This window comes from Corvus moneduloides, chromosome 24 (assembly GCF_009650955.1).
Source record: "Corvus moneduloides isolate bCorMon1 chromosome 24, bCorMon1.pri, whole genome shotgun sequence".
Taxonomy (NCBI): Eukaryota; Metazoa; Chordata; class Aves; order Passeriformes; family Corvidae; genus Corvus; species Corvus moneduloides.
In genome coordinates this window covers 2,751,301-2,881,721 of record NC_045499.1, presented here as the reverse complement: position 1 = coordinate 2,881,721, position 130,421 = coordinate 2,751,301, and the positions used below count along the sequence as shown (strand labels likewise).

At 50.2% G+C, this 130,421-nt stretch overlaps 8 protein-coding genes and 2 long non-coding RNA genes across 19 annotated transcripts; 5 read left to right on the top strand and 5 right to left on the bottom strand.

Moving 5' to 3' along the window:
* Positions 1 to 1,992: 1,992 nt before the first annotated feature.
* On the bottom strand, positions 1,993 to 6,844 carry CDKN1A (cyclin dependent kinase inhibitor 1A). The gene is made up of 3 exons (XM_032132957.1): positions 6,764 to 6,844; positions 3,980 to 4,393; positions 1,993 to 3,253 (listed from the first exon to the last, which is right to left on the bottom strand). Exons 2-3 carry the CDS (start codon positions 4,383 to 4,385, stop codon positions 3,204 to 3,206), a joined length of 456 nt encoding a protein of 151 aa, XP_031988848.1. The 5' UTR covers positions 4,386 to 4,393; positions 6,764 to 6,844; the 3' UTR covers positions 1,993 to 3,203.
* Positions 6,845 to 18,517: 11,673 nt separating this feature from the next.
* On the bottom strand, positions 18,518 to 24,650 carry SRSF3 (serine and arginine rich splicing factor 3). Its single transcript, XM_032132956.1, has 6 exons — positions 24,542 to 24,650; positions 23,579 to 23,786; positions 22,536 to 22,670; positions 20,314 to 20,352; positions 19,618 to 19,704; positions 18,518 to 19,349 (listed from the first exon to the last, which is right to left on the bottom strand). The coding sequence occupies exons 2-6, from the start codon at positions 23,782 to 23,784 to the stop codon at positions 19,322 to 19,324; spliced, it is 495 nt and encodes a 164-aa protein (XP_031988847.1). The 5' UTR covers positions 23,785 to 23,786; positions 24,542 to 24,650; the 3' UTR covers positions 18,518 to 19,321.
* Positions 24,651 to 26,052: 1,402 nt separating this feature from the next.
* LOC116455300 lies at positions 26,053 to 30,755 on the bottom strand. Its single transcript, XR_004244363.1, has 2 exons — positions 27,991 to 30,755; positions 26,053 to 27,803 (listed from the first exon to the last, which is right to left on the bottom strand). It is a non-coding gene; the product is annotated as an uncharacterized LOC116455300 (long non-coding RNA).
* Positions 28,690 to 32,791, top strand: LOC116455299. Its single transcript, XR_004244362.1, has 3 exons — positions 28,690 to 28,778; positions 30,935 to 31,370; positions 32,709 to 32,791. It is a non-coding gene; the product is annotated as an uncharacterized LOC116455299 (long non-coding RNA).
* A 3,483-nt stretch (positions 32,792 to 36,274) lies between these two features.
* STK38 (serine/threonine kinase 38) lies at positions 36,275 to 51,893 on the top strand. The gene is made up of 14 exons (XM_032133138.1): positions 36,275 to 36,456; positions 38,280 to 38,412; positions 40,939 to 40,990; positions 41,135 to 41,257; positions 41,823 to 41,906; positions 42,645 to 42,768; positions 43,178 to 43,332; positions 44,938 to 45,040; positions 45,596 to 45,657; positions 46,202 to 46,319; positions 46,669 to 46,792; positions 47,493 to 47,588; positions 47,836 to 47,930; positions 48,750 to 51,893. Exons 2-14 carry the CDS (start codon positions 38,282 to 38,284, stop codon positions 48,878 to 48,880), a joined length of 1,398 nt encoding a protein of 465 aa, XP_031989029.1. The 5' UTR covers positions 36,275 to 36,456; positions 38,280 to 38,281; the 3' UTR covers positions 48,881 to 51,893.
* An 800-nt stretch (positions 51,894 to 52,693) lies between these two features.
* KCTD20 (potassium channel tetramerization domain containing 20) lies at positions 52,694 to 82,670 on the bottom strand. 5 transcript variants are annotated; one of them, XM_032133093.1, is made up of 9 exons: positions 82,591 to 82,670; positions 78,107 to 78,178; positions 61,665 to 61,858; positions 60,732 to 61,011; positions 59,619 to 59,721; positions 58,985 to 59,105; positions 57,854 to 58,051; positions 57,288 to 57,398; positions 52,694 to 55,891 (listed from the first exon to the last, which is right to left on the bottom strand). In XM_032133093.1, exons 3-9 carry the CDS (start codon positions 61,807 to 61,809, stop codon positions 55,599 to 55,601), a joined length of 1,251 nt encoding a protein of 416 aa, XP_031988984.1. In that variant the 5' UTR covers positions 61,810 to 61,858; positions 78,107 to 78,178; positions 82,591 to 82,670; the 3' UTR covers positions 52,694 to 55,598. The 5 variants fall into 5 exon arrangements, with proteins under 5 accessions (XP_031988984.1, XP_031988985.1, XP_031988988.1 ...); XM_032133094.1 differs by lacking the exon at positions 82,591 to 82,670 and adding an exon at positions 80,100 to 80,192; XM_032133097.1 differs by lacking the exons at positions 78,107 to 78,178; positions 82,591 to 82,670 and adding an exon at positions 71,302 to 71,389 and having other exon boundaries at positions 60,732 to 60,874; positions 60,977 to 61,011.
* A 1,116-nt stretch (positions 82,671 to 83,786) lies between these two features.
* ETV7 (ETS variant transcription factor 7) lies at positions 83,787 to 90,304 on the top strand. Of its 5 annotated transcripts, none has more exons than XR_004244402.1 (8): positions 84,102 to 84,203; positions 86,052 to 86,169; positions 86,435 to 86,599; positions 86,879 to 86,986; positions 87,870 to 88,058; positions 88,336 to 88,478; positions 88,832 to 89,056; positions 89,380 to 90,304. XR_004244402.1 is itself a non-coding variant. In XM_032133434.1 (8 exons), exons 1-8 carry the CDS (start codon positions 84,198 to 84,200, stop codon positions 89,489 to 89,491), a joined length of 942 nt encoding a protein of 313 aa, XP_031989325.1. In that variant the 5' UTR covers positions 84,102 to 84,197; the 3' UTR covers positions 89,492 to 90,304. The 5 variants fall into 5 exon arrangements, 3 of the variants coding, with proteins under 3 accessions (XP_031989323.1, XP_031989322.1, XP_031989325.1); XM_032133434.1 differs by having other exon boundaries at positions 88,832 to 88,932; XR_004244401.1 differs by lacking the exon at positions 86,052 to 86,169 and having other exon boundaries at positions 83,787 to 84,203.
* A 5,148-nt stretch (positions 90,305 to 95,452) lies between these two features.
* On the top strand, positions 95,453 to 98,828 carry BCL2L14 (BCL2 like 14). Its single transcript, XM_032133524.1, has 5 exons — positions 95,453 to 96,278; positions 96,922 to 97,056; positions 97,520 to 97,581; positions 97,861 to 98,118; positions 98,360 to 98,828. Exons 1-5 carry the CDS (start codon positions 95,453 to 95,455, stop codon positions 98,402 to 98,404), a joined length of 1,326 nt encoding a protein of 441 aa, XP_031989415.1. The 3' UTR covers positions 98,405 to 98,828.
* Positions 98,829 to 102,529: 3,701 nt separating this feature from the next.
* PNPLA1 (patatin like phospholipase domain containing 1) lies at positions 102,530 to 114,722 on the top strand. Of its 2 annotated transcripts, none has more exons than XM_032133346.1 (9): positions 102,530 to 103,177; positions 105,854 to 106,086; positions 107,128 to 107,193; positions 108,549 to 108,761; positions 109,182 to 109,242; positions 109,324 to 109,464; positions 109,725 to 109,818; positions 110,065 to 110,175; positions 113,586 to 114,722. In XM_032133346.1, exons 1-9 carry the CDS (start codon positions 102,976 to 102,978, stop codon positions 113,692 to 113,694), a joined length of 1,230 nt encoding a protein of 409 aa, XP_031989237.1. In that variant the 5' UTR covers positions 102,530 to 102,975; the 3' UTR covers positions 113,695 to 114,722. The 2 variants fall into 2 exon arrangements, with proteins under 2 accessions (XP_031989237.1, XP_031989238.1); XM_032133347.1 differs by having other exon boundaries at positions 102,531 to 103,177; positions 110,682 to 114,722.
* Positions 114,723 to 127,048: 12,326 nt separating this feature from the next.
* LOC116455556 (patatin-like phospholipase domain-containing protein 1) lies at positions 127,049 to 129,900 on the bottom strand. The gene is made up of 5 exons (XM_032133523.1): positions 129,685 to 129,900; positions 128,944 to 129,009; positions 128,238 to 128,447; positions 128,097 to 128,157; positions 127,049 to 127,655 (listed from the first exon to the last, which is right to left on the bottom strand). Exons 1-5 carry the CDS (start codon positions 129,898 to 129,900, stop codon positions 127,471 to 127,473), a joined length of 738 nt encoding a protein of 245 aa, XP_031989414.1. The 3' UTR covers positions 127,049 to 127,470.
* Between the last annotated feature and the right edge of the window lie 521 nt (positions 129,901 to 130,421).

The following is a 130,421-nucleotide window of genomic DNA, read 5'->3' as shown; positions in this document are numbered from 1 at the left end:
CCGCCCATGGGCTGCAACCACTGTGCTTCCTGAGGGGATGGAGGGATCAGATGGATCACGGGCATTTTTCCTACTCTTTAACTGCAAAACGTGAAGAGAACTCAGGCAGGAGGAAACACTGTTCTCTCTAGGGCATAACTCCAACAAACATCCCCTGGCTCACAGCGGATCTGAGCCCAGGCTCCCAGGGCAGGAGCCATGAGGTGGAAGCTGATATCCCAACTATCTCTGCCCATCTAAACTGGTTAAATCCCTCACTGGGAACCAGCCAGGCCCTGCTCATTTTAACCCAAGGCAGCAGCAGCCAGCTCAGGTCCATCCGCTCCATCAGGGTATTTATGGGCCAACTAAAAGCTCAGCCGGTTCTTCTCCCTGCTCTGGGCCAAGCTGGTGCTGCTTACCCCAAACTGAAGCACCCTGGAGGGCTCAGCCCATCCCCTTGCCCTGCAACCCCTGCATTGTTTGTGGCTGCATGGAGAAGGTTGGATTTTGGCTTTGCTTTCTCCAAGGATTTGAGGAGAAATTTTTCCCTTTTGAAGGGAAAACCCTAAATATCCCTGGGAGAGCTTGATTTGTGCCCTCTGCCCAGCAAGACTCTGGCATTGTAATCCTAGTGGCAGAGCCGTGCTGGCAGCGAGCGCCAGGATCAGCGCTGGTCACCGGAGGGCACAGCCCAGGAGGGAGGGCACGATCCAGGAGGGAGAGAATGATCCAATGCCAATGAGGTGCTGGAAGGTGTCAGTGAAAGGAGATTGAATGGGAAGAAGGGAAGGGAACCACCTGATCCTCCCCCTGTGGGGGTTTGACCCTCAGCATCCCTGCTCTGTGCTGAGGCCAGGCTGGGGTGGGAGCAGCAAAACACAACCTGGGCTGAAAGTGGGAGGTTTCCATCCACTCCCCAGCTGCGGGGAGCCCATCACTGCTTTGTGCCCCAAAGCTGGGGGGACACAGTCCTGGAGTGTCCCAGGGACTCAGAGCTCCAGCCCTGGTGCCTGGCTCCCTCTGGCACAGCAGAGCTGGACCCTGGTTCTCCCCAGAACCCACAAACACGGACAAGGGGGTTTCACTGATTTATTTCTCATTTCTATTTCTCATTTCCTTCATTGCCACTGGCAAATGGGAGATGACAGCAGAGGGGAGCTCCTGGCAGCAGCCAGGGGGGTTTGGAAGGACTGACATAAGGTTAGAAAGGGGCTAAGGCTGTAGGGTTTGACTCAGCAGCAGCTCAAAGGCTGAGTGATTGCATGTCAAGGGACATGGGCCTGCACAGATGTCACCCCACACTGCAGGGACAGGCAGATGCTTTCGGGATGCCCAGCTGAACAATGACACAAGGTTGTTCATTGCCATCGACTTTCTTTTCACCTGGATCCTTTGCAAGTTAAGTCATTTCTCACATTAACCAGAACCCGAGTCTGCACCCAAGCCTTGCTCAGTCCTCCAAGGAAGCAGCCGGTGGTAGAGACATCCCTGACTCCCAGGGAACCTCAGTGCCCCCAGGAAATACCACTGCACGTTTCCAGCAGCGGTGCCACCCCATGCTCTTGTGTCCCCATCCCACAGCGTGGGTCACCCTTGTGGGGCTGGGCACCCAGCACCCCATTAAAGGGGTAAGGGAGGCGACCAGCTTGCCCGTGGCTAATGGCCACATGCACCACGGGACAGGGTGCTGAGGGTTAGGGGGAACAGGGTCACAGTGGGGAAGGGGGAATAATGGGGGCAACAGAGGAGCCACCTTCATACAGGGGTCCTGCAGGGACATCTCACACAGGTGGCAGTGGCTTCTGCTGGGGACACGGTGGCAGCACCAGACCACGGCCCCCAAGGAATGGGGTCAAGCACAGGGGTTGTGGCAAGGTTTTATCCCTCTCAGCCTTCACAAAGGCAGATCCCAGCTCAGGGCTGCACTCCTAGAGGGATCCCCAGCCCCTGGAACACCCTTCTCCCCTCCCCCAGCCAGACCTGCTCCCAGTTATCCACATTAACCCAGAATTCCTTCACATAAGTGTTTATTCAGAGTTAACACTCTCAGACAAACAGGTATTTCCCCTTTCCCCACATACACTTAATAGCATTATTTTAAATATAAATAAACATTTAGTGCTGGGAGCTTGGCAGCTTCACCGACAGCAAAGTGCATCGTGCTGCAAGGTGGGAAATCAACCCTGTCCCTTTTCTTCCTGGGACCATCTTGCACCAGTTTCCCGAGTCCAAATCCAGCAGAGCAGGAGATGAACCCCGTCAAAGTGCTGAGACCTGACAGTGTCAAGTCTCTCAGGAGCAGGGACTCATCCTTCAGTGCTGGAACTCAGCAGCCTCTGCTCCAGGCCATCCCTTGGTCCCAGAGCAGAGCCAGGTGAGGGTCCTCTCCCCGCCAGCCCCAAAGGAGAAAAAGTCCAGGAAAACAAGCTACAATTCCTTATTTCAGCATCAGCCCTGCTGGTGAGCAGGACTTCTTCCTAGAGGAGCCCAACAGAGCCAGAGCAGGGGCTCCCCAGCCCGGTGTCAGTGTTGAGGCAGGCAGGAACGTGGGCACAAGCAGCACCACTCAACAAGCCAACAACAACAAGGTAAGAAAGTGGGATTTGGGGCCAGCAGAGTGCAGGGGATCCCAAAGCCTCCCAGGGGCAGTGTTGGTCCCCCAGTGGCTGTTCCTGGTGAGTCACCCCAAGGACTGTCCAGGGAACAGCCGTGGGAAGGAGCAGCCTCCACATCACTCTGCTCCCACACACGGACAAGTGCTTGGGTCCATCCTGCTGGGACAGAGGGCCACCCCCGTGTGACAGCAGCCGGGGCATCCCAGGGCTCTACAAAGCACACCAGGGACTTTTCTTAAAGATATCTGGTGCCACCAGGTGGCTGGGACACAAGTGTCCCCCACAGCCAGTCCCTAGGCAAGGGACGGATCCACGGCTGGACAGCAGGGTGGCACAAGGACGGTGTTTGGTCCCACAGGCACAGGGCAGAGGACACTTCTCTGCAGGCAGGGCAGTGCTTTGGTCCCACCAGGCCCATCTCAGTCCTCCTCCAGCCCCGCCGTGGGGCTCCTCCTCCACATTGCACACAGTGAAGGTCCCTCAGGACCCCAGAGCTACTCATAAATAGGAAACTACAGACTCTACATTGCTTCGTACAGATCAGCTCACACAGCATGGGGCAGGGGAGCCACGGGCACCCCTGGTGTCGGCAGCTGCTGCAGCGAGTCACGGCCGGGGCCGGGCAGGGACGATCCTCCGCTTGGCACTGTAGAAGTCTGAAGGGAAGAAGGAAAGGGTTGGAAAGTGTCTCCAGCCTGCTGGGAGCAGCAGGGCAGGAAGAGGGAGGTGTCCCCAGGGAGGCACCCCAAAATCAGCCCAAGGGGGTTGCACCCTAAAGCCCCCACCCAAAGCTGCGGAGAGCAGAGCTGTAAGTCTGCATCAGCTCTCCTCTTTGTCTTGCCTGCATTTCCACTCCAGGCCCTGGCCTTGGAGGATAGGAAGAAACATCTCACTGTGAGGGAGGTGAGACACTGGCACAGGCTGTCCAGGGAGGTTCTGGATGCTCCAACTCTGGAATTGTTCAAAGCCAGGTTGGATAAAGGCTTTGAGCAACCTGGGATAGTGGGAGGTGCCCCTGCCCACGGGACCTTAAAGATGATCTTTAAGGTCCATTCCAACCCCTTAATATTCTGTGATTCTATGATTGGGTCAGGTCTTCGGAACTGAAGGTGATGAATTTGGGGGCATCTTCAGCTACAAAACCCACAAGCCCAATGCCAGTCCCCTGCACAGCCCCCAGCAGCCAAAAGGCACCCAGCTGGTCACCTTTTTCCCTTTGGAAGATGGGCTCTGCTTCCCTAGGAGAGATCCATGGAGGGTGGTTCCCTCCCCATGCCCAAGAGCCAGGCAGGGCTCTGGCACCCAAGTCCCCTCTGTCTGTCCCTGCCATGACATCAATGCCACCAAGCCCCCAGGGAGTGACAGCAACCCCCAGCACTCACCTTTGATCGTGGTCTGCCCACGCTTCAGGCTCTGTGGGGAACCAGCCTTGTAAACCTGCGAGCTCTGCTGAGACTCCTCGGGGCAAATCCTGCCAACACGGTCCTTGGGGGGGACCCTGTGGGCCAAGGAGCTCCTGCTGTCACTGCTGATGACAGCCCTGACCAGGCTGTGAACCTCCTGGGGCGGCTGCTCAGCCACGAGGATCCTCTCCCACTTGAACGGCCCTTCCAAGGGAGTCTCTGTCTCAAAGTTGAAGTTCCAGCGCTGCTGAGCTTCTTCCAGCTGTTGTCTTATCTTGTCCTCAAAGTCATGCTGGAGCTGGTCGTGGTCCACGGGGCCAAAGAGGTTCCTGCAGGCCTTGCTGCTGCATGGGGTCTGCCCAGCCCTGCTCTGGGACAGCGGCATCGTGCTGGCTGGGGGGAAACCAGAGCAAGTTACGGGGGCTGGGATGACAGGAGCAAACACAGGAGAGTGCTGGCTACCAAGGCAAAGCACATGGTAGCCAAGGTGGGACAAGCCGGGCTGGGCTCTGCAGTGAGGCAGCCCAGAGGGGACTGACAGACACGTCTGGACTCTGACTTTTGAGATTTTAGCAGAGGCTTGAGCACGGCTGAGGTCAGACACAGCCCAGTGCAACGCAGGAGGATGGGGAAGGTGCAGATGTCACCATTCCCTATTCCTCCTCCAGCAGGCAAAGCCCTGCCAGGTCAGAGCATCCAGCACCCCGACACTGCCACGGGCTCCATCCACAGCCCCGCTCCTTCCCACTCCCATGCAGGCAAAGGCAAGTTGGCACACGGGGAGGTGAAGCAACAGGATGTTTTTCTGGCCAGTTTCTTCATCTCAAGAACCCTGACCCGGTGGTAAGAAAACCTTCAAGCAACTGCAAGAACGTGCCACAAGCTTGACCACTTTGCTAACCACCCTCCTTATCTGCAAGGAGCTGTTGGGTAACCAGAAACAAGACCTTGTTTGTTTTTTTTCAAATCGGTGCCAAAAGCCTTGACCTTCCCAGTAAGTGCCAAAGCCTCTCCATCGGAGCAGTCCTTCCCCGGACTGTGTGGGGATAAGGGACCCCTCACTACACCCACACTTATGAGGAACTTCGACGTAGAATCAGAATTGTTAAGGCTGGAAAATGCCTCCAAGATCATCAAGTCCAGCTGATAAGAGTCAGCACTGCTCTGGGATTTGAGTTTTCAGAGATAAGGCTTGCCCCTGCTGGGACAGCCACACTCATTAAATCTGCTTAAAAAAGAAAGATTCATAGCTCCCATTGCCCACCTAATCTGGGACGCCCAAAGCCAGGCCACAAAAGATCCTCCCCATCCCCCAACTTCCCCAAGGAGCAGATTCTCAGCCTCCTGCAGGGAAGATTTCTCCCTAAATTCAGCACCTGCAGCCCCTCTGGGTTGCCTGTGCCGCATTGTCTTCCCCACATTCCACCCCTAGAAGTGTGCAAGAAATGACTGGATGTGGCACTCAGAGCTCTGGTCTAGCTGACAAGGTGAGGATCGGGCCCTGGTTGGACTTGAGGATCTTGGAGGTCTTTTCCAACCTTAATGATTCAATAACCCTATTCCCAGGCATGGCACCAGCACGGTGAGAGTCTCCAGCCCAGGGGCTGGAGGGGCCACATTCTGTCCCTGGGGCCACCCCTGTGGGCACCCTGTGCTCAGACTCAGCATCCCCGAGTAAAAATAGAAATCCAGCTTCCTATCTCCGGGCAGTCTGAACACACAGACAGGGTGACCTCACTGCCAGGCAAGTCCCAGCATGTCCAGGCAAGCCCGGGCAGGTAGTGGGAGAGGGACACGTTCCGTCAGCCCAACCAGACAACCCCCAGCCCTCCCCGCCTGCGTCACGTCCCGACGTCCCCATCCTCAGGTCACCGACGCGACTCAGGTGCCACCCTGGAGCCTCGAGATAACACCCTCGCCCTGACTCATGGCTGCGGATTGCCAAAGCCACCAATGAGGGAGGGACCAGGGCCGGGTCATCGTCCCCTCCCATGGGGCTGGTGCCGCTTCCAGCGACCTCTGCCCAGCAAGAGCTTCGAGGCTCCCGGCAGCCGCCCGGGAGCCCCAAGATTTGGGCAAGGAAGTGGCAGGTGCACGGCCGCGTTAAAACCTCTCCCAGCCGAGCTGGGTGATGAGAGCACCCCTGGGAGACACCCAGCAGGGCTCCACAGACACCTGCGACACCCAGGACCAGTCACACCAGTCTGGGGAAGGCTGGGCAAGCAGGAGGGGCTGGGGGCACCCGCATCCGGGAGCGGCTGAAGCCGCTGATCCCGCGCAGAGAACGCCCGGCTCATGACACCGATGGGGCCGGGGGGGCTGGCACGGGGCGGCCGGTCCCCGCCCGGCCCCGCAGGATGCTCAGCGGCGGGACTGCGTCCGCACAGCACCCGGCACGGCACCCCGCACAGCACCCGGCACGGCACCCCGCACCCCGCACCGCCAGCCCCGCGGCCACCGGGGGGCGAGCGCGGCCCAGCCCGGGGGCTCCGCATCCCCCCAGGGGGCTCCGGGTGCTCCCGGGGCTCCGCACCGCCAGCCCCGGCACCGCCAGCCCCGGCACCGCCAGCCCCGGCACCGGGCGCGATCCCGCTCCCTCCCCGCGCTGGGGACGCGGCCCCAGGCAAAGCCGGCCCCGCTACGGCGCTTCCCCCGCTCCAGGCACCGCGGACCCCGGGGAAACCGGCGCTCGCCCTCCGTCCCTGGCCAGTGAAGGACCGGAGCCCCTGGGCAAGGCCGCCGCCCGACCCCGCCCGCACTCACCGCCGTCTCCCAGCGTCTGGCGGTGCCCGCCGCGTCGCCGCCTTTATACCGGAGGGAGGGGCGGAGCCGGGCGCCGGTCCCGGCGTCGCCCGGGATTTCCCTCCCGCCCCTCCCCGGCCGACCTCACTGCATTCGCCCCAGTCTTGCGTGTGCCCCCCCCCCCAACCCTTTTCTCTCTCATCCCGGTTCCCGGTCCCGGGAATATGCGCGGTGCCAGAGGAGAGCCGGGCATGCCGGGACCATGGGCACAGGGACCCCCTTCCTAGGGAAGGGCGGGGACCTGGATCAGGGGATACCGGGACCCCCTGCCTTGGAGAGTGCAGGGACTCCCCTATAGCAGGAGATGGAGGGACCCCCATCAGGGGATATGGGGAACCCCTTCCTGGGTGGGTGCAGGGACCCAGCATCAGGGACCAGAGGGAAACCTCAGCCAGGAGATACAGGGCCCTCCTTCCATCAGGAAATGCAGGGACCTCACCCTGAGGAGATGCAGAGACCCCCTTCCTAGAGGGGAGCTGGGGACAGGGAGACGCCCCCATTAGGGATACAGGGATCCCCCAATGGATACAGGGGTGCCACATTCCAGCCAGGAGATGCAGGAGTTTAGCCACCTCGAAGGGCGTCCTGTCCTAGCCAGGCTGTCCCACCCACCAGGCCACTGTAGGAAGGAGATTTGTGGATTAAGGAAGGGGTGGCTCAGCCCCTCGGGGTGCCAAGCTCGGAGCCATACCAGGATGATGTTCCCCTGGCCCCCTGGCACTGCTCAGCCCATCCTGGGCTGTCGCTGGCCTCTCGAACTGGCTTGTCTTCCCCGGGCCTGGCTCTGCTCCACCAGCTGAACCCCAGCATCCGCTGTGGGTGGAAAAAAGTGTTTGGAGTAGGATCTGCTGCTCTGAGTCCTGCAGATGTCCAGGCAGGGATAAGGAGGAGGAACAAGTCTGTGCATGTCCTGCAGGAACCTGCGGCAAGGATTTGAGGGAATCTGTGGTTTAGCTGGAAAAGCCAGCCAAGTCCACAGGCAGGAAAGCCAGGGCAGCTTCTGCTGGGGTTACTCTGTGGGGCTGGAGGGCTCCTGCCCTGAGCCTGGTCGGTTGGTCCATCCCTGCCCTGCGGCAGGAGAAGGGAAGGGATGCTCTCAGAGCCAGCCCAGCTCGGGCACAGTGCCCGTGTCCTGCAGCCCTTCCCAGCCCAGACCTCACAGCACACGGACACAAGCACAACCTGCTCCCGTGGGCACAAGGAGGCGACAGCACAATTCCAAGTGACAAAAGCCACGTTAAAGCGATCCTTTGGGAATGCCAGGTCCCCTCAAAAGCCCCTGGAGGCAACAGGTGCTGGGGTGCTGAGGAGGATCCTTGGTGTGCAGATCACTCCTGCTTTTTCCAGCTGGACCAGCAGCTTCCCACTGGCCAGAGCAGCTAGAAATATGTTTGGGCATGTTTGGCTGAATGCTGCCACATGCTGCAGGAGGGTTTTGCAATCACTCATCCCCACTCTGTGGAGCTGGGCTGTGCCGAGGTGCTGGGATTTGGATCAGTGGTGGCTGCTCAGCCCCTTGGCTGCCTCCAAACAGGCACAGTGGGATGGACAGGAAAGGCAAAAGGAGGACAGGGAATGGGAAATCACCTTAAATTCATGCTACACACTGCTGAAAATCCATCCTGGAAAGCTGCAGTCTGGACCTAAACGCTCCAAAATTCATCTTGCCTTTCCATTTGTAATAGGCAAGGAGAGGAGGGGGCAAGTTGGGACAGGGAAGCTGTCACTGGATTTTCCACCTGGGAATGATTTCTGCTCGTGGCTGCAAGGAGCAGCCTTCAGAGCCTCACTGCAGAGGTGGCCGCGGCGCTGGCTGGTTGCGGATCATTTCCTTGCCAAGCTCCAGCTCTGCTCCAGCTGCAGGTGTGGGTTTGCTCCCTCTGGATGTGAGGGATGCAATCGGCACCGTCCCAGCCGCAGCACTCTGAGCATACCTCGGGTCAGTGCAGCTCCAGCTGCCACCTGGGACTCTGGGATGAAGCAGCACTTACCAGAGGATGTTCCCTGCTTAAAACAGATCCCTTTTTTCCATAAAAGCTCTCCAGTGCACAGAAAGAAATGGGAACATCAAACCAGCAGCTTTCTGAAGTGGCAGAGGAAGGAGTTTGTGCAACCCAGAGTGGCTCCACAGCCACTGATTGCACGAGTGAGGGATTCAAAAAGGGAGATAACCGACGAGCCTGGCTGCTGGGAACATCCCAGTTACACCAGGGATTCATCCCAGGGCTAAACCAGTGAGAAAATCAATCAGACATAGATTTTCCCTTAGGAAAGTAACTCTGTAATTCTCTCAGTGATTTTTGGTGGGGTGAGGGTTCATTCCCCACACCCTGGGATGGCGGGGGGTGAGGAGAGGGGTGCAGGTTTCTGGCTCTTGCAAACTCCACTCTCGCTTCCCTTCCTCCGGGAGAGGGGAGCTCCGGCCACGCCAGCATCGGAGGAGACCTCAGCCAAGTGGGTTATTGGAAATGGGAAGTGGGGAGAGGGATGGCGTCAGGGTCTGGGTCAGGAAGTGCATGGGCACGTCTGCAGTGGCATTACCAGAGAAAAAAGGGGGGTGGGGAAAGAGTGAATAAGAAGGCCGTACAGGAATTTCAAAAAAATAGAAAATCCCAAAGGTGATTCATGGTGTTTGATCCCACAACACGGAGGAGGAGCAGAAGGAGGAGGGCAGATTCAGGACTGGGGACCAGGATCAGCGCCGAGGGCTGATGGGCTATTTCCTTCTCACCATTTATAGCCACAGTGTGGGATCTGTCACCTCTCCCGTCCCAGGCTCGCCCTCCCCAGGGGTCCCAAACCCCCACCCGGGAGGGGTGTGGTCGTGGGAGAATCCACCTCTATAATTTCCTTGAATAACCCATCCTAATGCCTGGAAGCAGAAGGAATACATTAAACGACTGCATATTTCACAGCCTTCAAAGGAACCTCCTTCCCAGCACCGGGGGCACCCGAACAACTGAGCAGCTCAGCCCTCGGGAGCGTTTCATTCCCAGCGGGTCGCCCCAGGTGGATCCCGCCGAAGCCGAAGGGAGTGAAAGCCTCTGCAGACACGGAAGCAAACACATTAGTCACAGCAGGCAGAGCCGGGGTGTGACTCAGCCCGGCCTCGGCACAGCCAGGGATCCGGCCGGGAACGTGCCCGGGCACAATCGCTTCTGACTCGAGTCTCATCCCTGTCCCGTGTCCTCCTCTGACTCGGGGAGCAGCACCCCCGAAAGCCACGGGGACATGGGTGGGAGTTCCAGCATGGAGCAGGGAACGGCTTGGGTCGGGTGGAGGAATCAGGGTTGGAATGCTCCAGCCTTGGATAGGATGGAGAACGGGGAAATGCGGCTTCATGGAACCGTGTTTACAGGAATAACACAGTGAGGTCCAACCCGTGCTCATAAGCACTGTTTTAAACGCACACAAATTCCTGCGTGTAGGGATTTTATATGGTTTTGAGATTTAGTAGTCAAAGGTCTGCATGAAGAGAGTTTTTTGAGGTGGGGAAATAATAATCCTGTTAGATCAACCAGCACAGAGAGAAAACCAGCAAAGATTTGGGCAGATGAGCATCCCTCAGGTCTTTCGGGATGGAGATGGCAGAGATCAGGGCACGCTTATTTTTCAAGGTGAGATAAACATAAACTCTGCAAAAAGCCAAATTTCCACCCAGGGAAACACCCTGAGAATGGGGGGAACTAACACAGGACCTCTGCCCCAGCACAGAGAGTGGGGATGAGCACACGGGGTTGGGGTTCGGTCCTGCAGAACACAACATCCTACAGCCCAAATGTCCAACCAGGGCTGTGTCCCATTCCATGGGGCACAGGGGTGACTTTTTCCCCTCCTCAAACAGCTGTACTTGCCAGAACATCCCAGGCAGTGGAAATTGCTTGACTCAGGACAGCAGACTGCAGGGACAAAGTCCTGAGTATTCCAGCACTAAAAATCCTCTTCAGCAAGATTCAAATCACCAAGCATTTTTTCTGTGTGTTTTTTTTTATTATCTCTACTAACAAGCTTTTTTCTTTTAAGTGGGAAACGTGAAGGCTCTTAATGAAACCCTCACGCTCCAGCAGAAGTCTAAATGAACCCAGTGTTCGGCTGGAGGGCGTTTATATCCCAGAGAAGCCTGTTTTCCCATCAGCTCTTTGAAGTGCCCAATTAAGTGATTTTATACTAATAGGATTTTCCCAGGAAAGAAAGACAAGAATGACAAAACGCTGAATGCTTGATTAACTCTGCCCCTAAAAGAACTCGGATCGTGTTAATTGACTGTTCCCCTGCCATATCCAGCCCTTGTTTGCCCCATTAATGAAGACATTTTGATGAGACACCAGACCCAGCAGAGTGGAAATAGAGTCCCACCAAGCACAAATGGGGGATGAGACAGTCCTAACACAAGGCCTCTGCTTACTGGAAATATTCCTGGATGCGGGAGCCGGGCTATGAATCGGTCGCTTCATTCGGCCCCTCACTCATTTTCATCCAAGATTGTTTTTAGCCCCATTCATAGTCATTAACGTAATTGCTTCACTGACTTTCCATGAGCAGCTTGGAAGCTTTGTGGGGTTTTTTTGCTGGCAGCAAAGGCCTCATTGTTCGGAGCGCGGCCGGGCGGCCGCAGTACCTGGCTCCAAACCCTGCACCCGGCTGCCCCTTTATTCCCTTGCTGCTCCACCTCATTGCCCACGGCCCCGGAGCGCGGCAGGATGGGGCAGATGCCAGGAGGGGACAGGGACACCCCGCTGGGAACCAGGGCAAGCAGCTCCAGCCTCTTGCAGGGCTTCCTGCAAGGAATAAGGTCCATCCAAAACGTCCACTGGGGGTTATTTTGCAGCCAGCAGTTCCCCGCAGGCATCTCGGCAAGGGGGGGAGGACAGGGATTGCTCCAGGAACTCCAGGACCTTACCCAGCAGGATTCCCCCCGTGGGTGGGAATAAGCAAGTGGAGTGTGGGGCAGGATTGCTCTTGTCCATGTGGCTCACAGCCCTCAGTGCAGCCCAGCCCATGGAAGCTGTCAATGGACGTAACTTCTTCCCAGTGCACGGCACGTGTGGCACGGTGCTGCTGCTGAGGGATTTGTTGCTCTCCAAGCCATGGGATGGTTTGAAATCCATTGGGAGCTTGATCTGGCCCTTTATAGCTGTGTGTGAGGAGGAGGTGAGGATGGGGAGCTCTGACTGAGCACTTGCTCATGATGTCACCTCTGAAACAACTCCAATTCCTTGGGGCACCCTCTGCCCAGAGCGCCCAGACACCAGGATGGGGTGTTTCCACTCCCAGATATTGGGAATTTGGGGTTGTCCCACACAAACCTGGGCTCCAGGATGCGTATGCTGGCCCGCTTGCCCATCCCACCACCTGCTGGCTCAGCGTGTGTCACTATCTCCTGGGATCTCCAGTCACACCTTTCGGGAATGCCCCAGTCGAGCACAGCATCATGATTCACTTTGCCCTTGTGCTGGGGGGCGAGGAGTGGGGCTGGGCGTGGGCAGAGGGAGGGAAGGGACAGAGCCAGGGGCAGGTAGACCCTGAACATGCCATGAAATGGGATCCGCAGGAGGGCAGGACCAGGACCCAGACCACAGACAGAGCCTTGCACGGTGACTCGTGCACAGCCCGGAGCAGAGCAGAGGTAATGGGAGGGGACAGCTGAGATGGCAATAAAGCCAGGGGTGATGATATGGCAGCCGCCACCTTGACACCAGGGTAAGGGTCAATTGCACTTTTCCTCCTACATGTCAGTCAGGCACAGCAGGATTTTCGGGAGTGAGGATGGAAGAGCAGCTTTCACCCCACTAGCCCCTGCTGGCCTTGACCCCGAGCTGGGCCATGGGGGTGGACGTGCTCCACACACTAGAGGGGCTCTGTCCAGTTCCACAGAGGTCAAAGTTGGGGAGTTCCAGGTGCCAAAATAAAACCTTTCCGTTTCAGCCACCCTCACTGGTTTCTTGGCCCGGCCTGTGAAAATCCACCTTGCAACAGGGAAAGAAAATTTTCTGGAACTGGAGCTGTGGTGGGCAGTGCCACAGAGGCTGGAAACGGGGTTAAAATGTTCTGTACTTCACCCACCAGCAGCAATGCTGCACCAAAGCCCTTCCCACCTCCACACAAACCTCGGCTTTGCAGAACACTGAGAGATTTATAGATTATCAATTGTAAATCCACAAAGGGAGCAGGAGGGAGACAAAAGGAGAGGGATGTCTTAAAACTGGGAAGTGCCCATGCCCCTGTGCTGGGCACTGCTAAGGCCACACCTTGAGTACTGTGTTCAGTTTTGGGTTTCTCATGGCAAGAAAGACATTGAGGGGCTGGAGTGTGTCCTGAGAAGGGAATGGAGCTGGGGAATGATCTGGAGCACCAGGAGCAGCTGAGAGACCTGGGGGGGCTCAGCCTGGAGAAAAGGAGGCTCAGGGGGACTTTCTGGCTCTCCACAACTCCCTGACGGGAGAGGGGAGCCAGGAGGGGGCTGGGCTCTGCTACCAGGGAACAGGGACAGGAGGAGAGGGAACGGCCTCAAGCTGCACCAGAGGAAGTTTACATTGGACATTAGCAAAAATTCCTTCACCAGAAGGGTTGTCAAGCACCTGCACAGGCTGTCCAGAGCAGTGGCAGAGTCACCATCCCTGGAAGTACTTCAAAAAAAGTGTGGATGTGGCACCCAGGGACACGGGTTAGTGCTAGACCTGGCAGTGCTTGGGGGAACAGTTGGACTCAATGACCTTAGAGGGCTTTTCCAACCTAAATGATTTCCTGATTCTATGAAACAAGAAACCCTGAAAATATCTATAGATCAAAAAATACCCCACGGGTCCCTGTCAAACATCCCCTGCACAGGGGAACTCCTGACTCCAAATCTGGCGGAGTTTCATCCACGAGTTTCCGAGCGGCACGTGTCAGCCAGGCAGCTGCAAGGACAACTTGGCAGGAGTGGCAGCAAACCACACCTGGAGCTTATCTCTCCAGCTGGGGCAACCTCCTCCCACAAAGTTTATAGTACAACTGCATGAAAAGCTGATCAATCCAGCACCAGGAAAAGCAGCACCCAGTGCAGGAGGTGTAGTAACACTGGTGTTAGGCAGAAATCCTTCCCTGCAACGGGGCTGAGGCCCTGGCACAGGTTTGCCCAGAGAAGCTGTGGCTGCCCCAGCCCTGGAAGTGTCCCAGGCCAGGTTGGACAGGGTTTGGAGCACCCTGGGATAGTAGAAGGCATCCCTGCCCATGGCAGGGGGTGGAACAAAGTGAGTTCTAAGGTCCCTCCCAACCCAAAACATCCTGGGATTCTACAAAACACTGACAGCAAACACTTTGTATCAAACACTGACAGCGAGCCCTCCATCAGCAGGGAGGGCTGGGACAGCACCAGGGCTTCCTGCTGAATATTTTGAATATTCATGTCCTAATATTCATGTTCTAAGCAGCCTCTGCCCGCGAGGAGATAACGCCTCTCTCACAGCTGGCAGGGGTGATCTTCCCAAGTGACAGCCTGGGTGACACAGTGCCCCGCCCTGATACCACTGCTGCACCCCGATAGCACGGTCCCAACAGAGCACTGGGGCTGCCCAGGGGCTGTCACACACGTCAGGCTGTTTTGGGGGTGGCATCAGGCAGTGGCACATCACAACCAGTCTGTGTTGTCCAGCAAAGTGCCCAAGAACAGCAGCATGACTGTAGCAGGATGAATCTCCTCACACTCAGGGAGGCCGTGGAGTGACACAGCTGGAATCGGTGACAGAACCCAGATGGGAAGGACATACACTTCCCCTTCCTGGCTGGGATCACTCCCATAGAAAAACTGACAGCTAAAATGACTTAGAGGACCAAGCAGAAACACCACCCAAATCAATGTGAAGATTTGTTCAACTCCCAAGTTATGTCAGCCACTAAATTATTAAATAATAGCCAAATGAATCACTTGGGAACGAACATAGCGTTCCCCTTGCATCGTCTATTTTATATTTGTCTGGATCCTGTGTTTATTTTAGTCCCCAGCCGTGTTTGTTTGAAGAGCACTAATAGAGGGAACTCGTGGCTGTGCCCCAGAGAAACTGCAGAAACGAAAGAGCAACCCCAGACAGTGACGGTGTTTCGAGGAAGCCAGAACACTTCTCGTGTGAGAGCCTGGGATGCGGCTTCAGCTCCGGCAACCACTTGACTGACCAACTGCAAAGCACAGCCAAGCAAAAATTGGCTTTATTCTGCCTCTTTCTGGCAGGTTGAGCTGTGAAGCTGGAGCCAGCTGCATTCCAGCAGCAGGGCAGTGGGGACCCGCCTCTTTACGGCAGGGCCTGGCCCTGTGCCATCGCCCCATGCGGGAGCTAAGGTTGAACCGGAGCAACTGGAATTGCACTCCTGCCCGTCAGCTTTTCTGTTTGCAAAAGGGGTTGATGCTCCAGTTTTCTCACTTTTTTTTTCTCTTCCAGCCAAGAGACTCTGCACTACAACAGCACCAGAGCAGGGCGATCCGTGGTGGAGACTGCAGCTCAGTTTTTGGGACAGTATGTCTGGGGCAGGATTTGAACGTGGGTACAGGGACAGGGATTAAAATGCAGCAGAAATAAGTTTGTCCAATGTTCAGCCACTTCGAGGATCTGTATGTCAGGAGACATTGAGGCAGCTCATGGAGATCATGGCATATGAAAGTAAAACTGGAAACTGAAAAGAGGTGATAACAGCAGTAAAAAGCTGCAGAAGCACTCGGGCACTGCTGGGGGAATGGTTGGACTTGAACTTAAGAGGGCTCTTCCAACCTTAGTGATTCCATGATTCTGTTGAGCACAAAACCCTGTAAACATCTACAGGTCAAAAAATACTTCCAGCACTGGGTTCTGCTGACAGACCCCCACCAAAGCAGGAGAGGTTTAGAGACGATCCATGGGCACTGTGTGGTGTCCCTCTGGTTTCTCTGACTTCAAACAAAAGGAAATGCAAAGGCAGAGGATGAAATGCAAGGCCCTTCCATTAGTAACACACCGCAGTTCCCGCTGTGGCTGGAGGACGGAAGAGCAAAGCTCCAGAACCAGACTGGCTTTGGAGGATGAGGGGGGGTAACACAGCACACCTGTTTGTCCAAGAGGATAGAAGTTCTTCTTTCACAGAGCGACGCTTGGGTCTGGACTTTGGCAGGTTTTTTCTGCTCTTAGAGGGAAGGCAAATCAATTTAATAGAGGAGAAACCAGAAATTGCCAGGCTGCCCCACTGAACAGGGATTTGGCATAGGGAAGCAGCAATCCTTCCCAAGGCTCAGCTCTGAAATCAACACTGGGTATGATCCATACTGGCTCCCTTCAGCTTTCTGAACAGGGTCAGCTCTGAAAGGATAATGTACCCTAAAACCTGGTGAATTTGAGTGGAACAGACAAAAACATTTATTTTTCAAGGGATTTTTTTTCCTTGCTTTTCTAACATTAACTGTCAGCAATGCTTTTCTCCCATTTTTGTCATAACTAGCACATGTATGTGGTTACATGACCTGTTAGGACACGTCATCCTGCACATGGAGCACTTTAACCAGAAGCACTGTCAAGTGTTTGGGAGGATCACAACTCCTCACCCAAGCACGACCCTGTCTGAAGGCCAGTGGAACAAATCCCAACAAAAGCAAGGGCATCATAAACCTCTCCACTTTCTAAGTGCAAGGCACATTCTTAACATGATCTTTGGTCATAAACAAGGAGCAGCATGTACATAAAAAGAAAAAAAACAAGATCCTTTTCTTTGCAAACCCATTTGCACACAATGCTCTCCCCAGGGAGAGCGTAGAAAATAACTGGGATGTGCTCAGGCACTGCTGAGGACCTCTGAGAATTAACCCCAGGATGCTTCTGCCTGAAACAAGGGCAGCTAAACCTCTCCCCAGATTAGAAATACAGCATCAATCATTACTGTCAGCACCATGAAACCAGGCCCTGAAACCATTTGGAAGGTATCAGGCAGCAGCAATTGCTCCATCACCCCAGGGGTCTCCGGAGCAGGGCTGTGGCTGAGGTTCTGCCAAGGAGCCTTGGATAGTGTCCCTCTGTCCTCCCCTGGCCAGGACAAACTGCTTGGTGACTCTTCCTGGTGTCCGAAGCTTTGGAGAGAGGCGAGGGATGTCCCTGGCCTTAGAACACCAACACTTCCTTGTACATTTAATTTGAGAGTAAACTTTTTAAATGCAACATTCCCAGGCTCGTCACTCCCTCAGACAGGAATGGGACACATGAAATTCACAAATGTGTTGCTACATCAAAAGTAACTCTTGTTACTTATACCCTGGGGGAAGGGCTGTCCAGTCAGTGCTCATACATATTTATACATTTCCCATCTTATTCTAGAAGCTGTTTGTTGTGTTCCCGTTCAAACCTCCACTTGATTACATAAAACCAGCACACTTCTGATCTAAGGGGGCAACTTCTTCATTCAGCTGAGGAGTAAAATAGTCAGAAACCTGAAACTGAAATGCTTCCAGTTCCGCAAGACTGTTGCGTATGAAAACCACAACCTGCTCCCCCACTGTCTCTGGCACTTCAGATTTCTCTCCCTGCAGTAGCTGAACTACTGAAGGCTCCTTGTTCCCCCAGGTAACCACAGGAGGAACGTCTGTGCCGGCAGAGGCACCGCAAGCTGTGAGCCTTCCGCACATCAGACACTGCCACAGGCACGTAGGGAAAGGCAACGGGACCGAGCACGGCCCCGGGCAGCCCCTGGGCCCCGCTGCCCGGCCCGGAGCTGGGCTGGGGCGGCGGGGGAGCCAACAGGAGCCGGCCCCGGCACAGAGGAGCCGCCCTGACCTCTGCCGGGCACCGGCGGCACTGCACGGCCGAGCCGGCCCCACCCGCTCCTCCCTCACCCTCCGCAGGTGAAACGGGGCCCGGCAAAATCCGGGAACGGGCCTGCGCCTTCCCAGCTCACCGCTGAATCCCGCTCCAGGGCAGTTCAGGCTGCGAGTGCCTCCCGCAGCACCTGCGGCCATCCCACGTTTCTGCGACACGAGGTGGCCGACACAGCAACACACAGTGCTGAACTGATCAACAGAACCGCAGAGTCACTGAGGGTGGAAGAGACCTTCAAGTCCCAGTCCAACCATAAATAACACTAAGTGATTTAAAAAAAAATAAATAAATCCAGACACTGAGCTCAGCAAGCCAAGGGGGCAGCACTGGTACATCCTTCCCTTAGAGCTTCACCATCACCTTGTCCCTGGCTTGGGACACCACCAAGTGAAGGAAATTCCATTACCAGTGTTCATCATGAGGGATTTAATCTAAACCACATAACTGAATCAATGGAGCACATTTTCTCTGGGACACAGGACCAAGGTAGCCCTTGGGCAGTGGGGGAAGCTCCAGCTGCTCTCCAGCCATGTTGCATTTAGAGGAAGTGAATCTTCAGGGTAAGTTTTGGTTTCCAGACCAGCAACTTCCAAACTGAGATAGGATGAATACCTTAACTGCTGTTCCCAACCCATAGCTGCTGTTCCCAACCCATGTGAACCTTTGCATCTCCAGCTGGTTTTCCAAGCAATCACTCCAGGGCTCACTGTCAGGCAAGAAGCCAGGTGGCATCAGCTACTGACTACCCCAGCTGAACCTGTAGAACAGGGATTAGATTGCCATGGCAGAGGGACACCCTGCACCTCACCACAGACAGGTGAGCAGACACTGCCAGGTGCAGCTGAGTTGGACAGTTCACAGGTGTGTTACAGCCAGGTGGGGTGACTGTCACAGTCAGGGACAAGTTATATACTGAACAACAAGTTGTAACCAAAACTTTAATCCCAAGGATCTCACAAAAGACATTTTACAAGTGACATGAAAATTCTTGTACAGTAAAGAAATGTTTAATTTCTAATGTTTACAATGTACCATTAGACACAACACATCCACTCCAGGTGTCAGTTCTGCTGTGGATTTGGTCTATTCAGAGGTTCTGGAATAGATGGTCAATCAACCATCAGCTAATTAAGGACTCTACTCACACCAAGTACAAAATTAACTGACCCTACAGCTACAATGTTTTATTTCATGGAATATAAAGCAGCTCAGTCAGAACTGGAGCTGGATGAAGCTGCAGCCCAACCCTTTCCCTCCCGGTGCCACTGGCTCACTATTCTCTTTCCCAGACATAGGCTATGGAACACCCATGTCCTGCTCTGCTCCCAGTCTGATTCCACAAGAACACACCATCCCAGCACACTTCCTCGAGCTGAGCCCCAGCAACCCCCAGCCGTGCTCTCCCAGCAACACAACACAGACCATTTGCCCTTCCACACACACACACACACACACACACACACACACACAGCGTCTAATGGTACATTGGAAAACCATTAACATTACAAATCATAGGATCTGCTCAGAACCATATACAGATTCACATCTTTACATTTGCCACCTGTTACAAGATACAAGAAACAAAGCAAGTTCAACAGCTAAAACATTTTAAAAATGCACCAAGCTTTATGAAGTGTCAAAACAAAACAATGTTCTGTACATACTCCTGGCCTCGGATCTCATGACTTCCTGTACACAGCTCCTTCCCACAGTCCTATTTCCTCTCATTTGACCTGGAGCGACTGAAGAACAGACAGGTAAAGTTAGGATCCAGGTGTCAGGAGCAGCAGATTTTCCTTTAAGCCCCCCAGCCACAATCAGCAGGTGATACTTAAGCATTTTTAAAATACTGTTCATTTAATAAAACTGAGTGTTTTATTGTTCAGGGTGAAGAATCTCCTACAACACTAGAAGTGATTCTTCACCACTGCCTTCTTCAGTATTTACCAAGGCACAGAAAGCCATTTTTACATTTACTCAGAACACACCAACACTGAAGACTCTTCTTACCTGCGAGACCTGGAAAAGGAGCGAGAAGGCTTGTGGTTCCTCTCCCGTGAGAGTGATCTTTCTCTTCTTCTATCTCTGGAGAGGGACCTGGTACAGATCACAACACCACAATATCAGAGCAAAGCTCAATTAGGCCAGCGAGGCTCCCTGAGGAGCTTCCCTTCAGGAGCGAAGGTTTTTAACTATTCAACGAGGGGGAAACCTGTTACCAGTGCTGCTATTAACCCTTTCTCAAGGGAAGAATAATCAGCCTGAGCAACAGCTTACAACGTGCTGTCAACAGGCATGCAGTACTTTGCAGAAGTTTTTTCTTTCAGAATCCCACCTAATCACATCCTGATTTATGGCTGGACTCAATCTTAAAGGTATTTTCCCACCTCAGGGCTCTACGACCCTATGCTCACAGTGTCTGTGAGAGAGTAGCACATTAACACTTAAACTCTGGGGAAAACTGACAAAGACCCCAAACAGCTGCAGAATGGAAATTACTTCTGTTCTTAATATCCTTCCACTGCTATCCCTGGAATCTCTAACAGCTCAGTAATTCCAGTCAAGCAGTATGACAGAAGCAAATCTGTTTCCCTTTTACCAAACTACAGTCTGACTGTGCACAGCCTATGCGTGGAGCTGTTTTGGGCTGCTCCTTTTCAGCCCTCCAGGCTGGAGCAGTCCATGGGGCAGGAAAGGGATTCATACCTGCTGCGGCTCCGGGAAAAGCTTCTCCTTCGCGGTGATCTAGAACCAGAAAACCAAATGTGAGGCACTTTATCCATTCTTTGAGCTTTAATGGGGTGAGGCATTTCCCAACTTGTCAAACTCACTGTTGGGCCCAGGGAACGTGCCAAGAATAACTGGCATCCATCATCCAGTAAAAGGCATGGAAAGATTAGGCAGTAAAACCAAGCTCAGTGTGAACAGCACGTTTCCAACCACGAATTCACTTAACTAAGAATGCGTCAGAGCAGAGTTGTCCAATGCAACACTTTCCATTTCAACTAAATACACTGCCCAGAACACCACACCAAAGTCCCACAGGTGGTTCCAAAAAAAAAAAAAAAAAATAGCACAGAGCAAATGTTTTGGAACCCATGCAAGCCAAAAAGGTCCATAACAAGACATAAGAGATATCAAGTGGAAAAAAAGTGAAAATGCGCTCAGTGTCAATATTGATAATGCCATTAAGTGCTACATTAGAACTGCATATTTGTGATTGTCATTTTAATGCCATAGAGTGTGTTTAGACTATTTTCTTATAAAAAAAAAAATTTAAAAATATAACCTTAGCTCGGCCCAGTTCATCCCAAAAAAGTAATTGTTTTAAGTTTTGAAAACTGTTAGTAAAACCATTTAAAGGTGATAGGATTTTTCTGGCAAGGAAAAGCTACATTTGTTAGAGCTTTATTAAAAATTTAGTTTGGCATCTCACATGCAAATATCCTGGTTTTTACATTATTCACAGTGTAAGAGCTTCCATATCACCCTTAAAAGTTTTCTCAAGCAACATATGTACGTTACCACTCAATTATGCACAGCCAGCCTTTGATTGAGAAAAGTAATTACTTATAAGCCGCTTACTCCTTATTTTAACCAGCAGTAAACTGTATAAGCAGGAAAAACTTACAAGTCTTTGGTTTCAACAAGCTAGAAATGGTGAGGTGAGGCTGCCGGACTGACTGCCAAGAAGAATTTGCTGAAAAGGTTTTGCCAGATGTTGCGTTGTATTTAGTTGGTTGGCGAAGGGGGTGTTGTGGATTTTTCCTGCTTTTTTGTTAGCCGAAGGCTGCTGCTGTAGTTGTTGTGAAGACATTTGGTAAATAAACAGCTGAGCTGATTGGCCGGGAATGTGTGGGCGGTCGAGGTGGCTGCTGCCGATTTGGTTAAGGTTGGAGAGAAGGCTGAGAGAAAACAGCATGCTCGGGAACCAAAGGGCGGTGCAACCTGACGACTGGCCATGCCTGGGTCATGTGAAACGACACCAGCCAAGCTGCATGGGGCGCGCTGGTCACATGACGCTGAAAGGGCTAGTTGGCTGGCTAATGCAGACTCAGAGGGTGGTGAGAAGAGACATGATGGTGACTCTGTAACGGGTTCATTTTTATTAATAGATGGACCAAAAAGCATAAAAAAAATGAAAAACAAGCCATCAGTACAACCATCTATTAGCTAACAAATACTCCTAATGTGTTATTTTTTTTCAACAGCAAAAGGGTAAGCTTGAAACCCTGACTTGGGAGGACTTCACTCACCTGCCACAGGTAAATTCAGTCCTGTAAAAACCACGTTGCACACTTAAACTGCCAGACAAACTAGTCTGGGTCCAAGAACGTGCCAGTTCCCAAAAATCCTGCTATATGCTAGAGCTGGGTTTGCAAACCTCAAGTGACAGGATCGTCACACGATGCTTTAATTCCAGCTAACACTAAAGTGTCAAGATTCCAGATGTTTAGAGCAACTGTTACTCAATCTATTATTAAACAGCTGCCTGCTTGGGAAGTATTTAAGTTCTGCAAACAAAGTGGAAAAACCCATTGGTATGGAAATGCTAAACTGCTGTATGTCATGTTCTGCCATTATGGAGTAAAGGAAAGGAACAGGCTAAGTTGAAGTATGGGGAAGAAAGGGAAAGTGTGGCTAGAAGATGAGCAGATTTTAAGAGGAAGGAGGATAAGCCCAGGACAGAGGGCACTGACTACCAACTGCACAGTCACCTAAGGACAAAAGCCAACAACATTCAACACAACTTAAGTTCACCTCGATTTTGTGGGGGGTTGATTTTGGTTTTTTTTTAGCATTTGTCATTTCCGAATCATGATCAGATAGATGAGTGTTATCCATCAACATGCCTTTAACAAGCCTGCTTCTAGGATGCTACGTGGTAACTGTGCCAAGAGCTCTAGGATTGTGCTGTGCCCAGGTACCTGCGCCGAGGAGGGGGACTCCTCCTGCGATAGTCATCCCGAGGACGCCGGCCCCATGATGGAGGGGGGCCGCGGTTCCGACTCCGCTTTTCCCCGTTGGAGAGCTCCACTCGGACACGACACCCACACAGGGTTCTGGGAAGAGAGGTTGACACTGGTTAGCATTTCCAGGGAGAAGGCAGCACAGAATAAAACATACACAATCCACAAAAGGGAAAAAGAACAGATAAGGGCAAAAATGTTCTGTCATCAAAGCACAGTGTTCAGTCAGCTCCAGCATGACTGTGGTGGACCCTTCCCTGGAAGTGTCCAAGGCCAGGTTGGACGGGATTTGGAGCAACCTGATCTACCCAGTGGAAGGTGTCCCCGGCCATGGCAGGGTGTGGAACAGGATGGGCTTCCAGCCCAAACCGTTCTGGGATTCTATGGCAGACAAAAGGTTTGGCTGCTTCTCAAAACTGCTGTGCCAGTAAAGCAGTAAAGCAGGGAAGGAAGCAAGGAGAGTCTCCATTATCAGTTTTGCCTCTTTATAGTAACACCATCTGCAATTTAATTAACACACATAAAGAGATGCAAATAATTTCTAACTTGGGAGTTCAACTGTGAAGTGCAAAATTAACCATTACAATGCTATTCACTAAGGAGGGCAGGGTTAGATGGGATATTGGGGAGAAATTCCTCCCTGTGAGGGTGGGAAGGCCCTGGCACAGGGTGCCCAGAAGAGCTGTGGCTGTCCCTGGATCTCTGGGAGTCTCCAAGGCCAGGCTGGACAGGGCTTGGAGCAACCTGGGACAGTGGAAGATGTCCCTGCCCATGGCAGGGATGGGACTGGATCAGCTTTGAGGTCTCTTCCAGCCAAAACCTTTCTGGGATTCTATTTCTGCACTATAAGAACACCCTTAAAGTACCATATAAATAAATAGTGCATAACAAACGTATCAAGACCTTAGTCCTGCAGTTTCAGCTTCCCAATTTATAAACGTACCACTCCTACAATGTCTCATATTTTGACCAGCCAAGTCAAGCACACAAGCACATTTTACCTTCCATCTAGTTCTCTTACTGCATCAGCTGCATCTCGGGGATCTTCAAATTCCACAAAGGCAAAACCAGGAGGATTTCTCGCCACCCATACACTGCGCAGTGGTCCATAGTAGCCAAAAGCTCGCTCTAACTCCGTTTTGTTGCCATTGTTTCCAAGGTTACCCACATAAACCTTGCAGTCCAGAGGACAAGAGTCGCGATGCATTGCTAGGACAAGAAAAAAGAAGTACACATATATTTAACACAGCGCATGTGCTTGCTCACTTCCAAGGGAAGTCACTCTAGTGGCTGCTTCCCCCTGAAACTTCAGCAATGATACGAGCTTATGGAAACATTGCGTGAAAGGGGTGGGCGGAGAGTGTTAAAACCCAACAAAAAAGAGACGTGCTATGCCGCATTGTGATTAAAATCCACTATTTCGGAGAATTTCATTTACTTTTACGGTTTAGGTTTGAGGGGTGGGTATTCCTGCGCCCCTCTTCTTGTTTAGCGCAGGGGAAGTCTGCAGAGGGCGCTGCGCGGGGGAGGCTCCATTGTTCCCGGATCGGGATTAGGATCACGGCAATCCGCGCACAAAAGCGGGGGGCAGCGCCATCTCCGGCCGAGCCCCGTGGGCACTGCCCGGGGACGCGCTCCGGAGCTGCTCCTCGGTGCGGTGAGGGACCAGCGCTGCCTCGGGCGGGCGGGACGCTGCCACTCCGCCCCCACGGCACCTCCCGCCCCACGTCGCCTCACATGCCGCGGGGAGCAGGCCGAGAACGGGCTCCTCCCGGCAACCCGCGGACTACCCACCGTCTCCCCGCCCGGTTCCGCTCAGGGCCGCGGCAGCCGCCGCCCCAGGCCCGGCGTTACAAAATGGCGGCTGCTCTTTGTTTGCCGCCGCCGTCGCTTCCATCCGCCCTGCCGGGTACCGAGACCGCGGCTGCCGCCTCCCCCCCGCCCTCCGCGGTGAAGATCCTCACCGGTGCTCAGAGGGAGGCCGCGCGAAGGGAGCCCGCGCTAAACTCAGCCGACTCGACCCTCAGCGAGACCCCAGCTCCGCTTTTCCTCACTGGACAAAATGGCGGCCGGCGCCTACCCCGCCCGCCTTTATATAGGGCTAGCCCTCTCCCACGTGATGCTATGCAACAGCGAATCAGAGGGCGCCGTCGCGCTGATTGACAGGTGGCGTCACCGCGCGCGCGCAGGTGGGTGGGATCTTGGCGGCAATGGCGGGAGCGCTGAGGCGGCTCTGCGGGCCCCGCCCGGGCCCTGAAATGCGGGAACGGTAACGCCCCCAGAACTGTTCTTTTTCTGTCTAAAACGAAAAATAAAGTTTTATTTCCTTGTGTTTCTGGCCCGGTGAGATCCGTCCAGGTAGGGCTAACACATTAGAACGTTTCAATTCTCTCAGAGCCATTTGTCCCCATGAGCTTTTAATAAGTGTGTTGAGCAAACTGCTGTAAGCCAGAGTTTTTGGTAAATTTTATGTCTGAGCTTTGCTTACTGAGGCACAAAAGACAGCACTTTTTTTAAGCACTTGAGAAAACGAGAGGATTTGAAAGGAGGAATTTTAGTTACAGATACACAGTGCTGTTGATGTGCTTTGCCAAACTCTCATTCGTACATGACATTTGTACATACAACATGAGTTTTAACCTCTAATTAAACAATTAACTTGCTCCAAAGGGGTTGCCTTAGATAACAAACCTCCTGATTTATCAGGTAATACATGAAACCCACCCAGGGCTGTTGCTGCAATAATCTCCCAAAAACCTCCCTTCGCAACCAGGCTGGGTTTAATCCAGACTTCATGTCTTTGCCATGGGCCAAAGAAGACTAATTTATCTGGCACAAGTATAATTAATAATACTTTGGATCATACCATGTACAATAAGGCGTTTTGAGTATAAATTAATGCTCGTTGACTCTGCTTTCCAAGCAGGAACTGTGCAGAGGATGGGGCGTCCTCAGTCTACCAGAATTCCAGAAACCCAAGTGGAATGAAAAACAACCAGCTGATATCATTAACTGGAATTTCCCAAAATCTTTTGCAGCATCCCACATTATTTTTAAGAGCTTTTTCTCAGTAAAATCCTCCAAAGCTCAAAACTGGCCAAGGGACAGAAACACAACAATGATTTTGAGGTAATGGATGCTCCAAAGTATCTTAATTGTGTGTACAGTTATCTGAGGGTTACCTGCCTTTAATTAAGGAAATCTAATCCATTGTAATCTAAATTAGCTGACAGCTAATTTCCTGAGGCAACACAAACAAAGGAAATAATTTGAAGGTTGGAGCTGTTCAGCCATTTCACTTTGTGACTTCTTTCAGACAGTGATTTCCAGTACTCGCTTCCCTTCTCCAAAGGGGTTTGCAGCATTCCTAGACCCTGCTCATGTCACATAATGTACATTTCAAACATTAAGTTTTGCAATAATGGATATTTTTTTAAAAAAAGAAACAGAACAAATATTAGACAGCAACTTGGACAACCTTGTAATCCTAACAGAACTTATGATTTCATACCAAAGTTACACATGATGTATGAAGATAATTCCAGATGACAGACTTGGGAACAAAGCATTTATTCAGAAGTTGGTTCACGTCCTGCAATGCAAACAGAGCACTCAGCACTCACCTAGGACATGTTACCTGCTCCATTCAAGCACTTCTTCCCTGGGGTTCAGCCTGTCACCACATTTGATAAATCACAGTCCACAAAAATCGTGTCATCCAAACATAATCCATTTTCAGTTTGCTTTTGGCATTACTCAGAAACTAAACATGGCCCATCACCAGGACATAAGGCAGAAGTCAGAGTGTTCAGCCAAATTCCCAGGGTTGGGATGTGCCAGCACAGCCACACAGCACTCGTGTCATTCCAAAGTCAGCAATTTGATTGTCCTCCCAAAGCCTGTCCCCAAACCAGCCCTGAGCAGCACTACATGTGGATGTCACATCTGTGTGGAAGCTGCTTTGTGCTACGTTACCTCCCTCCTTATTCCAAGTTGGTGAGTGTTTGGAAAATCCTGCTGCATTGCACTCGGTGGCTTTTACAGTAACAAATGCCACTTGTGTCCAGTACCATTGGTTAAATGCTTTATAGCCCCCCCCAGACCAGGATCCAAGACCACACTGACCTGGAGTAAGGTGTTCTAGTCAAACTGCTGTCATGGTTTCTGAGATTTCAGTCTCAGAGAGGAAAATGAACACATTCTAGACATTATGATTTCGAAGAAACCTCAGCTGTGTGAGCCAAATTTAAGGGATCACAGAACCACAGAATATCCTGAGCTGGAAAGGACCCACAAGAACCATCAAAGATCCACACCTGGTCCTTCACAGGACACCCCAGAATCCCACCATGTGACTGAGAGCATTGTCCAAATGCTCCTGGAGCTCTGGATAGCTCTGGAGACAGATAATATTTACTGGAAAATACTTTTATCTGCAAGAAGATCTCTTAGAGCTGCTCCTCAAGCGCAACCAGACGCTAACAAAACCAGTTATTTACTGGCACGATTCTGCCCACAGAAAGGCCTTTTGCTGGGAAACGTTATTGCTCGAACCCAACAGGAACTGGTGGAGGGGACACATCTTCAGTCAGAAACCAACTGCACACAGGCACATCTGAGCCTGCTGTCATGAGGTTCCTGTGGATTCAGCCCACTTTCACATCCTGCCCATAGACCCAGTCCTGGTGAAGGCCATTTTCTGAAGAAACAGAGACTTACACAAGCCTGATCTTTAGATACATTACAGTGCCTGAGCTTATTCCCACAAACTCTTCTGTTTACGGGGTACAAATCCCTTATTTCCTTACTTTTAAAACATGTATTTTTTAACCGTGAAAGCTTTTATGTCTACCTCAGACTTCATGTAAAGGGAGAGTGAAACACCAGACTGTAATTTATGTATCATAGACCTAAACTAAGAGAGCACAATAGCACACCATGTCCCCAAGACTCAGCACTTGGAGATTAATTAGTGAGAAGTTTCTTTACTTCAATGACATTTAATTGCTCAGCCTTCATCCCTACCCTTCCAGGTGTGAAGCTTCTGCCACTGTTGATGTCTCACATCTAAGCTTTGGGCACCACAGTGACATTCTGTTGCAGGGGCAGATCCCAGAGAGTTCCTTTTTGTGGAGACAGAGCCCATGGCACTGGGAGACATCCCTTCTTTTTTTGTTGTTTTTACTCAGGTGAGGTCCTCAGGAGATTTCTGCAATGCTGTGGAACCTGGAATAAGCCCAGAGAGCCCAGTGGGTGTTACAGAAGCAGCAAAAGGGACCTGAGGCTTTGTCTCAGCTTTACCTGAATTTGTTTTGCACACATAAAATATTCCATCTGGAGACTATTTTGGGAAGAAAAGAGAATCAGCCCCAGGCTTGGCTTCAGGGTAGGTTTTGGAGGACAAAACACTCACCCTTGCTACCATGTTCAGCCAGAGCTGTGAGTCCCAGGAGCTTCTGTAAATCTGGCCTGAAGTCAGATTGGAAAATGAAAATGGAAAATGAAAACAGTGAGCCTGAGTCACTGCTGTTCAACTCTAATTTTAATTCCCTGGAAGATGGGAGTTTTCTCTGGAATGACGCAGTACATAGTGCATAGGGGCCAGGATTTCAAACTGCTCTTGGAACAGTTTACCCCACTCCCAAATGTGATTGCTGGCACCTCTCCAGATGGCACAGGACTGTCCCCAGCAAAAAGGAGGTGACACAGAAGAGCTAAAAGCACCCTGAGGGAGGGGAAGCCTGGAACTCACTCCTGGGAGCTGAACTTTACCTCTTGAAATGATTATGGAAGCCATGGATCTGCTGGCTCCTTCCCCGGGGGCAGAGAGCTGGTGATGCCCCTGTAGCACCTCGAGTGTAGGTGCGGTGGTGCCAAAATCTTCGTGGTTTGCTATGAGGTGTCATTTCCTCCCTTCTCTGAGTGAGGGAGGCCAGGGAGGGCAAACAGCCCATCAGCAGCTGCTGCTTCCCCAGCAGCTCAGGGCAGCTCTATTTACCACGAGCGTGGTCAGAGCGTTTCCTCTCGGCAGGGCGGTGCCCAGCTTTCCATCCACGGCACAGCAGCTCACAGGAATTCGGGTCGGTTGGGCTAAGAGCAGTAAGGGAAAAAAACCCACAACCCAAAAATAATAATAAAAAGAGAGTTGATGTTTTCATCAGGGAAGTAGGAAGTCTTCTGGAGCCCACACTCCTGTTACTGGTGAGTAACAGACACATGGAAAAAATTCCTCAGATCTCTCAGCCCATCTCCCTACAGATAGAGGATCCCTTTGATGCAGCACAGTCTTTGTTTAATTAAGTTTTCAAATCCCAGGCCAGAGGATCCCCCTTGCCCTAATGAAGCTATTTGCACATTTGCTTTGCTTTTTGTTCCCTCCCCCAGTTCCTTCTTCCCCCTCAACTGGGCCTCCAGGCTTTCTCTTCCCTTTTCTTTCATGCTCTGCAGCAAGCCATATTCCCTTCCTCCCCCACCTGGCTCCCCGGGGAAAGGACTGGAAAGCAAAACAAAGGAATCACTCCCTGGGAAACTATAATTGGCACAACCCTCCTGCTCCAAAAACTCCCGCTGAAGGTGAGGGAACAGCGAAAGCCCCTCCCATGCAGAGACCAGGAAAAGCCGGAGGGAGGGAGCGAAGGCTTTGAAGCCAAGGCTAAAACCAGTGATGGCTCCGAGAATGCCGTGAGGGAGGCCCCGAGGGGACCAAGCTCCGGTCAGCCCGAATCCCTCGTTACTTCCCCGGCAGAACGGGCTCCTACTCCACCCTGCACTGCTCAGGGCTCTCACAGAGGTTAATTTATCCCAGCTAAACACAACACCTGGGAGTGCTGGTGGTACAACTTCCCCTTGTGACACGAGCACTGACCCCATTACAGCTCGGAACATTTCCTCCTGGGTGTGTGTGGCTGGCGTTTAAGTGGGCAATTGACACATTTTATGTTTTCTTTAGAAATATTATATCTCTCATGGATACAGGGTAACTCTGGCGAAGTCCGACCTCCCAGAGATGTCACAAAGTCACGACCATGGTTATTTTGACTTCTCCCGAGTCCTTGGGTGGAAGGAAATTGCCAGTGGAAGGGCGAAGCCATGGCAGCGTGGTGTGACCACCAGAACACGCTCCAAGTGCCCCTGTGCCAACCCCACGTCACCATCCCTGCCTGTGGTCACTCAATTGATGTTTTTCCAGTGGAGATGCCGATAACTGCATCCACTGAAAACCCATTGTACACTGGAGACTTGAAAAGTTCATGGATGAATTGTCCCAGATATTTTATGCAGGACTTTGGCCAACTCTTATTAATCCTTCAAGATGTAACCAAGGGATTCACGGTGGATAATTTGGTGTAACCACAGCGTAAATGACTGGAGACTCAGATGTGAAGCCGGGCCCTGATTTACCAATATTTAACAAATGTCAGCTTTAATTGGTGACACACTCTAATGGGTGACACTCTCCTTAACAATCAGGACTCAGGTAATGAAATCAGGAACGTTTATTGGGTGTCTCAGAAACAGCGGGGCTCAGACAAGCCGCCTTGAGGAACATAATGAAAAGCAATTTGGTGTCCATGGAAGCTGCGAGAGCAGACGAGGCTGTGAAGCCCTGCAAAGGGCCTGTCTCTGCAGGACAACGTGTCTGCATCCACCTGAGCCTGGGTTTATCAGGAACACAGCCCTGTGCCTATGGGAAAGGAATCCACTGCTTCTGAAAACACTGAGCAAATGATCTTTCCAATCTTCCCAGGGTATTGCTCCTCAGAGATGACAAATACATTCACTGTCCTTCACTTTGAGAAGCAGGAACTGGTCCCCTTCAGGAGTTTCAGCCACATCCTGAGTATCCAAATTCTACTGAAATTACCTGGTTAGAGATCATATAGTGAATATCAAATCTTACGTGGTGTCAGCTTGTAGGGTTTCAAAACATACAAGAATTTGGCTTTTTGCCTGTACTACCACTTGCACTTTTATTGTTTAGTGAGTTTCTCCCATTTCCAAGATTTCAAATAAATTTCTTTACTGTACATACAACAGATTTAAATGAAATTTGTACTGAACATTAAAATCCAGTAGGATCTTATTTAGGTTGCCCAGAGAAGCTGTGGCTGCCCCATTCCTGGAAGTGTCCAAGGCCAGGCTGGACAGGGCTTGCAGCAACCTGGGATAGTGGAAGGTGTCCCTGCCCATGACAGGGGGTGGGATGGGTGAGCTTTTAGGTCTCTTCCAGTCTAACCATTCTGGGATTCCATTATTTACCAGCTCCTGAGATTTTTCTGTGAGTAACTTGTTTCTGCCGACTGTGAATTGCAGGGGTCATCCGTATTATTAATTTAGATTCCTCTTACCCAACTCAGGGTCCCACACCTGAGCCATAAGGACAAGAAAGGAGGAAAATCTATTTCCACACCAGAGACACTTTTCCTGATCAACCCTGGAACAGTTGGATATCCCTTGTCCGTCATCTTAGGAAAAAAGAAAGCTGTGTTAGAATCAAAGGTTCTCACAAAACAGGAGAGACTGCAAAGGAAGGAGACACTGCCTGCAAAGCTGTGATCCTTTCCTTAGTCACATTCTAAAATCCAAGATTTATTACTGCTGGACCTGTCTCATTTCCCTGACACAAGGTCTTAGTCACAGAGTGCTGTGGAGCCCATTCCCATTGTTCCTGAGCTCTGGACTGCTATAAAAGGCGGCCAAGGGCACTCAGTGTCACTGCACTGGAACATCACCACGGGGCTGGCAGGAGACTCTGCAGGTCAGGACTTCACTGGGGTCCAAACAACACCATCGGTAAGTGGATAATGTTCCTTCTGTGACTGGGAGATGCTTTTAATTAATGTGTAGTTTACTGGTGATCACAGTAGCAAAGTGTCATTTCTCTACTGTGTCTGAGCAGTTCTGCATCAGCATAACTCAAAATATCACTCAGCATTTCATACACACATCTCTATGTATATTTATGTGCATGTATCTGCATTTAATACAGATGTTTTTCATCAGAACTAACATCCACTTGTTATTTTACATCTAGTTTGATTTCAATGTATTGCCTAAGGAAATTACTCACAAATTACTGGGACAGACTTATTAAGAACAAGCTTGTTACAAGCAAATACAGAATTGATGTGTATTTATGTTCTATTAATGTATGATTTGCTTTTTTATCCAGCCACTGCCAATATTCAAGTTAGTATGAAGACAAGTTGTTTGAGCACATGCTGAGTTTTTTACTATCCCAAATTTCTTCTGCACAGAAAGAATTATTCCTTCAAAAAATTATACAGGAACTTGTCTTTACTATTTGTCTTACAGAACAATTTAAATGCTGCAACTTTGTTTTGCTGTCCCTCCAGGTTTTGATGTAACAATTAATACAGGATTTTCTGGTAAATGAATAAAGGGCTAGGCTGGAGCCAATCCTAAAGCAGGGTACAGTCATTAGTGCCAAAAATGCAGAAATTTTAGGGCTGGAGCTGGCAATAAAGGCATGGTGGGGTTGAAGGGGTGGGTAGGTGTGGGTGTACCAACGCCATGAGCAGACGTAGAGCTGGATGAAATTATAACTTAGACTAAAATATTCATCTCACAATTACATCTTCTAGTTGTCCCTTCCCTAAGCCAGAAAGCCACTTCTTTGCAGAAAAGAAATCCAGCATCAGTCTAATACAATCCTGGATATTTGGGTGTCAGCACTTGCCCTGCTCATGGAAAAGGTTGTGCTATTGAAGGCCCAAAGCCCAGGGCTGTGAATGCCTTTTAACTTGATATTCCTGCTCCAGCCTTAAATACCTTTTGAGTTTCACAATTTTCAGCAATCCTGATCTTTGTGTCAAATTGTGTCAAATGCTGTGAAGTTTTTATCAGGACGGTCTCTTCCAAGTCCTGAAATAATTTCCTGTGCTTGCAAATGCACAGGAGTTCAAAATGTTATATCAAGAGGCAACAGTGGGAAAGGAGATTTAGGACTATAAGCAAGGAAATGTAGAAATATCCTGTGAATCCTATCTGTCTTTTCCTGGTGTTCCCTGATCCACAGGCCTGGGATGATGTGGGAGGTCCTGGGATGTTTTACCACAGCACAGTGCTCCACTCTCAACCCTGCTTAAAGGCTGAAATTCATTTTGTCAGGTGAAAGAAAGGGCAGAGGAAAAGATTTCTGATCACACCGTCAGCTTCTGGTCCTGTGGAGCTGATTTAAAGAAGAGAGAAAATGTTCCTGCCCCAGAGATCTCTGCAGACAGTTACATTTTTGGCAATTCTTTTTTTTGCCTGTTTTGCAATGTGTCAAGACGTTGAAAAGTAAGCAATAATACCTTTTTACTTCATTGACATCATTAGAAATCTGCTCACTTTTGATTTCATTGGCTGTGTTCTGCACTGCTCTTGGCTACTCCAGGCATAGCAGAAGAAAAATTCAATGTATTTGATACAGCACCATTTTACCTCACCCTCCCTGCAGTATAAAATTAGACCAATTGCATTTTTAGATGTGTAACATGTACCACATTTCAGTTGTCACTTTTAAACGCAGCATAGCAAATCACAGAAGGATGTTCAACATAAGCCATGGAGATGGCACATGCTGAAATTCCATATTTAGGTTCCCAATCAGATCCAAATCTGCAGTAGGAGCCTATAGCTGCAGTTAGATCTTATCTAAGCAGCCTGGAATCCTGAAATATTTGCATCTGAGATTTAGCTTGCCCTCCTCAGTCAACAGTTGACTCAAAAATGTTGGTGGATCTGAAGAAAATAGGGGTTTAGTTTTATTTCACGGACATCAGTGATTTCAGGTAAACTACTCCCGAGTTACATCTCTGGAAGGAAAAAAACAAACCCAAGAGTCCTGTAACACTGAGGTGATGGAAAGGGAACTTTATTCTTCTATTGAAACCTCTGAAAAGAATCTAAATTTGGGAAAGACCAAACCCCTGTAAGAGCTCCTTAAGTCTGCTAGAGCCATTTTGTCAATCTCCCCAGTTTACCTTCTTTAAAAGAGAGGAGATTCAAGGTACACCTTGGGAATAGCACAGCATTTCAGCTTCCCATCTGCAGGAGTCTTTAGGCTTCCTGACAGACTGCCGCAGCCTGAGGCACCTCCAGTGCTCCTTCCTCAGTGCAGAGAAGCATCTGGCATGGGTGGATGCGAAACAGCATCTCCCGCCCCTGACTCCTCGTTCCTTCCCTTGCAGCAGGAGGGCAGTGACCGAGCACCAGCTCATGCATGACAAAGGGAGGGCGTTCCAAGGGCAGAAGCGCCTGATGTGGCTCCACCACGCCCTGGGGGCCGTGCACACGGCCAGCAGCAGGGATATCCCCCTTCCAAATGCCAGGTGGGATGTGCAGAGGAGCCAAGATCCCCCAAATTTCAACAGCATCGACAGAGGCGAGGCTTCAAGCCGGATGAAGCAGCTGCTGGAACTGACAGAAGCTCAGGGCTTCCTCCCGTTAAAGCAGCTGGATGGGAAGATCCCAAAGGGTAACTGGAACCCACATGGCCTGTTTGACCCCCTTTGATTAATCCCACAAGTGTCAGCCCAGCCGTCTGTCCCTCGCTTTACACGCGTGCTGCTGGAGGGAACAGCTCCAGCGCAAAGGTGAACAGCAAAATGAAAACCCTTAACTGCATTCACTCCTCCAGGTGTTCACAGAGACCCTCATACAGAGCAGGCCCTCTCCCATCTGAGCACTGTGACTGTGAGATGGGTCCCTCTCTTCCCTCGCCAGGGCCCCCCCTCCCGTCTGTCTTGGATATCTTAGGGATGCTGCAGCCTGTTGGAGCTCCTGGAGCTCACACGCAGCAGGAAGTTTGGGTCATTAACCTGCATATTCACAGGCTCATTCACAACCTCATGTTTTGACTCCTGAAGAACTTTACCTTTGAATACAGGTTCTCCTTCATTCACAGCTGCCTGCAGTAATTTCACACTCTGCTCTAGTAATGACTTTTCTTATACTGTAGTTACAAAGGGTTTTTCCTGCTCCTTCAGCATGCAGTCTGTTTTAAGCATCTTGGACCCTCAGTTTCTCCTCTGTTTTGCCAGGTAGAAGTTGGCAGTGATCCCCATTCAGCCAAAGCCCTGGACATCCACCTTGTTCTGCAGGTGGAAGAGATGAGAATGAGCTTTCAGGGCCCCCATTTGAGCCTTTTGTTCCACACTTCATTTCCTTTCCTCAAGTGAAATCCTCTCCAAGAGCTCCCACAGCAGCAGGAAAACAGATTCATGAGGCCACCCGTGTTTCCTGAGGTACCACTGGGTTTTGCTGTTCACCTTTGACAACAAACTGACCGTCTCTGTCTAAGCAAAGCAAGGTCCAGTTTAATCAGTCTTTCAGAAGTGAAATCTGTCATGTGTGTTACAAATATATCAGCATTTTCATCGTGTAGGGTCTCTACACACTGTTTTAAATCCTGAAATCCCTCTGTTGCTGATAGACTTCAACTGTGCTGAATGCAGTTCTCAGTGATTAAAATGTTGTCAATAATAAAAACCCTTCTCACTCTCTTATTTGCACTTACTTTTTTTTTTTAAGAAATGTAAATAAAATAAAGCAAAATGACATTTTCCCAATGTCTCCACACATTTGGGATGAGTAAGGGATCATATTTCTTTTGTTATGGCATTCCACACAGCTCCCTATTAGGTTCCCAAGGCCAGTCAAACCATTATTGAAACCAGTGGTTTCAGACATTCCCAAAGAGGTGGGAGGGGAGAGATGAAAAGGTGTTGTACAGCCCAAGCTGTACAATGAGTTTGCTGAGATGGAATGTGGGAGCTCTTCCTCATCAGAGTCAGAGGATGGAACCCTGGCGACCTGACTGTGACAGCTCAAACCTCTGGGAAATGGTCATGTCCTGCCCAGCACACTGTGGATCAGCCTCTCTGTCCTTGTAGATGCAGTTTCCTCTGGGACTGAGGGGTTTTTTCCTCGATCCCTGAGAGGCAGAGGTGACTGTTGGTGGCCCCTGTCCCTGGGTACGCCTCGCTCCTGTGGGCATTGGGTGATGTGTATCACCTCTATGGGGATGGGAAAAACCAATCTCCCCTCGACGGTGAGCCCAGGCTGTGTGCTGGGAGGCTGCACCACTGCGGAAAGGAGGGAAGTCGGGAAGGCAGCAGGACAGGGCTTCCCAGGCCTGGAGGAGTTACCCCAGGAGCATCCCAGAAACACCGCAGGCAGCCCGGCACCCCAGGGCTCGCAGGGGAGAGCAAGAGCTGATGTGATGCCAAGTGCGGGGCTGCACCCGCCGCCCCCACGGCTGGGTCCCACCAGCCCTTCAGCTGCGCCCGCGATCCCCGCTCCCCGCACCGCCGGGACGGGCACGGAGCCGCAGCCGCGGAGCTCCGGCGCTCACGCCCCGCACGGAGCCGGGGCGCGGAGCGGGGGCGCGGGGCTGGGGCGCGGAGCCGGGGCGCGGAGCCGGGGCCGCGGAGCCGGGCGCGGAGCGGGGGCGCGGAGCGGGGCGCGGAGCCGGGGCGCGGAGCGGGGGCGCGGAGCCGGGGCGCGGAGCGGGGGCGCGGAGCCGGGGCGCGGAGCGGGGGCGCGGAGCGGGGGCGCGGAGCGGGGGCGCGGAGCGGGGGCGCGGAGCGGGGGCGCGGAGCGGGGCGCGGGGCCCGGCGCAGGCGCTGCCGGCGGGGGCGGGCGGGCGCGGGGCTCCGCCCGGGCGGGGCGGGGCGGGCGCGGGGCGCCTGCGCTGCCGTAGCGGTCCCTGGGCCGCCCGTCCCGGCCGGGTCGCTGTCGGTGCGGGGGACGGCGGTAGCGGCGCGGGGGCTCCGGTGGCCCCGGTCCCGAGCCCCCCACCCGCCTCTCTGCAGCCGCCTCGCCGGGACCCGGCCTCGCCTGCAGCTCCTACCGCCCCTCCCGGGGGCTCCGGGTAAGCCGCTCCCTCCTTGTTCCCACGGGCGACCCCCGCCCAGCGCTCCGCATCCCCTCCCCGCTCTCCTCTTTCCCTCCCTCCCCCCCGGCCCTTTGCCGCTCCCGAGGAGCGGAGCGGGGGCGGCCGCCCGGCGCCGTCGGGTCCGGTGGGGCTGGGGGCGGCGGCGCTGCGGGCCGGGGTCCGTCCAGCGGCGGGTGCCCCTCCCGCGGGGTGGCCGCGCTGCGGGCCCGGGGCCGGCGGGGTTCCCCGGCTCCGCCTCTGTTGGTGGCTCGGGCCCTCTTTGTCCGCTCCCGGGGATGCTGCCGGGCCCCTCCGCCGGTCGGGCCGCGGGGCCGCCACGCCGGTGTCACCTCCCCCCCGGTCGAGCCCCGGTGCGGGGGCGTCCAGCCCCGCTCCGTCCCGCGGTTCCCGGGGTGGTCGGTGGGATCTGAGCGCCCATCCCCGTGGAAGGGACCCCGAGCACCAACAGGTGGTTTGGCACCGATACTTTCTCTTTTTCTCCCCTTCCCTTTTTTTCCCCGTACCTCCTTCTGTCAGATAATTTTCCCGGTTTGATCTCTAGGAAGTGAGAACCGCCCATGGCTTTTACACCTCCCGCTCACAACCGCAGGGTGCGACCCCCCATTTCTGGGGGTGTAACCCCATATCCAGGCGTACTCGCAGACTGTGACCCCCCCACTCGTGTGTGTCACTCTGAGCTGCTATCATAAAGCCATGATTCCACCTCACATAAAGACATAATTCCATCTCAAAAGCCACCCAGCTGGAGATCCTCACCAGCTCCCGTCCCACGAGGAATCTGTAAAGGCAGTGCACACGTAGCTGCTGTCTGGGAAGGAGGTGGTTTGCAGGGCCCAGTGGTGACGCCTCGTAAAGATCTGCAAAAAGTGGCCAGAAAGAGTCATTCGAGTGTGTTGGCAGTGCCCAGGGTTGTAAAAAAGGGAAGTGTCTCACCTATTTTGTCTGCAATTTCTAGTAATAGTTGCAAAACTCTGTTACCTTACTGTGAGTTACGTGGTGCCCAGGAGAACCAGTAGTTGTAGATTTGAAATCTTTTTTTTTTAATGCATATCAGGAGACAGAGCTGGGGTGTCAAATACACTGAAACTGCTACTGGTTGGGGGTGCCACACACCAATATTTACATACTATATTCTCAGAAATAGAAAGGAAATTTGAATACAAATATTTTTCTTAGAAATAAATGCGTCAGATATTTACACTAGGGTCTGGATTTTTGGCTATTTTTTAAACTACAGCTTGCTCAAAGGCAGGGATCCTCTGGATTTGGCCAAATTTCTGTGTGAAAACATCTAGTAAAAGTGCTTAAGGGCAACTAAATGCCCATTTTGCTCCTTCCTCAGTTGCTCTCTTATTGGGATGACTTTCAGGATTTAGATAAATTTCACAGCAGAAGAGCCAGTTGGCAACTGGTGGAATTATTTCTGCAGGGGTTATGGGAAGAATAACTCATGGATTAGATTTTTCAGTGTGATATTCCTGAATTTTGAACATTCATTAAAGATACAATGTGTTTGGAGCAATAAACTTGCAGTACCGGCTGAAATTGTGGTTTTTGAGGCATCATGTTTCTTAAGTTTCCTTCCCTTTAATTTTCAGATCAAAAATGTTCAAAACAGGAAGTTTGACTTGCACCTTTTATTTTGTAAGACTTTTCCCTACTTCTTTAAGACCGATGATATTTGTTGTTAAAATCTGAACTCTGTGATTCAGCATCGCTTAATGGGTTTGGGCTCTTTCTTGAAGATTTTTTTTGTCGTTTATAATGTTTGATGTTCCTCCCTTCTCCTTTCCTACCAGCCATGGCCATGACTGGCCCCACGCCGTGCTCGTCCATGAGTAACCACACCAAGGAGAGAGTTACGATGACAAAGGTGACGTTGGAAAACTTCTACAGCAACCTCATTGCCCAGCACGAGGAGCGAGAGATGAGGTAAAAATCCTTCTTGTTTCCCTTCCATACTGGATAAGAGCCAAAATTTATATTGAATGAATTTAGTTTTCTTGAGCCAAAGCAAAAATAATAAAATCACAGATTGGTTTGTGTTGGGGAAAAAAAAGCTCACCCTGTTCCATCCCCTGCCATGGGCAGGGACACCTTCCACTATCCCAGGGTGCTCCAAGCCTCGTCCAGCCTGGCCTTGGGCACTGCCGGGGATCCAGGGGCAGCCCCAGCTGCTCTGGGCACCCTGTGCCAGGGCCTGCCCACCCTCACAGGGAGGAATTCCTTCCCAATATCCCATCTAACCCTGCTCCCTGGCACTGGGAAGCCATTCCCTCCTGTCCTGTCCCTCCATCCCTTGTCCCCAGTCCCTCTCCAGCTCTCCTGGAGCCTCTTTAGGCACTGGAAGGGGCTCTGAGGTCTCTCTGGATCCTTCTCCTCTCCAGGTGAACACCCCCAGCTCTCCCAGCCTGGCTCTGGAGCAGAGGGGCTCCAGCCCTGGGAGCAGCTCCGTGGCCTCCTCTGGACTCGCTGCAGCAGCTCCAGGGCTGTGCTGGGCCCCAGGGCTGGGGCAGCTCTGCAGGTGGGGTCTCACCTGGGCACAGGGGCAGAATCCCCCCCCCCCCGCCACGCTGGGGGCTCAGCCCAGGGCTCAGTGGGCTCTGGACTGGGGCATGTCCAGCTTTGCCTCACCAGCACCCCCAAGTCCTTCTCCCAGGGCTGCTCCCAATCCATTCTCTGTGTTTCTGCTGGGATTGCCCTGATCCATGTGCAGGACCCCCAGGAAGATGGTGGAAGGAGGGGGTGTTGTGAGGAGCCCCTCAGTGCTGCCTGTGACTGACCTGAACCTGGGGCACCTCTTTAAGTTCCCCAGTCCAATACAGCAGTGGGCTGGACTGAGCTGTGTGACTTCCCTTTGGCTGGAACCCTCTAATTTGCTGAATACCCTCAGGTTGTAGCACTGGGACTTGTGCTGTTGTCCCAGCTTGCCACGGAGTCTGTAACCAGAATTTGGAAAATGGTTCAGTGTTGGTTTGGCTTTGCTGCCAAAGCCATAATGAGCTCCCTGAGGAGCTCCCCACTGCCTGCTCACTACAAGAGCTGCAGAAATGAGGAAGTAATTTAGAAATAAATATTAACTTGCAAAGATATTTTCTTCAAAGCTTCAAATGAGTAAAGAGAGATTGAGGTCCAATTCAGGCAGAAAAAAATATCACTGATTTAATTCCTTCCTTTCTCTTCACACAGCTCTTGCCTTTAAAATTTATTTCTTGTTATGAGCACTGTTGTGTACTCCCCAAATCTCTTTTTTTTTTTTTCTGTTTAGGATCAAGACTTTGTCTGAACAAACAGACTGGACTTTATGAGTTACATGTTTTTTGTAACAACAGATGTCTGTGGGTGTGTAATGTGGAGTTTAAATGGTGTTGACACTGTACCCTGAAGTGCAGATTGAGCCTATTAGGGATATTTGGGGGAATTTCAGCATGGCTTTGGCATCACTCAGTCCTGCTGAGCCATTGAATTCTGTGTATTGCACAGACTTTTGCTGCTGGAGTTGCTGGTTTGAGTGTGGATTGGGATGACTGGGCAGTGCTCCCTGGTACTTGAGCAAAGGCAAAGCAATTTCAATGTGCCCGATTCTGGAAGTGATAACCCCAAATATTATCACGTCGCAGCAGCTGCAGGGAGCCCCAGGAGACAGGAAGAGGATCTTGCAAAGAATGACTTGCAGAAAGAGAAGGAATGTTTTAGTACATTTGTAATGTCCCAAACCACCAGTCCCAGTTCAGCCAGCTGTTAATATGACTGGCACTGGGAAAAAGGTTCCAGAGGATAATCATTACAAGTGTCCCCTGAAGTCATTCCCTTTCTGAAGTCTTGCTTCCTCCTTTCTCTTCTCCCAGATAATCCTTTTGTATTAAGGCTGTAAATATTTCTGATTCTTTAAGGGGAGAACATGTGCAGACAAGTTTCCTCTTCCCAAATATTTTGACTATCTCAGGGATTAGGAAATCTAAAGTAACTTTTCTCATCTTGCATGTGAATAGTTTGAGATGCAGAGAAATTTTAAATGTGTTTGAATACCAATTCTTCCTGGAATAAGTGAAATTTTGGTGTTTATGTGTTTATTATGGCTCTGGCCTGAAGTGACTTGCCCAGCTGTCAGAGAGAGACAAGAACAGAACCCAGATCTCCTCAATTTGTATTTGTGTGCAGCAAAAATGTACACTTGAATAACTTGTGAAATTCAAGGCAGGTTTAGTTTATTAAAATCAGAGAGGACAAGGTTGGAATTATAAAATTGGATAGTAGATTCTTCGAAATGAATTTCCTGTCTGAGTCTCTCCTGTACATCTTTACACTTGTAACTTGCTGGCACAGGCCAGAGGCTGTGGATATGTGTACCTCGTTAAGAAACAATATTAATGGTTCAATCTGGTTTTTTTTCTAATTTGATTTAAAAAGCAAGGTTAATGATTCAACCTTTATTTTTCTAATTTGTCTCTGCTCTAGACAAAAGAAACTAGAACAGATGATGGAAGAAGAAGGCCTAAAAGATGAAGAGGTAATGAATATGGAAAAACTATCTTAATGCTTAAATACAGGAAATTTTCTTTTCTAAATGGAGATCTGGGATCTTTCCTTGGAATTGCTGTGGTCCCTATGGAACCCACCTGCAGAATTTTCACTGGGGTCTCTTAAACTCTAGAAAAGAATCAGGAGGTCGGCACATGCACAAAAGGAAACAGAGTTCCTTCGCCTGAAGAGAACCAGGCTTGGACTGGAGGATTTTGAGTCTCTAAAAGTAATAGGCAGAGGAGCCTTTGGAGAGGTGAGTCCAGAAAAAAATGACTACATGTGTTTTTAAGTGGCTCTGGTGTTTGGTAAAGACTTGCTTAGTTTATACAAGCAAAAAGTAAATATAACAAGCACAGATTGATTTGAGCTGAACGGTCACGTGCAGCTGGGTTTTTATGTAATAAATGCTGGTTTGAGACATCCTGTGCTTTCAAGGAAACTGAATGAATTTGAAAAGGACCTGATGGGCAGCTAAATACAGGTTTGCAGTGGGTTTTAAAGGTGAATTTCTGAGGCTGGACTTAGGGAGAGGTGGAGGGCCCTTGCAAAGTCTCTTCTGGTGGCCTTCAGAGAAGGGGCTTGGGACCACCTGCTTTAGGTGTGAATCGCTCAGTGTCCTCTCTGTTAAAATAACTGCAGCTCTTAGAATTAACAGGGCTTTTTGCCATTATATATTATTATATTTGCACCATATAATGCTTCTTGTATTTTATAATCTGAGACGATTTCATGAAATGAAAGCCAAGGCCTTGACACCCAACTTTGTCAAGAGTTCTGCTGGGAATGCTGGATTTGATCCAATCTTTGTGTGCCCCCAGGTGCGACTGGTCCAGAAGAAGGACACGGGGCACGTTTACGCCATGAAAATCCTACGCAAAGCTGATATGCTTGAGAAGGAGCAGGTGAGGAGCACCCCGAGCAGGAATTGTACCCTGGATCACTCTGGGAGGTCGCTGTGGTGTGTGCAGAAGAGGAACAGGCATCTGTGCTTTACGTTTAGTAGCTAAAAATTCTGGGGTTTTTTAACCTCTGTTCTTGTAAAGGAAATAAATCAGAAAAATCTCTGGATTCACAAGGACTTGTTTTCTAGTGGGCTCCTTCAACACAAAGTCCTGTGCAAATGATTCAATGCAGACTTGAAGGCCACTGTTTTACTGCATTTATGACTTACAGGATCAGATATAAATATCAAAGAGATACAACTGCTGGAATTCAGACTCAGAGACATAAAGCAGCAGCATTTAACATTTTTAAGGCTTTCCTTTGCTAGTATTTCTGGATATATAATGATCTGGCACAATCATTTGTTGAGCACTGGGATGGAGCTCTTGTGTTTTCATAAAGAGATCTAATGGTTAGGTATATTTGTAAAGAATTGAGATTTTTGTAGGTAGGATTTATATAATAGGTAGGTTTATATATAATATAAATAATAATAATAATAGATAGGTGTATATATAATAGGTATAAAATACATGTACATAATCAATCATATGCTGAAGTTCTGACAGTATTTCTGCCTTTGTGCAGAAGTTTGACTGCTGTCTTCTCAACATTTGATGCTGTTCAGAATAATAGTTGAACTGCCTGTGAAATAAATGCATTTAATAAAACTAATCCAATGCGCTGTGTCTGTCCAGGTTGGCCACATCCGTGCGGAGCGGGACATCCTGGTGGAGGCAGACAGCTTGTGGGTTGTGAAGATGTTCTATAGTTTCCAGGACAAGCTAAACCTCTACCTGATCATGGAGTTCCTGCCTGGAGGTAGCTCTCTGGAATGCAAGGGCTGCTCCCCTTTTGTTTGGGGATTGCTAATTTCTTCGTTACAAATGCAGTCTGGGACTGGAGTGCACGTGGGTGCCCTGCAGTGGTGTTTGGACTGTACATCTGTGAGGAACAAGATTTCTGCTTTGTGGGGTACTGAGGTGTTTGGGCAGGCTTGAGGTTTCCTGTTTGGGTCTTTGAGCTAGAGGTATTTAAACTTGGCTTTAATATTCTTCTAGTTCCTACCCTAGCTGTGCCCTGGCTGTCTATAGAGTCACAGCATATCCAGGTTTGGCAAGCTCTAACCTGCTGGTTTTAGCTGAATGCAGCAGAAATAGCTTTTTTTCTATAAAAGTCTTAAAAATTAGTGAGAGTGGAGCCCGTGTGTTCACCTCTGGGGGGTTTCCAGGTGACATGATGACACTGTTGATGAAGAAGGACACTCTGACAGAAGAGGAGACGCAGTTCTACATCGCTGAGACCGTGCTCGCCATCGACTCCATCCATCAACTGGGATTCATCCATCGGGACATAAAACCGGACAACCTCCTCCTGGATAGCAAGGTATGGACTGGCCACTGGCTGGGGAGGAGCAAACAGGCCTTGTGATTGTTCATATTGACCTGAAGTGGTGTTGACAGTTGTGGAAGAAGATGGTGCTTCTTTATTTAGCCCTGTTCCTTCCAGCTTTTTAGGGCATCTCTGCCAAATTACCGGGGAAAATTCCCAAGCCAGGAAAGACCCCAGCTCCACTCAGACCTTCAGCTCTTCTGACAGCTGTTTAAACTATTTTTGGCTATTTCAGATGCAGTTTAGAGCACGTGGTTTCGGTTCCCTCTTAGGCAAAGCTGTTTCCCTTTGCTCTCACATCTGTTACACTCCCACTTGCCAGCTCTGGTTGTACCAAACGTGAAGGACGTGGCTGTTCCAGTAGCCAGGCTGAGGATGGAGGATGGAGAATCTCCCTCGGGACCAGGGTGTGTTCCTGAGGGCTGGCCAGGCTACCTGGTTATTGCAGGCACTTTGCACAAAGCCTGATTGTTTCAGTATCCTCCTATTGCTCACTCCCAAGTTTGCCTACAATCAAGCTTGCTTGGAAAGAGTTAGCCAGCAGTAAATAATGACTTTCCCACTACCATGTAATGCACTGTTGGAATTACTGCAGAATCCCAGAATGGTTTGGGTTGGAAAGGACCTTAAAACTCATCCAGTACCACCCCCTGCCCTGGGCAGGGATACCTTCTGCTATCCCAGGTTGCTCCAAGCCCAGTCCAGCCTGGCCTTGAACACTTCCAGGGCTGGGGCAGCCACAGCTTCTCCAAGCAGAGTGTCCAGTTCAGGATGTTTACATCTAGACATGAATACATTTAGAACTTTGAAAAGGATGTATACTATATATATTATATATACACTTCTAAAACTTGCACACAGTCAGTGTGGTGATGTTATGCACCAGGACAGATTCAGTCACTGAACTGAGGGTGTTTTTTATCTCCTGGGGCCAATACACAACCCAGGGACTGCAGCTGCCTCTGGAGACGTTTCCTTTCACCCTGAAATGGTTGGGAACTTGCAGAGCAGAGGTTTCCTGCAGTAAATGGTCACTGGGCTTTCTCTGTGGAGTAGCAATGGAAGCATTGATGGCTTCATTCCCTGCACACATCCAGTGCTAGGCTAAACAAGGAAGGCAAAGGACATTGAGGGGCCTCGAGTATGTCCAGAGAAGGGAACAGATCTGGGGAAGGGGCTGGAGCACCAGGAGCAGCTGAGAGACCTGGGAGGGCTCAGCCTGGAGAAAAGGAGGCTCAGAGGGGACCTTCTTGCTCTCCCTGACAGGAAGGCACAGCCAGGAGTGGGTCAAGCTCTTCTGCCATGTCTCAAGTAAAAGAAAGAGAGGAGTTGGCCTTAAGTTGTGCTTGGGAGGTTCAGATTAGATACTAGATTTTTTTTCATGCAGGGGTGGTCAGGCACTGGAATAAGTTGCCCAGGGAGGTGGTGGAGTCACAGTCTCTGGAAGTGTTCAAGAGGCATCTGGATGTGGCACTTGGGGACATCATTCAGAGGTGCTGATGGTGGTGTTGGGTTCTCTTCCAACCTTGCTGATGCTGTAATTTACTATGATAATGTTTTATATTGGTTTTGGATTTTGGGTTTTTTGTTTATTTCTAGGGCCATGTGAAACTCTCAGATTTTGGTCTGTGTACTGGACTGAAGAAAGCCCACAGGACAGAATTTTACAGGAACTTGAATCACAGTCTTCCCAGTGACTTCAGTAAGTTCTTTGGCTCCAAAGGGTATCTGGGTGGTTGCTCTTGGTGCCTGACACAACTGATTTCAGTGTGAGGGTATGGCTGCAGTAGGGAGTCTAATAATGAACTTAAACATCTTGAGGTGGATTTTAATTTTCTGTAAAATAAAAATAATTTCAGTTACTTTAAACCCATTTTCATTTCCAGAAGTTTGTCTCTGAAACAGACTCTGCTGTAGCCCTGTGCATGTGTAATAAAGCGAGAACTCAGTGAGTTGGGAGCTGCTGGCTGGCTCTCAAGTGTTGCTGAAATGAATAAACCAGCACAATCTCTGAGTATCCAGGATTATTCTCGAGGGGAATAACTTGGATCATGGAGTTACATAAACCCTGAAAGTGTGGTGTGCTAATGAAAGGCTTGATTAGATGTTGCCTGTATTTCATAGGTTTGGAAGTTGGGAGGTTTAGGTTTGGGGTATTGGCACACATCTTAAATGAGATCTTTAGTGAAATGGTTTGGGGGTAAAAATATCTTGGGTGACCAGCAGGATTCAGTCCCAGCTATTGAATCTCCTTCAGCTTTCCAGAACATGAATTCCAAAAGGAAAGCAGAGACTTGGAAGAGGAATCGCCGGCAGTTGGTAAGTAGGTTCCACCTGCTTGGAAATGTTCCTGCTGAGGTGTTGCATCCAAATGGAACATGGATTTACATGAAATTTTTAATGCATCTCAGAGTTCTGGACAATCCTGAAAGGAAAAGATTCAGGCACTTTTTAAAAAGAAGAGGAATGACTCTAGTTTGTCCTTCATCCATCTGCTGAACAGCTGGTGACATATGTGCTAGAGACAGCACTGCTGTAATTACTTACATGGAGAGCTGAAGTCTCCCAGCCAAAACTATCAGTTCTTGCCACTTCCAATCTAACAAAGGGCTGCTGACCCATTCCAAGGTGTATGTGGACAGTGATACCCTTCCCCATTTTCCTGATGCTATTTTAAGACTCCTTCACATGAAGATGTTGATTTTGTCTCTATGTATCTTGGAAGAAAGGCTTTAAACACCTTTGCTAAGGGATCTCAGAGACAATCTGGTGTCTTTCTCAAAATAACCACTGCTGTTTAAGTTCCCATTTCTGCATCAGGCAGTTTTCCCTACAGATGTGTAACTGATGGTCTTTGTTCCAGGCTTTTTCTACGGTGGGAACTCCAGATTACATTGCTCCTGAGGTTTTCATGCAGACTGGATACAACAAGCTGTGTGACTGGTGGTCCCTGGGGGTCATCATGTACGAGATGTTGATTGGTAAGGGACGTGCAGGGCAGGGTTGTAGGTGGGAATGGTGGAGCAGGACATCAGCTGTGCTCATAGAATCCCAGACTGGTTTGGGTTGGAAGGGACCTCAAAGCTCATCCAGTGCCACCCCCTGCCAGGGGCAGGGACATCTTCCACTATCCCAGGTTGCTCTGTGTCTCATCCAACCTGGCCTTGGACAATTCCAGGGCTGGGGCAGCCACTGCTTCTCTGGGCAGCCTGTTTCTGTGCTTGGGGTCAGCTTCTCACAGCATCCACTCCTTGCCTGGTCTGTCAGGTGTGTTCTAACTTCAGGAATTATTTTTGCTTGACCCAAGATTATATTTTTGTTTCTTTTCAGGTTATCCACCATTCTGTTCCGAGACTCCTCAAGAGACATATAAGAAAGTGATGAACTGGAAGGAGACCCTGACATTTCCTCCAGAAGTTCCAATCTCTGATAAAGCAAAGGATCTTATTTTAAGGTGCCAGCCCCATGGTTTGTCAGTTAATACAGCACTAATTTTCTTGTCTTGTCTCTGTATTCTGTGCCTCTCATGGCTTGTTTCACATGGAAAAACCCTGAAGCTACGATCTGTTACATACATGCATCAAATGCTGAACTCCCTTTTCCAATACTTTAGTCTCTCAGGCCATTTAGTGGTTCCCTGACTAAATTGTGCTAAAAAGGAGCTCCCATGGAAGTGCTACTACTCTGGCAAAATGTTTCTGCCCCTTATTTTGCCTGCAAGCTTCTCATGGAAGCAAGTTCAATCCTTTTGACAGAGCTGACTTCTTACAACAGCAGTGATTTTGCCTTTGTATGCGCTGGAGCATACAAATGCACCCCAGTGCCTGCTGACTCATTTGTACTTCATTATCTATTCTCAGGACAGAAATATAAATGTCTGGCTTTTTAGGCTTTATACGTTCTGCTCTACTCTGGTCCTGAAATAGAAAGGTCACGTTATCCTGTTGTGAAGGAATAGCACATCTTAACTGTGGCATTGGACACGACATTCCTAAACATAACTTTGTGTGTTGGTTTTGCTGTGGGAGTTCTTAGTCTGCTCCATTTATCTGCTAAGAAACTGTAGCAGTATCAGTTCAGAAAGCTGTTCCATTTCTGGATGGAATGCTTTCGTTTTCATTCTCCCTTCATTTTCATTCTTCCTTCCATCCCAGATTTTGCTGTGAATGGGAGCACAGAATTGGTGCATCTGGTGTGGAGGAAATAAAGAGTAACCCATTCTTTGAAGGGGTTGATTGGGAGCACATCAGGTAAGATGCTTTGCAGAAAAGCAACTGCTCTTCTCTAGGGACTGCTGAGGCCAGCCCTGGTCTGCAGCAGGGAGCAGCTGACTGGCATTTATCATATCCAGCTGTGGGTGAGAGCCTTTTGTTCTCTACCTGAAGCTTGCTGAGGTTTAGGTACCTTCAGTCTTGATTCTGTTAAGAAATGGAAGGTGGCTGAATCCTGCTTTGTCTGCCTTTGAAATCTCAATGCTCCATCTGCTCTTCCTGGCAGAGAGAGACCTGCTGCGATTTCAATAGAAATTAAAAGCATTGATGATACCTCAAACTTTGATGAATTTCCAGAATCTGATATCCTTAAACCAACAGGTAAATGATTGTTTGATTATCTCTGTAAACCTTCCTCTTCTCCTGTAGAATAATCTTTCCTGTTAGTCAGATCTTACTAGATGCTGATTTTTTTTTTATCATGACCAAATAGCTTGGAAGCCTTGTGGTGCAGGAATGTGGGTTCCAGGAGATGCAGGCTTGTAAATGATGTGGGAGTTGTCTGAGAAAGGGCAGCTCTCAGAAGCAGTAGAGCTTCCAGAAAGTTCAAATCCCAGCAGGGCCTGGGAGCCCAATGCTGCAAGTTCCCCTCGGTGCTAATTCCTGCTGGCACTTGGAGTAGGAGTAGGGAAGGGTGGAACTGAAGGGGATGTTTTGGTGTGAATCTCTAAAGGAACACAGCATAGTCACACATTTGCTCCTTGAGTTTAAAAACAGAATCCCAGACTGGTTTGGGTTTGAAGGGACTTTAAAGCTCATCCAGTGCCACCCCCTGCCATGGGCAAGGACACCTTCCACTATCTCAGGTTGCTCCAAGCCTGTCCAACCTGGCCTGGAACACTTCCAGGGATTGGGGGATCCACCACCTCTCTGGGCAACCTGTGCCAGTGTTCCACAGCCCACACTGTAAAAAATTTCTTCTTTCTATGTGGTCTGAATCTACCCCCTTTAATTTAAAACGCTTGTGCCGTGTCCTGTGTCCCAGCAGTTCTTTCCTGGGGTTGAAGCACGGAGCTGGATCCTGCATTTATGATATTTTTTCCTTTAGAAACATTCTGCCTTATTCCACATCCAGTGTTTTGTATGAAAACAAACTCTGCAGTTCCAAAGGATAATTCCATTTCTTCTGTGTCTTCCCAGTGGCAACAAGCAACCACCCAGAGACTGACTACAAGAACAAAGACTGGGTTTTTATCAATTACACCTACAAGCGTTTCGAGGGCCTGACGGCCCGAGGAGCAATTCCATCCTATATGAAAGGAGGGAAGTAACACAGCTTTACCTGGGACTTCTGAGCCGTGGAATTCTGTTGCTGTACTTTGGGTTTATACCCATAAAAGAACTTGTTCTTTTTTTTAAAGAAAACTTGAGGGCTATCAACTCTTGAAGAAGACTTCAGGACCCTGTTTTCTTACCCAACCTGGTTGTTATTAAGGATTTTTTTTTTTCCTGTGCCATTGAAAAATTCCACAGGTTTGCATCATCTCTGCTGCCAGCACCTTTTGCTGCTTCAGGAGCAAGAGGTTTTTTTATATTCTTTGCCAGACTGTCCAGTCCCTCAGGAGATGAGAGCAAACCTTCCCTTTGGCATTGCAAAGCACGGGATTCTACAGGACTGCATCCAGTCCTGCATTAAGTGACAAACTCACTCTGCCAATTCTGCCAGCACTGTTTGCCCAGTAGCTGAGGACTCCAGGACAGAGGAAACAAAGCAATAATTGAAGCTTGAGACACACAACTCTCCAGGAAACTGTCTAGCAGAAGGACACAACTCGGATTGCCTTAACCTTACTTTGTAGTGCTGTTTTTATAATGCTCCTTGGAAACCTCTTCAATAGCATGTCTCAGCTCTGTCGCTGTGGCCTCCAGTTCTGGTGCACTTTACTTTTGGTACTAAGTGACCCTCAAGCCATTTAATATTTTTTCTGAATTAAAAAAATTTGCAACACTTTTTCCTGAATAGAGGAGAAATGGGCCATTTCCTCCACCGAGATTTTGGTTACTGTATGTCAGGATGGATCCATAAACAATGCAGATAAACTACAGCTGGTCACAGAAGTGGGTCTGGAATTAGAGCAGAGGAAGGGAAATTCCATGAACCTGATCCTCAGTGGGCAAACTGTGCACAGCTGGGCCAGCCTGGAGGCTCCCCAGGCCAGCTGCTGCTGTTTCTTAGCCACCTTTAAGCTCTGCTGCATCTTCAGTGGTTTAAAGGCAAAACCCCATCTTCTGTGGCCTTTTTGCTGTTGGTTTTGAGCAGAACAGGATCAGAGTATTGCTGATGGAGGCCTGCCTGGTGTTCCCTCCCAGAGCTGCTCTTGCTGTCCTGGCTGTACCGTCTGTACCCGGAGTCTTCCACGGATGGTGCCTCATGGGGTCACTTTAGGGGCAGTGGAACCCACCATGTCCACTCACTGATTGTTGCCTACTCTAATTTATAAAAGTACATTCAGTTCTGATCAGGATTTCTCCAGGAGAGCCCCAAAGTGCCTTTCCTTGCCTAAGCCTCTCTCAGAACATGACAGCATTTTGGGAGGGAGGATTCTGCCTTGGCTGAGCTTTTCCTAATTCTTTTTACTAACCACGAGCTCCATTTTGTGCCCATTTGTAGTTAACGCTGCACTTCCAGGGGCAGGTGGCATTAACCCTTGGACCTGCCTGGTTCCAGTCTGGAATTTACAATCAGATATTAAAAACAGAATTCAATGAGGTTTCTAAAAGCATGTCTCAATTCCAACTGTCTTGGATTCCTGCAAACTTCTCTTGGTGCTGAACACTAACTCCGGAGTACAGACAAGACAAAGCTCCAGGGATGTCTCACAGGAAGAAAAAGGCTTCCAGGTCTGTTTAGTCCTGACTTTCTTGATTAGAAAATGAAACAAAACGGATTTGTAGTGGAACTTTTTTTTTTTTTACATAGGTGCTTTTAGGGAATGTTTACCTAGATGTTTCTTGACTCGAGTGCCATCCCAAAGGACTGATGGGGGACTGCCAGTACTGTACAGAACTCGTCAGGGTCCTCCCCTCACCACCCCTGTCCTTTTTGTACATGTCCTACGAGTTTATGACTTGCCATAAGCAGTTTAGACAGCAGTTGGATCCTACCAAGCTGAAATGCAAAACTGGCCTTAATTAGAAGTCCCAGGATCTCTGTAGTCAGAAGGGCTCACTTGGATTAATAAGGGCTAATGGAAGGAATGACTGAAAGGATCAGGCTTTTATCAACTCGTCCCTAGATCACCTTCTGCTCCCTTTTGACTTTGCGTGAAGGACTGATACCAACTTCTCAAACTGTTCCATCCTTATCCTGCAGTTTCTTCTAGCCATTTGAAAATGTTGCCTTATAAACTATTGGAATTAATAGAAGGCCTTTTTTTTTTTTTCAATTCCTAACAGCTTAGTTACTGCCTTAAAATAAAAACAAAAATCAAAATCTTTTAAAGCTGCTGTGGATTCAGAACAAATGATTTTGAGATAATAGCTGCATTCTTAGCCCTTTACTGAAAGGGACCAGCATCTTTATTTATAAATACCAAAGACGAGGAAGCTAAACAATTCCAAGTTGTGGTAAGTTGCTGTGAAAAACCAACTGTCTAGTACTGTATATTGTGCATTTTTAGTGCTGTGTTTGAAGTGGGACCCCTCAGGTGTGTCACTGGAGTTCAAGGTGAAGTTTTCAAAGGCATGAGGAGCAGTTGGGTACCTCACTCCTGTTGTCTTCCAGCAGAAGTTGGACATCTTTGAATCCAGTCCTGTTGGACACACCTTGCAGCAGGAGGTTCTGTATCCCAGGTGCATTGTAAGCCTGCTTCCTGTTCCAGTTTTTCACCAACATTAGGGAAAAAAGTGTCTCCTACAGTGTCTCCTTCCCAGGATCCATACTTCACTGCTAACAGTAAGGATTGTGTATGCCTGTTACATCTCCCATGGTAGCCAAACATTTTTACATTTTTCTTGTGTTTTGAGGTTGTTAGTATCTTTTACCTCTTTTTTTTTTTTAAGCTCCAGTTGCTGGATTTCTAGAAGTAATTCCAATCTGAATTTCCAATGGATCTGAACATCTTATGCTGCCAGTTCATCTCTGTATCATGCCTAGCACAAAGCTGCACTAAGTGTTTCTTATCACTGTGCCCTGACTCTGCCTTAACCTCCAAGTTGAAAAAGTGTTCTGTAAATATTTAAAAGCTGTTACAAAGTTGCACTGTAAAATTTGGCAGGTGGTAGTCCACTTTTTATGGAGCAATCTCGTTGTGTTGTGTAAATAAAATCCTCTTAGTAAACACACTTGGTGGTATGTTGTGTTTTACAAACAGGAATCAGAGAATCCTGGAATGGTTTGGGTTGGAATGGACTTTAGAGGTCCTCCAGTTCCACCCCTGGGCAGGGACACCTTCCACCATCCCAGGCTGCTCCAAGCCCCATCCAGCCTGGCCTTGGACACTTCCAGGGATCCAGGGGCAGCCACAGCTTCTCTGGGCACCCTGTGCCAGGGCCTCCCCACCCTCACATGGAAGGATTCCTTCTCAGTATCCCATCCATCCCTGCCCTCTGGCAGTGGGAAGCCATTCCCCCTTGTCCAGGTCCTGATGAAGAGTCCTTCTTGTAGCCCCTCCAGATAGTGGAAGATGCTGTGAGGTCTCACACAAATCTCACCTTGTTCAAACTCTTAGTGCCCTTCCCCAAGCTTCAGCAAGAGAAGCCTGGAAGTACATCCAAGGCTGAAGACCTGTTCCAAAGCTGCTTTCTGAAGACAAGTAGGTAGAAGTGGAGAGCACTTTTCATAGCCCTGACCAAAAAGACTGGGGCTGGTTAGAGATGCTGCAGTTTGTGGGTCAAGGAGTGTTTGTGCTTTCTTTAGAACATCACTGCAATCAGATGTAGGGATGAAGTGAACCTTGAGGTCCTCTCAGCACAAATGGTGGGAACACTTCCCTGCCAAACCAGGCTCTGGCTGATGCCAAACTACTCCTAAGACTTTGGAATCACAACCCACTTTATGAAGCAAGGAGATTAAACCTCATAGCTCTCTGTGCCCTGACTTCTTCTACTCCACATTTAAAACAATTTTTAAAGGGGCAAACAAGTCACATATAATTTATACTTTAATACAGAAAAGAGACCATACATCTGGGGTTCATACACAGCACAGGGAGCACTTCAGTACATCTAGAGTAAGACAGAAGTTGACCTTGTACTTGAAGTAGGTGAGCATGAGAGGAGGAAAAGCAAACACACTTAAAATTTGATTCAATGTTCCAATGGAACTCACTCTACTAACAAAATTTAAAATCCAAAATGAATAATTACTTGGGAAAGCCAATAAACTCAGGGGGTGAGTGGTAAAAACTGCATGGAAATCATGGGAGCTGGGTCTCTCCATCCCATGCTGAAGGTCCAGTTGATTGCACAGGGAACCACAAGCTCCTACAGGCACTGACAGTCTGTAACTCCCGAGAGGGCCTGGCGCAGTTTAATAAACTGTCTGAATTCTTCCAGAGGCTGAGCTGAGCCTGGGCTCAGGGACACACCCACTGGGATTTAGTTTGGCTGGACATGGTACCTTAGCTGTCAGATCCCAAAAGGTGCCATCGAGGTGCAACTCTCAGCACCTGATGTCTTGACACAGTCCTGAGGAGGAGCTCTGAACACCACCAACACTTCAGTTCTTAGAGCAGAACGTGTGGAACCTCCAATTCCAGCTCAGCTGGCCAATATCAACACTCAATTAATTAAACCTGACTGCTGGGAAAATAAATACACACTGAAAAACATAATCACAGGGCCTGGGGGCCATCACTGCTGGGGTCTAGGGACAAGTTCCACCACTGCTGGGCTCACCAGTGCTTCCATTTGTCCTGGGGGAACAGCTCATCACCAGGGCAAGGAATGGGGTTGGTCTGGCCCCTGGTGGAGGTTCATGGTCCATGTGTCTTCCTTTCTCTACTACACAACAGCAATTCATCTGGAGCAATAACGGAGTGTCTGCACATCACCCCAGCTCTGTGCAGGCACCAAAGGACACTTCTCTCTACTGACCCAGTGACACACAGAGAGGGGTTTTCAAAAGTAGTCAAGTGGAATTTGGGCATCTGAACCCCTGGGACTCTTAGGAGGTCCTGAAATCTTCCCATAGGCACTTCTTTTTAGGAGAAATCAATTTGCTGCACTTGGGAAAGAAGCTAAGAATGGAAACACTGAGAGAATGGAACCTGTATCCTTACTAATGGAAACTAAAATGTGCCTTAGCAGAGATTTGTTACTTGCAACTAAAATTTTCTGCTTGATCTTGTTATTTGCACTGAAAACCACAAACACCTTAGCAGCAAGCAGCAGCAAACTTCACTGCTCAACCCACCATGCACTTGGCAGTCAGGAAAACAATACAAATTTGCTTGATGTTGCAGCCCCGCCAAAAAAAGGATTAAACTTCCTAGGGCCAGACTGATACCTACACCTCAATTTTGCCAAGTCTGATCAGGTAACTCAACACCCAAGTGATCCAGGTTTCAACACCACTGCCAGAGCAGCACTGACCTGAACCAGCTTTGTGAGGAGCTGTCCCTCTCTTTCTTCTTGAATGGTTTCAGCTTTTCTTTGCACCAGCAGCAAGTTTAAAAACTCTGATTTGCATGCACAGAGCCTTTACACAGCCACCAGAAGGGATGGCTTTGTGAGGCAGCCCTGGTCTGGGTGCCCTCAGCTCGGCTGGCAGTGCTGAGCTCAGTGTGTGCTCATCAGGGATTAAGACAGTTCCTACAGGGAATTCCTACTTCTAACTCCTACAGGGAACTCAGTGCTGCAGGAGCAGGACCAGGGAGGCTCCAATCTACCCGAGCTAAACCAGCCTGGAGGGTGCCTGTTCTCACAGTCACAGCTTTGTTGGCCCTGAACCCAAATTCCCAGAGCCTTACCTAGGTCAGGATAATACACTCAGAGGAGCAAAGGAGAGTTGTTCCCAGGTATGTGCATTTTCCCTACTGAGGGCTGGTTTACTATTGGTATTTCTTACCTGCCTGACAGCAAAATGGTCCAGTCAATTCCAAATTGGGAAGAAAGTAGCTGGCTGTTTAAAGCTGCAGCAGCAGCTCCTTGGAGAGTCTACAGCAATTCTGACTGACTAAGGTTGATGAGACCAAGGATTTTACTCAGGTAGTAAACTGGGAGCTACTCCATTGGCTTTATTTGTCTTAGCAGGGGGATGGAGAAGACAACTCAAAGTCTTCAGCATGCACAGTCACTTCTAGAAAGCTTCTTACATCTATTTGGCTATTAACAGATTTACTTTGTTGGTAAAATATCAGCTACAGTCTCTTTTGGGTTTTCCTTCAGCATGATCTACTCATTTTACTGAACTTAACAGAAAACATCCCTAAAAACAGTGATTCCATCTCATGGAGAAGTACAGATGGGGGATTCCTGTGAACAGGCATACGCTTCCTATGGAACTGCTTCCTGCTTCCCTGGGGCAGCAGTACACCACGCTGGATCCAAAGCCAGGTGGCAGTGCAAACAGATTCCTCCACGCTCAGAGTTTTGCTGTCACGCTGTGCTACATTTCTGCTGGTTGACAACAATATCAACTGTCCTGCTTTGATGTTTTGTGATCCTCACAAAAACGAAGTTGTGCCTAATGGTAAAGGAAAGCTTTGTCTTGACATGCCCAGGATTTCCTCTCTCATGTCAAACAAGACGTTTCTACACACTTGTGCTCTTCTCTCAGAAGTTTAGATTAAATATTGAGCACCCACAATCCACAAGCCTTTGTAGTAGAAACAACAGATCATTTCTTTTTGTCTGAGGAGACGTTGCTTTTGATTGCACAATTAATACTACGGAGTGTGGCTCTTTATTAACATGCTTGAAATACGACAACGTAGTAAGAGCATGAACGAGGATAAAGCACCTTGCAGGAGTCTGTGTCCCATCACCTGGGATGAAACTATGGCGAGAGGTTCCCACATCCAGCAGGATTCTTCACCCTGAGCCACACTAATCCGGTAGATCATTAACAACCATTTGGGAGAAGGGGGCATTCAGCCTGTCCAGTTCATCCACTTGTGGGGGGTGATGCATTATAACCTCGTGGTCCTCTGAAACATCATCCCCCACCGTGACCAGGTTTGTCAGGGATTTGCTCCGAACACACTGGAAATCAACGTGGCGGCTCTTGCCCTCCTCCTTCTCCCAGGACATTTGGATGAACGGCCGCTGCACGTAGTTGTAGATCACCTCGGAGCGTCCGCCGGGCCTCCTCTTCACCTTCTCTTTGCAGGTGGGATACCCTGGAAACACAGACAGCCAGTCAGCTCCACTGCATCTCTCTGACTCACAAAGTGCCAATAGGATTCCAGAACATTCAGGGAGGAACGACTGTGGGGTCAGGGTGAGACACACACAACTCAGTAGACAAATGCTCAGATCCCACATTTAGCATTACTGGCTTGCAAAAGACTGCTCTCTTTCCCCCTACAAAGGAGTCCTGGAACGCTGGACATCCTTCAAGAAAGAAAACTTAAAGCTCCAGGAGCAGGTCATCCCTATGTGCCAGAAGATGAGCCAGTGAGGAGGAGAAGGAAAAGGGGGCAGACAAATCAGGAGACTATGAGGATATTGTGAGGTTATGTGGGGAGAAAATGAGAGGAGTCAAGGCTGAACATGAGCTGAGATATGCCCAGGTGGGCCACAAGGCCAAGGGCACCTGGGCTGTACCAGCCATGGTGTGTCCAGCAGGCCCAGGGCAGTGACTGTCCCCCTGTGCTGGGCACTGCTGAGGCACCTTGAGTGCTGTGTTCAATTTTGGGCCCCTCATGACAAGAGAGACATGGAGGGGCTGGAGCGTGTCCAGGGAAGGGAACGGAATTGGGGAAGGGTCTGGAGCCCCAGGAGCAGCTGAGGGAGCTGGAAAGGGGCTCAGCCTGGAGCAAAGGAGGCTCAGGGGGGACCTTGTGGCTCTGCACAACTCCCTGACAGGAGAGGGCAGCCGGGGGGGGGTCGGGCTCTGCTCCCAGGGAACAGGGACAGGACAAGAGGAAACAGCCTCAAGCTGTGCTGGGGGGATTTAGACTGGATATTAGGGAAAATTTCTTCACCTTCACAGGCTGTCCAGGGCAGTGGTGGAGTCACCATCCCTGGAGGGATTTAGAAGACGTGTGGATGTGGCTTAGCAGTGCTGGGTTAATGGTTGGACTCAATGATCTCAGAGGATTTTTCCAACCTAAATAATTCCATGGTTCTCTGACAAGAGGGTGCAGCACTGTGTGTAGTCAGTCTACAGGTGCTGCACAGCACCAGCCATTCTGTAAGCAAACACAGCTACTATAAAAATAATAAAGTCTCCCAGGATAAGGCCCAGCATTCTGTAAGCTCCCTAAGGGAATGTTTGAATCAGTAGGTGGAAGCATTTGACTCCTGTTTCCTGTTTACTTATTCCTAAGGAGATGAGTCTTTCTTGTACATGTTATGTACTTTTTACTTTCCTTTAACTTTTAAGCCTCCTGGCCAATTTCAGTGGAACACAGTAGAGGTGAAAGAAGAACATGCTGAGTTTTAACTGGTTTCATAAAGATAAATGTAAAACACAGAGTAAACAAGGAAATGCCTGGAGTCCAGAGGAAACCAGGCTTTACTGACTGTGGAGTCACCTGGTTCTGCATTTCCCCTGCTGAAGCAGCAATTTACCTTCGATGCCAATGCGAATGTTCTTCAGGCCCCGTTCCTTTAACACAGCTTTTGCCACGTCCCGGTTCTCGATGTACTTGAAGAATCTGTACAGCTTGGAACTGTAAAGGACTTGAGAAATAAAAAGGATTATTAGAATCTACAACGAGGAACCTTCTCCCTAATTCTGATGTGCCCTGCTGTGCCAAAAGCCAGATGTGGTTTCCAAGAATTACTTCAGGTGTCTGTTCTCCTCATTGGGATTAATTGTTCTTCCTTGTGGGAGGGCAGAGATGCACATCACAGTCTCGATAGACTGGCTGGTGATGGGAGTGTAAAGCAAAGAGTATTCCCTCACTAAGGAGCCAGGAAAAGGCTGAGGGGGAGGCAGAAACAGAAGGAAAAGTGCAGTGAGTGCTGGGATCAGCTCTAACTAGCCAGGCACCTTGCCTCCAGCAGCACCAGCTCATACACAGCACACAAATCAGGGCTCCGTGTGCCAGCATCTCCTCCTGGAGGAAGCCAGTTTGGGAATGTGTCCTTTCCTTATGGCTGGGTGTGTGTGGAACACAGTGCAGAGCCCTTACTTTGTGAATACTCCTCTCCCATGGGAGGTGGATGATCCTCATCCCAGTCCACGGTGTCTTCATCCGTCAGCACGACGATGTGACACTCCCGCTCCCCCTTCCTCGCGCTGTCCACCATGATGGGCAGGATCAGCTCCTCCAGGTAGCTGTCGAACTGCTTGTGAGCCCCGTCATTGGAGAGCTCGTGTAACAGAGCACCTGAGGAGACACAGATCACAGGAGCTTTGCTACACTATGAAAATATGTCTCAGCTCTGCACTTCCCAGATCCATCCGAGAGCACAGCCAGCATCCTTCTTCAGACAAAATGCTCAACATATGTTCAGACACATCGACAGCCTCCAGATCCAGAACTGGCAAAATCAGAAGTGCAGACTGCATTTCAAATGGGATGCAAATTGCACTGCAGAACCATTCCACTCCCATTAAAAACCCACCAAGCTCCAATCAATACAGTGAAACAGTAACAGACTGAATAATTAATTCATTATGATACTTAACTTGAATTTCCAGCAACAACCTCTGCCCTTGAAAGTACATTTTGCTGCCTTCTCTGTGATCACTCACCAGGGAACAGGGCAGGAAATTCCACCCACATTATGATACCACACACCCCATTTTGGTAAAGTGCCTTTCACAGACCTGCCAGTGTTAAAAGTACTTTTTTTGCCAGCATGCCCACCAAAAAGCTACTCCCAATCAAATCCCTTCATGACCAGAAATTCAACTACTTTCCAGATTGGGTATCCTTGGTTCCTGCTCTGCCCATCAGCCTTTATCTTAAATTATTCACGACTCTCCGGTACATTTTGGATAGGGGTTATAATCCTGCTTTTAGCCTTCATTTTGTTGGCAGTAACAGCAAGCTCTGCTCAGCCTCCGTTACAAAAAGAGGCTAAAATGTTTATAATTTGCTTTTGGATCAAGGTGCCTGTGTTCTGAAGGATTCAGTCACTTCACTTAGGATTGAAGCAGCCAAAAGGAAGCTTTTTAAATGCAGCTTGAGCCCCAGTGAAATCCACATGTTCATGCTTAAACTAAAGCACAAGATGAAGAACTGCACTGAATCAGGATCGGAGTGCTCAGTGCCCTGCAGATGACCTCCTAAGAGCTGATTTCTCTCCATACTTACTTAAATCTTGACATTTGATTGTGTTGAAATCGAAGTTTATGCAGAGGTAATCACACGTGTCTCGAAGGTCTGGGATGGAAATCCCATCAGGGCAATTAATGATTCCAGTTTTGTAATAATCCTGTGAATAAAGGGACAGATTTTGGAGAGAAAAATTAAGACATCTTGGACTATGATAATTCTTAATTAGTTCTTTGTTTTGTTTACAAATGGAGAGATACTGAAGCTATTTATAGCTCTGTGAACAGTAAACCAGCCCTGCTTGTCTGAGAATCTACGTCTCTTTGCAGATCCTCTAGGGTCTGATAAATGATGAGCTCCAGTTAAAACTTTTCCATGGCACACGGTTTCATAACATCTCATATGCAATATGCATTTATATGCAACCACAGGGTCAGGATACAGCTCAGGAATTACAACAGCAGGACATAGAAAAGGTAAAAGGCAACATCAGCAAATATCTGAAATGTGGACTTATACCAAAGCCTACAGTATTTTTTCTTTAGGAATCATAATGCAAAATGTAAAAACAGAATGTCCCAGGGAGTGCAGCTGCCTGGAGATGTCTCAGCTGAGCACATGTGACAAACAGATCGTTTCCTCCTTTTCTCCCCATCTGCAGAGCTGCCCTTACCAGCACGGTGCGGAACACGGCTGAGCTGATCCCTTCTGCGATCTCGTACTCGCCCTTCTCGTTTGGCCTGGTGAAATTGTATTCCCTGCCTGGTCCAAACATTCTGGAGGGGTAAAGAACTATGTAAGTGCACAAGACCATCGAAATGTATTTATTTCAGAGACAAACAGGTGCTTTGGGGTTAAAAAAATTCTTCCCTGTGAGGGTGGGGAGGCCCTGGCAGAGGCTGCCCAGAGAAGCTGTGGCTGCCCCTGGATTCCTGGGAGTGTCCAAGGCCAGGCTGGACAGGGCTTGGAACAACCTGGGAGAGGGGAAGGTGTCCCTGCCCATGGCAGGGGGTGGAGTGAATTGAGCTTTAAGGTCCCTTCCAGCTGAGGCCATTCCATGATTCTGTGGTGAAGCCCAGCAGTCACACAGAGATACAGTAACTTAAACCTCCACTCCAATCTCTTCCATAGTAAATAAGGACAAGAGGAGGGCTGGCCTCTGTTGCTACGGCTACTGCACTCTAAGGAACAAGCCAAAGGAACAGATCATTCAGTCCTGGGGCAGAAAACCCCCTGACAATAAAGCCCTTGCTCTGACCTACACCAAATAACTCCAAATGGCTTTTGATGCCTTGTTTTACACAATAACCCATGCAAGGGTCACTGACCCGACAGAACCCTTTGGTCACGGAGGGGGAAAAGTGCTGGCAATACAGCACACAAGGATTTCTTGGTGCAGCAACAGGCTCCAACCTCTCAGCAGGAGCTGAGTAACTTCTCTTTAGGGAGAATATCAAGGGGTGGCAGCAGGAGGGGATGGAGCATTATCATATTCCCCATTCAGGAGGAAGGTTATCAGCTGAGGACAGATGTACTGCTGACAGACCAGGCAAACACTTGGGGAGAAGGCAAAAGTAGACCATGTTTGGCTAAAAGTGTGCATTTTTTAATTGAAGTGGACCAAAGGGAGACTTATCTAGAGAACTACCACCTCTCCATCTGCTCAGGTCTTCTGGGCCTCACTCACAGCCAAATTCTTACTGAGGTCACCGTGTGGAATGTTTATTCCATTTTGAAGAATTTTAGACTGTCTTGAGGTACTTTGAAAGTACCGGCAGTGACCCACCTTCCCAGCATGGTGTCAGGGTGAGCAGTGAAGATCTGGGGATTCACTGCAAAGCGGGTGCCATCCACCACCAGGGTCACTTTCTCTGGAGCTACTGTCTGGGAAGTGCTGCTTGAAGACAATGCACAGCATCCATGGCGTTCCTGGGTATTAAAATATTCCAACTGTCTCTTATTTCCATCTGGGATATGGCAGCTGTGAGGTTCTTCAGGAGCAGACAGCATGCTACTGATCTGGGGACTTACTGGGCAAGTGTTGTGTCGGCATTCAGAATCCAAACCTGAGGGACACAAACAAACATTGCAAGGGGAAGAGAGGATTTATTGAAAAACATCATTTCATAGTAACACTTCCTACTGAAATGAGAAAACTGAGTCATGCAATAATTAAGGATGCCAACAGCCATAACTGTCAGGGTAATGTTATATGACATCAAACTGGGCTGTTACTGAATTGAACCAGCAGCTGGCTGTTTTGGTGAGCCATGATGCTTAATGTTCCTTGTTAAAGCAAGATGGATTCAGGTGCAAAGAGCAGGAGCACAGGAATTAAGCAAGGCCAGAAACACAGACCCAGACTGCTGGCAGGACCCCCACAGGAAGCTGAGCAGCAGCACACACCTCACCACAGTGTTGTAAGGCAGCAGTGCCCAGTGCCAGTCTGTGGTGGGCACACAGGACTGCCCCGGTGCCTCCAGTGAATCTGTTCAGGGACAGCCTCAGGCCAGCCAGGGCATTCCCATGGGATGGGTTCCAAAGATGCTGAACTCTGCTGTGAACTTGTGTCCTTTAGGGCAGCCTGGCACAGGCAAGGCACATACTCCCCAGTGCAAACTGCCTTGTGATACTGGAACATTTTCCGAAACAGAACACCCCTCAAAGCCCAAAAAATAATCTCCCTTAAAGGCTACAAGGTTGAGGACCTTATCCTTACCCTCAGTCCTGAGAACTGCAGGGCTGTGACCTCCTAACACAGAACTTTCTTCTGACTCATGGGCTGCTACAGTTCTGTTTTCCACAGGACAACTGGACTCCAGATTTCTCAACCAGTCTGTGCCCCCAGCACAGTTCCCATTCATGCTGGGCCTCCGTGCTGTGAGGAGTTGGTGGCGTTTCCTAAGAGAAGAGCTGGAGAGAAAATCCAGGTTGTTAGTTTTGGAAGAAACTCCCAAGCAATGAAGTTCAAATCCCTGTATCTGGTACCACAAGCAAGGTGCCTCAGGCTCAAAAGGCATTTCTTCAGGTATTTAACTGTGTTTCAGAGGCTTATGGTGCTAGTTACGCCCCTACCCTCACCTAGGAAGAGAGGAAAAAAGCTTTTAAAGTAATCAGGGGTCTATTAAATCTATTTAATCTACAGACCTTCACTTTTTTAAAGCTGAGTCTAAAGTCACTGATGTCTTTAGATCGCACGTATGTTCCTGCAAATACCTTCCTGGCAACTCCTCCAGACCTCTAGAGCCCTTTAGAAATGTTTCTATTCTTGACTCCCAGACCTGGCCAAATGAACTCTATAACATGGTTACAGCCTGCAATATAACATTTTCCCAGTTAACAGCTCAGGCATTGCCTCTTAACCACTGAGGTTTGACCACGAGGTTCCTTGCTCCCAGTCATTGCTTGGTTTTGGTTCTTTCTTCTTGATTTATCCTGTGCCATCACACAGTGCTCCCCCCACTATTTAACCCAGGACAGTCCCACAACAAACACTCGTACGGTGCAGAATGGCCGTGGCTGGAGCAGCCCCACACACGATGCTTTAACCAATGCCACTCAAATCTGGAATGCTCGTCCAGCATATGCAGAGACACAGCTCCCATTTTTTCCAAGTAAAATTCTTCCTCCTTGTTTCTATCTTTAAGACCCACTTCACTCCTCTGTATCTCCTAAGAGATCAGATCTCTTCTCCGTCTCTTTCCCTCACTCTCTCTGGCATTTGTCTTGCCCTGGATAAGAACCAGCTCTCCTTTCTTGGCATCAAGAAAGCGATTTCCTTCCGTCAAGTGTTTTCCTTTCACTCTCTCAGACATAAAACACCAATTTCCTCATTAATGATTTTTTCCAATTTCCCCCCTGCAGAACAATTGTCCTGTGTCTTTCCCTTGGATGAATGAAGACTGCAGGGCCTGTGGGTGCCATCTCTGACGCCTGGCAGAACACTGCCACAGCAAAGACAAAGCAGATAGAACACAGCACCAATAAAATAGCAAAATGCCAAGTCAGAGTTGCTGAGTTTCTGGCCAGCACCTGCTGAGGGTCAAGGCCTTAATGAGCAGTTCAGTGGTGGGTTTCAAGCCCATTGTTACTGGTGGTCTGAATTAAGCATTTTACTCTTAATGAGAATTTAAAAAAGGAATAACAGCTCATTCCTTTTATTCCGTAAACCCAATTTGAAGTTGCCAACGTTATTATATCTGTATATTTTTAGAAAATCTGCTGCTTACACATCATGTGATGGTCATCCAAAGGAAGATTTTTGGCAACAACAAAACCATTTATTTTTTTAAAGGCTCTGGCTGGCAGGACCAGTGACACAGGGAGCCCCCAAGGGTCATCTCAGTCCCAGCAATCTGAACAGCACCCGGAGCATTGCCTTCTCCTCCACTCTTACCAAAATACCCAGTGTGGTAAAACTCGCTCTCCCCACACCTTCCAGGCTGCTTTCCTGTCCTGGCTGCCTGGAGAAACCCCTCAGCAGTGCCACCAGAAACCCAGCAGTCCCTGTGAATGCTGCCCAGCACTATCACAGAATACCTGGAGTTGGAGAACGTCAGTACGAGAGCTGGCCTCCCAGCTGCTCACAGGACCACCTACAACTAAACTGTGTGACCAAGCATCCTCCAGGGAGAATCATGAAATACCCTGAGCTGGAAGGGACCCACAGGGATCATCAAGTCCAGCTCCTGGCCCTGCACAGACAGCCCAACCATCCCACCCTGTCCCTGGAGCTCTGGCAGCCTTGGGGCCATGCCCATTCCCTGAGGAGCCTGTTCAGTGCCCCAGCACCCTCTGGGGGAAGAACCTTAAGAAGAACATCTTAAGTGGGATGGACCTGGTCACACATGAAGAAATCTTTTACGTGAGCAAAGGTAACACAAACTCCCTGTGAACAATCTGAGCAATCCTCTGCCCTCTTCTCCCATGTCAGAGCAGCAAAGGCGTGGCAGGAAGTCCAGCAGTGCCGGGCAGTGGGACAAAGGAGTGTGGAGGTAAACCTAAATACGAAAACCTACATACTCTAAAACACCCTGGAGGGGAAAAGAAGCCCAAAGCCCACCCCCCCCCCCCCAAGAGCCTTTAAATCATTTCCAGAATTGACAATGTCCAGTGGAACAAAAAGTCAACTATTCCCGTTTCATAGCACTGATATTGTGAGGAAATGGAATTTCTCAAGACTGCAAATATTAAAGTATTCATAGAACTGATACTGTGATTTCAAACACATTCATGGAATTATTACACTGTATATTTTCACCCTGAGATTAGGTCAGTTGGCTGGAGCGTGACGCTGGTAACACCAAGGTTGTGCATTCAATCCTCTGAAGAGCTGGACTTAATGATCTTTGTGGGTCCCTTTCAACTCAGAACATTCTGCAATCTGTGATCTGAACCAAAATGCTTTACAATTTGGTAACTGCACTGAAAGCCAAAACCTGTTTTTTAAAATGCAGTTTGATTTACTTAAGGCAAAATATTTTGAGATGGGGAAAAGAATACCCTTGTGGAGCAGATACATAATCATAACCCTAACCCTAAGGGAAAGCCCTCAAGGGGAGTCATTCTCGAGACTTGCCAGCTGTCAGGAGGAACCCCAGAATGCTTTGGGTTGGAGGGACCTTAAAGCATCTCAAGGGACACCTGCCACTAGCCCAGGTTGCTCAGAGGAGCAGACACCACACTGGGTTGTGGCTCAAGAACTCTTTTCCCCCCACCTTAACTTTCCTGTATTGAAACAATATCCCTGATAAAACTGATGCTACCATGCTCACCAGGGAACAGAATATGCTCTGCAAGCTGGCAAGAACTCCATTAAGAAAACAAGACAAGCATAAAATTTACTTCTTGGGCCTCTTTTCTTCCAGGAGTGCTCAATTGCTGCAGCTCTGCCAACAACCTCCTCTTGTGGTGCCCGAACAATCTCTTGATTATTTAACGCATTACTCAGCAGAGAGGAGAATTTAGGCAGAAAGTCAGATCAATAAGCAGAGTATATGAAGGCAAAGAGCAGCTTTATCCAGGGACATTTAGACTCCATAACTTCCCCAGAGCTCTGCTTTACAAGCCCCATTTAAGTGATGTCGAATAGCACGAACACCAACAGACTGAATTTCTCAACAAGCAAACTGGTTTGGGCGAATGTTGAAATCTTTGTTCATCACCTCAAGCTCTGAATTAAATGCAGAGACCCTGCACACCCCTCAGCAGAGCCCTTAACAACAGCAGCTCAGAACGTATTTACAGAACACACACCAGTTAGGCAGGAACTACAACACATGAATTTTCCTTCGTCATTTCCCCCGTTTTGCTGCTTAATCTGCTAAGCAGGATTGGTAGGGAAAAAACACCCCAGCTGTTTGACACCCTCCTCCTTTTCTGTTACACGAAGTTGAGCACCAGCAAAACACACTAGAACCAGCTGCTCTTTGCAATGTGGTGCCTCTCCCAAGCATAAGATCTGACTTTCCTCTTTCCTGGAAATGGAACATCCAGTCCTGCCCATCATCTGACCCTGCTCAGGCTGATGGCATTTCCCTGTCTCCTGGCCCCTCTTGGCCTGCCAAAATCCTGCACATCGTGTGTCAGCAGAATTGAGGGAAATGAGAAAAGATCTTTTGGCACATCTGGCTGGTAAAATAAATCCCCAAACTGGTCATTTAACGTGACAAATATATTGCAAACACACCCAGAACCCAGTGGGGAAACAAGTACATAAAGACTTCAAGGCCAAACTCCTGCCTGACCAGCTTACAAATGTCCTGGTTTCCTTTCATGCCCAGGATCAAGGCAAACTACCCGTGGTGAGAATGAATGCCTATAAATAATAATTAGCACTATTCATCTTCAAAGCTTTTTACAAATATTAACTGCTCATTGCTCCTAAGAGCCCTGGGAAGCACTGCAGGGAAGTGTTTTATGAGAGAAAACAGGGACACGGAGGAGGAGACCTAATCCTCAGGATCAGAGCAGCAGGCCCACTGCCTACTCAGGTGTTACTCTGACTTGCAGCACGTTCACTGCTCACCTCCCTGGCCATGCACCAGCAATTCCCCTGTGCTAGCAGGACAAATAGTCCCTGGTTACCAGAGTCCTTAGAAGGCTCCTTCCATGCATGTTCCCACCTTTTGGGAAGAGTAAATTGGCTGGTACCACAGAATGAACAGGCAGCCTGATGTCTTTCCTCACTTCTCTGTGGTTTGTTTGTGTGCTCAGATCCTGAAGGATCAGGTAAGGACAAGTCCACAGGGGAGCTGAAGCCTCACAGCTGGATTGTAGGAGCTGGGCAATGAGGAGCAGCAAAAGCCCCATGTCACGTTCAGCACTAAAGATCAGAGAAAGAGCTCCTCCAGCCAGAGAAAGGCTGGGATTTTAATTGTTTTAACGGGACTCAGTGTCAGAATCAAAAAATCAAAATTCCCATCTGGCTCTGGCCGCTGGTTTTGCCGCACTTGGAGCATGGGGGCCCCTTCTTCCTCTGGAACACAACAATGTCAAGAATGAGCTGTGCAACTGCACAAACATCTCTGCTCTCCAGACCCTGTGCTGGTGGTCCCAGTGAAATCATCTCTATTTGAACTTGACTAGAATCTTGTCTTTTGTTGAGGGAAAAACATGGAAATCATATTTAAATTGTTTTTAATCACAAAGTGGAAACACTTTTATTTAGCAATGAACCTTTGGCACAAACAATTCATGCTGCAAATGCTTTGCAGAGATAAAAAGGCTGATCCTTGTTCTTTGCAATTTGTAAGTAGGAAGTGTTCTGGAATGTAAAGAGGCTGGGATGATCTTCAGCACGTTATCCTTCCCCACCCTAAGGAATCTGAGGCACATCCAAAGCCACTTCCCAATGCATACAGTTCTCACCCCACTACTGGAAGAGCTAAATGGCTTCACTTGCACAAACCACCATAAACAAGGTAATGTGTGCCACGAAAAGAAACTCAAATACTGCAACATGGCCAGCAAGGAAAACCCATTTAGATACAGCACATTTATTAAGCAAAAGAAAACAAAAGCATCAGTACAAATGTGCTGATGTCTCTACTTTTTATTTATTGTATTATATAAATACAATATTTTATTATCTTTATAAAGATATACTCCTTATCCTTGGAGTTTTTTTTAAAGAGCCATTATAGAGTATTTTAGGTATGAAGAACTTCACAGAGACTTCGAAGAAAAATAATGAAAAGCCTAGCTGCCAAATCCATTGAGGAGTAAAGCCCTTGCTAAAAGGTCTGACAGCTTATACAGGGTCTCGCTGTCATCTGGCATGCCAAGAGAGAAGGTGTAAGAGAGCAAAAATAGTAGAAATGAGTGGCTTTACTTCACCATTTGGTTTGCAAACGGTGGGGAAGGACCAGCAGTGAGTGAATCAGCTGGTGAACAATCCTCCCCTCTTCCTAAACCACAGCCTAACCATCAGGACTGAAATAAAACTCCAAACAACTCATTTTTAAGGTGACAACACTCCTTTAAGTCTACAAAAACATTCCCATGTACAATTATTCTCAGAAATATGAGCAAGCAGGAAACACGCGTACGCAGGGTGTGCCTGACCTAATTCCACAGTCCTACACTTAGAACAAGATGGATTTCTAATGGAACTGCACGTCTTTCCACAATGGCTAAAGCCTGGCTTTAATTTCTGTCCTGGTTTAACCCCAGATGGCAACTGAGCCCCAAACAGCCACGTGCTCACTGTTCCCTGGTGGGATGGGAGAGAACTGGAAGAGTAACTCATGGGTTGAGATCCTTTTAACAGGTAAAGGAAAAGAGAAGGTTGTGTAGAGACCTCACAACACCTTCCAGGATCTAAAGGGGCTCCAAGGCAGCCAGAGAGGGACTGCTCATAAGGAACTGGAGTGACAGGACAAGGGTCAATGGCTTCCCACTGCCAGAGGGCAGGGTTAGATGGGATATTGGGAAGGAATTCTTCCCTGGGAGGGTGCCCTGGCACAGGTTTCCCACAGAGCACCTGTGGCTGCCCCAACCCTGGAAGTGTCCAAGGCCAGGCTGGACGGGGCTTGGAGCACCCTGGGAGAGTGGAAGGTGCCCCTGCCCATGGCAGGGGGTAGAACAAAATGAATTTTAAGGTTCCTTCAAACCCAAGCCAGTCTGGCATTCTATGACTCTATAAAAGCTGTGCGTGCAAGTAAAGCAAAAAAGGAATTCATTCCCCACTTTTCATGGGCAGGAAGGTGTTCAGCCATGCCCAGGAAAACAGGGCTCCATCACTTTGGAAGAAAAACACCATCACTCCCAACATCCCCCCCTTCTTCCTTCTTCCCCCAGCTCTAAACACTGAGCATGATGCCATAGGGGTGGAATATCCATTCCTGGCTCAGCTGGCCTGGCTATGTCCCCCCAGCTCCTGTGCACCCACAGCCCACTGGTGGGTGGGCAGCAAAAAAGGTCTTGGCTCTGTGTGAGCCCTGCTCAGCAATAACTGAAACACCCCTGTGTTATCAACCTTTTTTTCCAGCAAAAATCCAAACCATGGCACCCCATGAGCTACTCAGAAGAAAATTAACTTTCTATCAGCCAAAACCAGCAAGAATTCTTAAAATATCTTCTTAGAATATGCCTAAAGTTTCTCTAAACATAAAAGCAGAGCAACAAATTAGCAATGATTGACTTCCTACTCTGCAGAGAAAAAGGGCAATCTCATGGGTTTAAGATAAATAAGGAGAAGTGTTTCCTGTACATAAGGATTAGGGGAATCACTGTGAGGTATAAACCGCAGCAGGGAATGCAGTATGGAGATAACAGATCTCCCCTGGGCTGCTAACATTGGTTAAGTAAAAAAGCAGCCATCAAACTTGATATGAAAAATTATAATATTGACAAGTAGGTAGCAATGCAACTTCTAATGTTCATAATAACTATTTGTTTCTGATCATCAGATGGAGACTTTCCCAGAGAGAGAGAAAGAGAGAAAAAACAAACCATTCTGCCTGTCAGCTCAGTTCAGCTGCAATAAAAATTTCCCAATTGCAGGGAGGCACTCCAGAGGGCTGTGCAGAGTGACAGGAACTCATCCGGTAGAAAGAAAGGCAAAAAGTGAAATGTTCTCCTCTATTAAAAATTCAGACCAGACCTGATGCCTCATTCTGTAACTGTGAGGAACTTAAAGCTCATCCAGTCCCACCCTCTACCATGGGCAGGGACCTTTCACCATCCCAGGCTGCTCCAAGCCCCATCCAGCCTGGCCTTGGACACTTCCAGGGATCCAGGGGCAGCCCCAGCTGCTCTGGGCACCCTGTGCCAGGGCCTCCCCACCCTCACAGGGAAGAATTCCTTCCCAGTGTCCCATCTAACCAATATCCCTCTGGCAGTGGGAAGCCATTCCGCTTGACCTATCACTCCAAGGTCTTGTCCAAAGCCCCTCTCCAGCTCTCTTGGAGTCCCTTTAGGCACTGGAAGGGGCTTTAAAGTCTCCCTGGAGCCTTCTCCTGTCCAGGTTGGACATCCCCAACTCTCCCAGCCTGGCTCCACAGGTCCCTCACAACCAGGGAAATCGGCATTTCCAGGCTGAGCCCCAGGCACTGCCCTGTGCACCTGAACCAACAGAGATGCTCAGGGCAAGGCAAGACTTGGCAGGTGTGGGGTTGCCACTCCCTGGCACCTGTGGATACACCTGGAACACTGGAGAACAACATGGAAGTGCATTCACCCGGACTGCACCAGAGAGAAAAACATTAACTGCAGCCTTTACATGCTTTTCACAAACCTCCTACTGATCCTCATTTCTTTTTCCCAACACAAACACAAGCAGACAATAAAAGCTGATTTATAGGTTGAACCAGCACAGGCACATGACAAAAAGCTTTTCCCTTGTTATGAAATAACACTATCAATATACAGAGGATTCATTTTCCATCTGGCATCAAATGATAGATGGAAAATAATGTCCAGCAGGTCTGATGCAATGCAGGACAGCCTGAAAATGCTGGCAAGAGACAGCAAGGAGGCTGATGAAATGGTTGATTGTTTCTCCCATTCTGTGCATAGTGCTGCACTGTTAGCAAAGTTTACTGACTTAGTCATTTACTCGAGGCTCAACAAAAATCCACTGTTTCTACAAATGCAATTCAAAACTCCAGTTGGCAATATGAGTTTAAGGGTTTAACACTGCACTTGCACACCTTGATTTAAGACCCAGGGTTCAACAGGTCCTTCTGTCACCACCAGTGCTCAGTTTATGCACTGACCTGACCCCTCATCAGTGCCCCACACTCACAGCATCTTTTCTTTTGCCAATTTACAATCACCAAGACTGATACCTGCAGAAAAATAATGGAGATTTATTAACTGGATGTAACCCATTACAGACCTTCCCCCGAAATAGGAAGGTCACACCGCGGCAGCCTCATCAACAGGACAGATGAAGTGCATCCAGCAATGTCCCACCAAGGGAACAGAATTCCTCACCAAGGCAACAAGTTACTGCTTTTTTATTCCCCTCCCTCTGAGACCCAGGATATTCATGTTAAAGAGCAAAACCAAGCTAACTATAAAGGGTATTTCCTCACAATACTGGAATAAAGACAGTAATCTGAAAAAGTATATTTGATCCTCATAAAGAGCTTCTTACCACTGTGGCAATGGCAGCTTTGCCAGTGCTATCTGATTAAATTCAGCAATTTAAATAAAGCTGGCTATGCCCATACAGAATACACACCTCCTTCCTTGGCAGAAGGTCAGAGTGGGCAGATCTGATCAGGGAAAAGGGGAAAAAAAGTTCTGGCAAAAGATGAGCTGTTGCAAATATAAGCAAGATATTTTTCTCTAGAGACAGGAAAAAGCAATGTTCCTTGCTAAAATAGACAATACTGAGCTAAATAAAGTTTTAAGGCAGGTGACACCTATGAGTTACACCTTCTCTTCACCTGTGTTAAATTAAGCTACAAACAGTTATGTGAAAGCCTGCAACAGGAGTAAGTGCTGCAGACAACAAAGTTTGGCTGTGTTCTCTGTTCTACCATTTTCTGCAAAAGTACTTATAAAGCTTTCAGAAAATCCCACACACTTCAGCAAAGCATAAAAGCAAGAGCTGTCTTATCCCTTTGGATTTAAAAAAGCTTTTATTTCTCAACTTTTGCTCTTAGGCAGTTAAATCAAACTTGGTTCCAAATTCCCACGATTTCAATTCCTGCGTTTATATTCTGAGAAGTCCAGTTTTTCAATTATAAATGCAGAAAACAGCATAAGGACAAGAGTATTTCTGAGGGAGTTCTGCCACAGAATCTGATCCACTTGCAACCACCAGAACTTCTGAGCTGAACTGATCACCCACATTTCCTGGTGTACCTCTGGAGCAAACCCTGTGCCAAGCGCCCCTCACTTACTGCCGGCTCATCCGTGCTCAGTGCTCCCTGCACCACGATCCCGAAATCCTGCTGGAGCAGAGGGAAGCACCAAAGCACAGCAAAGCTTCGGGTTTAAACTCTTTGAGCAGCGATGGTCACTCCCCCAAAACCCGGGCGGCTGATTCATGTAAATATTTCAGGTTAAAAGTCCCTCCAGCTGATTCATGGAAAGTTTGAATATAATCTGTGCGGTAACAGCTTAAAGTCTCCTCTTTTCAGTAAAAGCCTCCCGAATCTCTCTCTCTCTCTCTCTCTCTCTCTCCAGATTCCTTATTCAGGCAGTTTTTGCAGGAATTGTGCGGTAGAAAAGGCTCAGTTTTATTAAACCCTTGATGCCATTTGGTAAAACACCTGCTGCCACACATCCCTTAGACATGCAGAGCAATTAGCCACCAGAATTTTTGGTTATGTACATAAATACGTGCACATGGATTCCCAAGCCCAGGAGTCCTAGGACTTGGGCCCGAACAAATTTACAGTAACTGAGGATACAATGAGTTATTTTGACACATCAATGCATTGCTAAAGAACCCAAATAAGAACGACCACTTTCCTTCCGTGCTCAGGTGCCATGGCCAAGGCATTACATGTTTATGGAATCTGGAGATGTTACCCTCTGTCAGCCCAAATATTAAATCAATTTATTCTATTTCTTACCACTTTCCCCTAAGATACAGCTGGATTGCTCAGAGACTTCTCTGAACACATTTTCACAAAACAGCAGAATTAAATATATCACGTATTATCAATAATATATGATTTTTAATGCAAATAGAGTCTAAACAAGCAGGAAACTATTTTTCTCCTGACTCACGCCAGTGATAAAGCACATTTTCCTGACAAGTCTGAAAGTGTGAACGAAAGATGCCTTTAGAGGGCTCTTGATTAAAAACAAACCAAGCAATACAACACCAAAAAAAAAAAATCCAAGTTGTCACTAATTTACTAACTTTTGTATGCAAAAACTTGTTATTACTTTTAGTTTGGGGGCAAGATTTTATTTTTTTTTAATGCCCAATTATCTCACCTGTCTACATACAGGTACATAAAGCACCTGTGGCTGGTAAAAAGGCTGGGGGAATGTAAACATCAAGAGCCTCTAATCACCAGGAGGTGATGTCCCACACCAGGTGAGGCTGGTGGACATCATCAGGACAAAGAACAGATTTATATATTTTTTAATATAATTTATATGATTTGTATATGTATAATTTATGAATTAGCTTTTATAATTACCCTCTGTGTGTTTACCACAGCAACTGTCCACTGTGGATCTCTCGAGATGAGCATTGGTATATTATCAGTGTGTTTTGAAATACACAAGTTTTAATTAATTTAATTAAAAATTAAAAATTCAGCAGAGACAATATCCAGCCTAAACCAAAACTCCTCTCCTCATTTACAGAGCTTTTAGTTCACTACAAAAAGTTATCTGACATTTCACCCACGGCAAAAAGCACCTACTTGGTTCTGACTCTTATTTTAGAAAGGCTGCGAGCAACTCAAAACTCCACCTTCCCTCTCTGGAAGGGATCCCAACAAGTAACAGCTCACTCATTCCCAGCTCATCTGCTACAACTCTGCCCTACAACTCCAACTGCCATTCATTTCTAACCAATTGCACGGCAGCAGCTCGGAAAACTAACAATAGATGGCACGTTTTTGAAAGCTGAATGCAGTTATAGGAGCTTTCAAAATAATAACAATGAAAAAACTCAAACCAAACCCAAGAAACAAACCCAGGGAGGCTGCAATGGAATGCGATTAAATTTGCAAGGAAATACTGCCACGTTGAGAGAGAGGTTCAGACTCCAGGTCCAGCAGCAGTTTGTGTCCAGTGTGCAAGGGCAGAACCAGGCTTGGCAAAGCTCAGGTGTCCTCACCCAGCACTGGGGATCTTTCCCAAAGTCTGGGATGATTCCGGCTGGCATGGGGTCCTTGCCAGGGGCGCTATCTGCCATCCCCACGGGGCACTGCCCTATCTCACCACAACAGCTGCTGGAAGCCTGTTCAGATAAAGCCACAGCTGAATTTTCCTGTGGAAGGGCAGAGATGCTCCTTTGTGCCTGAGTGCCTAAGGGAACATTATCAGTGTTGTCCTTAGAAACAACACAGTTCTCCGAATCAGACGCATGGTTTAATTCTCATTAAGAGAATTAAGATACAGACAATAAGAAAAAGCAAAACAAACATAAGGCTCCTTTCACAGTGCAGCTGCATTAGTAACTGCAAGTAATACTGAGTAATCCGAAACCAAAATAAACACGGCAGTTTTATTTAGCACAATTACAGCTCTTTGGAAAACACCTCCTGATTTATTTTGAGGGAGGCAAGAGCAGGGGCTACAATTTCATCGAGGTGAGGCCAACCATTAGCACTGGCAATTCATGTCAGCAGAGAACCTGATACCTTATTTTCAAGAACTGAAAAACAGTCCATGATTTCAAACCAACCAAGGTTTACAAGGGGACACTGGCAAGACACCTCTTGCTTTGTTTACATGCCTGGATAAATATTTTACATGTCAAGCATAGTTATAACACTTTCTAAGAATATTCCATTACATTCTTCTATGACTAATAATTCTTCCACAAAAATATTTGGCTAGTGCTGTGTTACAGCAAAATTAGCCAGGAACTGGAGCCATATTTTGTGGGAGTAAAAATGGGAAAATACCACAAAAAAATATACAAAATTGAAAAAGCAGAGAAGATGCCTATTTCAACACACATAATGAGGTGTTTGTGCTGAGGCAAGGTGCCCATCTGGGCCACGGATAAGGTCACTCTTGAAAGGGTAAGTTCTAAAATTGAAGTGTATTTCAGAACAAGCCCCTCCAGCTTGTTTTTACCTTGACAAGCAAGAACTCAACAATATTCTAGCCAAAACTGTAGCTGGTTTCTTGTCTATCTCAAAGATAACATGCAAAAGAAATGCCAGGACTTTAAAACAATTATTTATTTCAAGGAAATGGTCTTCAAAGCCTCTCCTTGTGAGGAATATTCACTCTCCTTCTGAATAATCCAAGAGATTCTCAAATAAATTAGCATATTCCAGCAGTAGAGCTTATGCATGATTTTAATAAATCCTTAACAAGAAGATAGGTTTTCCTATAGAGTCTGCTAATTAAAGGGTCTATAAATGTCCAAAAGCAGCTCCCGATGATTTCAACTCAGTCCTGAGCAGATGTGACCACACCATGACATTTCAGAGCTCTTAATGTGGATTGCATGAAATGAGGTGGCTTTTGTCAGTCTGGCTGAAGACACAAGACATCACCTCTTGCTGCTAAACCTAGAGCACGTCTGCCACGAGCACAAGTCCCAGCAGGCCCCGCCCCAGCAGGGGAATGTTTCCTCCAGTCCGGTGTGCCAGGCACGGCCTGGGCAGCACAAGGGGCTGGAATGCTCCTTGTCAGGGCTCCAGCTGCTCCAGGAAGAAGTAAAGCCTTTAAGGCTCATGGCTCTCAATCCAGTTCACAGGAGGTTTTGTTTTGAGTTGTTATTTTTACTTCAGCTGTGACAGCCTTCTAATTAAAGATAGCACTTAGTGTCTGCAGCACACAGGGTGAGAGGCTGGAGAACACTCTATTTTCTGCATTAAGAATTGCTTCATCTCTCAGAAATGCAATAATTCTACTCTTCAAGTGGTGAAGTGGCATTTCCCATAGCTGTTTATAACACCTTTAAAATGCTCTTGGAATGACTTAACAGCACAAAGTGAAGACACACAGAGGTGCCACAGCCATGGCATATTAACCAATTTTCTGAAAACAATTGATTTTCAAAACCAGCTTTTAAAAGGAGAGGCCCATGATCTTTGCAAAGAACATTTTGTAATAGGGACATCTGACAGACAGGACACCACTTAAATATAGCATAGCCCTAATGCACAAAACTCTCCACAGCTTTATCAATAAACAAACCCAGTTTCCCCCTTGCTTGGCTCGCACAAGGTAACAGAAATCATTAGACTGGTTTCACTTCAGTATCTTGTGCAGTGCATTCCCAGCTGACCTTCTCTAACCCAGCTGTTTATCACTCTCCTTGGGCCTGACAGCAAAGCTGCACGTGAACACAGCTCCTTGCATCAAATACATCATTTTGGTCTTTCTGAGAGCCACCTTGTTCAGCCCTGCAAGGGGACTTCCATCCCCAGAACACTGGGAGCAGTGACAGAGCTGTCACAGCACCCTTCCCACCCCACCCAGCACGTCTGACCATGGCCTCACCCTGAGCCTGAGGTGGGACAGGAGCAGACATGCTCCAGCCCCATTACTGGATGTGAAACAGGAGGGAATGCTGGGAATGAGAAAGCTCCTCTCCCATGTGCCCAAGAAGTGCTCATGATCAATATTGTTCCCCATTAGTGCAGCATCCAAATCGATGGCTTCGACCGCACTCAAAGGGAGGTCTGAAATGGCTGTGCAGCACAGCTGAGTCCAGGGATCAGCAGCATTTAGAGTAAAAGCTAAAACCTGCCTAGTCTCAAGTGACTCAAACATCAGCTAATTTACACATGCTTAGGATGGATCTCAGCAAAGCCTGGATATGGGCAAAACCTTGTGGTCTTTAGGTGCTTTACATTAAAGCTGAATCACTTCTCAAATATACCTGAATCACCTGGTTTGCGCATGACTGAATAATCTTAAGATTTTTCATATTTGTTACTTGGTCAGTCTGAAGGGCAAAAGAAAAATTAGATCCTATAGAAAAAGGCCAGGTTGTGCTCATATATAAGAGAAAAACTCCATGGATTTAAGAAATCAAATTTTAACAGCAAATCAAAACCTGAAATTTTAATAATCTCTGTTTCTTTTCTATTCCTTAGCTGGACTCCTTTCCCAACACAGGCAGTAAAGTCAGCCTCTGACACCTGACCAAGGACTTCTCAACAAGCATTAGACTACAGGGAAGTCTGCAAGTGCCCGCCGGAACATTCCCGTCAATGGATTAGGGAACTCATTCATAACCACCAACTGCCACAGCAGATAACATTCCAGACAGACGGAAGCTTTTCTGTGGGTAGAGATTATGTAACACCACGCTTTTTAATCCACTGGTCCAGAGGAAGAAGAGATGAGCTCACTTTCACAGAGGTTAAAGCTTCCTTACTCTGTTTTTCTCCGTTGTTTGCTCCAGTTATGTTGAATTAGCAGATGATACTGAGCACATGAACTGAGGGACTTGGAAAGTCCACCCCACTCATCTCCAGTCCATCAGAAACTCTGCTGCTGCTGCTGCCATCAGTTTCTCCCTTCCTGCCTTTTCCCTGCTCACATCTTTTGTGGACCTCTCACTCCAATTTATCCGAGTTACCAGAATAACCTGAGAACTGCAGTAATTCAGTTATAAAACAGGCACCACTTAGAGAAAAATAATGTCAATGATTATTAAACTGAGCAAATCGCTCAAACTGGGGCAGATGCTTAATCCTGGCAGTTTACAGGACATCCAATGGCATCATGTGGACTCACAGATTCATTTCAGGTGACCAGCTGCTGTCCCAGCACAGCGAGCCACAGGGCTGGGCTCCAAGGGACTCAGCTATGCCTTCTAGACCAGGAATTACATTTATTGAAAACCCCTCTTTTATCAAACATGGCCTTGTTATTTACATCTCAAAGCTATGTTGCCAAAACTTTGCATACAAGCCATGTGGCAGCAGCAATCATTAACTGTTACACACCACTTCTCATTGCTGTCACAAGGTTCAGTTCTCCTGTTTTTATGGCTGCCAAGCTCTGCTTCCTTCTGAAAACTTCCTGATTCAATGGACTAAACTCTGACACCCAACACAGGTCAGGGATGTCACACTGTTTTATGGGAGCTGGTCGGGAACTGCATTCATTTCCCAGTTCTCGGAACACACGCTGTTGCCACTGAAAGCATGACTGACTAATAAACTCTAATCTAGACTATTTGTCCACAAATTGCAGAGGCAGACCTGACACAGAGCTGTGCTTTCATTTCTCTATCTTTAGTCCATTTCCATCACCCCTTCTTTATTGCTCCTTTTGGCTACTTCTGTATTGAATCCCAGGCAGCTTTTTATTCTCACAGTAAATAGCTGAGTAATTCTCGAGTCACTCTGACAGAGCGGTATATATGACTTGTTACATTTTATAGTTCACAAGGATATTTCTATATTTGTGTGTTCAGTAGCAAAACCAATGACTGAACATTTGTGCTCCCAGGAGCAATCCATGGATTAACACCACTTTTAATAGCTGCACATAACACATTTGAGGTTGTTCTGAGGGCAACAAGAAAAAAACAATTGCAAATTGCAGAAGAAATTACTGAATGTTGAGCTTCAGCAACTGCAGCCCATGTTCAGTGCTGCTTCCAAGGCTAACAGACATTGATTTTCCTTCTCAATTTCAGGCCTATGCTTATGGACCAGCTGCCCTTCAAAAGTCCTTAGTCCTCTTTTGTACTCCAAAAAGTGGATCCAAAGCCCCCAGGGATCTGTGTAAAGTCTCTGCTGAGGCTGGAGGACACATTGTGACTGCAAATTAGAACTGGAAGAAGACACAGGAGGAGAAATGGTTGTGAAAACTGATGGAACAACACAGGCAAGGCAGGTCCCAGGACTTCGGCTACTTCAGCACCTGTAATTATTGCCCTGTACCACTCCCAAAACACATCCACCTCCCATTACCTGGATTACAAGTCCCTGCTTCTCTGTACTGTCATGGCTCAGAACAGAACAGGGAGGCTGTTCAGCAAACAATTCACATGGCAAGGCCATCCAAAAGCCAGAGACCCAAAATTGTACCAACCTTGGCAAAGATGGTCCAGCAGTGCTACCCGACTGTCATGTTGGAATCAGAGGGGACATTGGGACCAGAAACCTGAAATCAGAGTGGCTTTCATCAGCAGCCTGGCCAGGTCTCCCCAAAAACCCAGATATTACAATCACATTGTTTCTATAAAAATGTTAATGTTAGCAAATTGGTAATTTCTAAACTTTATGTTAGCTCTGGTTATGCTATTTATGAATAAAGTGAAGAAAAAAAATGCTGATGGCGCCCCACCCTTTTACATTTTCACCCACACAAAAGGTGTTACGTTGCTTGTCTGGATGTGGGTTAAATTAGCCAGTAATGATTCTCTGGCTAAGTTCACTTTTTATTAAGGAACTCATTTAAAAATCAGGAGATCCTTTAGACAGCTCAAGTGACCTTTATCAGCAGGCACCAACTCAGCATTTTTCTTCTAAAGAAAGAGCTCATTATCCACACACTCCTCTGGGATCTCCAAGCAGAACACAGCAGTTCCAGAGTCCATCCCAAGGTGAAGCTTTAGGGAGACTCACTTTGCATTCATTAAGCAGGATTTGACTTTCTAGAAGGAGGAAGAGTTCCTGACAGTGGCTTTGGCAAGCACAGGCACCAAACAGAGAGCACACAGGTGCTATTTCAGGGAGCGCTGCAAGGCTCCTTTCCCCAGTTATTTGGCTGCTGAGCTGGCCTCTCATCATGCAGTGACTTTCCTAACAGACTCTGCAACTCTTGTGATGCAATTATTAATCCAGTCCCACTGCTGGGCCAATGTCCCTTTGCAATCACAGCTTCTGGCAAAGGGGGACGAAGGTGTTGTTAACTACAGCACTGGAGCCTTATGGCAAATTCATTACAAAGGGTGAAATGTTATTTACTTTTCTCTACACCCGAATTTTCTACTTATGGGTTTTCAGGTAAAAATAGCAAGACTTTTAAACAATATTATACTTCAATTCTCCTGACTGCACTGCTACTCAGTGAACTGAACACTTGGCTGCCTGTCACGGGCACATGGAATGAGTTCAAGATGAGGTCGAGTGACAAACACATGGCCCAAACTTGGGGCTGAAAGCATCAACCAAGAAAATGAGATGTTGATTCTTACTTCTCATGACCTGTAAAGACAGACTGAGTCACCACACAAAAAAATGTTACAATATCCTGAACAGAAAACTCCAAGCAAGTGGTTATGAAACCTCTTGGATTCTCAGAAGGCAGGACTGAACATGCCAAAACACGAAGGTACTTCAAAGAGACTGAGGTAATATCAGATTTATGATCAAATCAGCTGAAGTAAGAGGGTTTCTCAAGTCTGATGGTTAAAAATACTTTGGGGATGCAAATACAGATTACTGGTGTGCAGAGCTCGGGTAAGGCCATCTCTGGAGCACAGGAAAACAAAGTGTAACTTTGAGTGCTTTTATACTGGACGCATCCAACAACCCTAGATGGATCTTAGGTGATACATTTCTATTAGCACAACCGGTGATGAGGCTTCTGGAATTACTGTCTCATCTGCCACTCCAAGAACCGTCTCAAAACCTTTCCAGAAAATCAACAACCCAAAGAAACTGAATATGGGGTTTTCTCTGCCTGTAGGTACATGCAATGTACATCAAACAGCTCAAATGACTTTGCTACTTGGTTCTCACTACTGTTAAGAAGGATAGAAATAACCAGTTTGGTTCTTTCAACTACAACTTCTTCCAGCTGCCCCTGCAGCTTGACTGAGCTCACTGAACTCCACTCATTTTTAGAGAATAACTACAAAACAGAAAGCTTTCAAAAATAAAATGATGTAATGAACTACTACCAGAAAGATCATTCCTTTCAAGCCCAAATCAAACACAAAACTCATCCCCTTTAATTCTGGCAGCAGAAGCCAGCATCAAAAGATATCAAAAAGCATTCCACGTGCTGCAAATTTGTCTGTCTTGAATCAAACACCAATAAATCAGCACATGCCTACTTCCATGATAGCAGAACTTACTTTAACCTGTCCTTAATTGCTTTAAGATAGGCTGAAATTAGTCTAGACACAGTCTTCTGTGCAGGTTGGTCTACATAAACAGCTGCATTTCAGCTGTAAGATCAGAACACAGATGTTATTATGGAAAATAAAGACAATTGTAGTACAGGCTGCTTTGCAGAAGAGCATTTGTTAGTGATGTAAATACAGAGTTACGTTATAAACAGAGCATTTATTTTAGTAAAAGGTGACTGCTTCCCTAAACAGCATAAATAATAATAAAGGCACATGGGAGTCCAGTCTGAAGAATAATAACTCTGACAAGCAGCTTTGCCTACACAGTAACCCACAGTTCCTGACCCCAACAATTCACTGTTTTGATGCTCAGATCACTGAAAACACTGCTGTGAACTGAGCAATAAGGTATTTATAACCCTCAAATCCAGGTGACTGTGAGCAGTGCAGCTTCACAGCCCCTGCACAGGGTAAACAAGGACACAACAGGGAAAGCTCAGCCTTCCCATTGATTCCCAGACATGGCTTCCTTCCGATGAACTGTTTGTGATTGCTGCTAATGCCAGCAGGAAGGATTGGGACTGAGGTGAGGATAAGGCTCTCACAGGGACCACAGGTGAACTTTCTGCCTTAAAGCCATAATCTACAGCTACAACAGGATTTGGGTTGCAGCAACCCTGGCAAAGCAATTCAAACCACTCTCCCTACAGAGGTTCTCAACCTCCCAGGTTTACAGAATCCCAGAATGGTTTGGGTGAGAAAAGGCCTTAAAGATTACCCTGTTCCACCCCCTGCCATGGGCAGAGACACCTTCCACTATTCCAGGTTGTTCCAAGCCACATCCAGCCTGGCCTTTAAGAACTTCCAGGGATGGGGCAACCACAGCTTCTCTGGGCAACCTGTGCCACCACCTTCACAGGGAAGAACTTTTACTTAACAGCCAAACTAAATCTACTGTCAGTGTGAAGCCCTTCCCCCTTGTCCTGTCACTCCAGGACCTTGTGAACAGTTTCTCTCCGTCTTTCTGGAGGCTCCATTCAGCTGCTGGAAGGCCACAATAAGGTCACCCCAAAGCTTCTCTTTTCCAGCCTGAACAATACCAAATCTCAGCCTTTCCTCACAGCAGAGCTGCTCCATCCCTCTGATCATCTTGGTGGTCTCCTCTGACACCTTCATGCCCTTCCTGTGCTGGACCTCAGGGCTGGAGGCAGCTCTGCAGGTGGAGTATCCCCCCCTCCCCAGCTGCCCACACTGGGGGCTCAGCCCAGGGCTCAGGGTCCAGCGCATGTGACCAGGGCATGTCCAGGAACTCATCCCCAAGTTCTTCTCCCAGGGCTGTTCTCTATCTCTTCATCCCCAGTCTGGACTGATACCAGGGGCTGACCTGACCTCGATGCAGCACCTGCACCTTGGTCTTATTAAACCTCATACCCAAGACTGTTTGCGTTATTATCATCCCTTCCCTGAAGGGCCTCAGGTCACTGAGATGGCAGTACAGAGACAGGCAGGACCACAGCTGACACAAAAATGTGCCTATGAGCAGAGGTGGGCTGAGGTTTCACCCACTTAGGTCTTCTCACCTACTCACCCATTTAGGGGAAAACCCCTTAGAAACTCCTACTCCTTTCAAAGCACTGTGGGGCCAGCAAGGATGGAGGAAAAGGAAGGTTAACTCAAGCCTAAAACATGCTTAAGAACAACACTGCACCAGCCTACAGTGCCAGAACACGCGTAGGAGGGCAGTGTGTGACCAACCAGCACCCCGAGGGGAGGCTGGTTCCATTTTGGGGGTGGTGGGCACAGCAGCAGCCTCTCCACAGGACACTGGGCAGTCCTGGACTCACACACAGCCCAAGAAAAGGTGAACATGTCAGGGACACAAGGATGCAGTGCTAACCTAGGGATAACAGCCTCAGCCCCCTGCCAAACACAGAGTGTAGGAGACACCCCAAAGACCCCCTTTCTAAGGAAACACTAAAAAGGTGGCAGCACCCCCACCGCCACAGATGCCTCCCGTCGGTGCACACAATGTGCTGTCCCCAAAGCTCCCCAGACCCCTCCAAAGCACATCCACAACAAGAGAGTCCCCTGTGACTCCCAGACACACCCCCAGCCCCACGGCCTCCTCATCCATGTCCCCTGACACTCTTCCATGTCCCCAGATACCCCCCGAGCCTCCTCCAAAGCCCTTTCACAACAACGGAGCCCCTTGAGACCCCCTGCGAGCCCCTCAGCCCCCTCCCCCAGGTTTCCTGTGACCCCCACGCCCCTCTCGGCCCCGCACCTTCCTCTATGCCCGCTGGGCCGGGAAAGCCCCTCCCACCCAACCCCCTTTTCCGGACACATAACGCACCGCGGGCGCCCCCAGGCCCGTAACCACCCTCAAAGCACAGAGAAGGCCGAGAAGAGCCCCAGAAGCTCAGAGAGAACCGGGAAGAGGTCCCCAGAGCCCCGGAGGGGCCCAGGCAGCCCCCTCGCCCTTTGAGGCCTCACTCACCGCGTCCCCGCCGCGGCCGCTCCCTCAGGCGGGCGGTGGGCGGGGCCCCGCCGCGGAGTCCCCGCCCAGCGCCCACGACGCCACGTGATTGGATCCGCTCCGTGATTGACTTCCCCAATTGGCCAATGGAAACCGACGGCGCGTGAGAGGGCGGGGCGCGGGAGGCGGGTGCCCGCGGGGAGCGGAGCCCGCCCAGTCCAGCCTGGTGCCCGCCCAGTCCAGCCTGGTGTCCGCCCAGTCCAGCCTGGTGCCCGCCCAGTCCATCCTGGTGTCCGCCCAGTCCAGCCTGGTGTCCGCCCAGTCCAGCCTAGTGCCCGCCCAGTCCATCCTGGTGTCCGCCCAGTCCAGCCTGGTGCCCGCCCAGTCCAGCCTAGTGCCCGCCCAGTCCATCCTGGTGTCCGCCCAGTCCAGCCTGGTGCCCGCCCAGTCCAGCCTAGTGCCCGCCCAGTCCATCCTGGTGTCCGCCTAGTCCAGCCTAGTGCCCGCCCAGTCCATCCTGGTGTCCGCCCAGTCCAGCCTGGTGCCCGCCCAGTCCGTGCCCACAGCCCCTTTCGTCCGTAAAAGTGCCTCCCAGTCCCACCCCAAGTCTATCCCTGTCTCCTTCTAGTCCATCTCCGTATATCGCAGTCTATCCCAGTGTCCCCCAGTGGTTCCCAGTGCCCTTCCAGTGCCCCTTTTGTTCCTAAAAGTACTCTTTTTGTCCCTCCCGGTCCCATCCAATCCTGTCCTAGCGCCTCCCAGTCTATCCCAGTACCTTAGCAGTCCACTTCCAGTGCCCTTTTTGTCCGTAAAAGTGCCTCACAGTCCTTCCCAGTCCTGTCCAATCCCTCCCAAATCCCATTCAATCCCCTCCAAGTCTATCCCAGTCACTCCCAGCTCCTCCCAGTCTATCCCAGTGCCCTCCAAGTGTATTCCAGTCACTCCCAGTCCATCCCAGTGTCCCATTTGTTCCGAAAAGTGTCCTTTTGGTCCGTCCTAGTCCCTTCAAAGCCCCTCCAATCCCCTCCCAGTCTATCCCTGTGCCTCCCGGTCCCTCCCAGTCACCGGTAGACCCCCGCACCGTGTGTGTCTACGCATCACAGGGTGTGCGCGGGGGCAGGTGGGCACCCTCCAGGTGTGCGCCCGCCTCCCGGTGCTCCGGGACCGGTGCGCAGCTTCTCCCCCTTCCCCCCCGAGTCCCCCTGCCCCGGCAGCGCTGCCCGGCCGCGCCCGGTGGAGAAAAAGGATGAACCCCGATACTGGAGCTGCTCCCGGCGTGTCCCGGGATCCGTCCGTCCTCCAGCCGCGTGCCCGCCCCCGGGGCCGCGCTCAGCCCCCAAGGCTGAGGAGGTTTCCCGGTGCTGTCCCGGGCGGAGCGGGATCTCCCGGGCGGAGCGGGCCGAGCCGCGGGGTGACGGCCCCGGGAGGGGCGGGGGGAGAACGACCCGGCCCCGGGCGCTGCCCCCGGCGCTCTCCGGCTCCCGGGGCTCCGGCTCGTTTCGATTTCGGTTCTCGCAAGGATCGCGCCGCAGCGGCCGCGGGGACGGAACCTGAGCGCTCCGGACACCGCGGCAGCGCCGGGCTCCGCTCGCACCGGGGCGGGGAGCGGCCGCCCACGGCCACCGGCCATGCAGGTAGGAGCCGCCCGGCCCCGGGCCGGGCCCTTGTCCTCCCTCCTCTCCGTTCCCCCCCGGGATTTCTCCCCTCAGTTAGGGCTGGAAGTTCATGCCCGGGGGGGTGACCCCCTATCCCGCCTCCAAACGGCTTCACAAAGCCCAGAACAGCCGGCGGCCTCTCTTCCCCCCATTTGGTTCTGAGCAAAAAGCTGCTCTCATACATCTGGGGTTCCTTTTCCTTTTCACCCCCCTTTTTCTCACGTTCCCACTCGAACACCCCCAAGGACAGTATTTCCTCCTGAAGCAAAGGAAAGCCGTCTCAGAAATGTCTGAAAGCAGCTAAGCAGGGATAAAAGCGAGAACATAAAATCAGTATAAGATAATAAAAATTCAGAATGTATCTCAAGGCCTAGAAACCTTTAGGAGCAAGAAAAATACCAGATTTGTTCTGGTTTTACTGTAAATCTCGTTTGTAAGAGAGTCACACTGATGGGAGAAAATTAAAATAACTTTTAGATAGTTCTAGACAAAATACACTGCTAATTTCTTTCACTTTTATTTTCCCCATAGCTTATTGCTTAGAATGAATCTGAAAGACAGTTTGCGTTGCTGCCAAGCCTGCTCAGAGTTTATTCTGGAGTCTCACTGTTCTCTTCATGTAGTGTCATGCTTGCTTTGCTAAATCCAACCCAGTGACACCCAGTGACCACCAACTTGTGCTTCTGCTGAAGAAACCCCCTCAGCAGCCTGCTGCCTTCCTCCTGCTGTAACTCCCAGGGAAGCATTTTTCCCTGGAGTGATGCAGTGTATTGCTCCTGTCTCCTGGTCTCCTGATTTTGGGAGCTTCAGCTTTGCATTTAAGATGTGTCCAACTCCCATCTCCTCACCCTCGCTCCATCTGTAGAATTCTTCAGTGGAGAAAAGAGACAACAGGAACCAGTGGACTTGGTTTCAGAGGGCTCAGCTCCTCTGCCCGCACACACAGTCGAGGGGTGGCTGCTCTAAATCACTTCCAAAAGCCTGCTTGAGCCTGAAGTGCTCAGAGTTGGTAACTGCTTCAGAAAATACCATTTGACAGCAAAATTGTTAATTTTCCAGTGAGTGAAGCTGAGAAATTGCTGGGATTCACATTAATGTATTTTTAAGGGGAAACGTTATCTGCTTGGCTGCCAGTAATATTTCAAGATCTCGATGGAGCTGGAAGCAGGATCTGAGCTCCCTTGTGGCTCACATGCCCTGGCTGGGAGGGAGGGGGAAGTAATTCTTGAGGGGCAGGAACTCCATGGCCGGTGAGCAAGAGGAGCTTGCATCTCCCTAAACCATGGGATGGCCATTTCCACTTATGCCCAGATGATCACTGGGGCTAGAGTGAGAGACCTCTCTTCATATGGTGTTTTTAAGACAAAGTCAAAGCACTATTGCCAGCTTTATTTTCACAGCTCTAAAGAACTGAAGTGCTCTCCTAAAACCTTGAGCATCCAACAGGTTGCTGCAGGAACAGGGAGCCAGCACAGGCACTGCAGGCTCTGCCAGTCTTGGCTCCATCTTCTTCTGCAGCCATGGGGAGTGGGGATGGGTGACCCCCATCCAGAGCCTGAATGAGGGCAGGTTCCTCTGCTAAGGAGCTGTAGAAAGAGAGGGATCTCTTGCTACTAATGCTGACTTGGGCGACCAGAGACTCATTCTGGGGCTGGGATAAGGAAAAGTGTGAGGAAGATGTATGGAAGAGCTGCAGACAGCACATCGCATCACACTGCTATGAGAAGCCAGTTAGGAAATACCGGAGCCGGTGGAGGCATCTCCAAAGCAAAGGCAGGACCAGAGCTGGGTGTTTCCCCCCACTGATGTATCTGATCTCCTCCCCAGGGCAAAGTGGCCATCAGCTCTTCCAGCCCCGTGGTGGCAGTGTCCTTACCACCCCCATCCCAGGCCAGACCCTCACCCGTCAGCACTGGGGAGATCTTCAAGCTTCCAGGGAGGCTGAGTGAGTAGAGGTTAAGCAAGTCAGTGGTGCTCAAAAAGGAGTTCCCATGGGTGGGACATGGGGGGTGCAGCCTTGATGTCCCACCCAGGGACCATTCCCTGCTGACAAGGGGGACAAAGCATCATCAGGGTTCATTTTCTATTTGTGGTGTTTTTGACCTGTGAGTGCTCAATATAGAGGGAAAGTTTGGTGAGGGAGATGAAGCCCCACCCTGCCACTCAGCAGTTTTGAGGACAGTTGTTTCAGAGGCTGCTCCTGGTTTCAGGAATCCAGCCCTCACTGTGGAGCAAGGACGACGTGATCCACTGGCTGCAATGGGCTGAGAAGGAATATTCCCTGCGGCCCACTGACGAGAGCAAGTTCGAAATGAACGGCAAAGCCTTGTGCATCCTCACCAAGGATGACTTCAGACACCGAGCTCCGAGCTCAGGTTAGACCCAGTGCAAGGGGGTTTGTGAGCATCATCCCAGCACGAGCTGTGCTCTGCTGAGAGAGGCTCGATGGGTCCCAGCAGACCAGGCTTTATGCTGGAGATGAGGACAACTCTTCCTTATTCTGGTCCATCTGGGGATACACATCATAAAGCCACCCCAAGACAAATACTTTGGGATGGGGAATAACCCCATACTCTGTAGTTCAGAATCTCAGCGACATTACCTGAGGGGGACTATTGTCCAAAGTCATCTGAGCAGAGTTTCCCTCCCTGCAGGGGATGTGCTTTATGAAATACTCCAGTTCATTAAGACTCAGAGAAGAGCTCTGGTGTGCAGCCCCTTGCTGAACTCACCCTTCAGGAAAGCTGGGAGCACGGAGGAAGGTACGATGGGAGAAAAATATCCCGGGAAAACAGCCGTGTCCATCAGGCAGAACCTGCCTGCAGCCCCAGTGGGTTGCTCACACCTGGGATTGGAGCTCAGCCTGCTGAAACCATCCCACACCACCGGAGAGAGGCAACCAGGTCCAGCAAGTCCAGATCATCTGGGAAGTTTGTAGGGATGCAGCAGGTCAGAACCAGTGCTAGGCAGCTCCAGGGGGTCCATGGCGAACTGGCAAGGCTATGTCTTCCCTAAGAAGTCTGCCTGCACACTGAGATTTGGATCAGGGAGGGTCAACAGCCAGGCAGAGGCACAGCCCTGCTGGAGAGTAGTCCTGCAACATAGCTGGGAAAGGGCTGAGGAGCTGGGGCTGAGCTTACACAGAGCTTCTGGATCAGTGGGTGGGGTGGGGAGAGGCCCCAAGTGAGGCTGGTGGGGGCCAGTGAGGCTTCTTGGTGCCCTTGGGAGGCCCAGGTAGGAGTTAGGGTGGGACTGGATTGGTGTCAGGGGCTGGATGTGTGTGGAGGTGGATCTGGCAGCACTTTCCTGGGCTCTTCTGCTGGTTCATGTGTAAGGTAATTAGTACATTAAGTCCCCACAACAGTTTACCAGGGGGTGCCTCTGCTCTGGGGCATTTTCCTGTTCCGGTTTTTCTTCTGCATCTGACCCTTACCCTACCTGGCATCTCCTCTAACCCTCCTGGACTTTCTGCTGCTCCTGCCTTAGGAAAATCCCAGGCTTTCCTCAGCAGCTTCCTCCTCTGCCTGGGCTGGTACCAGGCTGAGAACCACCCTGGGCTGTCCCTCCCCTCCTGTTTCAGGGCTTTGCAAGGTCTGGGACCTGCCCTAATGTGCCACAGGGAGTTTATTAGGGGTTTTTTTGCAGGTACAGACCGTAGTGCAGAGGCTGCCCCAGTTGTTTCCTCATGGCTGGGCTGTGCAGAGCAGCCCCCGTTCCACAGCCACACGCAGCCGCTGAACCTCTCCCACCACAGCTCAGAGAGTAGCTGCAGTCCAGGTGCCATCTGCTCTTTTCCTGCAACTCTGTCGGCCCCAGTGGATGGGAAAATTGCAGGTAATTATGAATTTATAGCCTTGTTCCCTGGGGAAATGAGATGGTGCTTTGTCCTGTCTGCCCATCTGTCTCCCTTGCCTTCATTCCATGCTTTTCCACCTCAGTTTCCCCACCTGAAAAATTGTAATTGTTCCGAGATCTTGCACTGAAAGTGCTGTGCGTGAGCTCTGGGTTCTTCTCATATTTATTGTCACTGCTAAATGTGCAATCCTGCTGCTGAGCCCCCCTCGCTGGAGCACAGTGGGAGCTCTGTGGCCATTAATCCCCCCCTGCCCAGACTGCAGGCTGCTGTGGGAATACGTGTACCAGCTCCTGTCCGACCGCCGCTACGAGCCCTACATCAGGTGGGAGGACAAGGACGCCAAGGTCTTCCGGGTCGTCAACCCAAACGGGCTTGCCCAGCTCTGGGGCAACCACAAGGTGAGTGCATTCGAGAGCGAATTTGTCATCCCTGAGAACGAAATTTGTCATCCCTGGGCTTCTGCATGTCCCTTCCATGACCTGTTCCCCAGAGCTGATGGCTCAGGGACTGGGGAGGGGGACACAGTGGGTGGAGGGTTAGTGAGAGATGCCAGCCTGGTGGTTAAAGAGGGACTTTCTCATCCTCTGGAAAGCAAACCATGAAGCCAGTCTGAGTTAGAGACCCATACTACAGACCCACAATGCCCCAAGCCATCTCAAATGTCCCATGTGTGGTCCTGCTGCACACGGACCCAAACCAAGTGTTGTTGCTTGCTTTTGCTCAACACCCCACAATTCTTTTGTCCTTCCAGAACCGGATGAACATGACCTATGAGAAGATGTCACGAGCGCTCAGACACTACTACAAACTCAACATCATCAAAAAGGAGCCAGGGCAGAAGCTGTTGTTCAGGTGAGGTGAAGAAGAACAGAGAAAGGAGCTGCCTGGGACAGCATGGATGGGGCATGGGAAGATGATGAGCTCCAGATGTTGGCAGCTGCTTCATCCAGCAACATCCTCCCCTGCACATACCCCAGTGAGTTTGTGTCCAGGCTCTGTCCTGTGCCAGCTGGGACCTCAGCGCTTCCTGGGATCCTCAGCAAAGCCTGAGGGTGGCAAATCCCCTCTGAGCTCCAGAGCTCAGCTGATCACAGAATCCTGGAATGGTTTGGGTTGGAGGCACCTTAAAACTCATCCCATTCCACCCCCTGCCACGGGCAGGGACACCTTCCACTCTCCCGTGTTGCTCCAAGCCCTGTCCAACCCGGCCTCGTTGAGGGCAAAGGCTCCATCGTTTACAGCCCGGTTTGGGGCTGGGTTTGGACGTGCCCTTAAAGTCATCACAAAAACGTATTTCAGGTTTTTGAAGACTCCTGGGGAGGTTGTCCATGAGAAATCCAGCAAACTGGAGCAGCTGGAGAATGAGGACCATGAAGATTCAAAGGAAGACCCACTGGAGGTTTCACCATAATAAAACTTAGGAGGTTTCACTTCAGTGCATCACAGAGAGACTTGTGCTTTGCTGGGAAGTGCTGGTGTCTCTTCCCTCTCCTGGACTGAAGGCCACAGGGCTGGCCTGGATTTCACACCCTGCCGTGAGCCATAGCTGGGACATCTCTGGGGCTTCCTTAGCAAAACACACCCAGAGGCTGTGCCCCAGCCCCAAAAGCGCAGGTGAACGCGTGGGCTGGTCTTCTGCTGGTTTCTCTCCTGCCCTTGGGGAGGGAATGTGGTATTTTTGCTCTGAAATGTTGATGCTTGCCTTTAAGGTTTAAACTTGTGGAAAAGATCCCTCTGTTCTTACAGTGAGATGTGCTGAGCAGAGCAGAGCTCGTGCTCCGGACCGAGCATCGGCTGCGCTGCTTTGGCAGCGAGCGCTGTCCCCAGGTGTGAACGTGCTGCTCTGAACCTGAGCCATTGCCCCGACTTGAACACGGACTGCTGCTGCAGATATGGTGCACGTTGGAACCTCACTGCCTCCTGGGAGGTTGCTCTTGGGATTAAGGTTAGGAGTTGCTGAAACACCTGCCTGGATCAGGCCTGGCTGAAGCTCCAGGCTGCATGGTTGCCCTAAGCTGGTATTCACTTTAACTCCTTTCCCTCCAGGTAATGATTTTTGTAATTAGCTGATTAAATAATGTGAAAAGAAACAAAGCCAGTAATGAATATGACCCCACTCATGGTCAGATATGGGGTTATTTGCTTTGAGTTTGAAGCAGGAATACCTGAAGTGAGCAGAGTGTCTGTGTGTGTGTGTCTGTGTCTGTGTGTCTGTGTGTGTGTGTGTGTGTGTGTGTGTGAAAACAGAAAATACCCACTACTATTTTCACTTTGCTTTCCACAGAGGAAATAAAATGCTGTGACTGGAAGGTTGAAAATCTTACTTCTTGCTGTTTGAAGGTCTGAAACTGGGAAATCCAAGCTTTCCTCATTTAAAACCAGCTCCTGTGGGCACCCAGATCTTGTCCCCAGCATCTTTTGGCAGCTCCTAAGCTAGAGGTCACCAGTCTGAGCTGCTCAGCAGCTGATGGGTGAGCACAGCACAAACACATGGTTGCACCATGAGGTTTCCACCAAAATTGGTTACTGCCAACCTGAAACTACAGTCCCTTTCTTTGGCTGTAACTGGCCTTGCTCCTGCAAAACTGCTTCACAGCTGCAACCTGGAGATGCTAGTGGGCAGTAGCACCCAGTGGTGGGATGGGTGGTGGCTGGTGGGCAAAGCTGCAGCAGTACAACATCTCTGGAAAATGGCTGAGGAGATTCACTTCCAGAAAAAATCACCAGCTCACTGGCAAAACAGAGGTACTTGAAAATTCGAGTGGTGGAGGAGAAGGAAATGAGAAGATCCGGTGGGGCAAATGAGTGTAAGGTCACAGCCTGGGGGAGATCCTGGCTAGGAAGGGAGGCCAACAATCCCTGCTAGGAGAGCAGGGTAAAGGTTCCCCAGCACCCACCTAGTGCAGCCTGGGGATGCACCACAGCAGGAAGGTGCAGTGAAGCACCCAAACATCATCCTTCCCTCCACAAAGGGTACTTTTTGTCCCAGGGAAAAGCCAAACCAAATCTTTCTGGGGGTGAAATCCTTCAGCTTTGGTGGGACTGCAGCTCCCCTTCCTTGGGAACTGTAAAATCCTGGCCCCATGCCACTCCTGGGATAGGCACCCATGGGGTGCCTTTTTCCTGATCTCCTCTTTCCACTCCACTTTCTTGCCACAGAAACAGCCCTGATAGCTCCTGAGGATCCCATCGCTTCTTCCACCTGTGTGTTTGCTCTGTTGGAGCAGGTGACAGTTGGTGGCCCTGGTCCTTGTGCCGTGCTCACAGGGAGTGTGCGAGGCGACCTCTCTTTACCTGTTTTTCCCGTGATGACTAAAGATCACTCTGGGCTTGGCTGGGGATTTCCTTTCCTGGCTGGGAAGCTGCCAAAAGCCCTCAACCCCCCTTGTGCTGCCCTGAGCAGCTCCAGAGAGGTCTTGGAGGGAGACAGTCCAAGGGCACCTTTGCAAGGATGGGCTGGAATAAGGAGCTTTGTCCACTCTCCTAGGAAGCTTTCATGCACCTCCTGGAGAAATATGTGTCTTTCCCTGTGACAAACAGAGGCAGGAGGGCTGTAAAGCTGTGGCTTTCCTGGAACACAGACCCATCCCTGTCAGTAAACAACGGAGTAACTGCTGCTTGTGCCAGGGAGCTTGGTGTGGGGGTGTGGGAGGGACAGCACACGCCTGCCTGTGACTTTCGGCATGGCTGGAGTTCAGGGGCTGTAAAATGCAAACAGGTGTCTCACGTGGGCTTTCCCAAAGGTTTCCAGGTGCTTCATTCCCTGGAGAACATCAGCCACCCTTCAGCAGCCCCACATCTGCTGGTGTTTGGGGCAGGGCATTGCACATGGCTCATCTGCTGGGAGAAGCAGCTAAAACCATGCCCAGGCCTGGAGGAAAAAGAGGATTTGCTTTGGGGGCTGATGCCCACCCCCCTTTTGGATCAGAGGAACTGCACAGCTGGGCTGAGAGGTTTCCTCTGAGGCCATGTGTTGGCTGGTGCAGGGAGCAGTGGCTGCCCTCAACACCCCTGCCATGGTTCAGGTGTTCCCCTCAACACCCCCATCATGGATCAGGTCTGCAACTGCTGTATTGTTGTGCCCAGGTAGCTGTTGATGGCTTGTGGCTGGTTGATGGCTCGAAGGGACCTTTGTGGTCCACATAAAACACAGTGGCCTCCTACAGCAGGTCAGGTTGGCTGTGGCTTTGGCTGGTGAAGCCTAGAAGACCTCCAAGGGTGGTGATTCCCAACCCCTCTAGACACCTGTGTGAGATTGTCCCAGCCTCCTGCAGAGTTTTCCTGATGTCCAGTCTCAGCCTGTGTTTTCCCGAGAAATTAGGGTGCTTTGACCCCTGCCTTCTTCTGGACCTGCTGTCGCCCTCTGCACCTTGCAGCTCCATGTGGGGAATGCCTCTCCTTGGTTTTTTCCATCTTCTGAAGCAATTTCCGGCACAGAAGCTGGTTATCCCCTGCTGTGTTCCCATGGGTTTAGTTCTGCTTTTCCCCTTGACATCACTGGCCTGAAGATGCCAACCCCAGCACTGTGTGCTCCCTCCCCCCGACTGCATTTCCTGCCAGCTTCCTCATTCTCTCCCAGCACTGATAAGAAAAGTGGATGAAAAGTTTGGATCCAGATCTCTTGCCCCCACTCTGGTCGTGGGCTTTTGGTTTATCTCAGTCTCTTCCATCTTTTTCTTGTGCCTCTCTCCCATTAGGTTTGAGTATGTCCCAAATCCTAGGGGGGATCTGAGCTCGGATAAAGACCTCAGCCCTGAATCACATTTCAGGTGAAGATTTTTCCTGGAGTTAGGCTCTCCCATCTTCTGGGAAGAGGCCATAAATCAGTGCTGATTCCCACCTGAATCATGAGGAGCCTTCTGTGAGCAGGGATGGTGTTTGGACTCAGCCTTGGGTAATCTCCAGTAGCAAGAGCTCCAAACTGGAGACGGCCAAACTGCCCCCCATGGCCGGAGTGGATGTGGCTTTTTGTTTTATGGATGTTGCAGAGGGAAAAACCAACCAAATCGATTGTGAAACTCCTCCTCACCCCCTGGAATAGACTTGCTTGTGGAAGGATGTGGACAGGAGCTGGGAAGTAGCCTGGAGCTCCTCACTGAGGGTTTAATTATTTATCAGTAGATGGGGATGCTGAAAAACGGAGCCAGGTAATTCCTAATCAATACCAGACTCTGATTCAGCCATGTGGGCTCCAGAGAAAGGGAGGGACGTGGTCTGAATCTCCCCCAGTCATAGGAAATTACAGCACAGAGAGTTTATAGAAAGAGAAGAAAATAATCCTGGCGTGTTCTGATTGCAAGCTGAACTCTGTACCAGGAAAAGAGCATTTTTATCCAGGAGACACCTTGGCTGCACACCATTCCAGCTGAACACAGCCTGTGCAGCGCTGCTCGGGTGGAAATCTCCCCGAGGGGTTTTCCAAAAAGGGGTTTTCCAAAGCCTGCGCGTCTGCAGCTCCGCGTCCGGCCCCATCCCTGCGAGCTGCAGCGCGGAATTTCGCCATCAGGTGGCAAAGCAGCGATGGGGAACAGTGGGAAGCACCTGCCGGAGGATGCCACAGCCGCGGGAGGGGCACTGCGGTGCCCGTGGGCCAAACGGAGCTTTGGCGTCGGATTTGCCCGGCCCGGGTGCAGTTTGTAGGTGTCGGGATGGGCAGATCTGCCTGGTGGAAGATTTTCCATCCCTGGGTGAGGCTGAGTGGGAGCCGCGGGAGTGGGAACGGTTTGGGGCAGGAGCTGGTTCATGTTTTAGGGTGGAAGCACGGGCTGTCTGAGGGACCCCAGGGTGGGTTTCCAGGATGTTTCAGCCCAGCCGTGCCCAGTGTGATGCAACAACCTGACAGGGCCGTGTCCCAGAGTGTCTCTGGTCCCATAAGAGCTGCCTGGGAGCTCCTGGGATGCAAGCAGGACACTGCTTCCTGCATTGAAACCCCACTTGTCTGAAGAAGTTGTGACTTCCCCTCAGAAAAATTACCCAGAAGAGCCCATTTATTTTATTTGCTTCATCTCACTCAGTATCACACTCAGTAAAAAACAACAAACCAAACCAAACCCAAAGCCAAACAGCTGCCTGAGATAGCCGGTCTCAAAGGGCAGTGCTTACACCAGGTGACAGGTGATTTTATGTTGTTTTGCTGCTACTTGTCATAAGGAAATTGTTTTCTCCTCCAGTGAAACTCACGCCACGAGGGCGGTGATAGCGGGGATCCCAGGCGGAAGCGTTGGTTGCTCTCCTACCTGAATGGCTGCTAAAAATAGGACTTAACTCAGCCTCAGGTATAAAAAGGCACCTCCCAGGAGAGTCTGAGATCCCTCAGCACCCGTGGCCCAGGAGCTCATCTTGACCTATGTCCAAAGGGGCAGAAAAACTGATGGAAAGGTAAAAACCAAACCAGCAAATAACCAGTGTAGTGGTCAATGTACTGGAACCAATCGAAGCAGGATGAGGGTTGTGGCTTTGCCATGATTTAATTTAGTGGAATGATTTATTATTGAGTGTTTGGTGGGCTTTGGTGTTGGCTTGGATGAAGGGAACTTGCCTTTCTGATCCCAAAAGCAGGTCGAGGTGGGGTGGGTGGGGGTGCTGTGTGTTGTGATGATGATCTTTGGGTCTGAGCAGAGGCTGATTCGCAGCTCCAGGGTGCTTTGTACAGCCAAGTGTGCCAGATTTCGGTGCCAGATTTCGGTGCCGGTTCCCCGTGTGCTGTTCAGTGGTGGAGAAGTCTGGTTTGGGTCTGGTTCTTTGAAGGGTGAAATTGGTTTTGGAGGTAAAACCAGCACGAGGCACCATCATGGCCCTCTGGTTTTCCAATAGCAGCGTCTTTGGTTGAATTTTGCTTGTAAATGTAGAGAAAAAGGGTGATGGGAAAGGCAGGGATTGGCGCTCCGAGCTCCGTTCACAGCCCTGCGCTGGTAGGAGCTCACAGAAGAGCTGCGTCCTCACAAGGTGACCAAGACCGTTTGCAAGAGCCCACATCCCTTGGCCTCTCCAGGGGCTGGAATGATTTTTAGCAGCCAATGCTTTAAGGGGAAATACTCTAAATTCTGGGTTGTGCGGCTCATCGGGTGCTCCTGGGGTGTTGTTTTTCATCATAGGGTGGGAACACGCTGCCCTGGGATAATGGGATGGTGTCTGGGTGATGTCCTTGCTGGATGAAACCCCTTGGGTGATGACCAGGCTCCCCCTGTGGGACGTGCCCAGCCCATCTCTCCCCTCTCCACAGTTTCGGTTCCTTTATCGATGAGTCTGTGGTTGTAAAACCCCACGTGGGCCGTTTGCATCAGGAGCACTCAGATAACGACCATAAAAGTGACTGATCATTAACCAGGAGCATAAACATCCCCAGACACCCACAGCACCCCTGGGTGCCAGAATGGGGGAGGTTCCCATCAGGCCTGACCCGACTGCGCAGTGGCCTGGGGAAGGCAAAAACCAGACTGAAAATGTTGTTTTTCTCCACAGCAACACGCGGGCTCCGGCGGCGGAGATGCCTCGGTGGGATGTGGGGATGCAGCCGTCGGGCAAGATCCTCTCGCTGGACAGGCGAGAGGCCAAGAAGGTGCTGGAGATTTACGTCAAGCGCTCGCTGAGCTGCCATGAAAACTCACTGGTGGGCAAAAAAACCCTTCAGGAGAAAGACAGAGGGCAAGGAAGGAAACTGGATGGGCTACAGCGGTCAGAAAGTGATTTCTGCACGTACTCATGTGCCAAACCCAGCCCCAGGAAGGAGCAGGAGGAGAGACTCAAAGCACCAGACCTGGAAGAGGCTTTGGATGATGACAGCAAAGCTCCCCAGGAGGTGCCTAAAGAGGGGCTGAAGCCCGAGAGGAAAAGCACAAAAAACTCTTCCCAGGGCAAAACACAACATTCGGGTTCAAAACCAGCCTGGCTGAAAACTTTCTTAAATCTCTTCTTCAAGAAGAGCCCTGAGGACCAGAAGGAAAATGCAGGGAAAAAAGCAAAGGAGAAAGATGTCAAAGCTCCTCAGGGCTCCAAACCAGAAGGAGCCAGAAAACACAGAGTAGACTCAAGCACATCCCCAACGTCGGGCAGGGCCCTGAAGAAGAAACCCAGTCTCAAGAAGGTTTTCTCCCTGAAGAAGCATGGGGAGGAGGAGCGGGGAGAGCCCGGATCTGGGGCGAGGAGCAAGCACCCCAGCTGCCTTCCCCTGCGGCACGTCCTGACCCCAGCCCAGCCAGGTGGGACCTCACCCTCACCCCCACCCCAGCCCTGAACCACCCCTGCTGCCAGCACGACTCCACTGGGCTTCTTTGGGGAAAGTCGTCGTGTTTAGTGCTGCTTTCTAACCCCTCCCAGGGTTTTCTTCAGCCTGGGATAGGTTTGGAGATTCCAGTCCCAACCTGCTGCTCCAGGAAGGATCGTTCTGCCCGTGCTTTGAGCACAGTCACCTCAAGTCAGCTGTTGGCAGTAATCACCCAAGCACAAGATTTCCTCCTCTGGCAACCAAGGGTGTTTTAGTTTAAACCTGCATTTGAGACCTGAGATCAGATCCTAAGCCACTCTAGGGCCAACATTAAGCTGCTTGAGATTTACCTTGGGGACGAGTGGGGGCAGCTGGCGCGGCAGAGCCTGTGGGACACCCGTCCCCACCCCAGCTCTTCCCGTTCCAAAATGCTGCCGAGGAGATTTCTGAGGCGCTTTGGCAGATTCGGGGCAGGTCGCAGCAGCTCTGTCACGGTTCAGGGAGCGCAGCCTTCACCTCGGAATGCGCTGATCCGGGCTGGGCACTGGCATTGGTTGCTGCTGTGGCTGCTGTGCCCTGCTGGTCAATTGCCAACAAACCCAATCCTCACTTCTGGATCTGTGTTTGTGTCCCAACAGAGGCGGAGAGGCCCGATGGGTACTACACACAAGTGTCCGAGGAGATTGGGCTGATTGTGCAGGGCGGCGAGAGCCGGGGGGGCACAGCTGGAGGATGTGGGGAGCCACCACAGCCCCCCGGCACCGACGGCGTCGGTGAGTGTTGGCCTTGAAAACAAACGTGCACGAGACTTGTCCCCTGCAGAGCCTGCATGGGATCCAACCCTGCTTCAACCCTGATCCCGAGAGCGGGACGAAGACTTTGTGGGAGATTTTCAGCATCAGGGTTTAATTGGGGGAGAAGGAAATTCACAGAATCCCAGAATAGTTTTTGGGTTGGAAAGGACTTTAAGGAACATCACATTCCAGCCGCCCTGCCATGGGCAGAGACACCTCCCACTAGACCACACAAAAGACAAAATTCAGAGGCAGGAGAGTATTTTTGCTGGCTGAGGGTAACAAGGGTAACAAGGCACTTGGCAATAGGTTGAAATGGGTTTTGGAAGGATGGAGGTGGATAATCATTGCTCAAGGAAATTTTCCTGGGGACTAAACAGCACATCTGGATGTGTGAGGCTTGGAGAAAGGGCTGGAGATAACCTGGTGTCTCTCTCTACAGATGAAGCCATCAGGAAAATTGTTGCCCTGCTCCGGAGTGTAGGAGATGAGCTGGACAGAGAGGTGAGAGGAGAGCTGTGAAGCTGGATGTGGCTGAGGGAATCTGGGCCAAGCTCTGCACTGATGCAAAATAAATACAGCAACACTGTCGATTTCCCCAGGGCAGGGAAACACTCAGTAAAATCAAGGAAATGGCACCTTTTAATTCCTTGCCTGGGTGTGATCGTGGCTGGCTGGCTGTCCTCCACCAGCTGCAGTCCTGGTGAGGAGTGAAGGCGTCAGCACGAGGGTGACACATGGAGTCATTCCCTCACGATGTGCACTCACTTGTCTCCCACCCAGGTGCGGGAGGACGCGCGGCTGCAGCTGTTCTTCAGGGACATGTCCTACAGCTCCTTCAAGAACCTGGCCGACGCCTACGTGCAGAGGGAGCTGACGGCCAGCAGGCCCAACATCAACCCCCAGGAGATCCAGTTTGCCTACACGGTCCATCTCACCGCCACGGTGGCCGGGATCTGCAGCCAGGCAGTGAACAGGATCATGGGCTTCGGCACCCGCTACCTGGAGGATTCCTTTGTGCCCTATGGCAAAATGATCCAGGTAAGGAGGAGGGTGAGCCTGGGGCTGAGGTCCCCCCAGCAAGTTAGGGCAAGTGCCCAGGGAAGCTGCAGCTGCCCATTTGTGGAAGTGTTCCAGGCCAGGCTGGGCAGGGCTTGGAGCAACCTGGGGTAGTGGAAGGGGTCCGTGCCCGTGGCAGGGGGTGGAACGGGATGGGCTTTAAAGGTCCCTTTCAATCCAAAGTATTCCATGATTCTAAAAATGTTTCCTTCTGTCTCAGCAGAAGAGAGAAAAGCTCAGGACAGACCACTGTGACAGCCCAGACTGACAGCAGCTGCTGCGAAGGGCCTGTGGCGCCTGGGAACCCAAGAATGAAGATTTAGTGGTGGGAGGACAATCCCTGATGGTGACCTGGATGTGGGGGGAACTTCTGAGCTGTGGATTTAAAATCTTAATTTTAAGGAAAACCCCCATGACAGTGCCAGCAGTGTGAAATGCTTAAACCCCACCTGGCTGGGGGCAAAGAGTCTGTAAATCAAACAGAGCCCAGATTTCACCCTGTATTTGTATTCTAGCTCCTGCCAAGTGCTTGTGTTGAACCTCACAGGTTGTTGCTGTTTGTGTACATGTATTTATTTGCCTGCTTTTCTAAATGTATTTGTGAATGTACAACATAATTTTTGTAGTTTCTGCTACCAGCCAAGAATCCAGTTCGGAAAAAAAATCTGAAACTCAAATAAATTGGTGCCTAAATGCCAGCCAGGCTTGTCTGCTGGGTGTTGTGTTATAGATGGAATAATGTTTGCTTTGCTCCAGCTGCTGTGGGCTGCTCCTTTCCAGCCAAATTCTGAGTGGCACAAGGGACTCTCAGAGCAGATACATGGTGTTGTCCTGCCATCTTTACGATTTATAGGCCTTCCCTTCCCAACAGAAGGAGATTTACTACCCCAAGCAGCTTGATCTGACACCAAGAACTGGGTAAAGCTCATTCCCGAGCGGCGCAGGAGCTGTAACATCCTCAAGGACTGAGGGGATTTACAGCTGCCGGGGTCTCACCTATGAGCTCTAAGAAGATGTGAAATGTCAAAGCGATTTAAGCCCTAAACACTGGGAATGTTTCCAGCTAATCTTTGCCCAGATCCCTAAGTAGGGCCGCGGATTAAGGCAGCTTGGGGCTGGTGGGGAGGAGTTGCCAGGGCTCGGTGTGGTGGCACCAGCAGGAGCATCTCCTCTGCAAGGTTGGACCTGGCCTGAAGTGAAGGAGATGAAGTTTGCATTGTGCAGGAGGGATGTTCTAGTGGGTTGAAGGTGATGCTGGTGGCAAACAAACGTGTGGGTTTGTGTCACTGCCATGTGTGAGGTGACAATTCCCCCATGGGCCATGGATGACTGTCCAGGTCTGCCCAGCGCCTCCTCTCTGGGAGGATCTGACCTTCTTGGTCCTTGTAAAACCTGAAGTAAATGAAAATGGGGAAGCAGAGCCCTCGAAGGACAGAAGCAGCCCTTCCCCACCCAGATCCACGTCCCCAAAGCCTTCAGGGCTGTGTTTGACAGACACAGGGTGGAGTCACCGGCTGCCGAGGGAGGGGGGACACTTTGCAGGGGCTCCATCTAATTCAGCCCGGGGTAATTAGGAGTGTGGAAAACATCAAATCCCACTCCTGGGTCCTACCAACAACAAGCGCAGCGTCAGCACCGCGATTCCTTCTGGCTGGGAACCAGCTCGGGAGATTTTACTGTGGGAGAAACTGGAGCCGCCCTCCTCTGTTTGCAACAGTCCCGACATCCCCGTTCCCTGCCCAGAGCCCGGGGGGCTGTGCCGGGCTGGGGCCAGGGCCGGGCGAGCTGCTGGTGGGGATGTGGTTAGAGGGTCACAGGATGCCCCAATTTGTCTTGCATCTGAGCTCATGCGGTGCCAGGGATGGGCTGGGTTTTGCATGGAGCAGAAAAGGGCTCTGTCTCCTCACTGACTTCCCAGTGGAAAGACAAATACCCTCTGTCCCAGAGGATATCATCTTCCATCAGCACGTGGGATGCACCTGCCAGGTGAAACACCAGAGAGGAAAACTCCCATTCCCTCCTCCTGCACTATTCCCAACACCACAGCTGAACCAAATACTCTCCTTCTCTGGTCACGGGACCTTTTCCCACCCATCGGGGCAGCCGTGCCAGGAGAACAAGGAGCCAAACCTGCCCAGGCCCTTGCACAAGGGGCTCCTGCTCCCGAAAACCCCAACCCAATGTGCAGGGATGCTGCTCCAGCTGGGCGTGGTGGGATGAGGTCAGGAGCAACCACAGGTGCCTTAGAGCAGCACCCCAGGCCTTGTGGCTTTTGGAGCCCAGGTCCCATCCCGTGAGCAATTCCAGCACCTTGGATTAATCTCTGGGTTATAAAATTGGGACCTGATTGCCTGTGGCCGCTGAAGATACTAAGAAGGTTTTAAAGAAGGGCAAGCTATTAGTCCTGGCGGCTTGAGCCGTTTCCAGCTCTCGGCATTACCTTCATCCTTCCCTAAACACCCTGTTGTGGCTTCCCACAGCGCAGACAATTGCCTTGCACGAAAATCCCCGGCTCACGGACACCGGCCATCTGGGCTCTGATCCTGCCCGGGCAAAGCACAGCCCTGCACAGCCCCCAGTCCACCCAGAGGCTTTCTCCCGAACCCATCCCAGGCTGCTGCTGGGATCCTGTGTCTCCAAAGTCGTCAGTCCCCACTAATCCTGCTTTGGAGTGCCGGGGGGGGAGGGCAGCTTAGAAAATCACCCCGGCACTTAATGAGCCAATTAATGCAAAATTTGCTGTCACTAAGAGGATGATGACAAGGTTCCATCTCACGGGAGCATGGAACTGAGCCAGGCAGGATGATACCTCCTGGATGCTGTCCCAGGCCATGGTGTTGGCAGCTGCTGAGGGTGCAGGGGAGATTTGGCACCTTGGCTGTTCTGGAGAAGTCCCCGGCACTCAGCGCAGCACAGAGCCACGTGTGGACAGAGGAGGGTGTTCCCACAGCTCCCATGGGATCATTTACACCTTTCCCAAACCTTGGCTGCCAGGGCTGGGCACGGCTGAGGAGGTGCAAGCACTGAGTGAAGCAGGAGCATCCTGCACCTCTTCATGCAGAGCCTGCTGGATCCCCCGGGGCCTGGGCTAAACAACAGGAACAGTTAATGCACAGGGAAAATGGGAACAGCCCATTCCAGCCTACAAACCCTCGTGCACTTCCACTGCCCCGGCCCGTCTGGACCAGTCACGGCAACAGGTGATACTTTTGTCGTTCATGAACTTGTCAGTACTGAAAGAAAGACATGTAAATGAAGAGGTTTGCTTTCCCAAGGGCTGGAGGAGCCAGTGGCATGAATCACATAGATCAAAGTTTTGATATCTCCAGGAGGCTCGGAGAGGCTGGGGCAGGTGAGAGACTCACCCAGCGAGGGGATAATGTGAAATATCAGACACAGGAAAGACAAGAAATTAGGGGCTCCAGTAAGGCTGTGGATCTAAAAGCCCTGATTCAGGCAGGTGTTCACTTCCAGGATAATCCCACTAATTATTAGATATATCTTGGAGCTGGCAACTCCCTCCTGTGTGTCCTGACATGCAGGGAGCACCAGAGACCAGCCCTGGCCATGCTGTGACCTTTACCTGGGGGGTTCCATGCAATGTCCAGCTGCTGATGGGCAGCTCCTGGTGACACTTCAGCCCAGGGACACTTTGCATGTCAACGTGGGGGGACTCTGCTCCAGTTCCTGTCATGGGGACACAGTGATGGCTGGAGAAGGCAGGGAAAAATGTATGAAAATTTGGGGTGAAACAGCACTGCAAAGGGGGTATCAGGATGCTGGGACTGTGGTTCCCTGTACTGTCCTGGCCATGGACACAGGGAGGGAGAGCCTTGCTCCTTACCCTCATGCCCACATTGTGTTATACACACAGCCCTAATTCTAACGCATGGAATGTTTCCTCTCATGAGCAGCTCTAAGGACTTGGACAACTGAAACTACACAATATTTACCAGTACTTAATAAATACATCTGTTGAAATGGCAATTTTTGTTCTGTATGTTGGCAGCAGCATTGGATCATTAAGACTGAAAAGACAAGAGATCCACTGCATTTCTCCCTAGTTTTTTAACTATCCCCCAGGCAACGCAGACAGTCCAAAGGCGTTGATTTTGGTTCAATAACCACAGGTTTGGGGAACATGGTGCTGCTGTAGGGCCTTATTGAGAGGGGAGAGAAAAACAAATCCAGCTCTTTGGTTTTTGCCCCCTGCAAACATATCCAAGAGTCAGGCAAGAGCAAAACCCTTCCAGCAGAGAGAAAATATAAGGAGTATTTCCAAACCTAACCCAACGTAATGCCCTGCATCCACCCCTTGTGTAACATCCTCTGGCTTTAAGTGTCTTATACAAGCCTTTACTCACTCAGTACTGAGCTGTGCCTAAGCTGGGATTGATGGAGAATCCTATTTAGGAAAACACCCGTGGATGAAGAAAGCATGAGGCAAAGAGGAATTTTTGCACAGATGTTTCTGAGTGTGACAGGCCCAGTAACACCGGGACCCACTCCAGGAGGGCTCCTGGGGCACTGCAGACTCCTTGGCATGAGAGGGCAGTCCTGATTCAGCCCTGAGCATCCGAGCTGGCTGTGGTTGAGGATTATAAGAGCTGTTTTGATCAGGGGAAAATTTCTGTTTTTAGCACAGGCAGCAATTAAAATAGCTCGCGGATCTCAACGCCTCGGGGAGCTGTCATAAAAGGAGGCAGAAAATCCATCCTGTGGACTCTTCTGCAGCCAGAGATGAGCCTGGATGGAGCAGGAGAGAAGAGAGCCTGAGGTTCACCTGGTGAAAAAGGACAACCCAAGACCTTGAGCCAGATTCACTGCTTTGATCCCAAGATGGCTGTGGAGGATCTCCGGGCTTCTAGCACCCCTTTCTCACTCTCCTTTTCGGGCAGCGGCTTCCTGGCCCTGTACCAGGTTGGGGTGGTGCAGTCCCTGCTGGAGTTGGCTCCCGAGCTCCTCAAGTCTGCCCGCAAGGTCTACGGCTCCTCGGCCGGGTCGCTCATCGCTGCTGCCGTCGTGTGCGGCGTCGGCCTCGGTAAGAAAACCACGGCCTCGAGGCCTTACGGGAGCGCTTTTGTTCCATAAACCCAGGGGCGATGCCTCGGGGGGCTGGTGGGGCTGGTGGAGCTCTCCTCGCTCAAGGCATTACAGAAACCCAAGGTGTTGGCACGTTTGGCAGCCAGCACAGTGCAGTTTTGGGTGGTGTGAGCTGAAAAAGGCGGTTCTCACAGTCTGAGCGTTCTCTGGCTCAGCTGGTGGGCAGAAACTACAGGGGGAAATCCGGATATATCTGTATTCCTTTGGCTCCTTTCCTGCTCCTGCTGGAGGAGCAGATCTCCTGCTCTTCTGCTCTGAGGTCTGAGGAGTGCTGAGATGTCCCAAAGCCAATCTGTGCAGCCACAGGGGCTGGATTTGCCCATGGAAAGCCCTCTTTTCCCTATGGGTCAGGTTTCTTGGGATCCTTAGCTACAAAGGGACGCGAGTGGCTGTCGCACAGGTGACAGAGCTGACAGCCTTGTTTGCATGTCACTTTGGCTTATCCCACTCAACCTTCTCAGGACAAGGGGAGATGTCGTGTGATTCCCATCTCCAGGTGCACCTTCCCTGTGGCTGAAGCTCAAGGGCTTGTCAGCAGGATATTCCTGAAGGAACAGCAGTCTGCTCCAACCCGGGGCTGGGATTCCTCTTATTGCTGCTAAAGAGGTTTTCCTCTGATGCTCTTTCAACAACGTGTAAACAGGCCTCTCTAGCAACAAGATCCTCCATGTGTAGAATTAATTCAGAGTAGTTAATCCAATTTTAATAATCACATCCTCCCATATTTCCAATTAGTGCCCATGTGTAAACAAGTGTACACAAGGCTCTGAAGGCTGATCCAAGTTCTGCTTCAAGCAATGGGGACATTCAGGAGGAGCAGAGAGTTTTAGGGACCAAATAATGATGGAGGAAGCCGGGAGGGAACACACAGTTCCTGAAACCTCTGGTGGATGCTGGAACTGTTCTGCTGCAGCTAAAAATAATTCAAAACATTGGCAGATATGTATAGACAAGGCAGAAGGGAACATTTCTGCCCACATGGGGATGAACTCCTCCACAAATAAGCAAGGGCCCCAAAATTCCTGACTCCTCCTGCTGCTGTAATGGATGGAGCTGAGGCTGTCCAGCAGTACAAATACATTCAGCACCTGCTCTTGCTGAGGGCACCAGTTCTGAACTGGGCATCTGCTTCCCTGGGGTGGAAGGCACCATCCACTTAAAGGGGCTGAGATGATTTTGTGCCCAAAATATCTTGCCCAGAGGAAGAAAAGACGTTTTGGATAGTGATGGCTCTGGTTATGTTTCTAACAAGGAAAATGAATGTGGCACAAGCTCTGTCATATTAATATTGGGGATGATAGGGGCAAAAAGAAGGTGAAAGGTGTGTTTGGTGTCCCACAGGGTGGCTGCAGTCAGGTGCCCGTCCCCTGCCCCGGGCTGGGTGAGGAGCTCTGAGCTCCCAGAGCCAGGCTGTCCTCTGCGACCTCCCCGGTCACCTCATGGGACATGCTTGTCACCAGGCTAGCGCAGGCAGGGACAGTCACATTGCTGCCAGGGTCATCCTTCACTCGCTCCGAGTCAAAGCCCTGTCTAGACCCAAAGCCCCCAAAGCTGGGCTCGGCTCTCACCTCTTACCCAGCAGCTTGTGGGCAGTTTATCCATGTTTCCCCCCATTTCCAGGACACAGAGCAGCCAGACAGTGCCCTGGGGCTGCCCCACTTCCCTGGAGGTCTGGCTCTTTTGGCATGCCCTCCGTGCAAACCCAGCCAGCGTTAATCGCCCCGCGTGGCCTCAGCATCTGCTCAAACACACATTAACCCCTCTTAATGCCTGGGTTGCTCCAGTTGCCTTCAGGACACTCCACCTAATCCATCTGTCCATCCACACAATCCCATGAGACTGCACGGAAACCTCTGCCCCTACAAGGCCTTGGTGCTGAGCCAGGCTCGTGGCCTCGGGCCGGTGCAGGGTCCCGGGGAGCCCACCTGGATGCAAGGACAGCTCACATCGGTGCTGGATAAACTTACACCGCAAGAGTTTAACCCCCCAGGTGGGATATTCCCCCAGGTGAGCTCCCCATGTCAGCAAAGGGTCCGAATTCCCTCTATGGGATCAGGCTTCCTGCAGGGTTTGCTGCATTCCTCTTCCTCCCCATCACTGCAGAACCTTTAGAACCCGGAGTCTCCTGAGCCCTCAGCTGGGGCTCCGGGGCTCTGCTCCTTTAACCCAGCTCCTCGTCCTCACCCGGGAGCCAGTCCAGCTCCCTGTAAAGCCTGGGGCTGCCCACCTGGAAAACCGGAGGTGGAAGGCAGGCATGTGTTGTGCAAGTCACACTGCCATGGATAACTCAGTGTCCCCCTTCCTGGGGCTCTCTGGAACCTTTCCCTAATCCCCACCAGGAACATCTTGAGGCCCCATCTCTGGTGCAGATGGGGATTTCACCAGTGGGGTCACACAACGATAGGATGTCCTTTGAGGACATTATGGGGGTGATGCCTCCCATTCTGCCCTGCCACAACATCCCCCACTGTAGGAGCAGTATAATCCTGGGGTCACACAGAGAGGCTGCAAGAAGCTGTATTTGTGAGGAATGTTAAAAATAGAATTTAAAATATAACTATCAGTGCAGCAGAGATTGACTTTCTCTCCATCTTTCCCCCTGCCTCTGTTTCAGATGACCTAAAGGAGTTTTTCTTTGCACTGGCAACGGAAGTCAGGAAAACCATCCTGGGCCCCCTCTCTCCCAAGTGCAGCCTGCTGGCCAATCTCAAGGCTGTCCTGCAGCGGATGCTGCCGGAGGATTCCTACCTGCTGGCCTCGGGCCGGCTGCACATCTCGCTGACGCGGGTGGTGGACGGCCAGAACGTCATGGCCTCAGAGTTCAGCTCCAAGGAGGAGCTCATTCAGGTATGGAGACCTTCCTCTGGTGCCATAGGAAGGTCTCCACCACCCGCCTGGGGTGGAGGTACCCCAAGTGTGGGTGGCTTTAACTGCACTGTTTTCTACCCAAGATGGGCAGAGAGTCAGGAGGCTCTGCCAGAGCTGTGGTCCCACCACAATGGGCTCCATGAGCTTGGGGACAGGGAGGAAGATTTGAGTCCCAGCATCAGATGGAACAAATCATGATAAAAATGCAGCAGGTTTGTTTCCAGCCTCATCCAGCTGATGTTGGGGTTCTAGTAATGACTTTGCAAAGAGCCCTGTCAGTGCTGGTGAGACCTCTCAGCTCTCCCCAGAGGTCACTCCTCAGCAAAGTCCCTCTGGCAATAGTTTTCCTTGTTGCCTCAGCACTTCCCTGGGAGGAAGGAGCTGGACAAAGCTGCTGCTGAACAACAAGCAGCTCATTAACCAGTAAATTAGCTGCTGGGGGGAGAATCCCAGGGTAAAGCCCTAACAGAGCTGACTGTGAGGTCCTGGTCCCTTGTCCCAGGGAGACAGTAGAGGATGGCAACTGCATGGAGAAGTCAGAGTTCACCCCGTGGTGCCTCCTCCAGGTAACCCAGGAGCCTGGGGTGCTCATTCCCAGCTGATGAGACTGGTGAGAAATGGTTGCCAACGCCCCAGCAGTGGCTTTACCACTGACAAATCCCAGCAGGGTGAGGATGCCTTGTGAGGGTGTCTTGGTTTTGTCCAAAAACCTGCAAAGATGCAAATTGGCCCCAAAGCTTCAGCTTGCCACCATCAAAGGGCAGTGTTGGACACAGATATGGAGATTTACAACTATTAATTCTGGCAGCTATAAAATTAAAAAATGCAGTTGTGCCCTGCTCCAGAGAAGTGTTTCCACTTTCTTGAAGCCTTTCTTGCCACAGTCCCCAGAAAAGTCCAGGTGGCACCAACAGCCTGGCTCCAGACTTTGTCAAGGTTGAATTTTCAGACACCAAGTCAACAGTTTTTGTCCAGAACTTTGACAGGAGCATTGACTTCTGCATTCCCTCTCCTCCCCAGGCTCTCCTTTGCAGCTGCTTTCTTCCTATTTACTGTGGATTCATCCCTCCATCCTACCGAGGAGTGGTGAGTGACATTTCCACTAAAACACGCTCTCAGCAGGAGCTCTTGGGTTTGAACTTTACATTCCTCTGAGCAGGGAGGGATAGGTGTGTCCAGGCTTTTTTCTTTAGTTGATGGAGGATGATAAAGCCCCTCAGCTTTTTCTTCACTGCATCCCAAGATGATAGCTGGGTGGAATTGCCATCTGGAGAGCCCCCTCCTGCTTTGCCCATGGACAGAGTGTGGCTGACCTTGCAGATGTCTAAGATAAGACGACGCCCACAGTGGGGACCTTGAGGCACAATCCAGTTATCCCAGGCAGGGCCCTCTGCAGTGCAGGTTCATCCTTGGCTCGGGTGCTGACTTGCATGGCTGAGACATCGAGAGCTCGTGGCAAGATCCTCCCCCAGCCCTGTGCATTTCCATGCTCTGCTTATCGGAGGGAGGGAGGAGCTCAGCAGCGTTTTCCAGTGCATCCACTTCCAGGGCTGGGGCAGCCACAGCTGCTCTGGGCACCCTGTGCCAGGGCCTCCCCACCCTCACAGGGAAGAATTCCCATCTTTCCAATATCCCATCTAACCCTAATGGCAGTGGGAAGCCATTCCCCCTTGTCCTGTCACTCCATCCATTGTGCAAAGTCTCTCTTGAACTCTCTTGGAGCCCCTTGAGGCACTGGAAGGGTCTCTAAGGTCCCGGGAAATGTTCAAGGCCAGGTTGGACGGGGCTTGGAGCAACCTGGGACAGTGGAAGGTGTCCCTGCCCAGGGCAGGGGGTGGCGCTGGATGGGCTTTAAGGTCCCTTCCAACTCAACCCATCCCCGGGTCTGTCATTGCTGTGTGAGGCCCCTCTGCACTGCTATTTCATGAACACTTAATTCCATCAGCTGCCACTTCCAATACCCCTGAGACGGGTGGTAAATCCAGATTGCTTTTGGAATAGAGCAGTTGATATTTTCCTTGAACAGTGAGGAATCCCCCAGCGATCTGCAGGCAATTATTAAATGTGGGGGCCCTACTGCTCAAGCCAAGGACTTGAAAGTTATACAATGCTGTGCATTCGGTGATGTCTGAATTGGCTCTTGACTGCCAAAAATTGTTGTACAAAGTTTTGTGAAGGAAAAGAATTATATTTCTGTTTTAATAACTGCTGTGGATTATAGCACCTGGTGAAGGAGCTGGCTGGGTGCCACAGGCAGGGCTGGGGAAGGAGCTGGCAATGGGATAAAGAGCACAGGTGGGATGAGACGCTGTTGGAAGTGGGAAGGGAGGACAAGCTGGGACGGGGTTGTGGCAGGAGTGTCACCAGTTCAGCTACTGGTTCCCAACTCGGTGACACTGCAAAGGTCCTCAAAGCAAACCCTCCCTCTGCTCCTCCCCCAGCGCTACGTGGACGGAGGCTTCACGGGCCTGCAGCCCGTGTCCAGCCTGGAGGAGCCCGTGATCACCGTGTCCCCATTCACCGGCGAGCTGGACATCTGCCCCCGCGACTGCCCCGCCATCTTCTTCTGCTTCCAGATCTTCAATGGCAGCATCCAGATCTCCATAGAGAACCTGTGCAGGATCAGCTACGCTCTCTTTCCACCCAGCACCATGGTGAGCCCACCAGGACTTCTCCCAGCTTAGCTTTGGTTAAAAGATTAATGCTGCTTCTGCCTTCTCAAGATTGAAGATTCAGCTCAATCTCCACTGTTAATTAATGGGGTTTCAAAGGGAGGGGGCAGCCCCACTGTTCCTGCAGTCCATGTTTGGGCGGGACACTGCTGATGGGTGGCCATCTTGGGATGGGGTCCACAACCTGCAAAAGACCAGACAAAACCAGGTGATCTCTAAGGTCCCTTCCAACCCAAACCATTCTGTGTTTCTCTGACTGGTGCTGTGGTGGTTGGAAACCAACCAGTGCTTGCTGCCTTCCCAAATAGGCCATCCCAACCCTTCACAGTCAAACAGCTTTAGATAGATCCTGTAGTACTGGGATCAGGGCTCCTTAGCGACCTCAAGTGTTTCTCCTTGCAGGTCTTGAACGACATTTTCTCCCAGGGGTACCAGGACACTGCCCTTTTCCTGTACAGGAACAGTAAGTGGCACCCCAGCACCCGAGGGGCACCTCCAAGTGTGACACAGACACACATCATCCCTTTCTCTCCCTGTCTCCCAGATGCCTTTGGCTTTAACTACTTTGATGGCAATTTCCGCTTCGGCAGTACCTGTGGGAAGAATGACTCTGGACAATCCAATGGGACATACCCCGGCCTGTACAAAAGGGTCCCTCAGTGCCTGACCCCTTACTTCCTGCCAGGTAGAGGATTTGGGGTGCTCAGCTTGTGTTTAGGGCTGCTGCAGCCTTCAAGAGGGGCACTGTTATATTTAAGACATTATTGAGTTATTTCTCACAGTAAATATTTCTATCACAAAGAGACTTTGTAAGAGTGGCTCAAGCTGGACTCTGGCTTGGGCTTCAGTACCTGTCTGAGCTGGACAAGAGGAATGATTGCATTTATTTCATTGCTTGTAATTACTGGTCTTTATTTCCTTCTATGCTGTCATTCCTGGGTGCAGGCTTGTGGAAGAAGGAGCAGGTGCATGGACTGCAGGACCCACTGGCGATGGTCCTGCTGCAGCCCTACAGGCTTCCAGCCTTATTCAGGAAGGGGTAAGAACATCCCAACAGAGGCATTAGGGAATGACACACAAACCAGGGGCTGTGCCTTCAGCAGCAGCAGGGCAGCTGAAGGGACACACAAAGGGATTCGATGTTCCCTGAAGGCAAGATCCAAGGGAGAGCGGGTATGGCTGGGTATGGTGTTCCATAGGATCTCTTGGTTATGGAAAAGATTATTACAGTGTGCATTTACCTTTAGCCATCATTAAACTCAGCCTGTTTACTTTGCTTTTGCAGGGTGAAGACAGTGTGGGGGCTGCTGGAAGGTGTCAGCTCCCTGGTACAACGACTCCACAGACTGCTCCAAACCCTGGTGCCTGGTTTGCCCAAGAGAGTCATGGACAGGAGGTGAGGGGCTGGGGGGCTGCAGACCCTCAGCATAGAGAGAGCAGGGTGCAGAGCAGGGAAACCTTTGAGAACCTCACCCGTGGGTCACTGATGCTGAGCATGGCTAAAAACTCTAAATCTGGAGTAGCCCACATTAAAAGTAGCTATTTTTTTTATCCCTGTGATATTATTTTGATATCTCAAAGGAGCAACAAACCAGCTTAGTGCCACTTCCCTAGTGCAATACGTTCGTGTTCCAGATATTTATCTGCTGGACTCTGTCGTGGCAGGACACCAGGCACATTCTCCAAGATCCTGAGAGATGTTCTGGAACTAGACTCTAGGGATTTAAGGCATATCCCCCCCAAATCTGCTTGCGAGTTCCCTCCTGTGCAGCTGCCCAAGAGACTCGCAATGATTTCACCCTGAAGCAGCTGTGAGAAAGCCCTTTGGGGTCAAACATTCCTGAAGCTGCTCATCCCTGTCAGGACATCGACCTAGCCTCAGCTCTCACCTTGTTCCCACAGGTAACAAGGATCATCCTGGCAGGGCCCTGGGGGTCTCCAGCGCTGCCTCGGGATGTGGTGGGCAACACCAGCACACACCAGTACGGCTGCTGGTTCTCGAGGCAATTTCTGGGGAGTGTTTTTTCCTTCAGAACCTGTCTGGTTCTGTCTCCAGTGCTGCCACTGCAGTGCCCCTGCTCAGGCCTGACCTGCTTTTCCATGATGGCCGAGGCAAAGCTTCGGTGCTGCTCCTGGGACCCACCCCAGGCTGCAGGGACCACTGGGCAGCTTCACCTGCAGACCTCACAGCCCAGACCTTTCCCTGCCCACTCCACCTCCCCCCCACCAGCAGCATCCCTTCCCTGCTTTAATGCAGATTACAGGGTGGGCATTTGCCAGGAAATGCCATGTTTTAGTGTTTTCCTCCCACTCAAAAACTTTCAGAGAGACTTCTCAGAGAGAGAGAGAGAGACAGAGGGAGAGAGGGAGAAGCTTTAGGGAGCATAACACTGGGCAGGAACTAATTTTTCTACAGTTCCCTGAAGTTTTTTTTACCAATTACCAATTCTTGAGCTTCACATCTCCCCATAGCCCTGCTTCTCCTGTCTGTGGAGGTGGGAGTGCATTTGGATCCCCCTGGAACATGCAGTTGTACAGAAGGATGGAGAAACATAAAGATTAACTTCCCCCTACTTCCGAGTCCTGCAGGCTGCATGTCCGGACATTTCAAAAGGAAATGAGTTCTTTGCCTGCAATTGTCTGTAACTCACGGCCACACACAGAGCATGGCCCAGGCAAACACACCCTGTGCCACTGGTCCGCACACAGAATTAATTGGCAGCACTCTTAATTATCCCAAATCCATGCTGCACATCAGAGGCTGTGGATTGGCTTTGCCCCAGCTGAGTCTCCTGCTTTTGTTGGTTCCAGACAGGCAACAAATGGATCCCAACAGCAGCAGCTGTTTATCGGAGTATATATATATATATAGCCTGTTTAATTGCACAAAGGGAAGGGGAACAGAGGGAAGTTTCATCCAAAGGGCCCTGGAGACTGCAGGAATGAATGTGGGGAGTAGCTGAAGGCAGCTTTGATGTAACCAGACTCAAAGTTAACTATGAGTGCTCTGTGAAAGATCAATATCCTGTGTTCTGCTGTCTTTGGTTGAAATCAGTGACCTGGGAATATTTTCTCTGGAATGATTTTGCTAAAAGAAACCGGGATGCTTATTTCATAGAATCATGGAACAGTTTGGGTTAAAAGAGAGCTTAAAGATAACCCAGTTCCACCGCTGCCATGGCAGGGACACCTTCCACTGTCCCAGGGTGCTCCAAGCCCCATCCAGCCTGGCCTTGGACACTCCCAGGGATCCAGGGGCAGCCACAGCTGCTCTGGGCACCCTGTGCCAGGGCCTCAGCCCCCTCCCAGGGAAGGATTCCTTCCCAGTATCCCATCTAACCCTGCCCCCTGGCAGTGGGAAGCCATTGACCCTTGTCCTGTCTCTCCCTTTCCTGATGAGGGGTCCCTGTCCAGCTTCCCTGTAGCCCCTTCAGATCCTTGAAGGGGCTGTGAGGTCTCCACACAACCTTCTCTTCTCCAGGCTGAACGGCCCCAAGTTTCTCAGCCTGTTTCCACCGGGAAGGCGCTCCAGTCCCCTTAGAACTTTCTGGCCCATTTTGATGGATCCCGTTTGCATTGGATCCTGTCTGCTCCTGTCTTCCATGCATCCCAGATGGATTTACATCTCTCAACCACTGCAGCCAAAGCCAGGCTGCTCAAATCCAGCTGTTGCTGCCACAGGGCAAAGTGGAAGGCTCAGAGACAGCCAGCCCTCCCCAGGCAGGGACAATCAGCCCAGCATTTGCTTCTGCACCTCTGCTCCCTCCCACTTATCCAACAGCTCCTTCTCCAGGCTGCTGCAAGCACCATGCCCGCCTCCAGGCAGGAGGATATTACCATCTCAGTCAGCCTGGGGCAGTTACCCTATTGAAATGGGGATTAGAATCCCCCAAAGAAAATTCTCATCCAGGAATTGGACCTCCAAATCCATTAAATGCATCTGCAAACCTCAGCCACAAACAGTTTGAACTGCCCGGTGTATCCCACCTGCCCCATGTGGGGCTTGATCATAGAAAGTTGGTAAAACTTTGAGAACTTTAACAAAAAACAATCAGCAAGGAAGCCCCAAACTAAAATGGTCTCAGCACAGAACTCTGCTGCTCCAAAGCTGCAAGAAAGCAAGCAAATGAGCAAGAAAGAAGTATTTAACAATTCAGTATTGAAATCAGCTGGGTTTTGCTTTATTAACCCCTGATCTTTTCAAGCAAGCAGAGCTGGCGCCGTCTCCTCTTGGAGACATGAGCTTGGAGCTAATGGCAACAGGAGGCTTTGCCAGAGGCAATGGATAGAGGCAAAGTTTGGCATTGATTGGAATCATCTTGTGCAGGAGCTTGTTTCACCCCAAGGAAGCAAAGTGGGAACCCCAGCTGCACCCAGTGGGGATAGAACCAGCCTGCAATGTCTCCTCTAGGGGTGGACCATGGGAATCATCCGGGGCTGTGGCCCTGTCTGTGCTGTGGCATTGCTGTCACAGTCCATGTGCTCCTCAGGACAGGTCGGGCTCTGCCTTCAGGCTGGGTTCCAAGTTGCTCATTGCCTCTTTAGAGTGTAAACTGAGGCCAAAGGCAGCAGCGGGGTCACAAATGCTCTTCTGTGGCTGACCTGGCCCTAAAGGGAATAAAACCACACTGGTCAGTCTGACAGACACCTCTGGCAGTTCCTGTGGGACAAGCTGGATTCAGGTGCCTGGTCAGAGCTGCTTCCCTTCCTCCTGTTGTCTAAAGGGCAGCAGGTTTTGGTAGCCTCAAAATATTACCCTTGTACCCCTGTCCTGTTGCTCGTCTCATTCTGCTTTGAACTCAGCAGAAATGTGAAGCCTGAGGTGGATGGGATGAGAGTCTGGAGACAACCCAAGACAGCAGGAGCTCCCTCTGGAGCTGGATCCCTCTGCAGGTCTAGAGGGAAGAGTCCTTGAGTCTGATCCATGAAACGGAGCCCAACAAAGCCAAGCACGTGCCCAGTCCTGCCTGTGCCTCTGGCTGTTGGCTGCAGGTGCTTTATGCCAGACTCTGCCTCCAGTCTGGGTACTAAGGAGGGTGCAGTTCCTTGTGCAGTTGTCCTGCTGGGCACACGGATGAGAGGCAAGTCCATGTGGAGAACCTGCTAATCCAGCCTGAGCCTCGTGGGATTGCAGGCTCCAGACACTTGTCCTCTGGAAATATCACTTGTTCAAGAGATCAGGTACAAGTTGTTCACAAGTTTATCCCGCTGCTGCTTTGGTAGCATCAATGATATCCTAGCATTGCACAGACAAACAGTGAAAGAGCCTTTGCCTGGCCTTGATCAGTAGGGCTTTTCCTTCCCAGAACTGGAAAATCTGATGTGCTTCTCCTCTGGAGATCGAGAGCCTGGGCTCACCCCTTGGTTGCTCTCTGGCCTGACAAATGAGTCTGATTCCTCCCACAGGAGGAATTTTTCACCTGGGGCTGGTCAAAAATTTTGCAGCCCAGCTGCAAACCAGAGACAGAGATTCCTGATAGCCCAGAGCTGCCCAACATCCAAAGAAACCTCATGCCCACCGTGTTGCTTCCAAAAGCTCCACGAATGCTCAGACTGATGGAGCCTTTAAAAAAGCAACCAGGGAAGCAACTTCTACAGCCTAACACTGTGTCCTGCATTTCTTAGTGGGTCTAGAGTTGGTTTGTTTTCAAAGGAAATCTCTTTCTTGCTCCCACTTTATGTTTCCCAAGCTTTTCTGTTTAGGTCTGGAATGGTAACAATCCTATTCCTTCCCCTTTGTATTCCTCATTTGTTGTGGGCCTCCTAGATATAGCAGATTGTGTCTTTTTTCACTTTTAATTTAATTGATGTGGCTACATTTTAAATAATCCCCAGGTTGAAAAAGCTGTGTAATTTTTCCTAAGCTGATAAATTCTGAACTATTGAAAGACTCAGAAAGAAAAAGAAAATAAAGAGTAAAATTGAAAGAAACTTGGCATTTCAGCAGATGCTTCTTTGTATTTTTTAGTAACAACAAAGTGGAAACTGAAGCACTGAGGTTTCACAGGTTTTCCATGCAAAACTAAAAGGGGAGCGGGCGTTATTTTGCATAGGATTGCAGAAAACGCTAAGTTTTGGATTTAAACCTGCCTTGTGTTGCTTCAGAATGGCACAGGTAGAGGTTTACCTGCAGCTGGAATATGCTTTCCTTGCCCTAAGTCTTTCTGTGGCTGCAGCCAGAGTTCCTAAGAAGCCTGGATTTGGCTGGCACAGCAAAGGCAGCTTGAACCCTTGAGACACCCCTGCTGAAGGGATGCGTGGGCAGAACTGGTTATTACCTCACAAGGTGAGTAAATACGTGGCCTTCTCCATGGGAAGGGCTCCTTGTCCATGGAGCCCTTCTGACACAGCCAAAATGAAGTCCTCAGTCCTCAGCCAGATCGAGGGTGAGGGCTCAGTGTGAGGCCTCACTCGTAAGGCCTGAGCTGAGAGGGAACTTTCTCCCATTCCCGATGTTCTCACCTGCCTCAGAGCCTCTTTGGGCACTGACAGCCCTGGGCAAGTGTCACTTGGAAACGGATGGGGTAAAGCAAGTGCTGGTTCTTTACCTTCCTGAGGGTGGAGAAGGTGGTGTGGGCCTTCCTATTCGTATTCATCGGCTGCCTGGCCGATTCCTGGGTTCTCTTTGGTGTCATCCTCATGATCTGTGGCTCTGGAGTGCAGAACTCTCAGTTGTGGCTTCAGGTGCGGGGTCTCCTCACCTTTCTGACGTGATTCATTGGCCAAGGAAAGCGTGAAGCCCTCGAAGTAATTCACCTGGAAATCCCCTGGTGGGAAGAGAAGCCAGCTCTCACTGCTTGTTGCTCAACTGCCAGGTGTGCAGCAGTGCGAGGCATGACCTGGGTTGACTGGAAACCAGAGATACTGCTGACCCCAGCGCTCAGGGATCACCAAACACTGCTGCTCTGTGCCTCAGGGGGTTATCAAACACCACACAGGGCACCCGAGCCTGCACTTCCGTCTAGAGGTCCTGGCACCTGTGTTCCCTGGGATAAAGCTGTGTCATGCCCAGTGTGGCAAAGAAGAGGGGAGTGTGGCTCCTGAGGGAGCTTCTGGAGAGGCCAGGGCTCAAGTAATGCTGGCAGTGCCAGGAATACAGGCATTGCTCTGCCCCAGCCACTCTGGGGCAGCATCTCTTACCTTGTGTCAGCAAACCAATGAAGTAAGGGAAGCACCCAACCTACCTGTCCTCACTCCCAGTCACTTACTCAGTCTTTTCAGGAAGGAGACCGTGTCCTGGTAGCCCTGGATATAAAAGCGGTCCATGGCCTGCGGGGGGAGGTGGCAGTCAGGGCAGCTGGGCTGCTGCAGGGGGCTCGTGGCTCTGGCTACCTGGAGGAGCAGCTCACCTCACGTGTGGGAAGCTGAAAAACGTGCTGTAAGCGGCAGATGTTCATTTTTGAGATCTGTAAGATAGAGTCAGCGAGCTGGAAGGTCAAGAAGGCAGCTGGGCCGTCCTTGGGGCAGATGTCGTATTCTCCGGCGAAGGCAGAGATGGTGATGGTGGTGCGGGACACAAAGTCGGCTGTCCACACGGCCACCTCGCCGTCCACGTAGCGCTAGGAGGCAAAACAGGGAGCCCTGAGCCTTCCCCTGGGCAGAGAGAGCAGTGCTGTTCACACGGGCAAACACGTGGGGCTTGTTCCCCAGCCAGGCCCACAGCAGCCTGAGGTTCTGGGGCTGCAGAGATCCCCTTCCAGGCAACTGCCCCAGCCGCTGCTCCCCTGCTCCAGGTCCACACCCTGATCCTCCCTTCCAGCCAAAGAACTGCTGCAATGGAAGCGGGAGGAAGGTGCAGCAGAAGGCAGCTGAGGCAACCCCAGGGACAGGGGAAGACGGACAGTTCTGTGAGAAGCTGGGTCCTGTCCTGCAGTGAGGTCAGATTTTGGGGCCCTGTTCTTCCCTCTGCAGACACTGTGGGAACACAGCCTCGAGCTATGCTGGTGGCAAAGCCAGGTGGAAACATCCTTAATGCCACCACTGGAGAAAGGCCAGAGGCTGGAGGGGCCCTGGGCCGGAGCTGGGACAGGGTCTCCAGCCCACAGCGCTACTCACCACCCCACGGTACGTTGGAGGGCAAAACCCAAAATACAGCGGGATGAAGCAGCTGCACGTCACGGCCTGTGGGTGAGACAGGAAGGACAGAGGTGAGCGAAGAGCCACGGAAACTGCTGCCTTTGGGAGTGGTGGCTCATCTGTGAATGCCAAAACAGGGGCCCCCAGCTGGGTTCTTGGGCACCACTGACCAACGTGCACCAGACCATGGCTGATACCCGCAGCCAGGGCAGAGACGTAGGAAGGGAAGCTGTGAGATGCCTCAATGTGCTCCCTGCCTGTTCAGGATAACTCAGAGAGCAATCAAAAGGGCTGATTTGTAAAAACTATTTCAGCTTGCCTGGATTCAGAGGGTGGCCAGGACAGAAATGGTGGCATGGACCTCAATGGACCAGGGCCTGTTAGGATAAGACATGAGGTGATGGTTTATAACTACAAGGGGGGAGATTTAGATACTGGGAAGAAATTTTTTACCGTGAGGGTGGTGAGGCCCTGGCACAGGGTGCCCAGAGAAGCTGTGGCTGCCCCTGGATCCCTGGCAGTGTCCAAGGCCAGGTTGGACGGGGCTTGAGACCAACCGGGGACAGTGGGAGGTGTCCCTGCCCATGGCAAGGGTGGCACTGGATGAGCTTTAAGGTCCCTTGCAACCCAAACCATTCTGTGATTCTGTGCTGTGGGACATGGCCGGGCAGCAAACGTCACACAGCTCCTCCCTCACGGGGTGCCTGTGGCTGCTCCCACCTGAATCAGCTCCTCCTTCGAGGCAAACTCGGACACTGTCACAGTTCTCCAGTCGTGCACGCGGGTGAGGACAATGTGCAGCTTCCCAGACACCAGCTCGTGGGCATTTGGAGGCAGGATTTTGCGTAAGGCACCCCTTAAGATTCTAAGTATCCTTCCTCCAGGGATAAAACCCCAGAGAGAGGTTTTCAGACCACTAAGGACATACTCTTTCATCTCATCTGAAGCAAAGCAAAGCAAAGCAATCATTCTATATCCCTTACATTGTTCTTTATGTACAAATCTGTGTTATTTAGGCACTTTCTGAGCTGCACTTCCACCTGGCAAAGGGGTATTTTATCCTGCTGCTAAATGCTCATATAGAGCCATTGTTTTCATTAGGGTGGAAGCTCCCATGAGTGGACCCAAATTTTCCAGGCACTTTCAATATTGCAGGAGGTAGAAGTATTCTGCTTTCTTTTCCCATTTCTCTCTATTTTCTCCACAAGACATCTTAAAAGCTTTTGGACATAGGAGAGAAAATTAACAGGAAGCCTTTGTATAACATTTCCTCCTGTTTCCTCTATGCCCTGCTCATGTGTTTTCTTTCCCCTCTTTGTTTTGGGACTCTCCCAGCAATCCCAAATGCCTTATTAGGGAGAGCACCTCTGCTTCTTTTCTTAGATATGCTTGCCATTAATTCAAGTTAATAAGATGCAATGCCTATATCTACTCTGTTTTCTCTGTTTTCCACTCTTCAAGAAGCCAATAAAGCAAAACCCTGAGGAATTAACCATGGAGAATGAAACAAAAATCTTTTGCAACTCCAAAACTCCCAGCTATTCCATCTCTTTAGGCACAAAATAAACAGAAGTGTGTAGCCCTTACCCACATCACATCCACACAATCCAGCTGTAGCTATAACTGATCCTGAAGATGATCCATAGATCCTGTATGCGGATTTCATTATGTCAGGAGACAAGTCCTGCAAAGCGGATAACACTCCAGCTTCGTATATAACCAAGAAACTACAGCCTCTAAACAGTATAGAGTAAGGTCTTCCCTCTTTTCCACTTATTTTCAGCATCTCTGCAAACTCCAAGAGCCCCAACGACAAGAAAACAGCTGCCCAACAGCTTCAATGGGTTTTCCAGAGCCAGCCAACCCTCAGCTGTGGTTCTCTTTCCAACCACACTCTCACTGTCTTATATCCCTCTGTTTGACATAAACCTCTGAGCCAAACGTCCAGTGGAACAGCAGCAGTGGGCAGAAGTGGATGATGTGATGTCCTAATGCTCATTAAAATAAGATTATTGCATTGCAGAGTGTCTGAGCTGAGCCCTGAGCTGCTGGGCAGCCCCAGGCGAAGGGCACAGCCACATGTCACACTCAGGTGTTGGTGGAGCAGCCCAGGGGGGTCCGGTGGGCCCCAGGACTGAGTCTTTGCGAGGGGAAAGCTGCTTCCCAAAGTGGTGAACTGCTTCACCGACACCCTGGAGTTCCAGAACAAAATTCCAGCCTCTTGGGCAGTAGGAATCAGCAAATATTCCCTGGTACAAAAGAGTCTTGCAAGATGCTGCTCAGAACTCTCTTGCCCCATTTGTAACAGGTTGCCAAAGCCCATCCCAGGGAGTGGAGAAGGTGATTGGGTTACTAAAGAAATCACAACCCAAGTTGTTTTCTTTGTTTCACAATTTCAGGGCTTGAGTTTGCTTACAAAGGGGTAAAAATTCAGAGTCCGAGAAGCAGCTCGTGGTTTCACCTTCTTCCTACATGGCTGAGGTTTCAGTAGAGCCACAGGTCAATAAAGAAGGAAAGAAGGAGGCAAAAAGTCTGACAAACACAGGGATTTATTGGTTATCCACGGAGAAATGCAAAGCCTTCTTAGCTTTGCAGCTGGGTGAGACATTGGGAAGCTGCAAGTGGGAAAAGCAGCACTGAGCTCTGGGCGAGACAGAGGCGAGTGGCCAGAACAAACAATAACAGCTTGGACACTCCTCTTCTGATGTTCATGGAAATCTACCCGACATCTTCAGGTAAAATGCTCCCAAAGCCACCCAGGAGATGCTTCTCTCCCTCTTGCAGTGTGCCAGGGGAAGTGCTGGAGGAATTTGGATGCAGCCCTGATCTCCGTGAGGGGGCTGCAAAACAGCCCTGAGGATGAGCGAGCAGCTGTGCTGGACATGCTGGGGCTGACAGGGCTGTGGGCTCCAACCCATCAGGCCAGGGTTAATCCAGCCCCAATTCCACACGGGAGCAGTGTCCGCCACCACCCAGGAGCCAAGGCACTGAGCTCCTTGCACACACCCTGCAGATGCTAATGCTGAGCAGCAACATAAAACTGAAGACTCGAGACAAGAGGAATAAATAGATCCCATGCCTCATCAAGAGGAGAAATGCACTGGAAATAATTTTCCATCTACTCTTCAGTGCAAGGATGCCCTAAGAATTAACTGCAATGAGAAGAGTCAACTTCAGAAGCAGCTTCTGGTGCAGGAGGGAAGTGGCATTTAGAATCCACAGGTGAGGCACACTTAAGCTCTTGAGCTGAAGGAAAACCTTTATGCCCAACTCCATGTTACCCAATCTTGCAGCACCAAGAAGTAAACAGTGTTTATTGTGGAAAAACAGAGGGAAGCCAAGACTCTGCCTGCTTGTTCCCTCCTAACAGATAGCGCCACATCTCCCTGGCTTTCAAACCCTTGGACTGTCTCTGGTGTCTTTCAAAAGGAGCAAGGAGTTAGAAAACATTAAGTTGGTGGGGTTTGTGTCAGAGTGAGGTACCCAGAGCTCCAAATAGGTGGGGCTTGGAAAGAAGAAATCCAGGTGATCTGAGTAGGAGTGACCCAGGTGGCACAAACAGTGGTTGGGAAATGCTGCTGTGGAAATGCAGAAGCTGTTTCTTGGCCCCTCTCTGCCCTGCCCCAGGATGGGACACAGGCTGTGTGTGTCCCTGAGTGATGCCCTGAGTTTTAAGCCTGTTGTTTTACCAGGCCAAACACCCTTGTGGCATTTGGCATTTCTCCATCACCGGGTCAGAAACTGCTGCGAGCTGAGGGACCCTGCTCATCTGTCCCTCATTTCTTCATCCCAGCTTTGGGGACAAAGCCAAGCTTGGCCTTGGGCAAAGAGACCATCCAGACTTTAAAGCTCCATTAGCCAAATGAAACAAAGGAATTTGTGTGCCTGATAATACAGGGCAATAGCCAAATAGGATCTTTCTTCCTACAGGATTAAAATGAACCAGGAGCCCCCTCAGCTGCTCAGCCAGGACACAGCAGGAACAGGCTGGCACATGCCAGGAGGTTCTCTCACTTCTCCAAGGTGGAATATTTTAGCAGAGCTGACACCAGACCATTTCCCTCACACATCTGCCACAATGACAAAGCTGTGACCTTGGGGCTGCCCCGTTCTGGGAGTGCAGTGTGTTCCTAACCCACATACATTTCTGATGTGCAAATCCTTTCAAGAGAAAGACTTTGAGGAATTCGTTTCTCTGGGACAATGAATCACTCCAAAACCCAACGTGCAGCTGTCAGACTTCAAGCACTGGCACAGACCTCGACAAACAGTTCCATGGGCACTGAGGAGCTGGTGCTGTGCGGGCAGGATCACCAGCTGGGCGCTGTGGATGTGCTGCTGCCCTCACAGATCCACTGCATGGCCAGCAATATCATCTCCTGCACCTGAGAAAAACAGGAAAAGCCATGTCCTGAACATTTTTTTCACACAGCCACAGCTTCATTCCCCTTAGACAGTGTCTCGCTGCTCAAAATGCACCTCCCTGGCTGAAGGAGCTTTAGCCGGGCAGGGTTCAGGGCAAAAGGCAGCAGTCAGGAGGGGCTGAGCTCATGCAAGCTGCACACAGAGCCCTCTCCAAAATTTCCTGCTCCAGCCATACTTGTAGCAGTGCCCAACACTAATCTAAAAGCCCCAGGACAACTGAAAAGATCCCTGCAGGACCAGGAAGAATTTGGAACCCTGACACTGCTGATGCAAAAGGCACTTGGAAAAAAAGCTGCTGGCTGCAAGATGGTGAGGTGGGGAGGCCTTGTGGATGCCAGGAAAGCAAAGGTCCTGGGAGATTTCCAGGACAGGGGCAGAATATCCCTCTCAGGGTCAGCAGGGATTACCTTAGGCTGTATTCTCTGTCACAATTCCTGGAACAAGAGGGTGCTTTGGCTTCACATTTTCCTCAGCAGGACTGTCCCAACACCAAAGGATTCACCAGTCCTGCTTCCCCACACACCAGCCTACCCTCAGTGCCTCCTGCTCCCGTGGGTAATTGGAAACAACCTCTGATGCTGCAGGGTCCAAAACAGGGAATCTGACCATCCCCTACAGCTACAGCAGGGGGAGAAAAAAGGATCGAGGGGGAGAAAGACACCAATGTAGAAAGCCAAAATAGCAGCTCTATTTTGGGTTGAAATCTTCTCATGTAAGAGTCTAATCTTAGCAAAAATCAGTGTTTGTTTCTCCCTCACCTTCATGGAAGCTGAATTTTATTATTTGTGTCTAAACAGTCTGTGATTAATCAAGGAGTTTCCATGGCACCTCCCCAGTTTTGTGCACTGGCACGGGAGCGGAATAAAGGAGTGGCTCTGGCAGTGGTCTGAACTTGCCCGTGCTGGAGCCTTGCTCACTTGTGTGCGCTCACCTGCACCCCTCAGCTGTGCCCCTCAGCTGCCTCTTGGCTGCTCAACGTTTCATCACGTCCCAGTCGCTTCCTCCTCAGCAGGAAGGGCTGACACTGGCTTGGAGAGCACATTCCCATCCCTGCCCTCCTACCAGGACACAGATTTCAGCAGAGTTGACCACGTGAGCAACGTTTTTGCCGCTGATGTCACTGACAACCTTTATTCTAAGTAGGAAAGAAAAGAGTGGGAATGACCCACCCTGGACCTTGCCTCACTAATTGGTATTTCTGTGGCTTTGGCAGCTCCCAGAACGTGCCCCAACACACTTATAGTTCCTTCTATCGGGAGCGTGGCACACAAACCTCCAGCCTATCCTACATTCAGCATTAACGAGAGAAACCTTTTCCCTGTTCCTGTGACAAACACCTCATCCAGGGACATGAGGTGATGATGTCACTGCCCAGGACAGCCCGTGAGCTGCCCTGATGGTGATGGTGATGACACACTGACTCCACCGTGACTTCACCCGGCCTTGGAGCAGCACCTGGTGCTGCCAGCCAAGGGCAGGGCTCTGCAGGATAGACCTTCCTGCTCAGCTGCACCCGGGGGCGGAGAGGACCAGGAAACCTTTGAGCAGATCACCTCCAGCTGGAAGGAGTTCTGGCAGGCACAGCTTCATTTCAGGCCAGAAGAGATTCCTTAGCCTCACCAGACCCTTAGGATCACCCTCTTATAGCACTAAGACATGTCAGTAGTAGATAACAGAATCCCAGAATGGTTTGGCTTGGGAGAAACTTTAAAGCTTGTGCTGTTTCAGCCTTGCCATGGCAGGGACACCTTCACTATCCCAGGTTGCTCCAAGCCGCGTCCAACCTGGCCTTGAAATAATGACACACCAGAGCCAAGCGGGAGCCCTGTGGGATACAGGCACAGCTGGGAGTGCTGGATTACTTGGGAAAAAGAAAAAAGCTCAGCCTAGTTGATTTACACCCAAATGACAGCCTGGGAGTCTCCGGCGCAGGGGCTGCTGCTCGGCAGCGGCAGGATGATGCCCCTACAGAATTATGGAATCACAGAATCATGGAATGGTTCGGGCTGGAAGGGACCTTGAAGCTCATCTCATTCCACCTCCTGCCATGGGCACGGACACCTTCCACTAGACCAGGTTCCTTCAAGCCCCGTCCAGCCTGGCCTTGCTCCAGGCACTCCTGGTGAATCTATTCCCTGGATGAACCGCTATTCCCGGGTTTCAGGCGCTCCGGTCAGGGCCCGCGGGTCCCGGCGCTCTGAGGGGCGGCATTTCCCGCCCAGCCCGCCCCGCGCCAGGGGGCGGGGCCTCCTGCCCTCCCTCCTGCCCGTCGCCAACATGGCGGGCGCGGCCAGCGCCGGCTCTGCGCATGCGCTGTGGGAGCCTTTAGAAAGGCGGGAAGGGCTTGTTCATTTGAGGGGGAGGGGGAGTTTTGGTATTAATAAATATTTCTTTTGCGTTATGTTACATGCTCTCTGCACAGCCCAGACAGTATCTGAGGCAGATGATGAAGCCGCGCCTGTTGTCACTAACACCCACTATGTGCTGGTGCTCCCAAATCATGGAGGATTTAGACAATCCCAGACTTGTTTGGGTGGGAAGGGGCCTTAAAGCTCATCTCGTTCCACCTCGTGCCATGGGGTGAGGACAAGGGGATGTTTGAGCAGATCACTTCCAGCTGGAAGGCGTTTGGGCAGGCACGACTTCATTTCAGCCTAGAAGAGATTCCGTAGCCTACATGGACCCTCAGGATCACCCTGGTATACCAGTGAGACACATTAATAGTAGATCCCAGAATGGTCTGGGTTGGAAGGGACCTTAAAGTTCATCCTGTTCCACCGCTGCCATGGCAGGGACACATTCCACTGTCCCAGGTTCCTTCAAGCCCCATCCAGCCTGGCCTTGGACACTCCCAGGGATCCAGGGGCAGCCACAGCTGCTCTGGGCACCCTGTGCCAGGGCCTCAGCCCCCTCCCAGGGAAGGATTCCTTCCCAGTATCCCATCTAACCCTGCCCCCTGGCAGTGGGAAGCCATTGACCCTTGTCCTGTCTCTCCCTTTCCTGATGAGGGGTCCCTGTCCAGCTTCCCTGTAGCCCCTTCAGATCCTTGAAGGGGCTGTGAGGTCTCCACACAACCTTCTCTTCTCCAGGCTGAACGGCCCCAAGTTTCTCAGCCTGTTTCCACCGGGAAGGTGCTCCAGTCCCCTTAGAACTTTCTGGCCCATTTTGATGGATCCCGTTTGCATTGGATCCTGTCTGCTCCTGTCTTCCATGCATCCCAGATGGATTTACATCTCTCAACCACTGCAGCCAAAGCCAGGCTGCTCAAATCCAGCTGTTGCTGCCACAGGGCAAAGTGGAAGGCTCAGAGACAGCCAGCCCTCCCCAGGCAGGGACAATCAGCCCAGCATTTGCTTCTGCACCTCTGCTCCCTCCCACTTATCCAACAGCTCCTTCTCCAGGCTGCTGCAAGCACCATGCCCGCCTCCAGGCAGGAGGATATTACCATCTCAGTCAGCCTGGGGCAGTTACCCTATTGAAATGGGGATTAGAATCCCCCAAAGAAAATTCTCATCCAGGAATTGGACCTCCAAATCCATTAAATGCATCTGCAAACCTCAGCCACAAACAGTTTGAACTGCCCGGTGTATCCCACCTGCCCCATGTGGGGCTTGATCATAGAAAGTTGGTAAAACTTTGAGAACTTTAACAAAAAACAATCAGCAAGGAAGCCCCAAACTAAAATGGTCTCAGCACAGAACTCTGCTGCTCCAAAGCTGCAAGAAAGCAAGCAAATGAGCAAGAAAGAAGTATTTAACAATTCAGTATTGAAATCAGCTGGGTTTTGCTTTATTAACCCCTGATCTTTTCAAGCAAGCAGAGCTGGCGCCGTCTCCTCTTGGAGACATGAGCTTGGAGCTAATGGCAACAGGAGGCTTTGCCAGAGGCAATGGATAGAGGCAAAGTTTGGCATTGATTGGAATCATCTTGTGCAGGAGCTTGTTTCACCCCAAGGAAGCAAAGTGGGAACCCCAGCTGCACCCAGTGGGGATAGAACCAGCCTGCAATGTCTCCTCTAGGGGTGGACCATGGGAATCATCCGGGGCTGTGGCCCTGTCTGTGCTGTGGCATTGCTGTCACAGTCCATGTGCTCCTCAGGACAGGTCGGGCTCTGCCTTCAGGCTGGGTTCCAAGTTGCTCATTGCCTCTTTAGAGGGTAAACTGAGGCCAAAGGCAGCAGCGGAGTCACAAATGCTCTTCTGTGGCTGACCTGGCCCTAAAGGGAATAAAACCACACTGGTCAGTCTGACAGACACCTCTGGCAGTTCCTGTGGGACAAGCTGGATTCAGGTGCCTGGTCAGAGCTGCTTCCCTTCCTCCTGTTGTCTAAAGGGCAGCAGGTTTTGGTAGCCTCAAAATATTACCCTTGTACCCCTGTCCTGTTGCTCGTCTCATTCTGCTTTGAACTCAGCAGAAATGTGAAGCCTGAGGTGGATGGGATGAGAGTCTGGAGACAACCCAAGACAGCAGGAGCTCCCTCTGGAGCTGGATCCCTCTGCAGGTCTAGAGGGAAGAGTCCTTGAGTCTGATCCATGAAACGGAGCCCAACAAAGCCAAGCACGTGCCCAGTCCTGCCTGTGCCTCTGGCTGTTGGCTGCAGGTGCTTTATGCCAGACTCTGCCTCCAGTCTGGGTACTAAGGAGGGTGCAGTTCCTTGTGCAGTTGTCCTGCTGGGCACACGGATGAGAGGCAAGTCCATGTGGAGAACCTGCTAATCCAGCCTGAGCCTCGTGGGATTGCAGGCTCCAGACACTTGTCCTCTGGAAATATCACTTGTTCAAGAGATCAGGTACAAGTTGTTCACAAGTTTATCCCGCTGCTGCTTTGGTAGCATCAATGATATCCTAGCATTGCACAGACAAACAGTGAAAGAGCCTTTGCCTGGCCTTGATCAGTAGGGCTTTTCCTTCCCAGAACTGGAAAATCTGATGTGCTTCTCCTCTGGAGATCAAGAGCCTGGGCTCACCCCTTGGTTGCTCTCTGGCCTGACAAATGAGTCTGATTCCTCCCACAGGAGGAATTTTTCACCTGAGGCTGGTCAAAAATTTTGCAGCCCAGCTGCAAACCAGAGACAGAGATTCCTGATAGCCCAGAGCTGCCCAACATCCAAAGAAACCTCATGCCCACCGTGTTGCTTCCAAAAGCTCCACGAATGCTCAGACTGATGGAGCCTTTAAAAAAGCAACCAGGGAAGCAACTTCTACAGCCTAACACTGTGTTCTGCATTTCTTAGTGGGTCTAGAGTTGGTTTGTTTTCAAAGGAGATCTCTTTCTTGCTCCCATTTTATGTTTCCCAAGCTTTTCTGTTTAGGTCTGGAATGGTAACAATCCTATTCCTTCCCCTTTGTATTCCTCATTTGTTGTGGGCCTCCTAGATATAGCAGATTGTGTCTTTTTTCACTTTTAATTTAATTGATGTGGCTACATTTTAAATAATCCCCAGGTTGAAAAAGCTGTGTAATTTTTCCTAAGCTGATAAATTCTGAACTATTGAAAGACTCAGAAAGAAAAAGAAAATAAAGAGTAAAATTGAAAGAAACTTGGCATTTCAGCAGATGCTTCTTTGTATTTTTTAGTAACAACAAAGTGGAAACTGAAGCACTGAGGTTTCACAGGTTTTCCATGCAAAACTAAAAGGGGAGCGGGCGTTATTTTGCATAGGATTGCAGAAAACGCTAAGTTTTGGATTTAAACCTGCCTTGTGTTGCTTCAGAATGGCACAGGTAGAGGTTTACCTGCAGCTGGAATATGCTTTCCTTGCCCTAAGTCTTTCTGTGGCTGCAGCCAGAGTTCCTAAGAAGCCTGGATTTGGCTGGCACAGCAAAGGCAGCTTGAACCCTTGAGACACCCCTGCTGAAGGGATGCGTGGGCAGAACTGGTTATTACCTCACAAGGTGAGTAAATACGTGGCCTTCTCCATGGGAAGGGCTCCTTGTCCATGGAGCCCTTCTGACACAGCCAAAATGAAGTCCTCAGTCCTCAGCCAGATCGAGGGTGAGGGCTCAGTGTGAGGCCTCACTCGTAAGGCCTGAGCTGAGAGGGAACTTTCTCCCATTCCCGATGTTCTCACCTGCCTCAGAGCCTCTTTGGGCACTGACAGCCCTGGGCAAGTGTCACTTGGAAACGGATGGGGTAAAGCAAGTGCTGGTTCTTTACCTTCCTGAGGGTGGAGAAGGTGGTGTGGGCCTTCCTATTCGTATTCATCGGCTGCCTGGCCGATTCCTGGGTTCTCTTTGGTGTCATCCTCATGATCTGTGGCTCTGGAGTGCAGAACTCTCAGTTGTGGCTTCAGGTGCGGGGTCTCCTCACCTTTCTGACGTGATTCATTGGCCAAGGAAAGCGTGAAGCCCTCGAAGTAATTCACCTGGAAATCCCCTGGTGGGAAGAGAAGCCAGCTCTCACTGCTTGTTGCTCAACTGCCAGGTGTGCAGCAGTGCGAGGCATGACCTGGGTTGACTGGAAACCAGAGATACTGCTGACCCCAGCGCTCAGGGATCACCAAACACTGCTGCTCTGTGCCTCAGGGGGTTATCAAACACCACACAGGGCACCCGAGCCTGCACTTCCGTCTAGAGGTCCTGGCACCTGTGTTCCCTGGGATAAAGCTGTGTCATGCCCAGTGTGGCAGAGAAGAGGGGAGTGTGGCTCCTGAGGGAGCTTCTGGAGAGGCCAGGGCTCAAGTAATGCTGGCAGTGCCAGGAATACAGGCATTGCTCTGCCCCAGCCACTCTGGGGCAGCATCTCTTACCTTGTGTCAGCAAACCAATGAAGTAAGGGAAGCACCCAACCTACCTGTCCTCACTCCCAGTCACTTACTCAGTCTTTTCAGGAAGGAGACCGTGTCCTGGTAGCCCTGGATATAAAAGCGGTCCATGGCCTGCGGGGGGAGGTGGCAGTCAGGGCAGCTGGGCTGCTGCAGGGGGCTCGTGGCTCTGGCTACCTGGAGGAGCAGCTCACCTCACGTGTGGGAAGCTGAAAAACGTGCTGTAAGCGGCAGATGTTCATTTTTGAGATCTGTAAGATAGAGTCAGCGAGCTGGAAGGTCAAGAAGGCAGCTGGGCCGTCCTTGGGGCAGATGTCGTATTCTCCGGCGAAGGCAGAGATGGTGATGGTGGTGCGGGACACAAAGTCGGCTGTCCACACGGCCACCTCGCTGTCCACGTAGCGCTAGGAGGCAAAACAGGGAGCCCTGAGCCTTCCCCTGGGCAGAGAGAGCAGTGCTGTTCACACGGGCAAACACGTGGGGCTTGTTCCCCAGCCAGGCCCACAGCAGCCTGAGGTTCTGGGGCTGCAGAGATCCCCTTCCAGGCAACTGCCCCAGCCGCTGCTCCCCTGCTCCAGGTCCACACCCTGATCCTCCCTTCCAGCCAAAGAACTGCTGCAATGGAAGCGGGAGGAAGGTGCAGCAGAAGGCAGCTGAGGCAACCCCAGGGACAGGGGAAGACGGACAGTTCTGTGAGAAGCTGGGTCCTGTCCTGCAGTGAGGTCAGATTTTGGGGCCCTGTTCTTCCCTCTGCAGACACTGTGGGAACACAGCCTCGAGCTATGCTGGTGGCAAAGCCAGGTGGAAACATCCTTAATGCCACCACTGGAGAAAGGCCAGAGGCTGGAGGGGCCCTGGGCCGGAGCTGGGACAGGGTCTCCAGCCCACAGCGCTACTCACCACCCCACGGTACGTTGGAGGGCAAAACCCAAAATACAGCGGGATGAAGCAGCTGCACGTCACGGCCTGTGGGTGAGACAGGAAGGACAGAGGTGAGCGAAGAGCCACGGAAACTGCTGCCTTTGGGAGTGGTGGCTCATCTGTGAATGCCAAAACAGGGGCCCCCAGCTGGGTTCTTGGGCACCACTGACCAACGTGCACCAGACCATGGCTGATACCCGCAGCCAGGGCAGAGACGTAGGAAGGGAAGCTGTGAGATGCCTCAATGTGCTCCCTGCCTGTTCAGGATAACTCAGAAAGCAATCAAAAGGGCTGATTTGTAAAAACTATTTCAGCTTGCCTGGATTCAGAGGGTGGCCAGGACAGAAATGGTGGCATGGACCTCAATGGACCAGGGCCTGTTAGGATAAGACATGAGGTGATGGTTTATAACTACAAGGGGGGAGATTTAGATACTGGGAAGAAATTTTTTACCGTGAGGGTGGTGAGGCCCTGGCACAGGGTGCCCAGAGAAGCTGTGGCTGCCCCTGGATCCCTGGCAGGGTCCAAGGCCAGGCTGGACGGGGCTTGAGACCAACCGGGGACAGTGGGAGGTGTCCCTGCCCATGGCAAGGGTGGCACTGGATGAGCTTTAAGGTCCCTTGCAACCCAAACCATTCTGTGATTCTGTGCTGTGGGACACGGCCGGGCAGCAAACGTCACACAGCTCCTCCCTCACGGGGTGCCTGTGGCTGCTCCCACCTGAATCAGCTCCTCCTTCGACGCAAACTCGGACACTGTCACAGTTCTCCAGTCGTGCACGCGGGTGAGGACAATGTGCAGCTTCCCAGACACCAGCTCGTGGGCATTTGGAGGCAGGAATTTGCGTAAGGCACCCCTTAAGATTCTAAGTATCCTTCCTCCGGGGCAAAAACCCCAGAGAGAGGTTTTCAGACCACTAAGGACATACTCCTTCATCTCATCTGAAGCAAAGCAAAGCAAAGCAATCATTCTATATCCCTTACATTGTTCTTTATGTACAAATCTGTGTTATTTAGGCACTTTCTGAGCTGCACTTCCACCTGGCAAAGGGGTATTTTATCCTGCTGCTAAATGCTCATATAGAGCCATTGTTTTCATTAGGGTGGAAGCTCTCATGAGTGGACCCAAATTTTCCAGGCACTTTCAATATTGCAGGAGGTAGAAGTATTCTGCTTTCTTTTCCCATTTCTCTCCATTTTCTCCACAAGACATCTTAAAAGCTTTTGGACATAGGAGAGAAAATTAACAGGAAGCCTTTGTATAACATTTCCTCCTGTTTCCTCTATGCCCTGCTCATGTGTTTTCTTTCCCCTCTTTGTTTTGGGACTCTCCCAGCAATCCCAAATGCCTTATTAGGGAGAGCACCTCTGCTTCTTTTCTTAGATATGCTTGCCATTAATTCAAGTTAATAAGATGCAATGCCTATATCTACTCTGTTTTCTCTGTTTTCCACTCTT

What these genes read in the sequence shown, in the direction of transcription:
- CDKN1A (XM_032132957.1), bottom strand. Translation starts at nt 4,385, where the DNA reads ATGCCGCTGTCCCAGAGCAGGGCTGGGCAGACCCCATGCAGCAGCAAG. An exon ending in TGGGCAGACCACGATCAAAG is followed by an intron (nt 3,254 to 3,979) that starts GTGAGTGCTGGG and finishes TCTTCCCTTCAG; the next exon opens with ACTTCTACAGTGCCAAGCGG.
- SRSF3 (XM_032132956.1), bottom strand. Translation starts at nt 23,784, where the DNA reads ATGCATCGCGACTCTTGTCCTCTGGACTGCAAGGTTTATGTGGGTAAC. An exon ending in AGTCCCCCTCCTCGGCGCAG is followed by an intron (nt 20,353 to 22,535) that starts GTACCTGGGCAC and finishes TTCTGGTTCTAG; the next exon opens with ATCACCGCGAAGGAGAAGCT. An exon ending in TTTTCCCGGAGCCGCAGCAG is followed by an intron (nt 19,705 to 20,313) that starts GTATGAATCCCT and finishes GATCTGTACCAG; the next exon opens with GTCCCTCTCCAGAGATAGAA.
- STK38 (XM_032133138.1), top strand. Translation starts at nt 38,282, where the DNA reads ATGGCCATGACTGGCCCCACGCCGTGCTCGTCCATGAGTAACCACACC. An exon ending in CATGGAGTTCCTGCCTGGAG is followed by an intron (nt 42,769 to 43,177) that starts GTAGCTCTCTGG and finishes GGGGGTTTCCAG; the next exon opens with GTGACATGATGACACTGTTG. An exon ending in GTTGATTGGGAGCACATCAG is followed by an intron (nt 47,589 to 47,835) that starts GTAAGATGCTTT and finishes TCTTCCTGGCAG; the next exon opens with AGAGAGACCTGCTGCGATTT.
- KCTD20 (XM_032133092.1), bottom strand. An exon ending in TGCAGTTCTCAGGACTGAGG is followed by an intron (nt 61,012 to 61,664) that starts GTAAGGATAAGG and finishes TGTGTCCCTCAG; the next exon opens with GTTTGGATTCTGAATGCCGA. An exon ending in AATCAAATGTCAAGATTTAA is followed by an intron (nt 58,052 to 58,984) that starts GTAAGTATGGAG and finishes GTGTCTCCTCAG; the next exon opens with GTGCTCTGTTACACGAGCTC.
- ETV7 (XM_032133431.1), top strand. Translation starts at nt 83,816, where the DNA reads ATGAACCCCGATACTGGAGCTGCTCCCGGCGTGTCCCGGGATCCGTCC. An exon ending in CACGGCCACCGGCCATGCAG is followed by an intron (nt 84,204 to 86,434) that starts GTAGGAGCCGCC and finishes TCCTGGTTTCAG; the next exon opens with GAATCCAGCCCTCACTGTGG. An exon ending in ACACCGAGCTCCGAGCTCAG is followed by an intron (nt 86,600 to 86,878) that starts GTTAGACCCAGT and finishes CCCTCCCTGCAG; the next exon opens with GGGATGTGCTTTATGAAATA.
- BCL2L14 (XM_032133524.1), top strand. Translation starts at nt 95,453, where the DNA reads ATGGGGGAGGTTCCCATCAGGCCTGACCCGACTGCGCAGTGGCCTGGG. An exon ending in CCCCGGCACCGACGGCGTCG is followed by an intron (nt 97,057 to 97,519) that starts GTGAGTGTTGGC and finishes CTCTCTCTACAG; the next exon opens with ATGAAGCCATCAGGAAAATT. An exon ending in CCTATGGCAAAATGATCCAG is followed by an intron (nt 98,119 to 98,359) that starts GTAAGGAGGAGG and finishes CTGTCTCAGCAG; the next exon opens with AAGAGAGAAAAGCTCAGGAC.
- PNPLA1 (XM_032133346.1), top strand. Translation starts at nt 102,976, where the DNA reads ATGGCTGTGGAGGATCTCCGGGCTTCTAGCACCCCTTTCTCACTCTCC. An exon ending in CCAAGGAGGAGCTCATTCAG is followed by an intron (nt 106,087 to 107,127) that starts GTATGGAGACCT and finishes TCTCCTCCCCAG; the next exon opens with GCTCTCCTTTGCAGCTGCTT. An exon ending in CCAGCCTTATTCAGGAAGGG is followed by an intron (nt 109,819 to 110,064) that starts GTAAGAACATCC and finishes TTGCTTTTGCAG; the next exon opens with GGTGAAGACAGTGTGGGGGC.
- LOC116455556 (XM_032133523.1), bottom strand. Translation starts at nt 129,900, where the DNA reads ATGAAGGAGTATGTCCTTAGTGGTCTGAAAACCTCTCTCTGGGGTTTT. An exon ending in CGAAGGAGGAGCTGATTCAG is followed by an intron (nt 129,010 to 129,684) that starts GTGGGAGCAGCC and finishes TCTCACCCACAG; the next exon opens with GCCGTGACGTGCAGCTGCTT. An exon ending in CTCCTTCCTGAAAAGACTGA is followed by an intron (nt 127,656 to 128,096) that starts GTAAGTGACTGG and finishes TCTTCCCACCAG; the next exon opens with GGGATTTCCAGGTGAATTAC.